We start from the raw sequence: 111,135 nt of genomic DNA, 5'->3' as shown, positions 1-111,135 counted from the left end.
TTTGCTTTATGGCTTGATAGGAAATTAAAGGGTAGATACAGATAAGTTACGAAAAAAAAAGTATGTACACTATCCTCAAAGATCAGCAATAAATAAAAGAAATTGATGAAATAGTAAAGTTGACTGCGATATCTTAAAATCATCAATAAGATAGATAAATTAATTTTGAAAATATTAAATAATAAAAACAAATAATAAAATAGCAAAGATAATCAAAATTATCAATAAGATAGATAAATTAATTTTGTAAATATTAAATAATAAAAATAAAATTATAATAGCAAAGAAAGCCTACCACGGCCACATACACATAATATTTTCGACATATGAACTTTTCCCAGATAAATAGTCAAATATCTCACGATACCTTAAAACAGAAGCATGCGGAAATATGTATGAAGTTAACGCACGGTAGATGGCTTAGTAAATTAATAATGTATATGGTTTCTAATATCCTACTTTATTAATGAAAATTTTAACCAGGTTTTTGTTTTGCAGATATTATTGGTGGTGCCTGCCAGCTTCCAGTTCCGAGAAAAGAAATCCAATACTTTTCGTCTTTATTTCCCCTGTCCTTTGTGCGCAATAAAAGTACAGTTTGTACCCGCGAGGGTACACATTCGCAGAATTATATGTTTTTAAAATAAATGTTTTGGTCAATATTCACTAGGTGGGGTTACCTTATTAAAGAAAATCTTATTCCAAGAGGGGACACTAGTTTACATTCGAACCGCTAGAGGGTGCAGATGGTCACGCGAACAATATGATCTAGTCTCATTGACGCCATTGCTTTTCATACGGGTGGGAAAATATCTGGGCCTGATTGGCTTCGCCGCCATCGCAAACTAGAGGTGGGGAGATTGATTAAACCGCATTTCTGGTTGCTTATCCAATGGGGGCCAGTTTCAAGGGATTATGGGTAAAGGGGGAGAAGCTAAAGAGTCGTGGGGAAGGAGGACACGCCCACAAAAGGGAGAGGAGTGGGGGAAGCCTCTATTATACATATCTCTACTACCGCTACTTTCTGTGGTGCTATGTAAAGTCATTGGTCTATGCGGATAAGCCACAAACGCTTGACCATTTGCAAGACAACATTCGCCGTGTTATTGCCGATATACGGTAACAAATGTTGGAAAAATTAATCGAAAATTGGATGTCTCGATTGGACTACATCCGCGCCAGCCGTGGCAATCGTATGCCAGAAACCATATTTAAAATGTAATGCCACAAGATTACCTTTCGGATAAATAAAATTCATGTCAATCGAATAATCCATCGTTGTTTTATTGCAACTTAAAGTTCTATACATCCAAAAAAAACACCCCTTACTTATAATAGAAAAAAACATAACGCAGCAATTTCTAAGGTTTTTTTTTTAAATTAGCATGGGTTATGTAATACCAAATAGCGGCGGTTGTAAAATGTAAATGTGTAATGTAATATAAAATTAATCAGTAGATATTTAAATTTTCTATAAAAAAATCTTTAAGCGTACCTGTGTTGTATGCTATGAGGGCCATCCATGGAAATTCTTCCAATCCTGTTTGCTTTCCAGAGGTAATCCTGGAATTCGTTGCGATGGAACCGCATACATTTAATGGTAAGAGGTGAAAATTCTTGTGACTTCTAAATCTAGCGAATGCTAGAGGAATTTTCTCCGCCAGCTGAGAAGACGATTCAGTGGTTGGCGGCGCAGGAGCAGTGTTTCTAAAATTAATAAAATACAAATGGGAAAAGCGAAACAACAAATAAATTGTAACTATGAAAAGCAGCATGATACATACGTGACACAACAAACTTTTGGTTTAATCTTATTATTCTTATATTCAAATCCACACTGGTGGTCTCGCAAAATTTTCGCGACGCTCCTTGGCCGCGGGATCGGAGTTCTGTCTAGCAATTCGGAAAAAAATGGACATTCCCGAATTCCGACGCATTTATCGCCCATAGGCATCTGGCACGATATTTCATCCCTGAAGGCTATAGAAAATGAGACAATGAACAATCGAATGACCACTGATATCAACGCTGAAGTTAATGTTGTACGTTTTTTAAAAATATTGAAATCCATTTAGTTAGTTGTGGCGATATACTTATGTTTTGTGGATCCGCCCAGATAACTCGATTTATTTGAAAATTGCCAATAGTGTCGTCATATTGATTATAAATGTCAGGTTGCGATAAACTGTTAAAAAGGCAATTTGACATTTAGTAAAAACATGCAAGACTGCATTTAAAATGGTGAGCTTGACCGGAAGTGGAAAATAATATTCTCGACACCCGATATATTCGAAAAGGAAACCAAACATTTAAATAAGCTAAACCGAACGAGACAATGAAATTGATATAAATTAAACAGTACTGCAACTATTCACTTACTTATTGTGTATCCGACGGAAATTTCGAAGATCACAGAAAAACACAACAATTTGAACATTTCAACGAACAACCTGTTGGGCCGATGATATTTCATAAACTGATTTACCAATTCGATTACTAATGGAACCATCCGTCGAGAAAGCTAATTTAAGGTAATTACAGCCTCATTTGAATTTATTTCGGCGCACTCTATTACTGAGAATTAGAGATTTAGGTTTTACAGCCCTGACCGTTGAGTTAGCAAATATATTCAAATGGAAGTTGGTCGTTATAACGTTTCTTTACTTAAATGGTGTTACAATTTCCCGTTTTATTTGCCGATTAGCAAGCAGTTACCTACGTAATGTTATTTAAAAAAATGTTTAGCACTGCGTAATAGTTTTCAAATGGATTTTAATAAAACTAAACTCAATAGAAAAAATTACAATATAAAATTGTATTTTATGCTACAAGTTTTAAATATATATTTTTCCCAACGAGCGCAACGAGTTTATAAACGTGTTACATAGTATACTTCTGCTATCGTACATAACATACACAGATCCATCAGAACTTCAATGTCAAAATACCAGCTGCATTTTAAATATCTAGCGACCATATTAAGATTAAGAGACAATTTTGTATTGTTGGTGTACTTAAATATATATTTAACTTATAATTATTTAGTGTTATTAAGTAAATTGGGTACAGTGGAAACTGTGAACAGTGAAACTTTAAACCAAATTCCAAGATTTCATTGCAGTAAAAGTTATATCGAGGTATTTATAAATCCAAATCAATCCGTTCGGGAAGCGTTGATAACCTGAAAGAGCCTTTTTTTACTTCCCACATTCAATTTAGGAAATATAGCGCCAGATTTGTGAAAATCTTGTTAGATAACAAACACGTAATCCAAAATTAGTCACATTTCAACACAACCACACAAAATCACCCGTTGACTAAAGGCATTGTTCGCTGCGATTGATGTTTAACTCATCGCATGGTTCAGCGGGTATTACTGAATAATCACGAACCAATCATCAAAATCTAACAACAAACCAAATTTAACAACAAGTGTTGAGGCATTATGAAGTTATTGACACTTTTTTCCGAAAATGTTCGGATACTCCGCACCAAATTCTATTAAGAGGACGGTAATAATAAAAATAATATTTTTCCTATCCAAATCTTTACATTACTTTTCGAGCTAGGGTACTTTGCCTTACTTAATTGGCCACGGGTACCTATATGCTGCAATTAAATCCTCAATTATTTACTGTGCATTCAATGCTATGCGATCCTTGGCATTTCCCTGCATTGAAAGTATTTTAAATTCCAAGGGTATTGGGGTATGTCTTATCACACTCAGCGTTATATTCGATGCGATTTATTATTATTATTCCGCACTAAGTAATCCCTACACGTAGTTCCCTTCCCCCCACATATGCTTCATTTATTTGGTTATATTTATGTATTTAAGTTTTAGGTAGGTGGTGTCTTGTCAAATCTTGTTTCACGTGATATCTAGTGATGCGTAAAACTGAAACTTAGCAAACTTCAAAAGAATAAAAATTAATTATTAATTAATTAAAGTAAAGCAATATATTGTGGTCTTTATCAAAATTTCGTTCAATTGTCCTGATCTTCCGTGTGAGACTATTTCGGTCTTCAAATTGTTTAATTACATTTTTAATTTAAAAAAAATCTCTTTTAACCCTTACAACATTATCTCCGGTTGAATAATATAATTTTATTCTTTGCCGTCTTCCTTCCTCAGTATAACCCATTTGAAAAATCTTAAGTTATTTAACTAACGCTGTAGATCTTTAGTTTTGATTAGTTGTCAAAAGTAGAACATTATTAAAACAATTACAATCATAGAGAATATGGTTACTATCAAGGCAGACTTGACCATTTTAGGCAATATGGCTATTGTCCAGAAATCGAATGACAGAAATATCTCAAAAACGGCTAAATTATCTACGACTTAAGCTAATAATATATAAGGCATTCGATTAAAAAAAAGATGTTGCTGTTATTTTGACAGGTTGCGATTGTCGTTTGTTTTTTCTGACATTTGCATCAGATAATAGAGCAAAAATCTTACTTAAAACTTTTGTATTTATACATTTTTTCTATCTTTTAAAATTAACCCTGTAGGTAGGCGTCAAAATAAAATGAATAACCCAGTACACATATTTTGAAATGTTTATTTGTCACAATCTTGCTAAACAATCATTGATCTGTTTTCCTTACTACTTGATATTTTTGTTGCAAAAAATTCTAAATGGTCCAATTCTGAATTGAGGAACGCTCTGTCCAACTGTTCCATTTTCTAGATTATGGTTGCGACATGGTTGAAAGAACTAGATGTTGATGGATTACCTTTTCATGTAAGTTGAAACTTCCAGGAGCGGTAAACAAATCGTAGGCTGCAAATAAACGGATTTCCTTGAGAAATCCTTACGAAATTAAAAAAAAGGGCTCACCATTTCTACGCATCAATAATCGTCTAGACTAGACTCGGTAGCAAAACAACATATAGGAATTTAAAGGTCCAAACCACATTCTCGATTCCGCAGGAATTTTAACGCATCTCGCCATAAGGCGTTTCGCAATGTTAATTCAAATTTAGGTTCGATTCACAACTTTTCAAGCTGCTGCACGTGTCCAATGAAATGCATGGCGCAGAGGTATTGTCTATGCTCAGAATATGATTAAAAAGTTTTGAAAACGACATGCAGGTGCACGATAATCAAAATCTCGAATTAAATTAATGCGGCATTTAACAACCAACCAGGCTGCTGACAGAAGAAGTTTGGAGGCGGCATTTTAACGAAGTTATCTTTTTGAAATCATAACACGCATTTACGAAGTTCAATCATTACGAAAATGTCTGACAAATCTTGAGAATTTGGGATCCAAAGTGAAAATATTTCTTTTTAACATTTCATTAACGTACTAATATGAAAACGACAATCATTCTTCCATGTTGTCCAAAATCCATTGGATATAACTCCCAACCCTGGTGTAAATACCCGGTTGCCCATCGGCACCGCATTGTCTCGGGCCAAATGATAAAATTCCGTACTGTATGTATCTAGGCGAGCCGTCAACAAGTCCGACATACTTCATCGGTCCACCGCTGTCTCCTCCACATGAGTCTCTATCATTGTATCCACCGGCACATATTTGCTGATCCGTAATTGAAGCAAATTGTTGGTACACTTTATGGCAAACAGACAGTGACAACACGGGTACTGATACTTTGAGAAGTATTGGGCTTTTGTAATCTAAAATCATTTCCGCTCATCACAATGTCGCTACATATAATAAATATGGAATACAATAAAAAATGATAGAATTAAAATTAGTTTAAACTGGATGTTTCAAACTGCAGAAATTTTATGTAACGGAAAGCCTTCCTAAATAAAAAGTCACCCGAACATTTCCATGAAAATGCGAAATAATTTTCGTTAACTTAAATAAAAATACTACTTTTTCGCAAAAAATTTAGGTCTTGAGTTTTGATTTTTTCAATTACCCTTGTTGTCGCTATGGAAAGAGTTGATCAACAGCTGTTACACTGATTTAGCAACTATTAGGAATATTTGCAATTTTGAAATTTAAAGAAAATTTTGCTAGAACATGTAACTGTACCTTTTTCCGTAGCACCCCATCCGGAGACGATAGCCGATTTTCCCGTTAGATCGTCATTAATTTCGCTCACCGGAAGACATATCGGTTTAATATTGGCTGAAATCATTTGCACATTACTAGACGTAATACTAAACTAGTGCCAAGTCTCTTTTCCACTGAAGGTGGAGGGGAGACCGAAGCAATTCTACTATACTTTGCTCACTTTGCTACCGATTGGAAGCAGTAAGTATAGGGCCCAAGCAGCTCAGTTGCTCAAAATATGGGCGGGGTATAAAAAAAGAAAGGAAATAAATCAAAGGTTGGAGACCGGGGCGCCAGCTAGGACAAAACCCCAACCTATACTATAAGTTAGTGATAGTGGCTAGTGTCCTTGCTCACTAGCCACCCAACAAACTCACAAAGTTAACAAAGTTCGAACCCAAATAACCAAATAAATAATTAATAAATAAACCGGCATGTCAGTTTAAATCTCCATATATTGGCTCAAGTACACACTAAGCACAGGAAGCTTGGTTACGATCGATCGTTTACAAATAACTCTTACAAACAAAATGTTTCTATAATTGTGTACTTTATCTTTACCCTAACTGAGCTCTTTAATTTATATTGATATTTAAAAATTGAAATTTGTATTTAATAGGAATAAAATTAACCGAAACGTAAATAGAGGCTTATCTGTGATCCTCCAGTTACCAGCAACGAACGAGTCGGGCAAGCTCAAAGATGGCTCTCCTGTATGCTGCCTACGGGTTCACCAGTCAGTGGGATAGGCACGAATGCTTATCACTCTTGGACGAGGAGATATGCACTGCAACGTCCTGAACCGAGCTAACTTGAAGACTTGACGAATTCTTGGGTTGCAGAATTCATAACACGTGCCGTCCACGATGTAAGGAGGCACCAAATCCAAAATCAAAACCAAAAACCAGAATCAAAAAACCGCCTGATGATCGTGGGTGGCGGTGAAGAGTGCCAGGTGCTAGGTTGGTTAGCTTTAATCCAGCCTAAGCTGTAATGTTGGGGACGTCCAAGCAAAATACTACCAACAAGACGACGATCCGCAACTTCTATACGATTTCAATAAGGTTTAATCCTCGAAAACTACGAGATGCCACAAACTTATTCGGATTGAAATCTTGCAACCACTTGCACCGGCGGAAATCGTAAGGCCAAAAAAAAAAAGATCGATGAAGTTTCACCAAGTTCCAAAAAAAGAGACCGATGGTGCTGGCAATACGATGTTCGGTTCCGAAACCACTAGGGTCAATGGGCCAATAATGACAGAAGTTAATCAACGCAAGGAGACTAAATATTACCTAACTACTACCCGCTATTACCAATAATAGTCAATTATTACACACACATGAATGAGATTACACAGTAACGTCTTAGTAAATTGAAGACGAACGTGGGCCAAAGGTCGAGTGCTTAACTGTACTAATGGCCGAGAGCATTCGCGTTGACAGAGGATTGAAATATAACCTCTCCAAAAAGCAACAATTGTAAATAAATGAAAGCAAGGAACAAGAATAGAAATTGCCGTTAGTTAGGATATAAGAAGGAATACCTGACGATCGTCTCGTGCAATCCAACCGCATTCCGCCGTAACATCTCAAATTGCAGCAAAAATGCAAGGACTTACACTTATTTACATTTATTTTAGGACAGGCAAACCACAGGAAGCAATTAAACAGTTACAGCTTTGAGGATTAAGACAGTGTGTAATTGTGAGAATAAAACGTTTAATACGTAGTCTCCGAGCATTATTAACCTACATGTGAGAAACATAAGTCGAAGTAGCCAATGACAAATTGAACCCGTTACACTAGTTAAAAATTTTGACGATAAAAAACTGCAACGCTGATAAAATCTGTATATTTGTGAAAATAGGTTGTCACTTTATTATTGGCCTTTTATAAATTCATTACAAGAAAAGGGTCGGAGCTATATACTAATTATCCAATACTACTTACAATAACTAAAATTTGCATTATAGTCTAGCTTTATCAAGGCTATATCATCTGTGTATGTCCGTTTGTTATAGTTCGGATGAATCATCATCTTTTCCGCTCGGAAATCTTGCACTTTTGGAGCGCAGTATCCTTCTTCGCAGTCCTGCGCGTTTCGTAAATCGTATTCTCCTAGCCTAACTCCAATTCTAAAACAATTAAATTAAACACTCGACTAATTATAAATACCGCGTAGTTATTACACCATTTCTAATTATTTATTTCACTCGGATATTAAAACCTATCTACTTTGAAACTTTTTTTGCATTTGCAATTAGGAAATAATGAATCCATTACATCATATATTTAAGTACCGATATTAACTTTAAGCAACATGAGAAATGATTAACTTTCCAGTCAAAAGATATAAATAAGTACAGTGTTTAAAATGTTGAAAAAACAATAAGGAGTGTTTCAAAATTGTAGTCAAGATTTCAGGGAAACGTTTTCAACATGGAAGAAAGACTCAACAAACGCTTCGTTGCCGATCCATGGAGTATTATGGTTCGCCTTAGTAACGATTACATTTTCCATTGTTTCGTCAAAAGTTTTAATTAGTAAGTGAAGACCATGAGTGAGTAAGTATTGCAGATGCAAATAAATTACAATGGAATAAAAAGTTTGTAAACAAAATTGAAAATTAGCTTTCTGTATTAGAATTGAAATGCGAAGAAAAAGGAAAATGTGCATTCAAAAACGCTTTAATAGTGAACCAAATACCTCAAAAACCTATAACAAATTAGTGGGAAAACAGGTCTTATTTCAACATGGAAGCATGGGTCCCCAAAATCTTGTTGATGAATTTGTTAACAATAAGAAACTAAATTCTTATAATAGTCGATTATAAAAAAAAACATCGCCAGTCGAAAAATATTCGAAACTCCTGATCGGGGTGATCATGATCTCTCTCCGACCGAAATTTTGGTAATCAAATATATTCACGTTCAGCTTTAAGTGAAAACTTTAATTCTTTTAACTTGTTTAAGTCTTAAATTTATTCAAATTTTATAAAAATAGCACGTCTGAGTTTGAAGTTACTTATTCATATAGTCGATTTCAATTATAGCTATTACTACTTTAGTGCCTAGTGTTAATAGAGACGTCAGCACCTAAATAATTATAAGTCAGCTACTTACATAGACATAGTATTTATAATACAATGTGCTGCTTTGATTATATATCTGGCATTTATTAGGGTACCTCCACAACGAAAATCTATTCCATCTGCTAGAAATAAAATCAATTACTATATTGCGCGATTTTATACTTTCATCCAACTTAGCTTTTGTAAGGATAATCAAAATAAAACAACGTAATGAAGCAGAATCGAGTTTAATGCTCTCGGTTCGACAACTACGTCTTAACTAACTTATCGTAAACCCAAAAAACATCGCATAATAATACCCTAATTATCTCCTCACCGCAACTTGCCCTCCCTGTCCTTTTTGCCTGAGACGCCGATATATTTTACGATCGGCAAAAAAAACAAGGCGGCGCCTCTTTGTTACGGGGTCTTGTCGGATATGACGTAATAATATAAATATTAAAACACTTTCGTCTTAAAACGTGATTTGCCTAATTTATTTTTAGATCATACTTTCAAAATTAATGGTCATCATAGGTTTCAAAGTGACAAAAATTCGATACAATTCTCTTGGTTATATTATTTAATGATTCTGAACATATGTAATGGTTGTTTTTTTCCGATGTATAGAACTTTAAGTTGGCAAAACTGTTCAAGATGGTGACCGATTTGACAGCTGTCACAAACAAAACTGCCGCATTTGGAGCGAAGCTAATCCTCAAGTGTATGTCTAAACACCGTTACATCCACAAAAACTGACTGTTTGGTGCGCTTTATGGGCTGGTGGAATCATTGGTATAGAGCTATGATTACCAACTCTTTCATCCCTGAGTTGAATAACCATGATGTCGAAGAGATGTGGTTTCAACAAGACGGCGCAACATGTCACACAGCTCATGCCACAATCGATTTATTGAAAGACACGTTTGGTGACCGCCTAATTTCACGTTTTGGACCTGTGAATTGGCCTCCAAGATCTTGTGGTTTAACACCGCTAGACTACTTTCTGTGGTGCTATGTGAAGTCATTGGTCTATGCGGATAAGCCACAAACGCTTGACCATTTGCAAGACAACATTCGCCGTGTTATTGCCGATATACGGTCACAAATGTTGGAAAAATTAATCGAAAATTGGATGTCTCGATTGGACTACATCCGCGCCAGCCGTGGCGGTCGTATGCCAGAAACCATATTTAAAATGTAATGCAACAAGATTATCTTTCGGATAAATAAAATTCATGTCAATCGAATAATCCATCGTTGTTTTATTGCAACTTAAAGTTCTATACATCGAAAAAAAAACACCCCTTACTTATAATAGAAAAAAACATAACGCAGCAAGTTCTAAGGTTTTTTTTTTAAATTAGCATGGGTTATATAATACCAAATAGCGGCGGTTGTAAAATGTAAATGTGTAATGTAATATAAAATTAATCAGTAGATATTTAAATTTTCTATAAAAGGGCCATCCATGGAAATTCTTCCAATCCTGTTTGCTTTCCAGAGGTAATCCTGGAATTCGTTCACATTTCAACACAACCACACAAAATCACTCGTTGACTAAAGGCATTGTTCGCTGCGATTGATGTTTAACTCATCGCATCGTTTAGCGGGTATTACTGAATAATCACGAACCAATCAATCATCAAAATCTAACAACAAACCAAATTTAACAACATGTGTTGCGGCATTATGAAGTTATTGACACTTTTTTCCGATATTGTTCGGATACTCCGCACCAAATTCTATTAAGAGGACGGTAATAATAAAAATAATATTTTTTCTATCCAAATCTTTACATTACTTTTCGAGCTAGGGTATTTTGCCTTACTTAATTGGCCACGGGTACCTATATGCTGTTTACCTGTAAGGAAAACAATTAAATCCTCAATTATTTACTGTGCATTCAATGCTATGCGATCCTTGGCATTTCCCTGCAATGAAAGTATTTTAAATTCCAAGGGTATTGGGGTATGTCTTATCACACTCAGCGTCATATTCGATGCGATTTATTATTATTATTCCGCACTAAGTAATCCCTACACGTAGTTCCCTTCCCCCCACATATGCTTCATTTATTTGGTTATATTTATGTATTTAAGTTTTAGGTAGGTGGTGTCTTGTCAAATCTTGTTTCACATGATATCTAGTGATGCGTAAAACTGAAACTTAGCAAACTTCAAAAGAATAAAAATTAATTATCAATTATTAATTAATTAAAGTAAAGCAATATATTGTGGTCTTTATCAAAATTTCGTTCTATTGTCCTGATCTTCTGTGTGAGACTATTTCGGTCTTCAAATTGTTTAATTACATTTTTAATTTTAAAAAAATCACTTTTAACCCTTACAACATTATCTCCGGTTGAATAATATAATTTTATTCTTTGCCGTCTTCCTTCCTCAGTATAACCCATTTGAAAAATCTTAAGTTATTTAACTAACGCTGTAGATCTTTAGTTTTGATTAGTTGTCAAAAGTAGAACATTATTAAAACAATTACAATCATAGAGAATATGGTTACTATCAAGGCAGACTTGACCATTTTTAAGCAATATGGTTATTGTCCAGAAATCGAATGACAGAAATATCTCAAAAACGGCTAAATTATCTACGACTTAAGCTAATAATATATAAGGCATTCGATTAAAAAAAAGATGTTGCTGTCATTTTGACAGGTTGCGATTGTCGTTTGTTTTTTCTGACATTTGCATAAGATAATAGAGCAAAAATCTTACTTAAAACTTTTGTATTTATACATTTTTTCTATCTTTTAAAATTAACCCTGTAGGTAGGCGTCAAAATATAATGAATAACCCAGTACACATGTTTTGAAATGTTAATTTGTCACAATCTTGCTAAACAATCATTGATCTGTTTTCCTTACTACTTGATATTTTTGTTGCAAAAAATTCGAAATAGTCCAATTCTGAATTGAGGAACGCTCTGTCCAACTGTTCCATTTTCTAAATTATGGTTGCGACATGGTTGAAAGAACTAGATGTTGATGGATTACCTTTTCATGTAAGTTGAAACTTCCAGGAGCGGTAAACAAATCGTGGGCTGCAAATAAACGGATTTCCTTGTGAAATCCCTACGAAATTAAAAAAAAAAGGGCTCACCATTTCTACGCATCAATAATCGTCTAGGCTTAGACTCGGTAGCAAAACAACATATAGAAATTTAAAGGTCGAAACCACATTCTCGATTCCGCAGGAATTTTATCGCATCTCGCCATAAGGCGTTTCGCAATGTTAATTCAAATTTAGGTTCGATTCACAAGTTTTCAAGCTGCTGCAGGTGTCCAATGAAATGCATAGCGCAGAGGTATTGCCTATGCTCAGAATATGATTAAAAAGTTTTGAAAACGACATGCAGGTGCACGATAATCAAAATCTCGAATTAAATTAATGCAGCATTTAACAACCAACCAGGCCGCTGACAGAAGAAGTTTGGAGGCGGCATTTTAACGAAGTTATCTTTTTGAAATCATAACACGCATTTACGAAGTTCAATCATTACGAAAATGTCTGACAAATCTTGAGAATTTGGGATCCAAAGTGAAAATATTTCTTTTTAACATTTCGTTAACGTACTAATATGAAAACGACAATCATTCTTCCATGTTATCCAAAATCCATTGGATATAACTCCCAACCCTGGTGTAAATACCCGGTTGCCCATCGGCACCGCATTGTCTCGGGCCAAATGATACCATTCCGTACTGTATGTATCTAGGCGAGCCGTCAACAAGTCCGACATACTTCATCGGTCCACCGCTGTCTCCTCCACATGAGTCTCTACCATTGTATCCACCGGCACATATTTGCTGATCCGTAATTGGAGCAAACTGTTGGTACAATTTATGACAAACAGGCAGTGACAACACGGGTACTGATACTTTGAGAAGTATTGGGCTTTTGTAACCTAAAATCATTTCCGCTCATCACAATGTCGCTACATATAATAAATATGGAATACAATAAAAAATGATAGAATTAAAATTAGTTTAAACTGGATGTTTCAAACTGCAGAAATTTTATGTAACGGAAAGCCTTCCTAAATAAAAAGTCACCCGAACATTTCCATGAAAATGCTAAATAATTTTCGTTAACTTAAATAAAAATACTACTTTTTCGCAAAAAATTTAGGTCTTGAGTTTTGATTTTTTCAATTACCCTTGTTGTCGCTATGGAAAGAGTTGATCAACAGCTGTTACACTGATTTAGCAACTATTAGGAATATTTGTAATTTTGAAATTTAAAGAAAATTTTGCTAGAACATGTAACTGTACCTTTTTCTGTAGCACATATCGGTTTAATATTGGCTGAAATCATTTGCACATTACTAGACGTAAAACTAAACTAGTGCCACGTCTCTTTTCCACTGAAGGTGGAGGGGAGACCGAAGCAATCCTACTATACTTTGCTCACTTTGCTACCGATTAGAAGCAGTAAGTATAGGGCCCAAGCAGCTCAGTTTCTCAAAATATGGGCGGGGTATAAAAAAAGAAAGTAAATAAATCAAAGGTTGGAGACCGGGGCGCCAACTAGGACGAAACCCCAACCTATACTATAAGTTAGTGATAGTGGCTAGTGTCCTTGTTCACTAGCCACCCAACAAACTCACAAAGTTAACAACGTTCGAACCCAAATAACCAAAAACCAAATAAATAATTAATAAATAAACCGGCACGTCAGTTTAAATCTCCATATATTGGCTCAAGTACACACTAAGCACAGGAAGCTTGTGACGATCGATCGTTTACAAATAACTCTTACAAACAAAATGTTTCTATAATTATGTACTTTATCTTTACCCTAACTGAGCTCTTTAATTTATATTGATATTTAAAAATTGAAATTTGTATTTAATAGGAATAAAATTAACCAAAACGTAAATAGAGGCTTATCTGTGATCCTCCAGTTACCAGCAACGAACGAGTCGGGCAAGCTCTAAGATGGCTGTCCTGTATGCTGCCTACGGGTTCACCAGTCAGTGGGATAGGCACGAATGCTTATCACTCTTGGACGAGGAGATATGCACTGCAACGTCCTGAACCGAGCTAACTTGAAGACTTGACGAATTCTTGGGTTGCAGAATTCATAACACGTGCCGTCCACGATGTAAGGAGGCACCAAATCCAAAATCAAAACCAAAAACCAGAACCAAAAAACCGCCTGATGATCGTGGGTGGCGGTGAAGAGTGCCAGGTGCTAGGTTGGTTAGCTTTAATCCAGCCTAAGCTGTAATGTTGGGGACGTCCAAGCAAAATACTACCAACAAGACGACGATCCGCAACTTCTATACGATTTCAATCCGGTTTAATCCTCGAAAACTACGAGATGCCACAAACTTATTCGGATTGAAATCTTGCAACCACTTGCACCGGCGGAAATCGTAAGGCCAAAAAAAAAGAACGATGAAGTTTCACCAAGTTCCAAAAAAAGAGACCGAGTCAAGTCAAGCCAATTATGCGTTTCACAAAAAATGTTGGGCGCGACTGCTAGGATCATTTGCCCATTGCCGACTTCCGTCGAGGATTTTCGAACAAAGAAGAATAACCAATAATTTGATCAGCTAGCAAAAAACGATTCTGACCGATACCAAAAAAAATCGGCTTCCCCCCGCTACCACCGCGGACTATCCGGGCCCATCCGGCCTCCATACCGGCGTGAACGGAGAAAAACGACGGGGCCGACGACGATTATCACTTTAAGACGTACACTGAACACTCAGAACACTAAATCCACACCGTGAAAACCGATATCAAACTTTTTGGGACGAATACATGGGATTCTGTCGGGAGCGAACGGAGGTTAAACCGCCGCGTGCAATGCTCCACCACAGAATCAAAAAGAGACCGATTCAAGTTCAAGTATGCGCTTCACAAAAAATGTTGGGCTCGACTGCTAGGATCATTCGCCCATTGCCGACTTCCGTCGAGGATCTTCGCTTTTGGTCATTGACCAACACGTACAAAGAAGACATATAACCAATATTTGCTCAACTAGCAAAAAAACAAATTTGACCGATACCAAAAAAAACCGACACCCCCCGCTTCCACAGCGGACCAACCGGGCCCATCCGGCCTCCATACCGGCGTGAACGGGGAAAAACGACGGGGCCGACGACGATTATAACTTTAAAACATGCACTGAACACTAACAACACTAAGTCCACACAGTGGAAATCGTTATCAAACTTTTGAGGACGAATACAAGGGATTCTGTCGGGAGCGAACGGAGGTTAAACCGCCGCGTGCAATGCTCCACCACAGAATCCAAAGAGACCGATGGTGCTGGCAATACGATGTTCGGTTCCGACACCACTAGGGTCAATGGGCCAATAATGACAGAAGTTAATCAACGCAAGGAGACTAAATATTACCTAACTACTACCCGCTATTACCAATAATAATCAATTATTACACACACATGAATGAGATTACACAGTAACGTCTTAGGAAATTGAAGACGAACGTGGGCCAAAGGTCGAGTGCTTAACTGTACTAATGGCCGAGTGCATTCGCGTTGACAGAGGATTGAAATATAACCTCTCCAAAAAGCAACAATTGTAAATAAATGAAAGCAAGGAACAAGAATAGAAATTGCCGTTAGTTAGGAAATAGGAAGGAATACCTGACGATCGTCTCGTGCAATCCAACCGCATTCCGCCGTAACATCTCAAATTGCAGCAAAAATGCAAAGACTTACACTTATTTACATTTATTTTAGGACAGGCAAACCACACGAAGCAATTAAATTTTGACGATAAAAAACTGGAACGCTGATAAAATCCCTGTATTTGTGAAAATTGGTTTTCATTTTATTATTGGCCTATTATAAATTCATTACAAGAAAAGGGTCGGAGCTATATACTAATTATTCGATACTACTTACAATTACTAAAATTTTGGATTATAGTCTAGCCTTATCAAGGCTATATCATTTGTGTATGTCCTTTTGTTATAGTTCGGATGAATCATTATCTTTTCCGCTCGGAAATCTTGCACTTTTGGAGCGCAGTATCCTTCTTCGCAGTCCTCCGTGTTTCGTAAATCGTATTCTCCTAGCCTAACTCCAATTCTAAAACAATTAAAATAAACACTCGACTAATTATAAATACCACGTAGTTATTACACCATTTCCAATTATTTATTTAACTCGGATATTAAAACCTATCTACTTTGAAACTTTTTTTGCATTTGCAATTAGGAAATAATGAATCCATTACATCATATATTTAAGTAGCGATATTAACTTTAAGCAACATGAGAAATGATTAACTTTCTAGTCAAAAGATATAAATAAGTACAGTGTTTAAAATGTTGAAAAAACAATAAGGAGTGTTTCAAAATTGTAGTCAAGATTTCAGGGAAACATTTTCAACATGGAAGAAAGACTCAACAAACGCTTCGTTGCCGATCTATAAAGTATTATGGTTCGCCTTAGTAACGATTACATTTTCCATTGTTTCGTCAAAAGTTTTAATTAGTAATTGAAGACCATGAGTGAGTAAGTATTGCAGATGCAAATAAATTACAATGGAATAAAAAGTTTGTAAACAAAATTGAAAATTGGCTTTCTGTATTAGAATTGAAATGCGAAGAAAAAGGAAAATGTGCATTCAAAAACGCTTTAATTTTGAACCAAATACCTCAAAAACCTATAACAAATTAGTGGGAAAACAGGTTTAATTTCTACATGGAAGCATGGGTAACCAAAATCTTGTTGATGAATTTGTTAACAATAAGAAACTAAATTCTTATAATAGTCGATTATAAAAAAAAACATCGCCAGTCGAAAAATATTCGAAACTCCTGATCGGGGTGACCATGATCTCTCTCCAACCGAAATTTTGGTAATTAAATATATTCACGTTCAGCTTTAAGTGAAAACTTTAATTCTTTTAAAATGTTTAAGTCTTAAATTTGAAGTTACTTATTCATATAGTCGATTTGAATTATAGCTATTACTAGTTTAGTGCCTAGTGTTAATAAAGACGCCAGCACCTAAATAATTATAAGTCAGCTACTTACATAGACATAGTAATTATAATACAATGTGCTGCGGCGAGTATATATCTGGCATTTATTAGGGTACCTCCACAACGAAAATCTATTCATCTCCTAGAAATAAAATCAATTACTATATTGCGCGATTTTATATTTTCATCCAACTTAGCTTTCGTCTTAAAAAGTGATTTGCCTAATTTATTTTTAGATCATACTTTCAAAATTATTGGTCATCATAGGTTTCAAAGTGACAAAAATTCGATACAATTCTCTTGGTTATATTATTTAATGATTCAAACACAGATATGTTTCTAAACATATGTAATGGGTGTTTTTTTCCAATGTATAGAACTTTAAGTTGGCATAACTGTTCAAGATGGCGACCGATTTAACAGCTGTCAAGTGATTTATTCTCGCACAAACAAAACTGCCGCATTTGGAGCGAAGCTAATCCTCAAGTGTATGTCAAAACACCGTTAGGGTAAACTTGCCTAAATCGTACTTGCGCGTAAATCGTACCACCTAAATTACTCAGAATTTATAAAACATACAGCGGCATCTGTCGGTGATTACTTGAGTTAGTGCTAAGCTAACCAGCTGTGATGCTCCGAAGCAGTGATTCCTGTACGAGATGTAATTTTACTGATAAAAGTAAGTTTTTTTCAGTTTTCTTGTAAAATTTTAGCGTTTTTTGTAAGCGTTTTTTAAGAATTCTATAAACATAAAATTGTGAATCATACGGTTTTCAAAAATTGCATTTCTTTACAATTCATTTGGTGGTAGAATTAGCGCGCAGCGTTTTCTCATAACCTAAAAGCGTTAAGTGTATTTTGAAGAGGACTTTGAGCGTAAATCGTACTTTATTATACATCCTAATTCGTACCGGTACAAATTAGGAATACGAAACAAAATTGTTTTCATTTTGGTTTTAACCAATCAATTTCTGTTTATACATATTTGTTAAGTTTTTAATTTTATCATTTTATGAGAGGAAAAAATAAAAATAATTTTTTTTAGCACACAATGGCAAAACGGCAATATAATAAATGGTCTATGCAAAATATGAATGCAGCAATAGAAGATTTTAATAATGGGAAATTACGATTCAATGAAGTATGCAGGACATATGGTATTCCAAAACCGACCTTTCGACGTCATTTAAAAGGTCTAAATTCTCAGAAAAAAATAGGAAAACCAAGCGATTTGACGGAGCAAATGGAGACCGAATTGGTTCATCACATTTTGGATTTGGAGTCTAGATTCTTTGGGTTAACTATCACAGATTTAAGACATCTAGCATTTCAGTTGGCAGAAAAATACAAACTTCCGCACCGATTTAATAAGGTGCAAGAGTTATCCGGTTGGAAATGGTATTACAAATTTATGAAAAACCACCCAGAAATTGCCTTAAGAATGCCTGAACCAACATCAATGGCACGATGTAAAGGATTTAACAAAAACATTGTATCAGAATTTTTCGACAAATACGAAAAGATTCTAGAAGATTTCCAATTTGGACCTAACGAAATTTTTAACATGGATGAGACAGGTCTTAATACCGTTCATAAGCCTGCTAAAATATTAGCGTTAAAAGGAAAACATCAAGTCGGAGCAGTCACTAGCGGAGAACGTGGAATTAACACTACATGCGTTTGTTGCATGAATGCTAGTGGAGACTTTATTCCTCCAATGTTCATCTTCAAACGCAAAAGAATGACGGATATCCTTAAACGTGGTGGCCCGCCTAAAACGCTGTACACTTGTTCTGAGAGTGGGTGGATTGTCGCTTCAATCTTTGTCGAATGGTTACAACATTTCATAAATGATTTAAAATTGGAAAAACAATTGAATCATAAAATTCTATTAATATTGGATGGACATACCACACATACTAAGAATCTAGAAGCCATAAACCTTGCTAGAGAATACGGTATCGTAATGTTTTCTTTGCCGGCGCACACAACACACAAACTACAGCCTTTGGATAGATCATTCTTTAAGTCATTAAAAACTAATTTTAACAAAGAATGTGCAGTTTGGATAAGAAATCACCCTGGTGAAACATATCTGAAATTTTGGGAGTGGCATATCCTAGATCGGTTTGTATGGACATCGCTATGAAAGGTTTTGAAACTTGTGGATTGTGGCCTTGCAACAGGCATCGAATACCAGATGAAAAATATGTCGTGCTCGATGAAAATGAAATGACCCAAACTGATATGCAACTTTCGGATCCTGGTCCTTCCACAGCGAATGTTTCTACAAATGCACACGATCAAACTGACGCATCCATCCGCACGGTTATTGAGAATTTGTCACCAATATATCGACTTCCACCGCAAACATCTAAGAAAACAAGCAAGGCCGTAGTCCGTACTGAGAGTCCATATAAAAATATGTTAGAAAATAAATTAGATGGACCAACAAAACCAAAGAAACGCTCTTTAATAGAAAAGAATTCTAATACTTGGTATTGCATTTTATGCCGCAAAGATGAAGAAAAATCAATGATTCAATGCATCAAATGCAACATATGGGTGCACGACAACTGTGCAGGTGTAGGAAAAGCCACATATTCTTACACTTGCCAACATTGCATCAGAAGTACGATTTAGGAATAGTGCGGTACGAGTTAAGACATATGGTCTTAAATCGTACTTTTTTCATTATTTTTTAAATATTTTATTTTGAGTAGTAAAACAGGGTTTCTTTAAGTATTAACACATGTCTAATGTTTATTCTATTAAACTTTTAACAACCAAAATTTCATAGTGTTTGATGCATTTTTGAGAAATCTACAACAAGTTGTTCAAAACTGGTACGATTTGGGCAAGTTTACCCTACATCCACAAAAACTGACAGTTTGGTGCGCTTTATGGGCTGGTGGAATCATTGGTATAGAGCTATGATTACTAACTCATTCATCCCTGAATTAAATAACCATGATGTCGAAGAGATGTGGTTTCAACAAGACAGCGCAACATGTCACACACCTCGTGCCACAATCGATTTATTGAAAGACACGTTTGGTGACCGCCTAATTTCACGTTTTGGACCTGTGAATTGGCCTCCAAGATCTTGTGATTTAACACCGCTACTTTCTGTGGTGCTATGTAAAGTCATTGGTCTATGCGGATAAGCCACAAACGCTTGACCATTTGCAAGACAACATTCGCCGTGTTATTGCCGATATACGGTAACAAATGTTGGAAAAATTAATCGAAAATTGGATGTCTCGATTGGACTACATCCGCGCCAGCCGTGGCAATCGTATGCCAGAAACCATATTTAAAATGTAATGCCACAAGATTACCTTTCGGATAAATAAAATTCATGTCAATCGAATAATCCATCGTTGTTTTATTGCAACTTAAAGTTCTATACATCCAAAAAAAACACCCCTTACTTATAATAGAAAAAAACATAACGCAGCAATTTCTAAGTTTTTTTTTTTTAAATTAGCATGGGTTATATAATACCAAATAGCGGCGGTTGTAAAATGTAAATGTGTAATGTAATATAAAATTAATCAGTAGATATTTAAATTTTCTATAAAAAAATCTTTAAGCGTACCTGTGTTGTATGCTATGAGGGCCATCCATGGAAATTCTTCCAATCCTGTTTGCTTTAAATGACATTCATTCTTCCATGTTATCCAAAATCCATTGGATATAACTCCCAACCCTGGTGTAAATACCCGGTTGCCCATCGGCACCGCATTGTCTCGGGCCAAATGATACAATTCCGTACTGTATGTATCTAGGCGAGCCGTCAACAAGTCCGACATACTTCATCGGTCCACCGCTGTCTCCTCCACATGAGTCTCTACCATTGTATCCACCGGCACATATTTGCTGATCCGTAATTGGAGCAAACTGTTGGTACACTTTATGGCAAACAGACAGTGACAACACGGGTACTGATACTTTGAGAAGTATTGGGCTTTTGTAACCTAAAATCATTTCCGCTCATCACAATGTCGCTACATATAATAAATATGGAATACAATAAAAAATGATAGAATTAAAATTAGTTTAAACTGTATGTTTCAAACTGCAGAAATTTTATGTAACGGAAAGCCTTCTTAAATAAAAAGTCACCCGAACATTTCCATGAAAATGCGAAATAATTTTCGTTAACTTAAATAAAAATACTACTTTTTCGCAAAAAATTTAGGTCTTGAGTTTTGATTTTTTCAATTACCCTTGTTGTCGCTATGGAAAGAGTTGATCAACAGCTGTTACACTGATTTAGCAACTATTAGGAATATTTGTAATTTTGAAATTTAAAGAAAATTTTGCTAGAACATGTAACTGTACCTTTTTCCGTAGCACCCCATCCGGAGACGATAGCCGATTTTCCCGTTAGGTCGTCATTAATTTCGCTCACCGGAAGACATATCGGTTTAATATTGGCTGAAATCATTTGCACATTACTAGACGTAATACTAAACTAGTTAAAAATTTTGACGATAAAAATCTGCAACGCTGATAAAATCTGTATATTTGTGAAAATTGGTTTTCATTTTATTATTGGCCTATTATAAATTCATTACAAGAAAAGGGTCGGAGCTATATATTAATTATCCAATACTACTTACAATAACTAAAATTTGCATTATAGTCTAGCCTTATCAACGCTATATCATCTGTGTATGTCCGTTTGTTATAGTTCGGATGAATCATCATCTTTTCCGCTCGGAAATCTTGCACTTTTGGAGCGCAGTATCCTTCTTCGCAGTCCTGCGCGTTTCGTAAATCGTATTCTCCTAGCCTAACTCCAATTCTAAAACAATTAAATTAAACACTCGACTAATTATAAATACCGCGTAGTTATTACACCATTTCTAATTATTTATTTCACTCGGATATTAAAACCTATCTACTTTGAAACTTTTTTTGCATTTGCAATTAGGAAATAATGAATCCATTACATCATATATTTAAGTACCGATATTAACTTTAAGCAACATGAGAAATGATTAACTTTCCAGTCAAAAGATATAAATAAGTACAGTGTTTAAAATGTTGAAAAAGCAATAAGGAGTGTTTCAAAATTGTAGTCAAGATTTCAGGGAAACATTTTCAACATGGAAGAAAGACTCAACAAACGCTTCGTTGCCGATCCATAGAGTATTATGGTTCGCCTTAGTAACGATTACATTTTCCATTTTTTCGTCAAAAGTTTTAATTAGTAAGTGAAGACCATGAGTGAGTAAGTATTGCAGATGCAAATAAATTACAACGGAATAAAAAGTTTGTAAACAAAATTGAAAATTGGCTTTCTGTATTAGAATTGAAATGCGAAGAAAAAGGAAAATGTGCATTCAAAAACGCTTTAATTTTGAACCAAATACCTCAAAAACCTATAACAAATTAGTGGGAAAACAGGTCTTATTTCAACATGGAAGCATGGGTCCCCAAAATCTTGTTGATGAATTTGTTAACAATAAGAAACTAAATTCTTATAATAGTCGATTATAAAAAAAAACATCGCCAGTCGAAAAATATTCGAAACTCCTGATCGGGGTGATCATGATCTCTCTCCGACCGAAATTTTGGTAATCAAATATATTCACGTTCAGCTTTAAGTGAAAACTTTAATTCTTTTAACTTGTTAAAGTCTTAAATTTATTCAAATTTTATAAAAATAGCACGTCTGAGTTTGAAGTTACTTATTCATATAGTCGATTTCAATTATAGCTATTACTACTTTAGTGCCTAGTGTTAATAGAGACGCCAGCACCTAAATAATTACAAGTCAGCTACTTACATAGACATAGTATTTATAATACAATGTGCTGCGGTGAGTATATATCTGGCATTTATTAGGGTACCTCCACAACGAAAATCTATTCCATCTCCTAGAAATAAAATCAATTACTATATTGCGGGATTTTATATTTTCATCCAACTTAGCTTTCGTCTTAAAAAGTGATTTGCCTAATTTATTTTTAGATCATACTTTCAAAATTAATGGTCATCGTATTGACAAAGTGACAAAAATTCGATACAATTCTCTTGGTTATATTATTTAATGATTCAAACACAGATATGTTTCTAAACATATGTAATGGGTGTTTTTTTCCAATGTATAGAACTTTAAGTTGGCATAACTGTTTAAGATGGCGACCGATTTAACAGCTGTCAAGTGATTTATTCTCGCACAAACAAAATTGCCGCATTTGGAGCGAAGCTAATCCTCAAGTGTATGTCAAAGCACCGTTAGGGTAAACTTGCCTAAATCGTACTTGCGCGTAAATCGTACCACCTAAATTACTCAGAATTTATAAAACATACAGCGGCATCTGTCGGTGATTACTTGAGTTAGTGCTAAGCTAACCAGCTGTGGTGCTCCGAAGCAGTGATTCCTGTGCGAGATGTAATTTTACTGATAAAAGTAAGTTTTTTTCAGTTTTCTTGTAAAATTTTAGCGTTTTTGTAAGCGTTTTTTAAGAATTCTATAAACATAATATTGTGAATCATACGGTTTTCAAAAATTGCATTTCTTTACAATTCATTTGGTGGTAGAATTAGCGCGCAGGGTTTTCTCATAACCTAAAAGCGTTAAGTGTATTTTGAAGAGGACTTTGAGCGTAAATCGTACTTTATTATACATCCTAATTCGTACCGGTACAAATTAGTAATACGAAATGAAATTGTTTTCATTTTGGTTTTAACCAATCAATTTCTGTTTATACATATTTGTTAAGTTTTTAATTTTATCATTTTATGAGAGGAAAAAATAAAAATAATTTTTTTAGCACACAATGGGAAAACGACAATATAATAAATGGTGTATGGAAAATATGAATGCAGCAATACAAGATTTTAATAATGGGAAATTACGATTCAATGAAGTATGCAGGACATATGGTATTCCAAAACCGACCTTTCGACGTCATTTAAAAGGTCTAATTTCTCAGAAAAAAATAGGAAAACCAAGCGATTTGACGGAGCAAATGGAGACCGAATTGGTTCATCACATTTTGGATTTGGAGTCTAGATTCTTTGGGTTAACTATCACAGATTTAAGACATCTAGCATTTCAGTTGGCAGAAAAATACAAACTTCCGCACCGATTTAATAAGGTGCAAGAGTTAGACGGTTGGAAATGGTATTACAAATTTATGAAAAACCACCCAGAAATTGCCTTAAGAATGCCTGAACCAACATCAATGGCACGATGTAAAGGATTTAACAAAAACATTGTATCAGAATTTTTCGACAAATACGAAAAGATTCTAGAAGATTTCCAATTTGGACCTAACGAAATTTTTAACATGGATGAGACAGGTCTTAATACCGTTCATAAGCCTGCTAAAATATTAGCGTTAAAAGGAAAACATCAAGTCGGAGCAGTCACTAGCGGAGAACGTGGAATTAACACTACATGCGTTTGTTGCATGAATGCTAGTGGAGACTTTATTCCTCCAATGTTCATCTTCAAACGCAAAAGAATGACGGATATCCTTAAACGTGGTGGCCCGCCTAAAACGCTGTACACTTGTTCTGAGAGTGGGTGGATTGTCGCTTCAATCTTTGTCGAATGGTTACAACATTTCATAAATCATTTAAAATTGGAAAAACAATTGAATCATAAAATTCTATTAATATTGGATGGACATACCACACATACTAAGAATCTAGAAGCCATAAACCTTGCTAGAGAATACGGTATCGTAATGTTTTCTTTGCCGGCGCACACAACACACAAACTACAGCCTTTGGATAGATCATTCTTTAAGTCATTAAAAACTAATTTTAACAAAGAATGTGCAGTTTGGATAAGAAATCACCCTGGTGAAACATATCTGAAATTTTGGGAGTGGCATATCCTAGATCGGTTTGTATGGACATCGCTATGAAAGGTTTTGAAACTTGTGGATTGTGGCCTTGCAACAGGCATCGAATACCAGATGAAAAATATGTCGTGCTCGATGAAAATGAAATGACCCAAACTGATATGCAACTTTCGGATCCTGGTCCTTCCACAGCGAATGTTTCTTCAAATGCACACGATCAAACTGACGCATCCATCCGCACGGTTATTGAGAATTTGTCACCAATATATCGACTTCCACCGCAAACATCTAAGAAAACAAGCAAGGCCGTAGTCCGTACTGAGAGTCCATATAAAAATATGTTAGAAAATAAATTAGATGGACCAACAAAACCAAAGAAACGCTCTTTAATAGAAAAGAATTCTAATACTTGGTATTGCATTTTATGCCGCAAAGATGAAGAAAAATCAATGATTCAATGCATCAAATGCAACATATGGGTGCACGACAACTGTGCAGGTGTAGGAAAAGCCACATATTCTTACACTTGCCAACATTGCATCAGAAGTACGATTTAGGAATAGTGCGGTACGAGTTAAGACATATGGTCTTAAATCGTACTTTTTTCATTATTTTTTAAATATTTTATTTTGAGTAGTAAAACAGGGTTTCTTTAAGTATTAACACATGTCTAATGTTTATTCTATTAAAGTTTTAACAACCAAAATTTCATAGTGTTTGATGCATTTTTGAGAAATCTACAACAAGTTGTTCAAAACTGGTACGATTTGGGCAAGTTTACCCTACATCCACAAAAACTGACAGTTTGGTGCGCTTTATGGGCTGGTGGAATCATTGGTATAGAGCTATGATTACTAACTCATTCATCCCTGAATTGAATAACCATGATGTCGAAGAGATGTGGTTTCAACAAGACGGCGCAACATGTCACACACCTCGTGCCACAATCGATTTATTGAAAGACACGTTTGTTGACCGCCTAATTTCACGTTTTGGACCTGTGAATTGGCCTCCAAGATCTTGTGATTTAACACCGCTACTTTCTGTGGTGCTATGTAAAGTCATTGGTCTATGCGGATAAGCCACAAACGCTTGACCATTTGCAAGACAACATTCGCCGTGTTATTGCCGATATACGGTAACAAATGTTGGAAAAATTAATCGAAAATTGGATGTCTCGATTGGACTACATCCGCGCCAGCCGTGGCAATCGTATGCCAGAAACCATATTTAAAATGTAATGCCACAAGATTACCTTTCGGATAAATAAAATTCATGTCAATCGAATAATCCATCGTTGTTTTATTGCAACTTAGAGTTCTATACATCCAAAAAAAACACCCCTTACTTATAATAGAAAAAAACATAACGCAGCAATTTCTAAGGTTTTTTTTTAAATTAGCATGGGTTATATAATACCAAATAGCGGCGGTTGTAAAATGTAAATGTGTAATGTAATATAAAATTAATCAGTAGATATTTAAATTTTCTATAAAAAAATCTTTAAGCGTACCTGTGTTGTATGCTATGAGGGCCATCCATGGAAATTCTTCCAATCCTGTTTGCTTTAAACGACATTCATTCTTCCATGTTATCCAAAATCCATTGGATATAACTCCCAACCCTGGTGTAAATACCCGGTTGCCCATCGGCACCGCATTGTCTCGGGCCAAATGATACAATTCCGTACTGTATGTATCTAGGCGAGCCGTCAACAAGTCCGACATACTTCATCGGTCCACCGCTGTCTCCTCCACATGAGTCTCTACCATTGTATCCACCGGCACATATTTGCTGATCCGTAATTGGAGCAAACTGTTGGTACACTTTATGACAAACAGACAGTGTCAACACGGGTACTGATACTTTGAGAAGTATGGGGCTTTTGTAACCTAAAATCATTTCCGCTCATCACAATGTCGCTACATATAATAAATATGGAATACAATAAAAAATGATAGAATTAAAATTAGTTTAAACTGTATGTTTCAAACTGCAGAAATTTTATGTAACGGAAAGCCTTCCTAAATAAAAAGTCACCCGAACATTTCCATGAAAATGCGAAATAATTTTCGTTAACTTAAATAAAAATACTACTTTTTCGCAAAAAATTTAGGTCTTGAGTTTTGATTTTTTCAATTACCCTTGTTGTCGCTATGGAAAGAGTTGATCAACAGCTGTTACACTGATTTAGCAACTATTAGGAATATTTGCAATTTTGAAATTTAAAGAAAATTTTGCTAGAACATGTAACTGTACCTTTTTCCGTAGCACCCCATCCGGAGACGATAGCCGATTTTCCCGTTAGGTCGTCATTAATTTCGCTCACCGGAAGACATATCGGTTTAATATTGGCTGAAATCATTTGCACATTACTAGACGTAATACTAAACTAGTTAAAAATTTTGACGATAAAAATCTGCAACGCTGATAAAATCTGTATATTTGTGAAAATTGGTTTTCATTTTATTATTGGCCTATTATAAATTCATTACAAGAAAAGGGTCGGAGCTATATACTAATTATTCAATTCTACTTACAATAACTAAAATTTGCATTATAGTCTAGCCTTATCAACGCTATATCATTTGTGTTTGTCCGTTTGTTATAGTTCGGATGAATCATCATCTTTTCCGCTCGGAAATCTTGCACTTTTGGAGCGCAGTATCCTTCTTCGCAGTCCTCCGTGTTTCGTAAATCGTATTCTCCTAGCCTAACTCCAATTCTAAAACAATTAAAATAAACACTCGACTAATTATAAATACCACGTAGTTATTACACCATTTCCAATTATTTATTTAGCTCGGATATTAAAACCTATCTACTTTGAAACTTTTTTTGCATTTGCAATTAGGAAATAATGAATCCATTACATCATATATTTAAGTACCGATATTAACTTTAAGCAACATGAGAAATGATTAACTTTCCAGTCAAAAGATATAAATAAGTACAGTGTTTAAAATGTTGAAAAAACAATAAGGAGTGTTTCAAAATTGTAGTCAAGATTTCAGGGAAACATTTTCAACATGGAAGAAAGACTCAACAAACGCTTCGTTGCCGATCCATAGAGTATTATGGTTCGCCTTAGTAACGATTACATTTTCCATTGTTTCGTCAAAAGTTTTAATTAGTAAGTGAAGACCATGAGTGAGTAAGTATTGCAGATGCAAATAAATTACAACGGAATAAAAAGTTTGTAAACAAAATTGAAAATTGGCTTTCTGTATTAGAATTGAAATGCGAAGAAAAAGGAAAATGTGCATTCAAAAACGCTTTAATTTTGAACCAAATACCTCAAAAACCTATAACAAATTAGTGGGAAAACAGGTCTTATTTCAACATGGAAGCATGGGTCCCCAAAATCTTGTTGATGAATTTGTTAACAATAAGAAACTAAATTCTTATAATAGTCGATTATAAAAAAAAACATCGCCAGTCGAAAAATATTCGAAACTCCTGATCGGGGTGACTATGATCTCTCTCCGACCGAGATTTTGGTAATTAAATATATTCACGTTCAGCTTTAAGTGAAAACTTTAATTCTTTTAACTTGTTTAAGTCTTAAATTTATTCAAATTTTATAAAAATAGCACGTCTGAATTTGAAGTTACTTATTCATATAGTCGATTTCAATTATAGCTATTACTACTTTAGTGCCTAGTGTTAATAGAGACGCCAGCACCTAAATAATTACAAGTCAGCTACTTACATAGACATAGTATTTATAATACAATGTGCTGCGGTGAGTATATATCTGGCATTTATTAGGGTACCTCCACAACGAAAATCTATTCCATCTCCTAGAAATAAAATCAATTACTATATTGCGCGATTTTATATTTTCATCCAACTTAGCTTTCGTCTTAAAAAGTGATTTGCCTAATTTATTTTTAGATCATACTTTCAAAATTAATGGTCATCGTAGTGACAAAGTGACAAAAATTCGATACAATTCTCTTGGTTATATTATTTAATGATTCAAACACAGATATGTTTCTAAACATATGTAATGGGTGTTTTTTACCAATGTATAGAACTTTAAGTTGGCATAACTGTTCAAGATGGCGACCGATTTAACAGCTGTCAAGTGATTTATTCTCGCACAAACAAAACTGCCGCATTTGGAGCGAAGCTAATCCTCAAGTGTATGTCAAAGCACAGTTAGGGTAAACTTGCCTAAATCGCACTTGCGCGTAAATCGTACCACCTAAATTACTCAGAATTTATAAAACATACAGCGGCATCTGTCGGTGATTACTTGAGTTAGTGCTAAGCTAACCAGCTGTGGTGCTCTGAAGCAGTGATTCCTGTGCGAGATGTAATTTTACTGATAAAAGTAAGTTTTTTTCAGTTTTCTTGTAAAATTTTAGCGTTTTTTGTAAGCGTTTTTTAAGAATTCTATAAACATAATATTGTGAATCATACGGTTTTCAAAAATTGCATTTCTTTACAATTCATTTGGTGGTAGAATTAGCGCGCAGCGTTTTCTCATAACCTAAAAGCGTTAAGTGTATTTTGAAGAGGACTTTGAGCGTAAATCGTACTTTATTATACATCCTAATTCGTACCGGTACAAATTAGTAATACGAAATGAAATTGTTTTCATTTTGGTTTTAACCAATCAATTTCTGTTTATACATATTTGTTAAGTTTTTAATTTTATCATTTTATGAGAGGAAAAAATAAAAATAATTTTTTTTAGCACACAATGGGAAAACGACAATATAATAAATGGTGTATGGAAAATATTAATGCAGCAATACAAGATTTTAATAATGGGAAATTACGATTCAATGAAGTATGCAGGACATATGGTATTCCAAAACCGACCTTTCGACGTCATTTAAAAGGTCTAATTTCTCAGAAAAAAATAGGAAAACCAAGCGATTTGACGGAGCAAATGGAGACCGAATTGGTTCATCACATTTTGGATTTGGAGTCTAGATTCTTTGGGTTAACTATCACAGATTTAAGACATCTAGCATTTCAGTTGGCAGAAAAATACAAACTTCCGCACCGATTTAATAAGGTGCAAGAGTTAGACGGTTGGAAATGGTATTACAAATTTATGAAAAACCACCCATAAATTGCCTTAAGAATGCCTGAACCAACATCAATGGCACGATGTAAAGGATTTAACAAAAACATTGTATCAGAATTTTTCGACAAATACGAAAAGATTCTAGAAGATTTCCAATTTGGACCTAACGAAATTTTTAACATGGATGAGACAGGTCTTAATACCGTTCATAAGCCTGCTAAAATATTAGCGTTAAAAGGAAAACATCAAGTCGGAGCAGTCACTAGCGGAGAACGTGGAATTAACACTACATGCGTTTGTTGCATGAATGCTAGTGGAGACTTTATTCCTCCAATGTTCATCTTCAAACGCAAAAGAATGACGGATATCCTTAAACGTGGTGGCCCGCCTAAAACGCTGTACACTTGTTCTGAGAGTGGGTGGATTGTCGCTTCAATCTTTGTCGAATGGTTACAACATTTCATAAATCATTTAAAATTGGAAAAACAATTGAATCATAAAATTCTATTAATATTGGATGGACATACCACACATACTAAGAATCTAGAAGCCATAAACCTTGCTAGAGAATACGGTATCCTAATGTTTTCTTTGCCGGCGCACACAACACACAAACTACAGCCTTTGGATAGATCATTCTTTAAGTCATTAAAAACTAATTTTAACAAAGAATGTGCAGTTTGGATAAGAAATCACCCTGGTGAAACATATCTGAAATTTTGGGAGTGGCATATCCTAGATCGGTTTGTATGGACATCGCTATGAAAGGTTTTGAAACTTGTGGATTGTGGCCTTGCAACAGGCATCGAATACCAGATGAAAAATATGTCGTGCTCGATGAAAATGAAATGACCCAAACTGATATGCAACTTTCGGATCCTGGTCCTTCCACAGCGAATGTTTCTTCAAATGCACACGATCAAACTGACGCATCCATCCGCACGGTTATTGAGAATTTGTCACCAATATATCGACTTCCACCGCAAACATCTAAGAAAACAAGCAAGGCCGTAGTCCGTACTGAGAGTCCATATAAAAATATGTTAGAAAATAAATTAGATGGACCAACAAAACCAAAGAAACGCTCTTTAATAGAAAAGAATTCTAATACTTGGTATTGCATTTTATGCCGCAAAGATGAAGAAAAATCAATGATTCAATGCATCAAATGCAACATATGGGTGCACGACAACTGTGCAGGTGTAGGAAAAGCCACATATTCTTACACTTGCCAACATTGCATCAGAAGTACGATTTAGGAATAGTGCGGTACGAGTTAAGACATATGGTCTTAAATCGTACTTTTTTCATTATTTTTTAAATATTTTATTTTGAGTAGTAAAACAGGGTTTCTTTAAGTATTAACACATGTCTAATGTTTATTCTATTAAAGTTTTAACAACCAAAATTTCATAGTGTTTGATGCATTTTTGAGAAATCTACAACAAGTTGTTCAAAACTGGTACGATTTGGGCAAGTTTACCCTACATCCACAAAAACTGACAGTTTGGTGCGCTTTATGGGCTGGTGGAATCATTGGTATAGAGCTATGATTACTAACTCATTCATCCCTGAATTGAATAACCATGATGTCGAAGAGATGTGGTTTCAACAAGACGGCGCAACATGTCACACACCTCGTGCCACAATCGATTTATTGAAAGACACGTTTGTTGACCGCCTAATTTCACGTTTTGGACCTGTGAATTGGCCTCCAAGATCTTGTGATTTAACACCGCTACTTTCTGTGGTGCTATGTAAAGTCATTGGTCTATGCGGATAAGCCACAAACGCTTGACCATTTGCAAGACAACATTCGCCGTGTTATTGCCGATATACGGTAACAAATGTTGGAAAAATTAATCGAAAATTGGATGTCTCGATTGGACTACATCCGCGCCAGCCGTGGCAATCGTATGCCAGAAACCATATTTAAAATGTAATGCCACAAGATTACCTTTCGGATAAATAAAATTCATGTCAATCGAATAATCCATCGTTGTTTTATTGCAACTTAAAGTTCTATACATCCAAAAAAAACACCCCTTACTTATAATAGAAAAAAACATAACGCAGCAATTTCTAAGGTTTTTTTTTAAATTAGCATGGGTTATATAATACCAAATAGCGGCGGTTGTAAAATGTAAATGTGTAATGTAATATAAAATTAATCAGTAGATATTTAAATTTTCTATAAAAAAATCTTTAAGCGTACCTGTGTTGTATGCTATGAGGGCCATCCATGGAAATTCTTCCAATCCTGTTTGCTTTAAACGACATTCATTCTTCCATGTTATCCAAAATCCATTGGATATAACTCCCAACCCTGGTGTAAATACCCGGTTGCCCATCGGCACCGCATTGTCTCGGGCCAAATGATACAATTCCGTACTGTATGTATCTAGGCGAGCCGTCAACAAGTCCGACATACTTCATCGGTCCACCGCTGTCTCCTCCACATGAGTCTCTACCATTGTATCCACCGGCACATATTTGCTGATCCGTAATTGGAGCAAACTGTTGGTACACTTTATGACAAACAGACAGTGTCAACACGGGTACTGATACTTTGAGAAGTATGGGACTTTTGTAACCTAAAATCATTTCCGCTCATCACAATGTCGCTACATATAATAAATATGGAATACAATAAAAAATGATAGAATTAAAATTAGTTTAAACTGTATGTTTCAAACTGCAGAAATTTTATGTAACGGAAAGCCTTCCTAAATAAAAAGTCACCCGAACATTTCCATGAAAATGCGAAATAATTTTCGTTAACTTAAATAAAAATACTACTTTTTCGCAAAAAATTTAGGTCTTGAGTTTTGATTTTTTCAATTACCCTTGTTGTCGCTATGGAAAGAGTTGATCAACAGCTGTTACACTGATTTAGCAACTATTAGGAATATTTGCAATTTTGAAATTTAAAGAAAATTTTGCTAGAACATGTAACTGTACCTTTTTCCGTAGCACCCCATCCGGAGACGATAGCCGATTTTCCCGTTAGGTCGTCATTAATTTCGCTCACCGGAAGACATATCGGTTTAATATTGGCTGAAATCATTTGCACATTACTAGACGTAATACTAAACTAGTTAAAAATTTTGACGATAAAAATCTGCAACGCTGATAAAATCTGTATATTTGTGAAAATTGGTTTTCATTTTATTATTGGCCTATTATAAATTCATTACAAGAAAAGGGTCGGAGCTATATACTAATTATTCAATTCTACTTACAATAACTAAAATTTGCATTATAGTCTAGCCTTATCAACGCTATATCATTTGTGTATGTCCGTTTGTTATAGTTCGGATGAATCATCATCTTTTCCGCTCGGAAATCTTGCACTTTTGGAGCGCAGTATCCTTCTTCGCAGTCCTCCGTGTTTCGTAAATCGTATTCTCCTAGCCTAACTCCAATTCTAAAACAATTAAAATAAACACTCGACTAATTATAAATACCACGTAGTTATTACACCATTTCCAATCATTTATTTAGCTCGGATATTAAAACCTATCTACTTTGAAACTTTTTTTGCATTTGCAATTAGGAAATAATGAATCCATTACATCATATATTTAAGTACCGATATTAACTTTAAGCAACATGAGAAATGATTAACTTTCCAGTCAAAAGATATAAATAAGTACAGTGTTTAAAATGTTGAAAAAACAATAAGGAGTGTTTCAAAATTGTAGTCAAGATTTCAGGGAAACATTTTCAACATGGAAGAAAGACTCAACAAACGCTTCGTTGCCGATCCATAGAGTATTATGGTTCGCCTTAGTAACGATTACATTTTCCATTGTTTCGTCAAAAGTTTTAATTAGTAAGTGAAGACCATGAGTGAGTAAGTATTGCAGATGCAAATAAATTACAACGGAATAAAAAGTTTGTAAACAAAATTGAAAATTGGCTTTCTGTATTAGAATTGAAATGCGAAGAAAAAGGAAAATGTGCATTCAAAAACGCTTTAATTTTGAACCAAATACCTCAAAAACCTATAACAAATTAGTGGGAAAACAGGTCTTATTTCAACATGGAAGCATGGGTCCCCAAAATCTTGTTGATGAATTTGTTAACAATAAGAAACTAAATTCTTATAATAGTCGATTATAAAAAAAAACATCGCCAGTCGAAAAATATTCGAAACTCCTGATCGGGGTGACTATGATCTCTCTCCGACCGAGATTTTGGTAATTAAATATATTCACGTTCAGCTTTAAGTGAAAACTTTAATTCTTTTAACTTGTTTAAGTCTTAAATTTATTCAAATTTTATAAAAATAGCACGTCTGAATTTGAAGTTACTTATTCATATAGTCGATTTCAATTATAGCTATTACTACTTTAGTGCCTAGTGTTAATAGAGACGCCAGCACCTAAATAATTACAAGTCAGCTACTTACATAGACATAGTATTTATAATACAATGTGCTGCGGTGAGTATATATCTGGCATTTATTAGGGTACCTCCACAACGAAAATCTATTCCATCTCCTAGAAATAAAATCAATTACTATATTGCGCGATTTTATATTTTCATCCAACTTAGCTTTCGTCTTAAAAAGTGATTTGCCTAATTTATTTTTAGATCATACTTTCAAAATTAATGGTCATCGTAGTGACAAAGTGACAAAAATTCGATACAATTCTCTTGGTTATATTATTTCATGATTCAAACACAGATATGTTTCTAAACATATGTAATGGGTGTTTTTTACCAATGTATAGAACTTTAAGTTGGCATAACTGTTCAAGATGGCGACCGATTTAACAGCTGTCAAGTGATTTATTCTCGCACAAACAAAACTGCCGCATTTGGAGCGAAGCTAATCCTCAAGTGTATGTCAAAGCACAGTTAGGGTAAACTTGCCTAAATCGCACTTGCGCGTAAATCGTACCACCTAAATTACTCAGAATTTATAAAACATACAGCGGCATCTGTCGGTGATTACTTGAGTTAGTGCTAAGCTAACCAGCTGTGGTGCTCCGAAGCAGTGATTCCTGTGCGAGATGTAATTTTACTGATAAAAGTAAGTTTTTTTCAGTTTTCTTGTAAAATTTTAGCGTTTTTTGTAAGCGTTTTTTAAGAATTCTATAAACATAATATTGTGAATCATACGGTTTTCAAAAATTGCATTTCTTTACAATTCATTTGGTGGTAGAATTAGCGCGCAGCGTTTTCTCATAACCTAAAAGCGTTAAGTGTATTTTGAAGAGGACTTTGAGCTTAAATCGTACTTTATTATACATCCTAATTCGTACCGGTACAAATTAGGAATACGAAATGAAATTGTTTTCATTTTGGTTTTAACCAATCAATTTCTGTTTATACATATTTGTTAAGTTTTTAATTTTATCATTTTATGAGAGGAAAAAATAAAAATAATTTTTTTTAGCACACAATGGGAAAACGACAATATAATAAATGGTCTATGGAAAATATGAATGCAGCAATACAAGATTTTAATAATGGGAAATTACGATTCAATGAAGTATGCAGGACATATGGTATTCCAAAACCGACCTTTCGACGTCATTTAAAAGGTCTAATTTCTCAGAAAAAAATAGGAAAACCAAGCGATTTGACGGAGCAAATGGAGACCGAATTGGTTCATCACATTTTGGATTTGGAGTCTAGATTCTTTGGGTTAACTATCACAGATTTAAGACATCTAGCATTTCAGTTGGCAGAAAAATACAAACTTCCGCACCGATTTAATAAGGTGCAAGAGTTAGCCGGTTGGAAATGGTATTACAAATTTATGAAAAACCACCCAGAAATTGCCTTAAGAATGCCTGAACCAACATCAATGGCACGATGTAAAGGATTTAACAAAAACATTGTATCAGAATTTTTCGACAAATACGAAAAGATTCTAGAAGATTTCCAATTTGGACCTAACGAAATTTTTAACATGGATGAGACAGGTCTTAATACCGTTCATAAGCCTGCTAAAATATTAGCGTTAAAAGGAAAACATCAAGTCGGAGCAGTCACTAGCGGAGAACGTGGAATTAACACTACATGCGTTTGTTGCATGAATGCTAGTGGAGACTTTATTCCTCCAATGTTCATCTTCAAACGCAAAAGAATGACGGATATCCTTAAACGTGGTGGCCAGCCTAAAACGCTGTACACTTGTTCTGAGAGTGGGTGGATTGTCGCTTCAATCTTTGTCGAATGGTTACAACATTTCATAAATCATTTAAAATTGGAAAAACAATTGCATCATAAAATTCTATTAATATTGGATGGACATACCACACATACTAAGAATCTAGAAGCCATAAACCTTGCTAGAGAATACGGTATCGTAATGTTTTCTTTGCCGGCGCACACAACACACAAACTACAGCCTTTGGATAGATCATTCTTTAAGTCATTAAAAACTAATTTTAACAAAGAATGTGCAGTTTGGATAAGAAATCACCCTGGTGAAACATATCTGAAATTTTGGGAGTGGCATATCCTAGATCGGTTTGTATGGACATCGCTATGAAAGGTTTTGAAACTTGTGGATTGTGGCCTTGCAACAGGCATCGAATACCAGATGAAAAATATGTCGTGCTCGATGAAAATGAAATGACCCAAACTGATATGCAACTTTCGGATCCTGGTCCTTCCACAGCGAATGTTTCTACAAATGCACACGATCAAACTGACGCATCCATCCGCACGGTTATTGAGAATTTGTCACCAATATATCGACTTCCACCGCAAACATCTAAGAAAACAAGCAAGGCCGTAGTCCTTACTGAGAGTCCATATAAAAATATGTTAGAAAATAAATTAGATGGACCAACAAAACCAAAGAAACGCTCTTTAATAGAAAAGAATTCTAATACTTGGTATTGCATTTTATGCCGCAAAGATGAAGAAAAATCAATGATTCAATGCATCAAATGCAACATATGGGGGCACGACAACTGCGCAGGTGTAGGAAAAGCCACATATTCTTACACTTGCCAACATTGCATCAGAAGTACGATTTAGGAATAGTGCGGTACGAGTTAAGACATATGGTCTTAAATCGTACTTTTTTCATTATTTTTTAAATATTTTATTTTGAGTAGTAAAACAGGGTTTCTTTAAGTATTAACACATGTCTAATGTTTATTCTATTAAACTTTTAACAACCAAAATTTCATAGTGTTTGATGCATTTTTGAGAAATCTACAACAAGTTGTTCAAAACTGGTACGATTTGGGCAAGTTTACCCTACATCCACAAAAACTGACAGTTTGGTGCGCTTTATGGGCTGGTGGAATCATTGGTATAGAGCTATGATTACTAACTCATTCATCCCTGAATTGAATAACCATGATGTCGAAGAGATGTGGTTTCAACAAGACAGCGCAACATGTCACACACCTCGTGCCACAATCGATTTATTGAAAGACACGTTTGGTGACCGCCTAATTTCACGTTTTGGACCTGTGAATTGGCCTCCAAGATCTTGTGATTTAACACCGCTACTTTCTGTGGTGCTATGTAAAGTCATTGGTCTATGCGGATAAGCCACAAACGCTTGACCATTTGCAAGACAACATTCGCCGTGTTATTGCCGATATACGGTAACAAATGTTGGAAAAATTAATCGAAAATTGGATGTCTCGATTGGACTACATCCGCGCCAGCCGTGGCAATCGTATGCCAGAAACCATATTTAAAATGTAATGCCACAAGATTACCTTTCGGATAAATAAAATTCATGTCAATCGAATAATCCATCGTTGTTTTATTGCAACTTAAAGTTCTATACATCCAAAAAAAACACCCCTTACTTATAATAGAAAAAAACATAACGCAGCAATTTCTAAGTTTTTTTTTTAAATTAGCATGGGTTATATAATACCAAATAGCGGCGGTTGTAAAATGTAAATGTGTAATGTAATATAAAATTAATCAGTAGATATTTAAATTTTCTATAAAAAAATCTTTAAGCGTACCTGTGTTGTATGCTATGAGGGCCATCCATGGAAATTCTTCCAATCCTGTTTGCTTTAAATGACATTCATTCTTCCATGTTATCCAAAATCCATTGGATATAACTCCCAACCCTGGTGTAAATACCCGGTTGCCCATCGGCACCGCATTGTCTCGGGCCAAATGATACAATTCCGTACTGTATGTATCTAGGCGAGCCGTCAACAAGTCCGACATACTTCATCGGTCCACCGCTGTCTCCTCCACATGAGTCTCTACCATTGTATTTGTATCCACCGGCACATATTTGCTGATCCGTAATTGGAGCAAACTGTTGGTACACTTTATGGCAAACAGACAGTGACAACACGGGTACTGATACTTTGAGAAGTATTGGGCTTTTGTAACCTAAAATCATTTCCGCTCATCACAATGTCGCTACATATAATAAATATGGAATACAATAAAAAATGATAGAATTAAAATTAGTTTAAACTGTATGTTTCAAACTGCAGAAATTTTATGTAACGGAAAGCCTTCTTAAATAAAAAGTCACCCGAACATTTCCATGAAAATGCGAAATAATTTTCGTTAACTTAAATAAAAATACTACTTTTTCGCAAAAAATTTAGGTCTTGAGTTTTGATTTTTTCAATTACCCTTGTTGTCGCTATGGAAAGAGTTGATCAACAGCTGTTACACTGATTTAGCAACTATTAGGAATATTTGCAATTTTGAAATTTAAAGAAAATTTTGCTAGAACATGTAACTGTACCTTTTTCCGTAGCACCCCATCCGGAGACGATAGCCGATTTTCCCGTTAGGTCGTCATTAATTTCGCTCACCGGAAGACATATCGGTTTAATATTGGCTGAAATCATTTGCACATTACTAGACGTAATACTAAACTAGTTAAAAATTTTGACGATAAAAATCTGCAACGCTGATAAAATCTGTATATTTGTGAAAATTGGTTTTCATTTTATTATTGGCCTATTATAAATTCATTACAAGAAAAGGGTCGGAGCTATATACTAATTATTCAATTCTACTTACAATAACTAAAATTTGCATTATAGTCTAGCCTTATCAACGCTATATCATTTGTGTATGTCCGTTTGTTATAGTTCGGATGAATCATCATCTTTTCCGCTCGGAAATCTTGCACTTTTGGAGCGCAGTATCCTTCTTCGCAGTCCTCCGTGTTTCGTAAATCGTATTCTCCTAGCCTAACTCCAATTCTAAAACAATTAAAATAAACACTCGACTAATTATAAATACCACGTAGTTATTACACCATTTCCAATCATTTATTTAGCTCGGATATTAAAACCTATCTACTTTGAAACTTTTTTTGCATTTGCAATTAGGAAATAATGAATCCATTACATCATATATTTAAGTACCGATATTAACTTTAAGCAACATGAGAAATGATTAACTTTCCAGTCAAAAGATATAAATAAGTACAGTGTTTAAAATGTTGAAAAAACAATAAGGAGTGTTTCAAAATTGTAGTCAAGATTTCAGGGAAACATTTTCAACATGGAAGAAAGACTCAACAAACGCTTCGTTGCCGATCCATAGAGTATTATGGTTCGCCTTAGTAACGATTACATTTTCCATTGTTTCGTCAAAAGTTTTAATTAGTAAGTGAAGACCATGAGTGAGTAAGTATTGCAGATGCAAATAAATTACAACGGAATAAAAAGTTTGTAAACAAAATTGAAAATTGGCTTTCTGTATTAGAATTGAAATGCGAAGAAAAAGGAAAATGTGCATTCAAAAACGCTTTAATTTTGAACCAAATACCTCAAAAACCTATAACAAATTAGTGGGAAAACAGGTCTTATTTCAACATGGAAGCATGGGTCCCCAAAATCTTGTTGATGAATTTGTTAACAATAAGAAACTAAATTCTTATAATAGTCGATTATAAAAAAAAACATCGCCAGTCGAAAAATATTCGAAACTCCTGATCGGGGTGACTATGATCTCTCTCCGACCGAGATTTTGGTAATTAAATATATTCACGTTCAGCTTTAAGTGAAAACTTTAATTCTTTTAACTTGTTTAAGTCTTAAATTTATTCAAATTTTATAAAAATAGCACGTCTGAATTTGAAGTTACTTATTCATATAGTCGATTTCAATTATAGCTATTACTACTTTAGTGCCTAGTGTTAATAGAGACGCCAGCACCTAAATAATTACAAGTCAGCTACTTACATAGACATAGTATTTATAATACAATGTGCTGCGGTGAGTATATATCTGGCATTTATTAGGGTACCTCCACAACGAAAATCTATTCCATCTCCTAGAAATAAAATCAATTACTATATTGCGCGATTTTATATTTTCATCCAACTTAGCTTTCGTCTTAAAAAGTGATTTGCCTAATTTATTTTTAGATCATACTTTCAAAATTAATGGTCATCGTAGTGACAAAGTGACAAAAATTCGATACAATTCTCTTGGTTATATTATTTAATGATTCAAACACAGATATGTTTCTAAACATATGTAATGGGTGTTTTTTACCAATGTATAGAACTTTAAGTTGGCATAACTGTTCAAGATGGCGACCGATTTAACAGCTGTCAAGTGATTTATTCTCGCACAAACAAAACTGCCGCATTTGGAGCGAAGCTAATCCTCAAGTGTATGTCAAAGCACAGTTAGGGTAAACTTGCCTAAATCGCACTTGCGCGTAAATCGTACCACCTAAATTACTCAGAATTTATAAAACATACAGCGGCATCTGTCGGTGATTACTTGAGTTAGTGCTAAGCTAACCAGCTGTGGTGCTCCGAAGCAGTGATTCCTGTGCGAGATGTAATTTTACTGATAAAAGTAAGTTTTTTTCAGTTTTCTTGTAAAATTTTAGCGTTTTTTGTAAGCGTTTTTTAAGAATTCTATAAACATAATATTGTGAATCATACGGTTTTCAAAAATTGCATTTCTTTACAATTCATTTGGTGGTAGAATTAGCGCGCAGCGTTTTCTCATAACCTAAAAGCGTTAAGTGTATTTTGAAGAGGACTTTGAGCGTAAATCGTACTTTATTATACATCCTAATTCGTACCGGTACAAATTAGGAATACGAAATGAAATTGTTTTCATTTTGGTTTTAACCAATCAATTTCTGTTTATACATATTTGTTAAGTTTTTAATTTTATCATTTTATGAGAGGAAAAAATAAAAATAATTTTTTTTAGCACACAATGGGAAAACGACAATATAATAAATGGTCTATGGAAAATATGAATGCAGCAATACAAGATTTTAATAATGGGAAATTACGATTCAATGAAGTATGCAGGACATATAGTATTCCAAAACCGACCTTTCGACGTCATTTAAAAGGTCTAATTTCTCAGAAAAAAATAGGAAAACCAAGCGATTTGACGGAGCAAATGGAGACCGAATTGGTTCATCACATTTTGGATTTGGAGTCTAGATTCTTTGGGTTAACTATCACAGATTTAAGACATCTAGCATTTCAGTTGGCAGAAAAATACAAACTTCCGCACCGATTTAATAAGGTGCAAGAGTTAGCCGGTTGGAAATGGTATTACAAATTTATGAAAAACCACCCAGAAATTGCCTTAAGAATGCCTGAACCAACATCAATGGCACGATGTAAAGGATTTAACAAAAACATTGTATCAGAATTTTTCGACAAATACGAAAAGATTCTAGAAGATTTCCAATTTGGACCTAACGAAATTTTTAACATGGATGAGACAGGTCTTAATACCGTTCATAAGCCTGCTAAAATATTAGCGTTAAAAGGAAAACATCAAGTCGGAGCAGTCACTAGCGGAGAACGTGGAATTAACACTACATGCGTTTGTTGCATGAATGCTAGTGGAGACTTTATTCCTCCAATGTTCATCTTCAAACGCAAAAGAATGACGGATATCCTTAAACGTGGTGGCCCGCCTAAAACGCTGTACACTTGTTCTGAGAGTGGGTGGATTGTCGCTTCAATCTTTGTCGAATGGTTACAACATTTCATAAATCATTTAAAATTGGAAAAACAATTGCATCATAAAATTCTATTAATATTGGATGGACATACCACACATACTAAGAATCTAGAAGCCATAAACCTTGCTAGAGAATACGGTATCGTAATGTTTTCTTTGCCGGCGCACACAACACACAAACTACAGCCTTTGGATAGATCATTCTTTAAGTCATTAAAAACTAATTTTAACAAAGAATGTGCAGTTTGGATAAGAAATCACCCTGGTGAAACATATCTGAAATTTTGGGAGTGGCATATCCTAGATCGGTTTGTATGGACATCGCTATGAAAGGTTTTGAAACTTGTGGATTGTGGCCTTGCAACAGGCATCGAATACCAGATGAAAAATATGTCGTGCTCGATGAAAATGAAATGACCCAAACTGATATGCAACTTTCGGATCCTGGTCCTTCCACAGCGAATGTTTCTACAAATGCACACGATCAAACTGACGCATCCATCCGCACGGTTATTGAGAATTTGTCACCAATATATCGACTTCCACCGCAAACATCTAAGAAAACAAGCAAGGCCGTAGTCCTTACTGAGAGTCCATATAAAAATATGTTAGAAAATAAATTAGATGGACCAACAAAACCAAAGAAACGCTCTTTAATAGAAAAGAATTCTAATACTTGGTATTGCATTTTATGCCGCAAAGATGAAGAAAAATCAATGATTCAATGCATCAAATGCAACATATGGGGGCACGACAACTGCGCAGGTGTAGGAAAAGCCACATATTCTTACACTTGCCAACATTGCATCAGAAGTACGATTTAGGAATAGTGCGGTACGAGTTAAGACATATGGTCTTAAATCGTACTTTTTTCATTATTTTTTAAATATTTTATTTTGAGTAGTAAAACAGGGTTTCTTTAAGTATTAACACATGTCTAATGTTTATTCTATTAAAGTTTTAACAACCAAAATTTCATAGTGTTTCAAGTTGTTCAAAACTGGTACGATTTGGGCAAGTTTACCCTACATCCACAAAAACTGACAGTTTGGTGCGCTTTATGGGCTGGTGGAATCATTGGTATAGAGCTATGATTACTAACTCATTCATCCCTGAATTGAATAACCATGATGTCGAAGAGATGTGGTTTCAACAAGACGGCGCAACATGTCACACACCTCGTGCCACAATCGATTTATTGAAAGACACGTTTGTTGACCGCCTAATTTCACGTTTTGGACCTGTGAATTGGCCTCCAAGATCTTGTGATTTAACACCGCTACTTTCTGTGGTGCTATGTAAAGTCATTGGTCTATGCGGATAAGCCACAAACGCTTGACCATTTGCAAGACAACATTCGCCGTGTTATTGCCGATATACGGTAACAAATGTTGGAAAAATTAATCGAAAATTGGATGTCTCGATTGGACTACATCCGCGCCAGCCGTGGCAATCGTATGCCAGAAACCATATTTAAAATGTAATGCCACAAGATTACCTTTCGGATAAATAAAATTCATGTCAATCGAATAATCCATCGTTGTTTTATTGCAACTTAGAGTTCTATACATCCAAAAAAAACACCCCTTACTTATAATAGAAAAAAACATAACGCAGCAATTTCTAAGGTTTTTTTTTAAATTAGCATGGGTTATATAATACCAAATAGCGGCGGTTGTAAAATGTAAATGTGTAATGTAATATAAAATTAATCAGTAGATATTTAAATTTTCTATAAAAAAATCTTTAAGCGTACCTGTGTTGTATGCTATGAGGGCCATCCATGGAAATTCTTCCAATCCTGTTTGCTTTAAACGACATTCATTCTTCCATGTTATCCAAAATCCATTGGATATAACTCCCAACCCTGGTGTAAATACCCGGTTGCCCATCGGCACCGCATTGTCTCGGGCCAAATGATACAATTCCGTACTGTATGTATCTAGGCGAGCCGTCAACAAGTCCGACATACTTCATCGGTCCACCGCTGTCTCCTCCACATGAGTCTCTACCATTGTATCCACCGGCACATATTTGCTGATCCGTAATTGGAGCAAACTGTTGGTACACTTTATGACAAACAGACAGTGTCAACACGGGTACTGATACTTTGAGAAGTATGGGGCTTTTGTAACCTAAAATCATTTCCGCTCATCACAATGTCGCTACATATAATAAATATGGAATACAATAAAAAATGATAGAATTAAAATTAGTTTAAACTGTATGTTTCAAACTGCAGAAATTTTATGTAACGGAAAGCCTTCCTAAATAAAAAGTCACCCGAACATTTCCATGAAAATGCGAAATAATTTTCGTTAACTTAAATAAAAATACTACTTTTTCGCAAAAAATTTAGGTCTTGAGTTTTGATTTTTTCAATTACCCTTGTTGTCGCTATGGAAAGAGTTGATCAACAGCTGTTACACTGATTTAGCAACTATTAGGAATATTTGCAATTTTGAAATTTAAAGAAAATTTTGCTAGAACATGTAACTGTACCTTTTTCCGTAGCACCCCATCCGGAGACGATAGCCGATTTTCCCGTTAGGTCGTCATTAATTTCGCTCACCGGAAGACATATCGGTTTAATATTGGCTGAAATCATTTGCACATTACTAGACGTAATACTAAACTAGTTAAAAATTTTGACGATAAAAATCTGCAACGCTGATAAAATCTGTATATTTGTGAAAATTGGTTTTCATTTTATTATTGGCCTATTATAAATTCATTACAAGAAAAGGGTCGGAGCTATATACTAATTATTCAATTCTACTTACAATAACTAAAATTTGCATTATAGTCTAGCCTTATCAACGCTATATCATTTGTGTATGTCCGTTTGTTATAGTTCGGATGAATCATCATCTTTTCCGCTCGGAAATCTTGCACTTTTGGAGCGCAGTATCCTTCTTCGCAGTCCTCCGTGTTTCGTAAATCGTATTCTCCTAGCCTAACTCCAATTCTAAAACAATTAAAATAAACACTCGACTAATTATAAATACCACGTAGTTATTACACCATTTCCAATTATTTATTTAGCTCGGATATTAAAACCTATCTACTTTGAAACTTTTTTTGCATTTGCAATTAGGAAATAATGAATCCATTACATCATATATTTAAGTACCGATATTAACTTTAAGCAACATGAGAAATGATTAACTTTCCAGTCAAAAGATATAAATAAATACAGTGTTTAAAATGTTGAAAAAACAATAAGGAGTGTTTCAAAATTGTAGTCAAGATTTCAGGGAAACATTTTCAACATGGAAGAAAGACTCAACAAACGCTTCGTTGCCGATCCATAGAGTATTATGGTTCGCCTTAGTAACGATTACATTTTCCATTGTTTCGTCAAAAGTTTTAATTAGTAAGTGAAGACCATGAGTGAGTAAGTATTGCAGATGCAAATAAATTACAACGGAATAAAAAGTTTGTAAACAAAATTGAAAATTGGCTTTCTGTATTAGAATTGAAATGCGAAGAAAAAGGAAAATGTGCATTCAAAAACGCTTTAATTTTGAACCAAATACCTCAAAAACCTATAACAAATTAGTGGGAAAACAGGTCTTATTTCAACATGGAAGCATGGGTCCCCAAAATCTTGTTGATGAATTTGTTAACAATAAGAAACTAAATTCTTATAATAGTCGATTATAAAAAAAAACATCGCCAGTCGAAAAATATTCGAAACTCCTGATCGGGGTGACTATGATCTCTCTCCGACCGAGATTTTGGTAATTAAATATATTCACGTTCAGCTTTAAGTGAAAACTTTAATTCTTTTAACTTGTTTAAGTCTTAAATTTATTCAAATTTTATAAAAATAGCACGTCTGAATTTGAAGTTACTTATTCATATAGTCGATTTCAATTATAGCTATTACTACTTTAGTGCCTAGTGTTAATAGAGACGCCAGCACCTAAATAATTACAAGTCAGCTACTTACATAGACATAGTATTTATAATACAATGTGCTGCGGTGAGTATATATCTGGCATTTATTAGGGTACCTCCACAACGAAAATCTATTCCATCTCCTAGAAATAAAATCAATTACTATATTGCGCGATTTTATATTTTCATCCAACTTAGCTTTCGTCTTAAAAAGTGATTTGCCTAATTTATTTTTAGATCATACTTTCAAAATTAATGGTCATCGTAGTGACAAAGTGACAAAAATTCGATACAATTCTCTTGGTTATATTATTTAATGATTCAAACACAGATATGTTTCTAAACATATGTAATGGGTGTTTTTTACCAATGTATAGAACTTTAAGTTGGCATAACTGTTCAAGATGGCGACCGATTTAACAGCTGTCAAGTGATTTATTCTCGCACAAACAAAACTGCCGCATTTGGAGCGAAGCTAATCCTCAAGTGTATGTCAAAGCACAGTTAGGGTAAACTTGCCTAAATCGCACTTGCGCGTAAATCGTACCACCTAAATTACTCAGAATTTATAAAACATACAGCGGCATCTGTCGGTGATTACTTGAGTTAGTGCTAAGCTAACCAGCTGTGGTGCTCCGAAGCAGTGATTCCTGTGCGAGATGTAATTTTACTGATAAAAGTAAGTTTTTTTCAGTTTTCTTGTAAAATTTTAGCGTTTTTTGTAAGCGTTTTTTAAGAATTCTATAAACATAATATTGTGAATCATACGGTTTTCAAAAATTGCATTTCTTTACAATTCATTTGGTGGTAGAATTAGCGCGCAGCGTTTTCTCATAACCTAAAAGCGTTAAGTGTATTTTGAAGAGGACTTTGAGCGTAAATCGTACTTTATTATACATCCTAATTCGTACCGGTACAAATTAGTAATACGAAATGAAATTGTTTTCATTTTGGTTTTAACCAATCAATTTCTGTTTATACATATTTGTTAAGTTTTTAATTTTATCATTTTATGAGAGGAAAAAATAAAAATAATTTTTTTTAGCACACAATGGGAAAACGACAATATAATAAATGGTGTATGGAAAATATTAATGCAGCAATACAAGATTTTAATAATGGGAAATTACGATTCAATGAAGTATGCAGGACATATGGTATTCCAAAACCGACCTTTCGACGTCATTTAAAAGGTCTAATTTCTCAGAAAAAAATAGGAAAACCAAGCGATTTGACGGAGCAAATGGAGACCGAATTGGTTCATCACATTTTGGATTTGGAGTCTAGATTCTTTGGGTTAACTATCACAGATTTAAGACATCTAGCATTTCAGTTGGCAGAAAAATACAAACTTCCGCACCGATTTAATAAGGTGCAAGAGTTAGACGGTTGGAAATGGTATTACAAATTTATGAAAAACCACCCAGAAATTGCCTTAAGAATGCCTGAACCAACATCAATGGCACGATGTAAAGGATTTAACAAAAACATTGTATCAGAATTTTTCGACAAATACGAAAAGATTCTAGAAGATTTCCAATTTGGACCTAACGAAATTTTTAACATGGATGAGACAGGTCTTAATACCGTTCATAAGCCTGCTAAAATATTAGCGTTAAAAGGAAAACATCAAGTCGGAGCAGTCACTAGCGGAGAACGTGGAATTAACACTACATGCGTTTGTTGCATGAATGCTAGTGGAGACTTTATTCCTCCAATGTTCATCTTCAAACGCAAAAGAATGACGGATATCCTTAAACGTGGTGGCCCGCCTAAAACGCTGTACACTTGTTCTGAGAGTGGGTGGATTGTCGCTTCAATCTTTGTCGAATGGTTACAACATTTCATAAATCATTTAAAATTGGAAAAACAATTGAATCATAAAATTCTATTAATATTGGATGGACATACCACACATACTAAGAATCTAGAAGCCATAAACCTTGCTAGAGAATACGGTATCGTAATGTTTTCTTTGCCGGCGCACACAACACACAAACTACAGCCTTTGGATAGATCATTCTTTAAGTCATTAAAAACTAATTTTAACAAAGAATGTGCAGTTTGGATAAGAAATCACCCTGGTGAAACATATCTGAAATTTTGGGAGTGGCATATCCTAGATCGGTTTGTATGGACATCGCTATGAAAGGTTTTGAAACTTGTGGATTGTGGCCTTGCAACAGGCATCGAATACCAGATGAAAAATATGTCGTGCTCGATGAAAATGAAATGACCCAAACTGATATGCAACTTTCGGATCCTGGTCCTTCCACAGCGAATGTTTCTTCAAATGCACACGATCAAACTGACGCATCCATCCGCACGGTTATTGAGAATTTGTCACCAATATATCGACTTCCACCGCAAACATCTAAGAAAACAAGCAAGGCCGTAGTCCGTACTGAGAGTCCATATAAAAATATGTTAGAAAATAAATTAGATGGACCAACAAAACCAAAGAAACGCTCTTTAATAGAAAAGAATTCTAATACTTGGTATTGCATTTTATGCCGCAAAGATGAAGAAAAATCAATGATTCAATGCATCAAATGCAACATATGGGTGCACGACAACTGTGCAGGTGTAGGAAAAGCCACATATTCTTACACTTGCCAACATTGCATCAGAAGTACGATTTAGGAATAGTGCGGTACGAGTTAAGACATATGGTCTTAAATCGTACTTTTTTCATTATTTTTTAAATATTTTATTTTGAGTAGTAAAACAGGGTTTCTTTAAGTATTAACACATGTCTAATGTTTATTCTATTAAAGTTTTAACAACCAAAATTTCATAGTGTTTGATGCATTTTTGAGAAATCTACAACAAGTTGTTCAAAACTGGTACGATTTGGGCAAGTTTACCCTACATCCACAAAAACTGACAGTTTGGTGCGCTTTATGGGCTGGTGGAATCATTGGTATAGAGCTATGATTACTAACTCATTCATCCCTGAATTGAATAACCATGATGTCGAAGAGATGTGGTTTCAACAAGACGGCGCAACATGTCACACACCTCGTGCCACAATCGATTTATTGAAAGACACGTTTGTTGACCGCCTAATTTCACGTTTTGGACCTGTGAATTGGCCTCCAAGATCTTGTGATTTAACACCGCTACTTTCTGTGGTGCTATGTAAAGTCATTGGTCTATGCGGATAAGCCACAAACGCTTGACCATTTGCAAGACAACATTCGCCGTGTTATTGCCGATATACGGTAACAAATGTTGGAAAAATTAATCGAAAATTGGATGTCTCGATTGGACTACATCCGCGCCAGCCGTGGCAATCGTATGCCAGAAACCATATTTAAAATGTAATGCCACAAGATTACCTTTCGGATAAATAAAATTCATGTCAATCGAATAATCCATCGTTGTTTTATTGCAACTTAAAGTTCTATACATCCAAAAAAAACACCCCTTACTTATAATAGAAAAAAACATAACGCAGCAATTTCTAAGGTTTTTTTTTAAATTAGCATGGGTTATATAATACCAAATAGCGGCGGTTGTAAAATGTAAATGTGTAATGTAATATAAAATTAATCAGTAGATATTTAAATTTTCTATAAAAAAATCTTTAAGCGTACCTGTGTTGTATGCTATGAGGGCCATCCATGGAAATTCTTCCAATCCTGTTTGCTTTAAACGACATTCATTCTTCCATGTTATCCAAAATCCATTGGATATAACTCCCAACCCTGGTGTAAATACCCGGTTGCCCATCGGCACCGCATTGTCTCGGGCCAAATGATACAATTCCGTACTGTATGTATCTAGGCGAGCCGTCAACAAGTCCGACATACTTCATCGGTCCACCGCTGTCTCCTCCACATGAGTCTCTACCATTGTATCCACCGGCACATATTTGCTGATCCGTAATTGGAGCAAACTGTTGGTACACTTTATGACAAACAGACAGTGTCAACACGGGTACTGATACTTTGAGAAGTATGGGGCTTTTGTAACCTAAAATCATTTCCGCTCATCACAATGTCGCTACATATAATAAATATGGAATACAATAAAAAATGATAGAATTAAAATTAGTTTAAACTGTATGTTTCAAACTGCAGAAATTTTATGTAACGGAAAGCCTTCCTAAATAAAAAGTCACCCGAACATTTCCATGAAAATGCGAAATAATTTTCGTTAACTTAAATAAAAATACTACTTTTTCGCAAAAAATTTAGGTCTTGAGTTTTGATTTTTTCAATTACCCTTGTTGTCGCTATGGAAAGAGTTGATCAACAGCTGTTACACTGATTTAGCAACTATTAGGAATATTTGCAATTTTGAAATTTAAAGAAAATTTTGCTAGAACATGTAACTGTACCTTTTTCCGTAGCACCCCATCCGGAGACGATAGCCGATTTTCCCGTTAGGTCGTCATTAATTTCGCTCACCGGAAGACATATCGGTTTAATATTGGCTGAAATCATTTGCACATTACTAGACGTAATACTAAACTAGTTAAAAATTTTGACGATAAAAATCTGCAACGCTGATAAAATCTGTATATTTGTGAAAATTGGTTTTCATTTTATTATTGGCCTATTATAAATTCATTACAAGAAAAGGGTCGGAGCTATATACTAATTATTCAATTCTACTTACAATAACTAAAATTTGCATTATAGTCTAGCCTTATCAACGCTATATCATTTGTGTATGTCCGTTTGTTATAGTTCGGATGAATCATCATCTTTTCCGCTCGGAAATCTTGCACTTTTGGAGCGCAGTATCCTTCTTCGCAGTCCTCCGTGTTTCGTAAATCGTATTCTCCTAGCCTAACTCCAATTCTAAAACAATTAAAATAAACACTCGACTAATTATAAATACCACGTAGTTATTACACCATTTCCAATCATTTATTTAGCTCGGATATTAAAACCTATCTACTTTGAAACTTTTTTTGCATTTGCAATTAGGAAATAATGAATCCATTACATCATATATTTAAGTACCGATATTAACTTTAAGCAACATGAGAAATGATTAACTTTCCAGTCAAAAGATATAAATAAGTACAGTGTTTAAAATGTTGAAAAAACAATAAGGAGTGTTTCAAAATTGTAGTCAAGATTTCAGGGAAACATTTTCAACATGGAAGAAAGACTCAACAAACGCTTCGTTGCCGATCCATAGAGTATTATGGTTCGCCTTAGTAACGATTACATTTTCCATTGTTTCGTCAAAAGTTTTAATTAGTAAGTGAAGACCATGAGTGAGTAAGTATTGCAGATGCAAATAAATTACAACGGAATAAAAAGTTTGTAAACAAAATTGAAAATTGGCTTTCTGTATTAGAATTGAAATGCGAAGAAAAAGGAAAATGTGCATTCAAAAACGCTTTAATTTTGAACCAAATACCTCAAAAACCTATAACAAATTAGTGGGAAAACAGGTCTTATTTCAACATGGAAGCATGGGTCCCCAAAATCTTGTTGATGAATTTGTTAACAATAAGAAACTAAATTCTTATAATAGTCGATTATAAAAAAAAACATCGCCAGTCGAAAAATATTCGAAACTCCTGATCGGGGTGACTATGATCTCTCTCCGACCGAGATTTTGGTAATTAAATATATTCACGTTCAGCTTTAAGTGAAAACTTTAATTCTTTTAACTTGTTTAAGTCTTAAATTTATTCAAATTTTATAAAAATAGCACGTCTGAATTTGAAGTTACTTATTCATATAGTCGATTTCAATTATAGCTATTACTACTTTAGTGCCTAGTGTTAATAGAGACGCCAGCACCTAAATAATTACAAGTCAGCTACTTACATAGACATAGTATTTATAATACAATGTGCTGCGGTGAGTATATATCTGGCATTTATTAGGGTACCTCCACAACGAAAATCTATTCCATCTCCTAGAAATAAAATCAATTACTATATTGCGCGATTTTATATTTTCATCCAACTTAGCTTTCGTCTTAAAAAGTGATTTGCCTAATTTATTTTTAGATCATACTTTCAAAATTAATGGTCATCGTAGTGACAAAGTGACAAAAATTCGATAAAATTCTCTTGGTTATATTATTTAATGATTCAAACACAGATATGTTTCTAAACATATGTAATGGGTGTTTTTTACCAATGTATAGAACTTTAAGTTGGTATAACTGTTCAAGATGGCGACCGATTTAACAGCTGTCAAGTGATTTATTCTCGCACAAACAAAACTGCCGCATTTGGAGCGAAGCTAATCCTCAAGTGTATGTCAAAGCACAGTTAGGGTAAACTTGCCTAAATCGCACTTGCGCGTAAATCGTACCACCTAAATTACTCAGAATTTATAAAACATACAGCGGCATCTGTCGGTGATTACTTGAGTTAGTGCTAAGCTAACCAGCTGTGGTGCTCCGAAGCAGTGATTCCTGTGCGAGATGTAATTTTACTGATAAAAGTAAGTTTTTTTCAGTTTTCTTGTAAAATTTTAGCGTTTTTTGTAAGCGTTTTTTAAGAATTCTATAAACATAATATTGTGAATCATACGGTTTTCAAAAATTGCATTTCTTTACAATTCATTTGGTGGTAGAATTAGCGCGCAGCGTTTTCTCATAACCTAAAAGCGTTAAGTGTATTTTGAAGAGGACTTTGAGCGTAAATCGTACTTTATTATACATCCTAATTCGTACCGGTACAAATTAGGAATACGAAATGAAATTGTTTTCATTTTGGTTTTAACCAATCAATTTCTGTTTATACATATTTGTTAAGTTTTTAATTTTATCATTTTATGAGAGGAAAAAATAAAAATAATTTTTTTTAGCACACAATGGGAAAACGACAATATAATAAATGGTCTATGGAAAATATGAATGCAGCAATACAAGATTTTAATAATGGGAAATTACGATTCAATGAAGTATGCAGGACATATGGTATTCCAAAACCGACCTTTCGACGTCATTTAAAAGGTCTAATTTCTCAGAAAAAAATAGGAAAACCAAGCGATTTGACGGAGCAAATGGAGACCGAATTGGTTCATCACATTTTGGATTTGGAGTCTAGATTCTTTGGGTTAACTATCACAGATTTAAGACATCTAGCATTTCAGTTGGCAGAAAAATACAAACTTCCGCACCGATTTAATAAGGTGCAAGAGTTAGCCGGTTGGAAATGGTATTACAAATTTATGAAAAACCACCCAGAAATTGCCTTAAGAATGCCTGAACCAACATCAATGGCACGATGTAAAGGATTTAACAAAAACATTGTATCAGAATTTTTCGACAAATACGAAAAGATTCTAGAAGATTTCCAATTTGGACCTAACGAAATTTTTAACATGGATGAGACAGGTCTTAATACCGTTCATAAGCCTGCTAAAATATTAGCGTTAAAAGGAAAACATCAAGTCGGAGCAGTCACTAGCGGAGAACGTGGAATTAACACTACATGCGTTTGTTGCATGAATGCTAGTGGAGACTTTATTCCTCCAATGTTCATCTTCAAACGCAAAAGAATGACGGATATCCTTAAACGTGGTGGCCCGCCTAAAACGCTGTACACTTGTTCTGAGAGTGGGTGGATTGTCGCTTCAATCTTTGTCGAATGGTTACAACATTTCATAAATCATTTAAAATTGGAAAAACAATTGAATCATAAAATTCTATTAATATTGGATGGACATACCACACATACTAAGAATCTAGAAGCCATAAACCTTGCTAGAGAATACGGTATCGTAATGTTTTCTTTGCCGGCGCACACAACACACAAACTACAGCCTTTGGATAGATCATTCTTTAAGTCATTAAAAACTAATTTTAACAAAGAATGTGCAGTTTGGATAAGAAATCACCCTGGTGAAACATATCTGAAATTTTGGGAGTGGCATATCCTAGATCGGTTTGTATGGACATCGCTATGAAAGGTTTTGAAACTTGTGGATTGTGGCCTTGCAACAGGCATCGAATACCAGATGAAAAATATGTCGTGCTCGATGAAAATGAAATGACCCAAACTGATATGCAACTTTCGGATCCTGGTCCTTCCACAGCGAATGTTTCTTCAAATGCACACGATCAAACTGACGCATCCATCCGCACGGTTATTGAGAATTTGTCACCAATATATCGACTTCCACCGCAAACATCTAAGAAAACAAGCAAGGCCGTAGTCCGTACTGAGAGTCCATATAAAAATATGTTAGAAAATAAATTAGATGGACCAACAAAACCAAAGAAACGCTCTTTAATAGAAAAGAATTCTAATACTTGGTATTGCATTTTATGCCGCAAAGATGAAGAAAAATCAATGATTCAATGCATCAAATGCAACATATGGGTGCACGACAACTGTGCAGGTGTAGGAAAAGCCACATATTCTTACACTTGCCAACATTGCATCAGAAGTACGATTTAGGAATAGTGCGGTACGAGTTAAGACATATGGTCTTAAATCGTACTTTTTTCATTATTTTTTAAATATTTTATTTTGAGTAGTAAAACAGGGTTTCTTTAAGTATTAACACATGTCTAATGTTTATTCTATTAAAGTTTTAACAACCAAAATTTCATAGTGTTTGATGCATTTTTGAGAAATCTACAACAAGTTGTTCAAAACTGGTACGATTTGGGCAAGTTTACCCTACATCCACAAAAACTGACAGTTTGGTGCGCTTTATGGGCTGGTGGAATCATTGGTATAGAGCTATGATTACTAACTCATTCATCCCTGAATTGAATAACCATGATGTCGAAGAGATGTGGTTTCAACAAGACAGCGCAACATGTCACACACCTCGTGCCACAATCGATTTATTGAAAGACACGTTTGGTGACCGCCTAATTTCACGTTTTGGACCTGTGAATTGGCCTCCAAGATCTTGTGATTTAACACCGCTACTTTCTGTGGTGCTATGTAAAGTCATTGGTCTATGCGGATAAGCCACAAACGCTTGACCATTTGCAAGACAACATTCGCCGTGTTATTGCCGATATACGGTAACAAATGTTGGAAAAATTAATCGAAAATTGGATGTCTCGATTGGACTACATCCGCGCCAGCCGTGGCAATCGTATGCCAGAAACCATATTTAAAATGTAATGCCACAAGATTACCTTTCGGATAAATAAAATTCATGTCAATCGAATAATCCATCGTTGTTTTATTGCAACTTAAAGTTCTATACATCCAAAAAAAACACCCCTTACTTATAATAGAAAAAAACATAACGCAGCAATTTCTAAGTTTTTTTTTTAAATTAGCATGGGTTATATAATACCAAATAGCGGCGGTTGTAAAATGTAAATGTGTAATGTAATATAAAATTAATCACTAGATATTTAAATTTTCTATAAAAAAATCTTTAAGCGTACCTGTGTTGTATGCTATGAGGGCCATCCATGGAAATTCTTCCAATCCTGTTTGCTTTAAATGACATTCATTCTTCCATGTTATCCAAAATCCATTGGATATAACTCCCAACCCTGGTGTAAATACCCGGTTGCCCATCGGCACCGCATTGTCTCGGGCCAAATGATACAATTCCGTACTGTATGTATCTAGGCGAGCCGTCAACAAGTCCGACATACTTCATCGGTCCACCGCTGTCTCCTCCACATGAGTCTCTACCATTGTATCCACCGGCACATATTTGCTGATCCGTAATTGGAGCAAACTGTTGGTACACTTTATGGCAAACAGACAGTGACAACACGGGTACTGATACTTTGAGAAGTATTGGGCTTTTGTAACCTAAAATCATTTCCGCTCATCACAATGTCGCTACATATAATAAATATGGAATACAATAAAAAATGATAGAATTAAAATTAGTTTAAACTGTATGTTTCAAACTGCAGAAATTTTATGTAACGGAAAGCCTTCTTAAATAAAAAGTCACCCGAACATTTCCATGAAAATGCGAAATAATTTTCGTTAACTTAAATAAAAATACTACTTTTTCGCAAAAAATTTAGGTCTTGAGTTTTGATTTTTTCAATTACCCTTGTTGTCGCTATGGAAAGAGTTGATCAACAGCTGTTACACTGATTTAGCAACTATTAGGAATATTTGCAATTTTGAAATTTAAAGAAAATTTTGCTAGAACATGTAACTGTACCTTTTTCCGTAGCACCCCATCCGGAGACGATAGCCGATTTTCCCGTTAGGTCGTCATTAATTTCGCTCACCGGAAGACATATCGGTTTAATATTGGCTGAAATCATTTGCACATTACTAGACGTAATACTAAACTAGTTAAAAATTTTGACGATAAAAATCTGCAACGCTGATAAAATCTGTATATTTGTGAAAATTGGTTTTCATTTTATTATTGGCCTATTATAAATTCATTACAAGAAAAGGGTCGGAGCTATATACTAATTATTCAATTCTACTTACAATAACTAAAATTTGCATTATAGTCTAGCCTTATCAACGCTATATCATTTGTGTATGTCCGTTTGTTATAGTTCGGATGAATCATCATCTTTTCCGCTCGGAAATCTTGCACTTTTGGAGCGCAGTATCCTTCTTCGCAGTCCTCCGTGTTTCGTAAATCGTATTCTCCTAGCCTAACTCCAATTCTAAAACAATTAAAATAAACACTCGACTAATTATAAATACCACGTAGTTATTACACCATTTCCAATCATTTATTTAGCTCGGATATTAAAACCTATCTACTTTGAAACTTTTTTTGCATTTGCAATTAGGAAATAATGAATCCATTACATCATATATTTAAGTACCGATATTAACTTTAAGCAACATGAGAAATGATTAACTTTCCAGTCAAAAGATATAAATAAGTACAGTGTTTAAAATGTTGAAAAAACAATAAGGAGTGTTTCAAAATTGTAGTCAAGATTTCAGGGAAACATTTTCAACATGGAAGAAAGACTCAACAAACGCTTCGTTGCCGATCCATAGAGTATTATGGTTCGCCTTAGTAACGATTACATTTTCCATTGTTTCGTCAAAAGTTTTAATTAGTAAGTGAAGACCATGAGTGAGTAAGTATTGCAGATGCAAATAAATTACAACGGAATAAAAAGTTTGTAAACAAAATTGAAAATTGGCTTTCTGTATTAGAATTGAAATGCGAAGAAAAAGGAAAATGTGCATTCAAAAACGCTTTAATTTTGAACCAAATACCTCAAAAACCTATAACAAATTAGTGGGAAAACAGGTCTTATTTCAACATGGAAGCATGGGTCCCCAAAATCTTGTTGATGAATTTGTTAACAATAAGAAACTAAATTCTTATAATAGTCGATTATAAAAAAAAACATCGCCAGTCGAAAAATATTCGAAACTCCTGATCGGGGTGACTATGATCTCTCTCCGACCGAGATTTTGGTAATTAAATATATTCACGTTCAGCTTTAAGTGAAAACTTTAATTCTTTTAACTTGTTTAAGTCTTAAATTTATTCAAATTTTATAAAAATAGCACGTCTGAATTTGAAGTTACTTATTCATATAGTCGATTTCAATTATAGCTATTACTACTTTAGTGCCTAGTGTTAATAGAGACGCCAGCACCTAAATAATTACAAGTCAGCTACTTACATAGACATAGTATTTATAATACAATGTGCTGCGGTGAGTATATATCTGGCATTTATTAGGGTACCTCCACAACGAAAATCTATTCCATCTCCTAGAAATAAAATCAATTACTATATTGCGCGATTTTATATTTTCATCCAACTTAGCTTTCGTCTTAAAAAGTGATTTGCCTAATTTATTTTTAGATCATACTTTCAAAATTAATGGTCATCGTAGTGACAAAGTGACAAAAATTCGATACAATTCTCTTGGTTATATTATTTAATGATTCAAACACAGATATGTTTCTAAACATATGTAATGGGTGTTTTTTACCAATGTATAGAACTTTAAGTTGGCATAACTGTTCAAGATGGCGACCGATTTAACAGCTGTCAAGTGATTTATTCTCGCACAAACAAAACTGCAGCATTTGGAGCGAAGCTAATCCTCAAGTGTATGTCAAAGCACAGTTAGGGTAAACTTGCCTAAATCGCACTTGCGCGTAAATCGTACCACCTAAATTACTCAGAATTTATAAAACATACAGCGGCATCTGTCGGTGATTACTTGAGTTAGTGCTAAGCTAACCAGCTGTGGTGCTCCGAAGCAGTGATTCCTGTGCGAGATGTAATTTTACTGATAAAAGTAAGTTTTTTTCAGTTTTCTTGTAAAATTTTAGCGTTTTTTGTAAGCGTTTTTTAAGAATTCTATAAACATAATATTGTGAATCATACGGTTTTCAAAAATTGCATTTCTTTACAATTCATTTGGTGGTAGAATTAGCGCGCAGCGTTTTCTCATAACCTAAAAGCGTTAAGTGTATTTTGAAGAGGACTTTGAGCGTAAATCGTACTTTATTATACATCCTAATTCGTACCGGTACAAATTAGGAATACGAAATGAAATTGTTTTCATTTTGGTTTTAACCAATCAATTTCTGTTTATACATATTTGTTAAGTTTTTAATTTTATCATTTTATGAGAGGAAAAAATAAAAATAATTTTTTTTAGCACACAATGGGAAAACGACAATATAATAAATGGTCTATGGAAAATATGAATGCAGCAATACAAGATTTTAATAATGGGAAATTACGATTCAATGAAGTATGCAGGACATATAGTATTCCAAAACCGACCTTTCGACGTCATTTAAAAGGTCTAATTTCTCAGAAAAAAATAGGAAAACCAAGCGATTTGACGGAGCAAATGGAGACCGAATTGGTTCATCACATTTTGGATTTGGAGTCTAGATTCTTTGGGTTAACTATCACAGATTTAAGACATCTAGCATTTCAGTTGGCAGAAAAATACAAACTTCCGCACCGATTTAATAAGGTGCAAGAGTTAGCCGGTTGGAAATGGTATTACAAATTTATGAAAAACCACCCAGAAATTGCCTTAAGAATGCCTGAACCAACATCAATGGCACGATGTAAAGGATTTAACAAAAACATTGTATCAGAATTTTTCGACAAATACGAAAAGATTCTAGAAGATTTCCAATTTGGACCTAACGAAATTTTTAACATGGATGAGACAGGTCTTAATACCGTTCATAAGCCTGCTAAAATATTAGCGTTAAAAGGAAAACATCAAGTCGGAGCAGTCACTAGCGGAGAACGTGGAATTAACACTACATGCGTTTGTTGCATGAATGCTAGTGGAGACTTTATTCCTCCAATGTTCATCTTCAAACGCAAAAGAATGACGGATATCCTTAAACGTGGTGGCCCGCCTAAAACGCTGTACACTTGTTCTGAGAGTGGGTGGATTGTCGCTTCAATCTTTGTCGAATGGTTACAACATTTCATAAATCATTTAAAATTGGAAAAACAATTGCATCATAAAATTCTATTAATATTGGATGGACATACCACACATACTAAGAATCTAGAAGCCATAAACCTTGCTAGAGAATACGGTATCGTAATGTTTTCTTTGCCGGCGCACACAACACACAAACTACAGCCTTTGGATAGATCATTCTTTAAGTCATTAAAAACTAATTTTAACAAAGAATGTGCAGTTTGGATAAGAAATCACCCTGGTGAAACATATCTGAAATTTTGGGAGTGGCATATCCTAGATCGGTTTGTATGGACATCGCTATGAAAGGTTTTGAAACTTGTGGATTGTGGCCTTGCAACAGGCATCGAATACCAGATGAAAAATATGTCGTGCTCGATGAAAATGAAATGACCCAAACTGATATGCAACTTTCGGATCCTGGTCCTTCCACAGCGAATGTTTCTACAAATGCACACGATCAAACTGACGCATCCATCCGCACGGTTATTGAGAATTTGTCACCAATATATCGACTTCCACCGCAAACATCTAAGAAAACAAGCAAGGCCGTAGTCCTTACTGAGAGTCCATATAAAAATATGTTAGAAAATAAATTAGATGGACCAACAAAACCAAAGAAACGCTCTTTAATAGAAAAGAATTCTAATACTTGGTATTGCATTTTATGCCGCAAAGATGAAGAAAAATCAATGATTCAATGCATCAAATGCAACATATGGGGGCACGACAACTGCGCAGGTGTAGGAAAAGCCACATATTCTTACACTTGCCAACATTGCATCAGAAGTACGATTTAGGAATAGTGCGGTACGAGTTAAGACATATGGTCTTAAATCGTACTTTTTTCATTATTTTTTAAATATTTTATTTTGAGTAGTAAAACAGGGTTTCTTTAAGTATTAACACATGTCTAATGTTTATTCTATTAAAGTTTTAACAACCAAAATTTCATAGTGTTTCAAGTTGTTCAAAACTGGTACGATTTGGGCAAGTTTACCCTACATCCACAAAAACTGACAGTTTGGTGCGCTTTATGGGCTGGTGGAATCATTGGTATAGAGCTATGATTACTAACTCATTCATCCCTGAATTGAATAACCATGATGTCGAAGAGATGTGGTTTCAACAAGACGGCGCAACATGTCACACACCTCGTGCCACAATCGATTTATTGAAAGACACGTTTGTTGACCGCCTAATTTCACGTTTTGGACCTGTGAATTGGCCTCCAAGATCTTGTGATTTAACACCGCTACTTTCTGTGGTGCTATGTAAAGTCATTGGTCTATGCGGATAAGCCACAAACGCTTGACCATTGTTATTGCCGATATACGGTAACAAATGTTGGAAAAATTAATCGAAAATTGGATGCCTCGATTGGACTACATCCGCGCCAGCCGTGGCAATCGTATGCCAGAAACCATATTTAAAATGTAATGCCACAAGATTACCTTTCGGATAAATAAAATTCATGTCAATCGAATAATCCATCGTTGTTTTATTGCAACTTAAAGTTCTATACATCCAAAAAAAACACCCCTTACTTATAATAGAAAAAAACATAACGCAGCAATTTCTAAGGTTTTTTTTTTTAAATTAGCATGGGTTATATAATACCAAATAGCGGCGGTTGTAAAATGTAAATGTGTAATGTAATATAAAATTAATCAGTAGATATTTAAATTTTCTATAAAAAAATCTTTAAGCGTACCTGTGTTGTATGCTATGAGGGCCATCCATGGAAATTCTTCCAATCCTGTTTGCTTTCCAGAGGTAATCCTGGAATTCGTTGCGATGGAACCGCATACATTTAATGGTAAGAGGTGAAAATTCTTGTGACTTCTAAATCTAGCGAATGCTAGAGGAATTTTCTCCGCCAGCTGAGAAGACGATTCAGTGGTTGGCGGCGCAGGAGCAGTGTTTCTAAAATTAATAAAATACAAATGGGAAAAGCGAAACAACAAATAAATTGTAACTATAAAAAGCAGCATGATACATACGTGACACAACAAACTTTTGGTTTAATCTTATTATTCTTATATTCAAATCCACACTGGTGGTCTCGCAAAATTTTCGCGACGCTCCTAGGCCGCGGGATCGGAGTTCTGTCTAGCAATTCGGAAAAAAATGGACATTCCCGAATTCCGACGCATTTATCGCCCATAGGCATCTGGCACGATATTTCATCCCTGAAGGCTATAGAAAATGAGACAATGAACAAAAGAATGACCACTGATATCAACGCTGAAGTTAATGTAGTACGTTTTTTAAAAATATTGAAATCCGTTTAGTTAGTTGTGGCGATATACTTATGTTTTGTGGATCCGCCCAGATAACTCGATTTATTTGAAAATTGCCAATAGTGTCGTCATATTGATTATAAATGTGCAACATGTGCAACATGCAACATGCAAGACTGCATTTAAAATGGTGAGCTTGACCGGAAGTGGAAAATAATATTCTCGACACCCGATATATTCGAAAAGGAAACCAAACATTTAAATAAGCTAAACCGAACGAGACAATGAAATTGATATAAATTAAACAGTACTGCAACTATTCACTTACTTATTGTGTATCCGACGGAAATTTCGAAGATCACAGAAAAACACAACAATTTGAACATTTCAACGAACAACCTGTTGGGCCGATGATATTTCATAAACTGATTTACCAATTCGATTACTAATGGAACCATCCGTCGAGAAAGCTAATTTAAGGTAATTACAGCCCCATTTGAATTTATTTCGGCGCACTCTATTACTGAGAATTATAGATTTAGGTTTTACAGCCCTGACCGTTAAGTTAGCAAATATATTCAAATGGAAGTTGGTCGTTATAACGTTTCTTTACTTAAATGGTGTTACAATTTCCCGTTTTATTTGCCGATTAGCAAGCAGTTACCTACGTAATGTTATTTAAAAAAATGTTTAGCACTGCGTAATAGTTTTCAAATGGATTTTAATAAAACTAAACTCAATAGAAAAAATTACAATATAAAATTGTATTTTATGCTACAAGTTTTAAATATATATTTTTCCCAACGAGCGCAACGAGTTTATAAACGTGTTACATAGTATACTTCTGCTATCGTACATAACATACACAGATCCATCAGAACTTCAATGTCAAAATACCAGCTGCATTTTAAATATCTAGCGACCATATTCGTGACTAAAATACTAAAAACGTTCGAATAAGCTCGCGATAGCGTCAATGAAGCCGATGTGCATAATTAGTTTTTTTTTGGAGTTGTGAAAAATGGAGCCAACAGGTATATTTGTAAAGATTAAGAGACAATTTTGTATTGTTGGTGTACTTAAATATATATTTAACTTATAATTATTTAGTGTTATTAAGTAAATTGGGTACAGTGGAAACTGTGAACAGTGAAACTTTAAACCAAATTCCAAGATTTCATTGCAGTAAAAGTTATATCGAGGTATTTATAAATCCAAATCAATCCGTTCGGGAAGCGTTGATAACCTGAAAGAGCCTTTTTTTACTTCCCACATTCAATTTAGGAAATATAGCGCCAGATTTGTGAAAATCTTGTTAGATAACAAACACGTAATCCAAAATTAGTCACATTTCACCACAACCACACAAAATCACTGGTTGACTAAAAGCATTGTTCGCTGCGATTGATGTTTAACTCATCGCATCGTTCAGCGGGTATTACTGAATAATCACGAACCAATCAATCATCAAAATCTAACAACAAACCAAATTTAACAACATGTGTTGAGGCATTATGAAGTTATTGACACTTTTTTCCGAAAATGTTCGGATACTCCGCACCAAATTCTATTAAGAGGACGGTAATAATAAAAATAATATTTTTTCTATCCAAATCTTTACATTACTTTTCGAGCTAGGGTACTTTGCCTTACTTAATGGGCCACGGGTACCTATATGCTGTTTACCTGTAAGGAAAGCAATTAAATCCTCAATTATTTACTGTGCATTCAATGCTATGCGATCCTTGGCATTTCCCTGCATTGAAAGTATTTTAAATTCCAAGGGTATTGGGGTATGTCTTATCACACTCAGCGTTATATTCGATGCCCCATATCGATTTATTATTATTATTCCGCACTAAGTAATCCCTACACGTAGTTCCCTTCCCCCCACATATGCTTCATTTATTTGGTTATATTTATGTATTTAAGTTTTAGGTAGGTGGTGTCTTGTCAAATCTTGTTTCACATGATATCTAGTGATGCGTAAAACTGATATTTAGCAAACTTCAAGAGAATAAAAATTAATTATTAATTATTAATTAATTAAAGTATGTTACGTTTGAAATTTGAGACACCCGGTAAACTCATGTTGATGGCAAAATACGAAAGCGTGGAAAAAAAGGAACGACGCACCGAGAAAAAAAAAGGCAGCGCGATAAGCCGTGACCGCGGTGATCGCTCTTAAATTTTGCACGAGTCATAACTAGGTTGCTTAGTGAACAGAAAAGTTATTCTAGCGTTTTACGGATTTTTCACTTTGCATCCCGCTTGGGCGACTTTTGTGGTACTCTGGTTGTTTTAAGAAGTTCCAAAGCTTATCTTGAATAGATATAGGGTTTTGTAGAGAAACGTCTCGTGTTTTGGGTTTGTTTTTTGTGCTGATACGAGGTAAGTTCTCTTTTTATTGTGTGCGTAGTTCTCGGTAGTTGTTCTGATCGTTTTTTTTTGGACAATTTATTTTAACTCATTTATAAAGGAAAAAAAAAGGTCAATTTCCTTTACAGTAAAAGCATAATGATTTACTTTCAAAATTTAAACTCTTGAGATAAATAAGATAAATTACTTGAAATCAAAAACCAATAAAAAAATAAAATTGTAGTTGTAGAATCTTTATCAATTCGTATCACTTCTTGATTTTTTTTTCTTTTCCATTCTTAGGCGTTTTTCTTTTTTTTGGCAATTTGCTTTTTGTGGTTTCGGACGGATACGAGAAACAGAAGGTTGCTATTTATCCGGAAAAGGCCATGTATTGGTTGATATTATAATAGTACGCCTAGAACATCCGGAAAATTGGGAAGAGCAAACGCCTTAGTTTCGGGAATCTTCGGAATTAACCTGAGAGTTCTACACCGACGTCCGTACTCCAGATAAGTACCACGTAGTGGAATTTGTTTTTTTATTTTCGCATACACGTAAAAGGAAATAAAACGATTCGACAAAAAGGACTGGTGTAGTGCCCAACTTAAGTTTTATTGCGAATTCTATAATTTTGTTTGTACATCTAAGATATTACCTGAACGATGAGTTGACGGTTCCTTTTTTTTTGTCGTTAAGGGGTTACCCTCTTTTTATACTCGTCTATACTCTCGAGAGATTATTTACGCTGTAGGAAAATAAAACGTGTAAAGTTGTTTAATGTAATTACATATTGCGATCTTGTATACCGATCCCAGTGCGGCGGATAACTCTTCCCCCCATTTCGACATTAAATCGAATAACTGAATGTCATGGAGTGTTTTTGTTCCTTTTTTTTTGTAATACCCGTAGCTAATGTCACCAGTGCGAATTAGGTTTGGTGATGTCAGTGTTTTTAGGGGTATATAAGTAAAGAAATCACCTGGCGCCCTATATATAAAAAAAAATACTCTTTATAAGTTGGTACTTAAATCGTGAATTTACCCACTCCCGCTCCGGCTGTAGCTGAGCGGCGCATACCTCTCAAATGTTACCTGGATGGTGATACGGCCACGGAAAAAAATAAATAAATAGGCAAATAGGAACAATATTTCTCGTTATAGGTAACAAGTAAAGCAATATATTGTGGTCTTTATCAAAATTTCGTTCAATTGTCCTGATCTTCCGTGTGAGACTATTTCGGTCTTCAAATTGTTTAATTATATTTTTAATTTAAAAAAAATATCTTTTAACCCTTACAACATTATCTCCGGTTGAATAATATAATTTTATTCTTTGCCGTCTTCCTTCCTCAGTATAACCCATTTGAAAAATCTTAAGTTATTTAACTAACGCTGTAGATCTTTAGTTTTGATTAGTTGTCAAAAGTAGAACATTATTAAAACAATTACAATCATAGAGAATATGGTTACTATCAAGGCAGACTTGACCATTTTTAAGCAATATGGCTATTGTCCAGAAATCGAATGACAGAAATATCTCAAAAACGGCTAAATTATCTACGACTTAAGCTAATAATATATAAGGCATTCGATTAAAAAAAAGTTGTTGCTGTCATTTTGACAGGTTGCGATTGTCGTTTGTTTTTTCTGACATTTGCATAAGATAATAGAGCAAAAATCTTACTTAAAACTTTTGTATTTATACATTTTTTCTATCTTTTAAAATTAACCCTGTAGGTAGGCGTCAAAATATAATGAATAACCCAGTACACATGTTTTGAAATGTTTATTTGTCACAATCTTGCTAAACAATCGTTGATCTGTTTTCCTTACTACTTGATATTTTTGTTGCAAAAAATTCTAAATAGTCCAATTCTGAATTGAGGAACGCTCTGTCCAACTGTTCCATTTTCTAGATTATGGTTGCGACATGGTTGAAAGAACTAGATGTTGATGGATTACCTTTTCATGTAAGTTGAAACTTCCAGGAGCGGTAAACAAATCGTGGGCTGCAAATAAACGGATTTCCTTGTGAAATCCTTACGAAATTAAAAAAAAAGGGCTCACCATTTCTACGCATCAATAATCGTCTAGGCTTAGACTCGGTAGCAAAACAACATATAGGAATTTAAAGGTCGAAACCACATTCTCGATTCCGCAGGAATTTTATCGCATCTCGCCATAAGGCGTTTCGCAATGTTAATTCAAATTTAGGTTCGATTCACAACTTTTCAAGCTGCTGCAGGTGTCCAATGAAATACATGGCGCAGAGGTATTGCCTATGCTCAGAATATGATTAAAAAGTTTTGAAAACGACATTCAGGTGCACGATAATCAAAATCTCGAATTAAATTAATGCGGCATTTAACAACCAAACAGGCCGCTGACAGAAGAAGTTTGGATGCGGCATTTTAACTAAGTTATCTTTTTGAAATCATAACACGCATTTACGAAGTTCAATCATTACGAAAATGTCTGACAAATCTTGAGAATTTGGGATCCAAAGTGAAAATATTTCTTTTTAACATTTCGTTAACGTACTAATATGAAAACGACAATCATTCTTCCATGTTATCCAAAATCCATTGGATATAACTCCCAACCCTGGTGTAAATACCCGGTTGCCCATCGGCACCGCATTGTCTCGGGCCAAATGATACAATTCCGTACTGTATGTATCTAGGCGAGCCGTCAACAAGTCCGACATACTTCATCGGTCCACCGCTGTCTCCTCCACATGAGTCTCTACCATTGTATCCACCGGCACATATTTGCTGATCCGTAATTGGAGCAAACTGTTGGTACACTTTATGACAAACAGACAGTGTCAACACGGGTACTGATACTTTGAGAAGTATTGGGCTTTTGTAACCTAAAATCATTTCCGCTCATCACAATGTCGCTACATATAATAAATATGGAATACAATAAAAAATGATAGAATTAAAATTAGTTTAAACTGGATGTTTCAAACTGCAGAAATTTTATGTAACGGAAAGCCTTCCTAAATAAAAAGTCACCCGAACATTTCCATGAAAATGTGAAATAATTTTCGTTAACTTAAATAAAAATACTACTTTTTCGCAAAAAATTTAGGTCTTGAGTTTTGATTTTTTCAATTACCCTTGTTGTCGTTATGGAAAGAGTTGATCAACAGCTGTTACACTAATTTAGCAACTATTAGGAATATTTGTAATTTTGAAATTTAAAGAAAATTTTGCTAGAACAGAACTTTTTTTCCGTGGCACCCCATCCGGAGACGATAGCCGATTTTCCCGTTAGATCGTCATTAATTTCGCTCACCGGAAGACATATCGGGTTAATATTGACTGAAATCATTTGCACATTACTAGACGTAATACTAAACTAGTTAAAAATTTTGACGATAAAAAACTGCAACGCTGATAAAATCTCTGTATTTGTGAAAATTGGTTTTCATTTTATTATTGGCCTATTATAAATTCATTACAAGAAAAGGGTCGGAGCTATATACTAATTATTCGATACTACTTACAATTACTAAAATTTGCATTATAGTCTAGCTTTATCAAGGCTATATCATTTGCGTATGTCCGTTTGTTATCGTTCGGATGAATCATCATCTTTTCCGCTCGATAATCTTGCACTTTTGGAGCGCAGTATCCTTCTTCGCAGTCCTCCGTGTTTCGTAAATCGTATTCTCCTAGCTTAACTCCAATTTTAAAACAATTAAAATAAACACTCGACTAATTATAAATACCACGTAGTTATTACACCATTTCCAATTATTTATTTAACTCGGATATTAAAACCTATCTACTTCGAAACTTTTTTTGCATTTGCAATTAGGAAATAATGAATCCATTACATCATATATTTAAGTAGCGATATTAACTTTAAGCAACATGAGAAATGATTAACTTTCCAGTCAAAAGATATAAATAAGTACAGTGTTTAAAATGTTGACAAAACAAGATTTCAGGGAAACATTTTCAACATGGAAGAAAGACTCAACAAGCGCTTCGTTTCCGATCTATAGAGTATTATGGTTCGCCCTTAGTAACGATTACATTTTCCATTGTTTCGTCAAAAGTTTTAATTAGTAAGTGAAGACCATGAGTGAGTAAGTATTGCAGATGCAAATAAATTACAATGGAATAAAAAGTTTGTAAACAAAATTGAAAATTGGCATTCTGTATTAGAATTGAAATGCGAAGAAAAAGGAAAATGTGCATTCAAAAACGCTTTAATTTTGAACCAAATACCTCAAAAACCTATAACAAATTAGTGGGAAAACAGATCTAATTTCAACATGGAAGCATGGATAACCAAAATCTTGTTGATGAATTTGTTAACAATAAGAAACTAAATTCTTATAATAGTCGATGTTAAGGGTTGAATAACATTTTTCGGTAACTTCATAATTTTTTTGTTTTGGGTTAACTTTTTATTTTCGCGCTGTGTATACAACACCCCCACCATACCCGACCTTGGTTAAGCCGCGCGAAAAGACAGACTTGCGTGAGCGTCCGTAGTGCGAACCACGAAAAAACAAGCTCCCTTTTGTGACCGGTTCGCGAGAACCCCACGCTGTGTTGTGGTAAATACCACCCCCAACCCTCCAGAAAATACCCCTAAGAAGACCCGGCCGGGCAGACGACGACGCGGGAAACCATCAAGGTGGTTGATTAACCGTTTCGGGTGTTGTATGTCCTACCGTTTTCTTGCCGCTCTTTCTCGTTTAAGTTTTCCCTTCCCCCAACCCTTTACATATTGGTCCTTCTCCCCAAATCAGAATCAGTCTTTTGGATTTTTATAGTCATTCACAAACTTTAGTAATTTTAAATACATGTTCGCTATCGTGAACAGGTTAGCAAAAAACGTGTAAAGTTTGGAGCGCAAAAAAGCGGTTTCATAAACAGTGTTTACCGTCGTTTCGAATTGCGGCCGTCTTTTTATTTCATTCGTTCTAAGCATATTTTTTGCGTGCTCAAATTCTTCTTCCTTTTAATTTACGTGGGTACTTTGTTTCGAGACTTAGGTGTGCATTTGTTTACAAAACGATTTTGTCGGAAATGGATAAATTTATTGCTAAGCGGGATTTAACACTTAGACGCTTGAACGATATATTGTCAGCGGGTCAGAAAGCTCGCGTTGAACCCGATGATGATGAAATTTTATGCAAATTCCAGTGCATGGTGGAGGATTTGCCGAGTTTAGTTAGCACTTTTGAGTCCTTGCAATTGGAAGTAATCTCCTTTGCGAATGATTCGGAAAGAGATCGACAGTTTGCGGTTCAAGATCACTTTGATCAGTTGCATTATTCAATTCGATCTATTGCCAAGCGATTATTTGAGAAAGTGGAACCTAAGGCAGGCCCTCCGGTACCATCTGTAGTTGGACGAGAGTCGCAAAGAAATAGTAATCTCCGACTCCCCCGTATTATCATTCCGAAATTTGATGGCGAATTGAAAAATTGGCCTACATTTTTTGATATGTTTAACACGTTGATCCATAATAATTCTTCCCTTTCAAACATTGAAAAATTTCAATTTTTAGTGTCTTATTTGGAAAAGGATGCTCTCAGTGTCGTGAAGAATTTGCCAATTAAGGATGCCAATTATAGTATAGCTTACAATGCCCTCGTGAAGCGTTATCAAAACGATCGGTTGTTGTTAACCGATTATTGGCTGTCGATCTTTCGGGCTCCGACTATGAAGAGTGACTCGGTTGTTGAACTGAGGAGATTGCTTTCAACATTTTCAGAGAATCTTGCAGCTATCGATAAATTTGATATCGACTAGTGGGATTTTACAAAATTCAATTTGCTTTTAGAGAAACTCGACTCGACTCTCAAGACGAGGTTCGAACTCAAATTTTGTGATAAAGATATTACAACTTTTCAAGATTTGTGTGATTTTTTGGAACAGAATTGTTAAGCTTTAGAAAACTCTTTAGTTACCTCAAAAGTTATTACCCCTACCAAGAGGCTTGAGGTTTCGAAGCGAGTTTCAACCGATACACGTAGACCCACATCTATGATAGCGACGTCTGTCCCTCCGAGTGCTGATGTGAGTTGCACGAATAAGTGTTTATACTGCCCTATGGACTACCATCCTCTGACAAAGTGTGATTCCTTCCTATCTCTTGAGCCCCCTCAAAGGCATGTGTTCATCAAGCAACATCGTTTGTGCTTTAATTGCTTCGCGCGATCCCATGGTGTTGGAAGATGCCCCTCCAAGATTAATTGTCGTGTATGTGGCAAGCGCCACCATACTTTAGTGCATTTTGGAAATGCTACTTACTACCCCCTCCCCGTCAAATGAAGCTCCCCCTGCTCCCGGCAACCAGGAAGGTACTATCCCTAGTCCGGTGACCATGATGACCAATCTCTCCTCTCAAAAGGTCGTGCTGTTTGCCACTTGCTCGGTGTCCGTTTCGGATAAATCTGGCAGACTTGTTACTTGTCGTGCACTGTTGGATTCAGCTAGTCAAGCCAGTTTTGTGACAGATTCCTTTGCGAAGAAATTAGAGCTTCCAAGGTCTCTCTCTCCGACACCAATTCAAGCCCTCAACCAAATGTCGACGTCTGCGTTAGGGAAGGTTGCCCTGAACGTGACCCCCTCCCAATCCCCTGCTCTCCATATAGAGGCTTTAGTTATTCCATCTATTTGTGATAAGGTACCCTACCAGGTGATTGATAAGCAGAATCTAAAACATCTCAGGTCCCTACCCTTGGCTGATCCCCACTTCTGTGAACCCAACGAAATAGACGTGCTTTTAGGGGCAGAGGTTTACGGAGATATTTGTTTGCCAGGATTTAGAAAAGGACAGAACGGTGGCCCATGCGCTTTTCGGACCAACTTCGGATGGGTTGTCTTAGGAAAAGTGAATTCTTTAGAACCAACTTTTCCCTTTAATTTTTATACCACTGTGAGTACTGCTGCTGACCTTTATGTCTCCTGAAGACAAATTGTGTGAGGAGATCTTTCTCTCTACCCATTCCAGTGCCCCTTCAGGTAGATACGTCGTATCCTTACCCTTTAAGGATAAACACCCTTCACTTGGTGAATCTTACCCTCAAGCCCTTAGGCCATTCCAGTTGTTAGAGGCGCGTTTGGCCAAGAACCCAACTTTGCGATTAGCCTACAACGAGTTCTTGAGAGATTATTGGGAACAAGGTCACATGGCACTCGTTAGCGACCTGCCCCCCTCTCCCCAAGGTTACTACATTCCTCATCACGCCGTCTGGAAGCCACATAGCGAACCCCTTAAATTGCGTGTTGTGTTTGATGCTTCAGCCAAAACTTCCAACGGACGGTCTCTGAACGATCTTCTATTTACGGGTCCCAAGCTCCAACCCGACATTGGAACCATTTTGCTCATCCTTCGACTGTACTGTGTGGTTTTCACCACCGATATTCGTCAGATGTATCGTCAAATCCTAGTGAGTGACGCCGACCACCTCTTCCAGCGGATTCTGTGGCGTTTTGATCCCCGCGAAGCAGTGCGAGAGTACTTCTTGTCAACGGTGGTCTATGGACTAAGTTGTAGCCCATACCTGGCTATTCGCGTGTTGCGTCAGCTTGCTAGGGACGAAGGAGCGCGTTACCCGTTAGCAGCCCGTCTCCTAGATTGCCAAACCTACATCGACGACATTATCGGAGGCACAGACTCGTTGGAGGAAGCCCGTGAGTTGAGGGATCAATTAGTATCGCTGCTAAAATTGGGTGGTTTCGAGTTGCGCAAATGGGCGAGCAACTCCCCCGAGTTATTGAGTTCACTCCCCGCTTCACATCATCAACCCGTTTCCCTATGCGGAGACGACAATCCCAGTTTAAAGGTGTTGGGATTGCAGTGGTGTCCCTTACGGGATGTGTTCTCCTACCGCATCCAAGTAGCGGATAGGACGTGCACAAAAAGGAATATTTTGTCACAAGTAGCCCAAATATACGATCCCCTAGGTTTTTTATCCCCGGTCGTGTTGACTGCCAAAATTCTCCTACAGAGGCTTTGGTCCCAGGGCGTCGATTGGGATGCACCTCCCCCCCGCGACATATTCGAAGATTGGAGTTCGTTTTCATCTCAGCTGGACAGTCTTTCTGGGCTGACAATCCCTCGTCGGGTACTGCCTAGCAATGGCGTCCAGGTGGAGACGCACGGATTTTGTGACGCTTCGGAGCGCGGATACGGTGCAGCCGTGTATCTGCGAAGCGTCACAGAGGGCCATATCTCCGTCACCCTTCTGTGTGCAAAGAATCGGGTACCGCTTTTGAAGCGAGTGTCGATCCCCCGTCTGGAGTTGTGCTCAGCGTTACTGCTCGCCCAACTCGTATATTTCGTCCGATCCACTATAGCCTCTGAGTTGACTACCACGAGAGTATTCGCCTGGAGTGACTCCAAAATTGCGTTGTCTTGGATAAAGTCCTCCCCCCACAGATGGACAACTTTTGTAGCCAATCGCGTGTCCCTCATTCAGGACATCATTTCCGCCAGTTCCTGGCATCACGTCGCCGGTTCATCCAACCCTGCTGACTGCGCATCCCGAGGGCTTTTCCCCGAGCAAATATTAATCCACCCCTCTTGGTTCTGTGGTCCCCCTTGGTTGCGTCTTCCGGTGGAAGAGTGGCCCACCTCCGACTTCACCCCCGGAGACGATCTGGAACTGGAACGTAAACCAGTGTTGACTTGTGTGTCCACCCCTTTAGTTGACTCGCTCGGAGAACTGTTAACCCGTTTCTCGTCGTTACGAAAAATTGAGAGGATCCTGGCTTATTGTTGTAGGTTTCTAAATAATTGTCGTACCCCCGTTCCCAAGCGAGCGCTTGATAATTTGTCTTTTGCGGACACATACCACGCCCGCGCATTGCTGACAGGATACGTCCAACGTGAGGTGTTCGCCGGTTTGCTGAAGTGTCTTCGAAACGGTAAACTGTGCCCCAAACCTTTACGCTCCCTAGCGCCCTTTATCGACGAGCACGGTCTCATTCGAGTCGGTGGCAGACTCCGAGGTTCTGCGTTGTCTTTCGACGCAAAACATCTTCTACTACTCCCCGTTCGTGTATCGCAGGTCAAGCCATTCGCGCATACCGGTGTCGATTTCGCTGGTCCAATTTCCATTACCCTTGCGCGAAGGCGCGGCGCTAAGACTCAGAGGGCTTAAATTTGCCTATTCGTTTGCATGGCTACCAAAGCCATCCATTTGGAATTGGCTTCTGAACTCAGCTCAGACGCATTCTTGGCCGCTTTTCGGCGCTTTGTCGCTCGTCGCGGGCGTTGCACTGACATGTATAGTGATCAGGGTAGAAATTTTGTCGGTGCTAACCGGTTGTTGGTACAGTATTGCCAGCAGTCCGCCGACCAGTGTGAGGTGCGCTGGCACTTCAACCCACCCTCCAGTCCTCACTTTGGAGGACTTTGGGAGGCCGGCGTCAAGTCGGTAAAGACCCATTTGTTTCGTGTGATAGGCTCTCAAATCCTGACTTTCGAGGAAATGTCGACAGTGTTAACTCAGGTGGAATCCATACTGAATTCCCGCCCATTATGTAGTTTGAGTTCCAACCCAAACGATTTGCATTGGCATTTTCTGACCCTGGAGCCCCTATCTGCCCCTCCCGACGACCCTTTAGCTAATCTGAAAGTAGTGTTTAAGTACACTATAGCCTTCCCCCACTCCTCTCCCTTTTGTGGGCGTGTCCTCCTTACCCACGACTCTCTAGCTCCTCCCCCTTTACCCATAATCCCTTGAAACTGGCCCCCATTGCATAAGCAACCAGAAATGTGGGGTTTAATCAATCCCCCTCATCTAGTTTGCGATGGCGGCGAAGCCAATCAGAGCCCAGATATTTTCCCACCCGTCAATGAGACTTGATCATATTGTTCGCGTGACCATCTGCACCCTCTAGCGGTTCGAATATAAACTAGTGTTCCCTCTTGGAATAAGATTTTCTTTAATAAGGTAACCCCACCTAGTGAATATTGACCAAAGCATTTATTTTAAAAACATATAGTTCTGCGAATGTGTACCCTCGCGGGTACAAACTGTACTTTTATTGCGCACAAAGGACAGGGGAAATAAAGACGAAAAGTGTTCGATTTCTTTTTTCGGAACTGGAAGCTGTGTGGCTCCACCATTAATATCTGCAAAACAAAAACCTGGTTAAAATTTTCATTAATAAAGTAGGATATTAGAAACCATATACCTTTTTAATTTACTAAGTCATCTACCGTGCGTTAACTTCATACATATTTCCGCATGCTTCTGTTTTAAGGTATCGTGAAATATTTGACTATTTATCTGGGAAAAGTTCATATGTCGAAAATATTATGTGTATGTGGCCGTGGTAGGCTTTCTTTGCTATTATAATTTTATTTTTATTATTTAATATTTATAAAATTAATTTATCTATCTTATTGATGATTTTGATTTTCTTTGCTATTTTATTATTTGTTTTTATTATTTAATAATTTCAAAATTAATTTATCTATCTTATTGATGATTTTAAGATATCGCAGTCAACTTTACTATTTCATCAATTTCTTTTATTTATTGCTGATCTTTGAGGATAGTGTACATACTTTTTATCGTAACTTATCTGTATCTACCCTTTAATTTCCTATCAAGCCATAAAGCAAACTCGAAAGGCATCTTAACTAAAAAGCCATATACTTTAAAGCTGCTGCTACTACTACATGAAAGTGTGTTTCTATGCAATCTCAACAATAATGAAATCTGGACGCTTATACTAAATACTGTAATACTCTTCTCTGCTAACGCTCTAGGAGACGCTATTTGAACCCTGTTCAAAGAAAAACTTCTACAGCCCAAATAACCTCTCTGAACCACACTTAAGCGCATCACTCTTTCACTGTCTTGCAGCCTTCAGATTAATATTCCGTACTAACTACGTATGCCATACACGAAACGTTCTCTTTCTAATTTTTTTCTATGCGCTACATTAACGAACAGGATCTAAACTTTTCTGTCTGTGTATTTTGTTAGCCACCTTAAAAAAAAATAAAAAAAGGTATGCGAACCTAGAGGATATTTTCCATATTTTTCACAAATGGTGACAACAATTAATGCAAGTATTATTTTTAATAATAATCCATCTTTCGCTATGACACGAAAACATCGATTTTTTAATGCTAACTTTTCTCATAGAGCTTCCCTTTAGTCTATATCTGTTCTTTAACTAAATCCCCGCCTTTTTGAAAAACCAACCTCTAAAAATAGTTAATTTTCTCTAATATAAATTTGTACGTTTTCCGCAATATGTGTGAATATTTTTGCTAGAGCATTTAGTTACTTAGTACATGTCCTAATCAATATTTTAAAAATATAATTCTAATGATACGTGTTTACGATTTGAAGATAACGAAACATTCCCATGTTTTATAAATGAGAGCTCACTGCCAAACTACCAAACATCACAGTACAAACTACCGTACTACGCCCCCCTGGACAAAATCAGGTTAGTCAGCGTCATTAATTCTACCTGCGTTAACGAATAGCGTATTGTTAATTAAGGTTTAATACGCAGAAAATTTAAGTAACAAATAATTGCAATGAAACTCACTAACATCATAAATTATTAAAAAAAAAAAAATTAGAACAGTTGGAATTTACTGGAGTAACCAATTGGGCACTAAAAATGGAAAATTTCGATACTCTACTAGGTGCCTACAATAAATTTTATTTTTAATGCAGAGACACAACGATTTTCTAGTTCTGAATTTGATCAGGGGTATATGACCATAGTTTACGCCGACTCTAAAAGGCATGCAGTCTATTGTTTTTGAACGCCCCATTTTGTGTATTATGTTCAAAACAGAGACTCTCTGGGCTTACGAGTACAGCTACCAGCTACTAGTTTCAATAATATTAACACAAAAAAAGTAGGTGGCATTTTTATAATACGTGCAAAGTTTATGTGAAACTGACTGGAAGACAGAGTAATGCACCAATATGTTACTAAACATATTTCCATAGAATTCCGTAAGAGCTTACCTCCAAGTTTTCTCATTTAGTCAGTCAAAGCATCAAATGGGAAATTCCACTCCAACATATGTAGTGGTGGAAATATATCAATTGCCTACGTTACCGATGGTACCCGACTGAAGCTTCTGCGTCTTCTTTACCCCACATGCCTACTTAAAAAGATACTGGTCTAAGTCTCAATATTCCTGTTAAAAAAAAGAGAGGCTCTATATTGCCATAAATATGTTTTTCAAAATTTTACCTGAATGGTTCGTGATTCCTTATATATGCAGTGTTGGCAGCAATGTGGCGACGACTACGCTGAAACTTTCCATATCTCGTGTCCCCATGACTGGTCTGTTTCATATATGAAAGCTCACCTCGCACGGGTTTGAACCTCCTTTAAAAAAAACAGGCAAGACTTATACTTATCATATCAAAGTAATGAGGAACTTATATTTTATGCCAAAACTTATTTCATCACCTCCAAAGGGGAGTAGGGGTTTCTAAAGTATGGTAGGTACATCTTTCATTTTTTAATTAAAAAAGTGACCCAATTACGCGACGTAACTCGATCCGGATCGTTAACGCGTCTCAAGATGGTGGGTTTAGAGATGCTGAGGCCATTAAATTGATTCACTAATACCAGTACATACTGAAACCAATTATTTCCAAAATAAAAAATTGTTAACTGTTAACACAAAAAAAAACTATTTTCTCACCAATTATATTTCTGGGGTCGTTTTCAGAATTTGTCCAACGTAGAGTCCCAAGAGGGTAGGTCCGCAATTTCGAAAAATGTTCATGTCTCCCCACTATGCATTTGTACACGACGCAGGGCCGGATTAACAGCAATTATATTCTTGTCAGTCAACATACAGCCGCCGATTGAATTCTCGGATTCTGCTTTACTAGTTGCCATGGTCTGTCAAATATGTTACTTAAAAAATTGGATATTTTTTTACAAATAATATACCTTTCCTAAAATAATTCCGCCTTTATCAAGTTGCACAAGGGCACGTCAGTCCGCTTTGAAAAGCGCGGCGTATGTATCTTCCAAAATGATCCAAATCGTTAACCTTTAGAGGTTCGACGAAAACAATGTTCATTCAACCAGGCCTTCCGCGATGGCAGTTTCGAAAATTTTTGATTCCTATTATGCAAATCTAAACGGAGCAGGCTCGGATTGTCAGCAAATACACAACTCGCCGATTCAATTCTGAGATGTTGCTTCACGAGTTACCATGATCTGTCAAATATTTTAATTAAAAAAAAAATCTATTATTTGGCAACAATATACCTTTTTAAAAATAATTTCGTCTTTTTCAAGTTCAACAGGACACGTGTGTTCAGATATTTTCAAAATTTGTCCAACGCGGACTTCCCCTCACCCAGTTTCGAAAACTTTCTGGTCTCCCCGCCATGCATTTGTACACGAAGCTGGGCTGGACTATCAGCAAACAGCACCCCCGGTCACTTTTCTTCTCGGATTCTGCCTGACGAGTTACATCGATCTATGGAATATTTAGCGTAAAAAAAAAAATTATCTATTACTTTTACCAAAAATGAAATACCTTTTTTCTTTAAAATTTGTTCCTCCTTTTCGAGTTCGGAATTTTTCGTAGTCTATATCGTCTGCCAATTGTCCAAAATCGTTGGACTTTCAGTAATTTTCAAAATTCGCCCCAACGCAGCCTTCCACGCACGCACGCAGTTTCGAAATCTTTCAGGTCTTCCCGCTATGCAATTGTACACGAAGCAGGGTCGGATTGTCAGCAAACAGCACCCCCGGTCACTTTTCTTCTCGGATTCTGCTTGACGAGTTACATCGATCTGTGGAATATTTAGCGTAAAAAAAAATTATCTATTACTTTTACCAAAAATGAAGTACCTTTTTTCTTTAAAATAGTTCGTCCTTTTCGAGTTTGAAAGGTTTCGTAGCCTATAGCCCTGCCGAAATATCTTTGCATTTGTACACGAAGCAGGGTCGGATTGTCAGCAAACAGCACAAGCGCCACTTTTCTTCTCGGTTTCTGCTTGACGAATTACATCGATCGGTCAAATATTTAATATAAAAAATATCTATTTTACCAAAAATACGTACTCTTCTAAGATAAATTAGCTCTTTTCGAGTTTAACAGGACACGTATCGTCAACTGTAGGATGTTTTATTATTATATTTTCCAGTGTCTGTAAATTAATAAACAACAGAAGCTTCCGAATACAAAAATTTCAACATGAGTTTTTTTTTTTCTTGAAACTTAAAAAGTTCTAACCCCTAAAACCATATTTTTAATACACTGGCGGACGTATGACAATCCCCAAAAATTACCATATTTAAATTGTTACTATTGATATATTTCTATTCCGAACTTAACTCAATACATGCAAAAAAAAACTAGCGAATGTTATTTATTATCTCCGATGGGTGGATGATTGAGAAACGTTTAAATAAATCTACCTTTCTGTCTCTCTTTTTCTATATAGGTAACTCATTCTCTCTATCTGTTACTTTCCACAATCCGAATTTACACTTTGTCCCCAAAAATCTTGTAAAATTTTATCTGCTTAACTTCTTCGCGTTGTTCATAAGGCTGAATTTTTTGGGAGATATATCGTGCGTTATTTCTATTAAAATTCTGTTTCCTTTTTACCTACTTCAAAAACGTAAGCGAGCATTTTTGGTTGTTTTATTAAACAAAAAATGGATACTAAAAAAGATCCGTATCTCCGACCTCAGCCTCCTTTGATCACTCCCCAATTTTTTTTTAATTAAGTATAGAAACCTTGTCGAACATATACATAATACTAGGTCAAAATGTTACGCGGTTACTCATTAAAGTAGCAATTCCGAAAGCTTCTTACCTATCTTTTTCCAGTCTTTTTTGTTTTATTTATCCGTATATGAAACACACAATGAACACAAAACTTAAACTCGTTGGCGATATTGCATTAAGCAACAAACGTGGATAACAGAAACGAACCCTTAACACAAACGCTTCTTTAAACTTCGACTGACACGTGAAACAACCCGCATTCCTACGAAAGACAGGTAAACCAAGCAGGTCAAATTTTAAGCTACCCTCCAGTGTCGTCGTAGGTTGGGGCATAGTAAATAGCGAATACAACAAAGCGGTAATTTATAATAATTTAATTTGCATTTTATTTAACTTAAGTTGTTATGTAGAAAATGAGACATTTCTACAATTAATCAATATACTACGAGTACTTTTCCGCTTAATTACAATTTTGAGAAACAAAAGGAAACGTTAGATTCCATTCAAACTTTTTCGGTTTTCATAATATCTCGCGTTTATTTAGAAGCTAATGGCCTGTGGCCTTAACCAGACGTTTCCAAAAGCTGGTTTGATATTATGTATATAAATCTTAACAAACACGAAAAATAGAGTTATATTGCCACCGAAAATCTGAATTTATGTTTAAAAATGTAACTTCCCGTATTTAAACTATTGCCTGCATTGGCGCCTATATTTTATAGTTTTTTTTGTATCCTATTTTTTGTTTTGCTTGCAAATGTGTGTAAATTTTCGGATACTGAATTTTTTTTTTCTCAAATTATTACAAATTACTCAAAACTTTTGGTTTAATCTTATTAATTTTATATTCAAATCCACACTGGTGGTCTCGCAAAATTTTCGCGATGATCCTAGGCCGCGGGATCGGAGTTCTGTCTAGCAATTCGGAAAAAAATGGACATTCCCGAATTCCGACGCATTTATCACGATATTTCATCCCTGAAGGCTATAGAAAATGAGACAATGAACAAAGGAATGACCACTGATATCAACGCTGAAGTTAATGTTGTACGTTTTTTAAAAATATTGGAATCCGTTTAGTTAGTTGTGGCGATATACTTATGTTTTGTGGATCCGCCCAGATAACTCGATTTATTTGAAAATTGCCAATAGTGTCGTCATATTGATTATAAATGTCAGGTTGCGATAAACTGTTAAAAAGGCAATTTGACATTTAGTAAAAACATGCAAGACTGCATTTAAAATGGTGAGCTTGACCGGAAGTGGAAAATAATATTCTCGACACCCGATATATTCGAAAAGGAAACCAAACATTTAAATAAGCTAAACCGAGCGAGACAACGAAATTGATATAAATTAAACAGTACTGCAACTATTCACTTACTTATTGTATATCCGACGGAAATATCGAAGATCACAGAAAAACACAACAATTTGAACATTTCAACGAACAACCTGTTGGGCCGATGATATTTCATAAACTGATTGAACCTGATGAAACTGATGGAACCATCCGTCGAGAAAGCTAATTTAAGGTAATTTGAATTTATTTCGGTGCACTCTTTTACTGAGAATTATAGATTTAGGTTTTACAGCACTTACCGTTGAATTAGCAAATATATTCAAATGGAAGTTGGTCGTTATAACGTTTCTATAATTAAATGGTGTTACAATTTCCCGTTTTATTTGCCGATTAGCAAGCAGTTACCTACCTACCTACGTAATGTTATTTAAAAAAATTTTTAGCACTGCGTAATAGTTTTCAAATGGATTTTAATAAAACTAAACTCAATAGAAAAAATTACAATATAAAATTGTATTTTATGCTACAAGTTTTAAATATATATTTTTCCCAACGAGCGCAACGAGTTCATAAACGTGTGTTACATAGTATACTTCTGCTATCGTACATAACATACACAGATCCATCAGAACTTCAATGTCAAAATACCAGCTGCATTTTAAATATCTAGCGACCATATTCGTGACTAAAATACTAAAAACGTTCGAATAAGCTCGCGATAGCGTCAATGAAGCCGATGTGCATAATTAGTTCTTTTTTTTGGAGTTGTGAAAAATGGAGCCAACAGGTATATTTGTAAAGATTAAGAGACAATTTTGTATTGTTGGTGTACTTAAATATATATTTAACTTATAATTATTTAGTGTTATTAAGTAAATTGGGTACAGTGGAAACTGTGAACAGTGAAACTTTAAACCAAATTCCAAGATTTCATTGCAGTAAAAGTTATATCGAGGTATTTATAAATCCAAATCAATCCGTTCGGGAAGCGTTGATAACCTGAAAGAGCCTTTTTTTACTTCCCACATTCAATTTAGGAAATATAGCGCCAGATTTGTGAAAATCTTGTTAGATAACAAACACGTAATCCAAAATTAGTCACATTTCAACACAACCACACAAAATCACCCGTTGACTAAAGGCATTGTTCGCTGCGATTGATGTTTAACTCATCGCATCGTTCAGCGGGTATTACTGAATAATCACGAACCAATCAATCATCAAAATCTAACAACAAACCAAATTTAACAACATGTGTTGAGGCATTATGAAGTTATTGACACTTTTTTCCGAAAATGTTCGGATACTCCGCACCAAATTCTATTAAGAGGACGGTAATAATAAAAATAATATTTTTTCTATCCAAATCTTTACCTTACTTTTCGAGATAGGGTACTTTGCCTTACTTAATTGGCCACGGGGTACCTATATGCTGTTTACCTGTAAGGTAAGCAATTAAATCCTCAATTATTTATTGTGCATTCAATGCTATGCGATCCTTGGCATTTCCCTGCATTGAAAGTATTTTAAATTCCAAGGGTATTGGGGTATGTCTTATCACACTCAGCGTTATATTCGATGCCCCATATCGATTTATTATTATTATTCCGCACTAAGTAATCCCTAAACGTAGTTCCCTTCCCACCACATATGCTTCATTTATTTGGTTATATTTATGTATTTAAGTTTTAGGTAGGCGGTGTCTTGTCAAATCTTGTTTCACATGATATCTAGTGATGCGTAAAACTGAAACTTAGCAAACTCCAAGAGAATAAAAATTAATAATTTACGCAAAAAAATGTTTTTCTCCATTTTACTTCAAAGGTTCTACGTTTAGTGTTTAAAAAAGAGTAAAATATAATATTATTAATTATAGTTTCAATATTATTATAGATTTTTTTAACAAATGGGAGACCGAACTTTAAGGATTTTTTAAGGGAATATTTGGTGAAAAATTTCTTTCAAAAATTTTGTATGTAGGATCCGTAATGATATTAAAAAAGATGTGTTAAAGTCAATTTGATCTTTTTCTAGCCATTTTCATGCTTCATAAAATCTCTAAAATCAAATATCAGTGGCGTTTAGTATGTAAAATTCTAATTTCTAACTAATTTAGATAAAGATTAAAAGTATAACATTTTTTTTAAAGAACTTCAACTTGGTTGTTCCAATACACCTATTTTAGCCTGTATACTATTTATATTATTTACAGCAAATAATACTGAGTTAGTTTTACCCGTATTTGACATTAACATTTTTGTCCTGGCGTTTTATTTCGATAATGATATCGTTCTTTTTATTTGATTATTATTACAGCTAATTTGATATTTGAGGTTCGTTAATTGAAGGAGAGGCGATCAGTAACTTTTTTTATTTTTACATCATTCAACACACATTACACAAATAACCAAACTGAGGAACTACTATGTAACTAAAAAATAATCTCTCGATAATTCTGCTTTACAGTTTTTTCTTTTTGTGTGTTTATTTTACGTAACAAAATACTATTACAAATGGATGAAGTAACATTTAATGAGATCCAAGGGAAAAAACTGAAAGTGCTGCACATTTTTGTCACAAATTTATATTATTCTGTTCGTATTTTATTATCTTGAGTTGAATAGAAATGTAAGTTCTAAATAACGTAATCTTATTTGTTCTCTTTAATCAAAAGAAAAAAATAAACAACCGGTTCCTTGGTCTTGCAGATATAAAATAAAAGTAAAAATATTAATATTATAAAATACATTCACAATACTTTTTTAAACTTTTATATAGTACATTTTCTGTATTTCGTGGTTTACTATATAAGTTTCGACTTATACAAAGCTGACAATAAAATAGCAGTATAGTATCCAGGACATTCAAAAAACAGTACACAGGTTTCGAAATGTTAAACAACTATTTATTTGGCACATTCACTCAAACTACTTAACAATTGTTCATAAAAAATGTTTCGAAAACATCAGTACATCGTATTAAAGCTAAAGCTAAGCTAAACTAAACACTTGCTAAGCAATCGCTGGAGTGTTTTCCTTACGATTCTCGCCATTTGATATCCTCGTTGCGAAAAATTCGAAATAGTCCAATTCCCGATTGAAGAACGCCCTATTCAACTGTTCCATCCTCCTTTCCAATTTCATGCTCCCGCTACTACGAAGAGTAGTACTAGATTTTGGTTGTGACGTGGTTGAAAGAACTAGATTCTCCTTTTCGTACAAGAACCTACCAGGAGCGGTATACAAATCGTGGTCTGTAAATAAATGGATTTCCTTGTGAAATATTTACGAAATTTGAAAAAAAATGTGGCTCACCATTTCTATGCACTCCTATGGGTTTAGACTTGGTAGAAAAACAACATACCATAGGGATCTCGCCGTCGAAACCACATTCTAGTTTTCGCAGGAATTTTACCGCATCTTGCCTTAAGGGCTTTTGCAGTGTCTTAATCAAATTCATATATGATTCACAACTCTTCAAGTTGATGCACGTGTCCGATGGCCTGCATGGCGCAAACGCACTTTTGGTATCTGCAAAAGCGGCAAAGGTAACTAAATGCATTTATGAGAACTTTATGTTTCAAGATTCATTTTTCTGCAACAATTATTTTTTTAATCAAAACAGTAAGATTTTTTCAGGCACGTATTAATTAAACCCAGATGGCAGTTACCAGATACTTACTGTTATCATTGGCAATACATTAATAATAAATATAATAAAATAATTGAAATAAATAATCTTGACACCAAATTAGAAATAAATTTAGTCAGCTTTTTAAGTTATAATTTTACAAAAAAAGTTACCCAACTGACAAAATATGAAATATTCACTCCATGTTTTTAAATTGGAAAAGAAAGAAAATTAGGCTTTTCAAATATGTAAAAACCGAACAATTGAACTATATAAACGAAACCAAACCATAAGAAATTATTTTGCGTAAATAAAATTTCGACATATTTTAAACCTTTTCAAAACTTACCGATAATGCTTCTTGCTAAGACACATTTCAAAGTGAACCACATCACCCAGCAACCAAATTTAATCAGCATTTTTATGCTTCGTCTTGTTCAACTTTGCAAACCGTCGTCACTGACCTGATAATCATTAATAAGAATTTTGGTGTGCAACCCCTTAATATAATAGTTGAATCACGCTGTCATTAACGTGCCTATTCATAACTACGGGGAATTTTCGGTAATTACTCTTTACCTAACCTAATAAATTTAGGAATATTTTTATGATATTTCAGAATCGAGAGGAACAAATCCTAAGATTTATTATTATTATTATTAAGTGATTCCCCCAAGACAAAATGCTCAATTCAATTCATTTTCAAACCCTGAAGTACCTTATGTGCCTTATGTGACATCCGTTAGCCCACGTATTACAATAAGTTAAATCAAACTCTTGTATTTACGTAATAAAAGGAATTCCAGGTATTCTGAGTTTTGGATTTTTCATTTTGTATAAGTAAAGTGTTGTATTTTATGCAGTAAGTTTGATAAACGTTATGTTTTTGTGTGTTGGTAATGACCAAATTCTTATTTCCTTGAAATGATTTACATCAACTATTGAAGAAAACTTTTTTATTTACAGCGATGCGCGCCGACCGGCCTGGCGTTTTACCTACCTACCTACCTGACCTACCCTTTTACACGGGCGCGACGTTGTCACGTCTTTAATTTAAGCATACAATTGTGACGATAGGCTCTAACATTCCGCCCGCCTTGATAGGTATCAATTATACCTTCAAATAAACAATAGTTCAAGAAAAACTTAAATAAACTTGTTCTGTGGATAATGACAATTGTCACTCGTCACCTACACATGTATCACCACACGATTCAGTTAAATCATTTTGTTCCATCGGTAACACACATAACTTAGTTACAGCACGCTGGGTCTCCGATCCATTGGCAAGTCTGATCGTAGCAACTCGTTCTAGCTTGCACTGCAGAGGAGATGCATTGTCTTCCTTGACAATGATTAGGCTATCAACCTTCAGAAGACTGTTGAAGTTAGTTTTCCACTTTAGACGTCCTTGCAACTTGAAAACGTACTCTTTCTGCCATTGTTGCCAAAAATGTAGTAGAGCTTGCTGCATTTGCTTATATTTTGATAATTTTGATGACGGCATTGTTACTAAGTCTTCCCCATCTAGTAGTGCCGACATTGTTCTTCCGATGATTGAAGTGAGCGGGGGTTAAAGGAGTGGAATCGTCAGGATCCATGGAAAGAGGGGTCAATGGTCTAGAGTTCAAAATACCCTCGATCTGAACCAAGATTGTGAGGAAATCTTCAAAAGTTAACACCAAATTACCAACTACCTGTTTAATGAAGTATTTTGCGCTTTTTACACCCGCCTCCCACAGGCCACCAAAATTAGGCGCTCTTGGAGGTATAAAATGCCATGATATACCCTCGTTACCTAGTGAATTAGAAATACATTGGAATGACAAATTTAAAAAACTATACAAATCGCATAACTGAGAGTTGGCTCCTACGAACGTAGTGCCATTGTCTGAGAAAATGTGCTTAGGCTTGCGTCTTTTAGCAAAAAATCGTCTTAAAACTGCCAAAAATGTATCAGTTGTTAGATCTGTTAATAAATCAAGATGTATGGCTTTGGTTGCCATGCAAATAAATAGACAAATGTAAGACTTTATCATTTTTGACCCTCGTAATTTGCGGTCCTTTATCATTATAGGGCCTACGTAATACACTCCGATATTTGTAAACACGGAAAGGAGTTATACGTACCTTTGGTAAATTTCCAATAATATATTCTTGGCTAACTGGTTTAGCTGGAAAACAAGTGATGCAGTTACGAGTGATTTTTATAGCAATAGAACGACCAGAAGTTGGCCAAAATCTCTCTCTTATTGAAACTAGTAATTGTTGAGGACCGCAATGACATAATCTTTCATGTTCATTCAATAAAATTAATTTTGTTAATTTATGATCAGATGCTAAAATAATTGAATGTTTTTTATCAAACGTAAATAATTAATTTTTAATTCTACCACCAACCCTAATAATGTGGTCGGTGTCCATGAAAGGATTTAATGATAAAACCGTATCAGATCTTTTTATATATTTTTTGGCTAGTAACTTGTGATATTCATCAGAAAATGATGGTAATTGACAAATTCGGACTAACGTTGTCAATGAATATTCGAGTTCACTAACTGATAATGGACCAATTTGACGATTTTGCCTGTTGATCCTGCAGTTGTGAATAAACCTACAACAATATGCAAAAACTCGACGTAGTTTAATCAAATTTGAAAACTTGTAATATAAATCAAAACTGTATATTTCAACAGCGTGTGCTAAAGTAACTTGTTTTTCGGGAATATCGCTGGAACAGGGGAAATTGTTATCTAAATTCCATTCGGAACTGTCAATTAGTAAGAAATTTGGGTCTGTTCACCACAGAGTGAAATTGAGTAGATCTTGAACTCTAGCGCTTCTGGATAAAACGTCGGCTGGATTTTCGCTTGAACGAATATGACGCCAATCGCTTGGATCTGAGAGGGATGGGATATTACCGACTCGGTTAGCATCGAAAGTTCTTGCTGGTGCCTTGATCCAACTCAAAACTATTTAATCGGTCCAATAGAATCGATTATTTATATTTAATTTAAGAGAAGTTTCAACCTTTTTTACAAGTTTTGATAATAATGCTGCGCCGCATAATTCTAAGCGTGGTAGTGATACTTGCTTGATATAGATACCACTAGAGTTTCGCGATCGAATATACACACATGCAACATAAGCACGCTCTGATGCATCACAGAACCCATGGATTTCAATCAAACAGGATTAACGCATATTACGTGTCTAGGAATTTTGAGAGAATTGATCGATTGTAAATTTGATATAAATTCCAACCAAATTGTTGAAATTGGTTGTGGAATGGTTTCGTATCATGCCATAATTCTTGTAGAATTATTTTTGAGACAATAATAAATGGACCTAGAAGACCCAAAGGATCAAGAATTTGAGATATCTTCGATAAGATTGCTCGCTTGGTAACATTAGAATGAAAATAGGCATGGTCAGTTGAGTAATGTATGGTGTCTAGATTAGAGTTCCACATTATGCCCAGAGTTTTACTGTTTTCATTTTCTCCTAAGTTCAAAATAGCGTTAGTGAGATGGTCATGAACATAAAACTTATCAAACAACTCTGGTTTATTTGTTTACCATTTTCTTACATTGAAACCTGCGAATGCTAGGATATTTGATACATCTCGCTGAAAATCTAGAAGCTCGTCAATTGAATCACTCCCCGTGAGAAGATCATCAACAGAGAAATCCTCTTCAATGATCTCCGCAGCTTTCGGAAAAGTTCATTTATATTCTTTAGCCAGTTGAAAAAGACACCGAACAGCTAAATAGGGAGCAGATTTGACTCCATAAGTAACGGTGGTTAATTGAAAACATTGTAAAATATCCGGGGGATTTTCTGTCCAAAAAGTACTCTGAAGAGGTTGATAATCGTTACTAATCAACAACTGGCGATACATTTTACAAATTCAGGGCATGCATATCTATGCTGCCTGAAGCGAATGGGAATAGAAAATAACTCGGATTGTAAAGTGGGACCTTGATATTGAACATCATTTAACCACAAATTGCTGTCTGATTTCGCGCTAGCATCAAATTCAACTCTGAACTTGGTTGTTAGACTTGTTTCCTTAATCACTGCGTGATGAGGCAAATAAAACTCTCTCGTTATATTCGAAGGAGCTTGCTCACTGACAAGTTTCATATGACCTAACTCTTGGTACTCACGCAGAAAATTCATATATACTTGTTTAAAATTAGCATTTTCGCTATAATGAGTTAAACCGCTCAATAGCCATTTGACGTGAATCACCTAGCTGCGTAAAATTATCTTTCAATGGTATACGAACTATAAATCTGCCTTCTAGGTTATGACTGAAATTAATGATAACATATTCCTCGCAAAATTAATCCGATTGGGATAATGAGTTACTTAAATGATTGCATTCCTCAAGTTTCCAAAACTTGGTTAATTGATTATTGAGCTTGTCGTCACAATCCACTGACAAACATAACAAGGAATTACTCGTTTGATAGCTTATTTCGTCACAATGTAAATTTCCGAAAATTGTCCAACCCAATAGTTTTTTGAAGGATAGGTTTACCTAGTCCCAGTTGTACTTGACCCACACTTAATAAATCCCAAAAAATACTAGCACCTAATAACATGTCAATATTGCCTCGCTTGCTGAAACTTGGATCTGCTAGTTTAATATTGGCAGGTATTTTTAGCCAACTAGATTTAAATGAAGATAATGGAAGGGAATTTTTAATTTTGGGTAGAATTAAACATGAAATAGTAGCCTTGAAATTAGAATAGTTTGAACTAATGTCGACCGTTGTTTGGTGATTGATGCCACCAAGTGCACTACCAACTTCTTTTATAAAATAATTAACCCTAGTTTTCTTCAAACCGAGCTTCTGCTTGAGATTTTCTGTCATAAAATTACTCTGTGAACCGTTGTCTAATAAAACTCTTGCTTAAAGAAATTGACCGTTGCAATCCTTACTTTAATAAGTGCTGTTGACAGCAAAACTTGATAAGGGATTGGTTCACTTGAGATGTGTGAAACTTGAATTGTTAGTTGCGAAATTTGACTTACATCTTTACTAAATTCAGGTAAGACCTGACTTGATACATGCGAAACTTGACTGACTTCTAACTTGCATAACTTGATTATTTTGAGAATTAGTTGATTGAACTTAATCATGAATTGATTGATTGGAAGTCCGCGCAATGTTACGTGATGAATAATCTACATGCACAAGTGAATTATGTTTTCTTTTACAATAGCGACATGTAGAATGAGTACATGCGTCTGGTAAGTGGCCTGGTCTGAAGCAATTAACACAAAGACGTATTTGTTTTACTTCTCGAAATCTTTCTTCAGGAAATAATTTTAGTAAATTCTCACACGCGTAAACAGAATGAGCACCCTTGCAAAAATAGCATTTTTGCAAGGGTGGTACTAACAAAACTTGATGAATAACTTCTTTGACATTGATTATTTGGCATTCTTTTTTCTTGTTTGCTAACTTTAACATTGTACTCTAGTTTTTCTATCAGATCACATTGTTGTTTGAAAAATTTGTTTAATTGGTTCATAGTTGGCATATCTTCCGTAGATTTTTGTGATTCCCATAATCGTCGGGTACTTGAATCTAGCTTTGATGCAATTATATATATTAGAAGGGTATCCCAGCTAGCAACTTTTTCATTTAATGATTCCAAAGATCTTAAGTTTTTTGTCAAAGTGTCATAAACATTTCTTAAATCACAGTGCGACTCTTTTTGTATTAATGGAATGTCAAAAGTGGCCTTAACATGGTTAAAAACTATTAATCTTTCATTCTCAAACCTTTCGATCACTAATTTTCACGCAACTGCATAATTTGCCTCAGTAATCTCGATCGATCGAATCACTTCGCTTCAACTTTCAACTTTTTTTTGCGAAAGCTAACGTTTTAAAATAATCGTTCTCAAAATTATTTCTTTCCAACTGTTTAATTTCCGCAATATAATCGGCACCTAGTTCAATTTCTAATTGCGTTTGTGTTTCATTAAATTCGTCTATTAAAGACTCATATTTATTCAACCTACATATTACTTCAAACGCAATGTCATCGTTTAATTCTGTGATTGTATTTAAAAATGTTTTAAATCTTGTTAAGTTAGATTTTATCAGGCCTCTTAACCTTTTTATCTTGTTAATCTCGGACATTCAGTACAATAATTCAGAAAACTAGATAAATAATAAATTTGCACTCGCTAATACTCGATTGAAATTTAAGTAAAACTGAATATGAACTTGTATTTGCAATTGGTAATTTTCTATTATAGAAAACGCATGATTTCTTGTCGCAAAATAATTTATGTAAATAAACTTGACACTCACAGACAGGCTGCACATCCAAAATATTCCAAACACTAGACAAAATATTAAACGTGAATAATTGGAACGGACTTACATTCACGAAAGGATTGCTCGAAAAAATGGTAAATTCTTTTCGTATGTGGAAACTCGAACCCGCCTGGCAACACGTCTCGTCTGATTTCGCCGACGCGCCGCCCTCTCGCTAATACTTGTACTTTTTCTTCAATAACTTCTTGCAACTTGATGAAAGTTATATCCGGACGAAGGACCAATGTTTATGTGTGTTGGTAATGACCGTATTCTTATTTTCTTGAAATGACTTACACTATTGAAGAAAACTTTTTTATTTACAGCGATGCGTGCCGATCGGCTTCGCGGTTTCATACGTACTACCCTCTAAAACGATATTTTAGTTACGAGTTTGATTTGGTACTAGCGTGAGCCTGGCGTTGTAGTCTGAAAGAAGAATATTTGCCTGACATCTAAAGGCAGGTAACCAGAAAAAGTGGGATAGATGCCATTTCGTAATTTTCGACTAATATTGTTACTGTCTCTCAGATCGATAATTTTGGGTTAAAAAAAGTATAATATTCTAAATTGGCCAAAGTTAGGTGACATTCGTGATCAGTCGGGTATTTTTTAATTAATTCCCTATAGGGTTATTTGTTTAAATTTTATTTTTTCGAATAACTTTAAATTTTTGTCTTTATCCTGCCACAAACATTAAACTGCAAAAGAGATATCGTTTTTAACTAAACTTTGTTTATTTACTATTCAAATGTATTTTTTACGAGAGAGCAGCTAGCTCGACAATAGCTTGAGGACCTATACAAAGAGACTGATTTCGTGTATATGATTTAGGGATCAATTTGTCTGCTAATATAAGTTGGGGATACCATACAAATAAGATCTCAATTTTCTTATATGAAACTTATAGGATGGTAAGTGTGAGACACTTAATCATCCGTGTTAGAATTCACATGCTTTGCCTAATAAGCAGGTAATTCAAAAGATAAATATTTTATCACTCCTTCGCTTTAATTTTATATATGCTGAATTCGTAGTTAAAACATTGTAAAATGTTGCCTATTTTATTCACCTAAAATAAGAAGCAAAACAAATAAAAATATATAACCTATACGTACACATATAAAAAACACTTTCCATCAATGCATCACATCAATTAATGTAAGATAATTAATTATGTATTAATAAATCATTAAAAATGCAGCACTAAATCCCCCATGCGTTCTGAAATTCTGTGTTAAAAATCACTTTTTAATTTAAATATGGTTGATTGCTATTTGTATTACCAACTTTTTTCCTATTGGTTATAGGAAAGAATACAGTCTTTTTGATTTTATATCAAGCCATTTACAATTTGTCACAGGCTGTGTTAACTAATTTGCGTCTTAGATATTGGTTAATTTAAAGTTTATGAGAATTTAAATTTCTATTAAAACGTTTTGTAATTTGTCACAGATTGAAGGCACAAGTATATCAACATTTTATAGGATCATAACCATAAGGTAAACATAAGAATAAGACAAGGAGGCAACTTAAGTTCTTTTTTTAACCTGATTATGGACAAAATGATAGAAAAATTAAAAATAGGAAACACAAATACCGCTATTCTATATTGCGCGGACGATGCGGTACTGATATCTAATAGCGAAGACAACCTACAAAAAATGTTACACATATTTAATAAAGCCACAAAAGAATACAATATGGCAATATCAACAGAGAAAACTGAATGTCTAACAGTGTCTAAGCAACCAATAAGATAAGGTGGAGATAGAAGGGACAATCATAAAGCAAGTAATGTCATCAAAGATACTGAGCAGTAGATGTAACAAGCCACCGAGATATTTACCAAGAGACGATATACCAAGTAAGGAAAGCAGAAGGTGCATTAGGGGGTGTAGTGTGAAGAAATAATCATCTAGGACGAGAAACGAAAACAAGAATCTATAAAATATGTGTGAGACCAATACTATGCCATAGAAACCAGAGCCGATACAAAGAAAACAAAACAAGCGTTAAGAACAACTGAAATGAAAGATCACAAGAGATGGAAAACCCGAGGGGAAAAGATTAAGGAGAAGACGGCAAAAAAGATAGCAAGATAGCTGGTCATCAGAATCACAAATAATATTAAATATTACCCAGTAAACATAAGTCATTGGACTTAACGTAGGGATAAGAAGAAGAAGAAGAACCACCCAAACATAATACAAAAAGAAATACAACATAAATTTATTGCGCCCAGTAGTCCACATTGTGGAGGTATAGGCGAAATTGGGCTGGGCTAGGGAATACAAGCTTATATTTCGGAGCCAAGATGAATAAGTTCGTATTTGGCAAAATAGAGTTGGTGTGTGTCCCATTTTTCATAAAGTTTCGTGCTCAGCACGTAACCATTTTGTCCTTTATTTTATTTTTGTAGAACGACTTTTTCTATTTCTTTAATTATTCAGTTTTACTTTATTTTGTGTTGGAGACTTGTTCGTTTTTTAAAGTATATTTGCTTAAATATGTATAAAAAAGATTATAATATCCGATGTAGATGTCTTTTGCAATAATTTTTTTGAGCAAACAACACCAATTTTAAATCGGATTAATTTCCTAGTAATTCTGATAAATATTCATTTTTATTTAACTTAATTTTTATTATTTTTATATTTACGCACATTTCCTCTTTTTTCGGGTAAAAATAATAATGTTGATCAAAAAGGAATCTAAATGCGCCTACATAGCAAAGAAAAGCTATTCAGAATGATAAAATTCGTCATAATTAATAATCTTAAATATCTTTTCAAAATTGTAGAAGGTGGTGAATGAGATTTCGTATGCAGAATGTTGAAATTCTGTAAAAGAGTCAGGATTTTTTTCTGCAACATATAGACAACTTAAAACATGGTAATCGATATTTAAATTAAAACTTGTAACACAGAATTTCTGAATGAACGTTTCATGCATACATCATAGAGCTGTACTTTTACTTGCTCTACTTCTCTATAAAAACAAAACGGAACTTTGTGGGCTTGTTTTTCTTCTTATTATTTATTAATATATAATCAGCTTAGATTATTTGATTTGATTTATTGATAGAATGTGTTTTTTCATCTGTGAACGCACAATTTGTTTTACAAATTATTACTTGTGTATAGAAAGTGCATTACAATATTTTAGCTATGAATTCAGGATATTTAAAATGAAAACAAAGAAGAGATAGAGACTTTCATTTATTTACTTACATACTTATTAGGCAAAGGGTCTGGCCTCTAACACGAATTATTAACCAACTAACGAAGAACTGATTTTTGCCCCTGTCTCAGACCTGCCATAATTTAAGTTTCTCATTAGAAAATGAAGATCTTATACCGTTATAAGGTGTTGTTATCCAGAAATCATTAATAATGATTAAGAAAGTACAAAATACAAAATACGTATATACAATAACAACTCTTTTGTAGTAAACCCTAATCCCCAAGTTGCTTTATTTAAATTTTAGCGAAATAGCCCTTTTGCGATTGTATTAAAATTATTATCTGTTTCCCGAAAAACGGTGTTTTGCTTATTTCAACCCCTAATCCCCAAGTTGCTTTATTCTAATTTTGAAGAAATATCTCTATTATGATTATAAGTTAATGGTATCAACACAATCGCTGCACATAGAACGGAACGCATCTAAAAAAAAAATTTTCTGTTTTTTCAAAATCAGTTTTTTGCTTATTTCAACCCCTAATCCCCATGTTGCTTTATTCAAATTTTGATAAAATATCCCTTTTGCGATTATACGTTGGTACTTTTAGATGGCAAATTAATTGCTCATTTACATGCCAATATAACATATGAATTTTTATATCTGGCCCATTGGGCCTTATCTTATGAACGCCGTATACGCGGTAAGTTAGTTCTGATAATATATTATGGTAAAGCAACTTAATAGGGAACCGCAACCAAAAATTTCTAAATTAGGAAAATGTTCAAAATAAGTATGGTACATGTTACATAAAGAAGTTCCAGAATGTTTCGCTGAAACTAAAAATGTAATGATATACAGGGCGTTAAGCACTTAAAACACTTAAAAAACGAAAGTTGATATACGTTTTTAGTATATCTGGCAACACCGCCATGGCCAAAAATATATTAGGTTACATAAGTAACCAACATGTCAGGTTTTTAGCGTAAGACATTCTCCATAAATGTCTAATAGGACACTCACCGTCAATAACCCTGTATATACTGTATATAATAATAAATAGTAATAAAACATTAACATCAAAGAAAAAATGTTTCTCAAAATTTCACTTTTATAAATTTTTCTTTTCTGTAGCTATGGTTAACATCACAAAATTTTGTAGGTCCTAGCGGAGGCTTCATCAATCCGTTGAACTTGAAACAACAACAAAAAGTTTCATCTTTATCGAGACTCATCAGCGTTGAGCAGTCATTCTTTTATATTCCTATGAAGAAGAACGGCAACAACGGACTTTTGGTGGTTTTTTTTTTCCCGGGTTAATTAACTTTTTTGGATATGTAAGCAGTACTAAATTGTTTTCGACAATCATAATTTGCTTTTTCAGTTAGCATAAATTAATTTTTGGCTGGGTCAAAATTATTATCAGAATCGGGGATTATATCGTAGTAGTTGTAGAATTCGTCCCTATACATTTCATCCATTCGAGCAGAGGAAGGGGATAGTTGAAAATATTTAATATCATTTTGTGAAACATTGGATCGAAAATTTGGGGAGCCTTCCATTCCTCAAACTACAAGAAAGACCATAAAAAGCAAGCAATACAATTAAAAAAAACAACAATTAAAGGAATAGATAATATTTTAGTTTTCACCTGGTCGAAATTATTTTTCTCTGGGAATTTTAGAATCATATTTTTTATAACCGTACCTATGGCAAAATTCGAACCAATAATTTGCATATGTAGTGCAGTGCTTAAATACGGGTCCTCTAAAAAGTGTGGTATGATCGGACTACCTTTATATGCTATTGAACCCTATATGATTTAGCGCACTGATCAAGTTTGTTTAATTTAAATAAACATATTTCTCAACATCTGGACATTTAGAACGCAACAGAACACAACAATGTCAATTATCACAAAGTTATTGAAGATAGACGTTCGTAGAACACCAAAAATAAATGAGGTGTTTAAATACCTGCAGAATTACACATCCTTATACAGCTACTTCGTTTAGCAATCTTCATTAGAAGCCTGAATTTCATGCATATTTCAAAAGTTTTTAGATTGTATTCTAGGGATTCACTTTGTATGTAAACAATTTGATCTTTGGTATTTAAATGCTCAATTGCGATCATATCATCCTTTTCCATACAGATCTCGTATGAAATTATACCTATATATGCCTCATTATATACAATCTAGTGTGTGGAAAGCGTCACTTTATGACATAAGGATCCGAGTCACTTCGGACATTTCCGGGTTTGGGAACAATCGGATGTTTTCGGACATTTTAAGGCACGGATTAAATTTTGAAGTTTGTCATGTCACTGAATGTATTCATATTGTTTTGCAAAAATGTTGCCAAAAACTAACGGTTAGAGAAAAAGTACAGGATGCAAACATTCGCTCCGTTGCGCTCCGCTCATGCCAAATAAACTCGTGGCTCAAATTTATCGCACTTATATTATAAAAGATAATTACATATATATGCTTTAAGCGCTTGTGTTCCCGTTTGGAAAGTAGGTGTATGCAGGATTGGTTCTCTTCATAGATTAACGGTGGGATGTTGTAGATAATTTCCAGGGAAGTTAGTAGATTTTGTAGCCATACTAGATCAGCTACCGCCACTGCTGAAGCAACGTACTTCTCCTCTGTAGACGATAATGCTACTGATGATTGCCTTTTGTGTTTTTGTTGTCCATGTGTCCACAAACTTTTATGTGAGATTCTGACGTTGATTTCCTATCCAATTTACTTCCATGATCAGCATCAATATAACGTACTAAATTTTCTTCGCCTCTTTTGTAAGACTGAGTGAAGTTTAATGTTCACTTGATGTAACGTAGACATCCCTTTAAATTTCTCCATTTAAATTCAGATTGTTCATGTTGGTATCTGTTGAAACAATTAACAGCATAGCATGGGTCGTATGGCTCCATACGGTCCATACATTGAACAACCAATAAGCTCTTGATATGGCTTCTCATTAGGTAATATTTGTGTAACAAATTGCTTTACCAGTCTTTCAAATTAATTTTGCTGACTCACTCTTCATTATTTCCATATTAATTGAAATTAACTCGGTTCCCCTATACTTTTCAAATGGATTTTTTTTTCAATGCATCTGTTACATAACTGATGTTGTTATTATTATTAGCTGCATTAAAAATATCAAGAGTAATAAATACATCAAAAGTTTAGTTTCCGAATTTACAGAATTTATCCAGCTTAAATCTTCTAAACTCTAGCGTCTAAACTAAGCGTTTTATTCAGTTTACAAATAGAGCCTTTTCCTCATGTTCTCTATGCAGAAAAGAATTTTAACATCTATGTGATAAGAAAATAGATTCTTTTCGACAACTACTAATAGGTTATTAGTCTGGTAGCATAAGCATAGGTTTACTATTTACAAAACTTCTGGATTCCTTCTGCGTCGGTTGATGTTGAGTCGAACTTGTTAACGTTTCGTCATTCATCCTGCTGGCATTGCACCTGGCATTTTTCAATATTGTAAGATTCATTCTCTCAGGAACACCATTTTGTTGTAGAGGATTGAAAAAATTATTTGAAATATACTTACGGCCATTGTCGCATCGGAATCTCCTAAGATTTAAGTTGGTATATGCAGTTACCGTGGCTTCATTTATCTTAACAAATGTTGAGACTTCCGATTATGATTCCAAAACATACAATGCTGTAAAATGAGTATATGAATGTGAGAACACGCCTTGAGTCGTGAGAGATTGAATCTACAAGACCAATTAGATCACTGTGATACAATTGCAAAGGACGTGTTGCCAACTAACTTAAGGTACACCCAAAGTGTTGTGAAAAATTACTTGCTATGCAAGGAAAGTATTTTATCATAACTAACTAACTAAAATATGAACCAAATTTTTTTTTATTAACAAAATACTAAAAAAATATGTTTGTTGCTCTACTTTTGTCCGATAGTGTATGTTTTGTATGTGTTGGTAATGACCAAATTCTAATTTACTTGAAATGATTCAAATGAAGAAAAACTTTTTTATTTACAGCGATGCGCGCCGACCACCTGGCGGATTAATACATACTGCTTTTACACTGGTGCGACGTTATCACGTCTTCAATTAAAGCATACAATTGTGGCGATAGGCTTTAACATTTCGCCCACCTTGACAGGTACCAATTATACCTTCAAATAAACAATAGTTCAAGAAAAACTTAAATAAACTTGTTCTGTGGACAATGACAATTGTTACTCGTCACCTACAGATGTATCACCACACGATTCAGTCAAACCATTTTCTTCCATCCGTAACACACATAATATAGTTACTGCACGCTGGGTCTCCGATCCATTGGCAAGTCTGATCGTAGCAACTCGAACGATGTTATCATTCCCTTTGTGTAATGCTAAAACTCGTCCTAGCTTCCACTGCATACATTGTCTTCCTTGACGATAATTAGGCTACCAACCTTCAGAAGACTGTTGAAGTTAGTTTTCCACTTTAGACCTCCTTGCAACTCGGAAACGTACTCTTTCTGCTCTCGTTGCCCAAAATGTAGTAGAGCTTGCTGCATTTGCTTATATTTTGATAATTTTGATGACGGCATTGTTACTAAGTCTTCCCCATCTAGTAGTGCCGTCATTGTTCTTCCGACGATGAAATGAGCGGGGGTTAAAGGACTGGAATCGTCAGGATCCATGGAAAGAGGGGTCAATGGTCTAGAGTTTAAAATACCCTCGATCTGAACCAAGATTGTGAGGAAATCTTCAAAAGTTAACACCAAATTACCAACTACCCGTTTAATGTGGTATTTTGCGCTTTTTACACCCGCCTCCCATAGGCCTCCAAAATTAGGCGCTCTTGGAGGTATAAAATGCCATGATATACCTTCGTTACCTAGTGAATTAGAAATGCATTGGAATGACAAATTTAAAAAAACTATACAAATCGCATAACTGAGGGTTGGCTCCTACGAACGTAGTGCCATTCTAGCAACAAATCGCCTTAAAACTGCCAAAAATGTGTCAGTTGTCAGATCTGTTAATAAATCAAGAGGCTTTGGGTATCATGCAAATAAATAAACAAATGTAAGACTTTATTATTCTTGACCCTCGTAATTTGCGGTCCTTTATCATTATAGGGCCTGCATAATTTAGTCCGACATTTGTAAACACTTATACTCATCTTTGGTAAATTTCCCATAATATATTCTTGGCTAACTGGTTTAGTCCGAAAACTAGTGATGCAGTTATGAGTGATTTTTCTAGCAATAGAACGACCCGAAGTTGGCCAAAATTTCTCTCTTATTGAAACTAGTAATTGTTGAGGACCACAATGACATAATTTTCCATGTTCAGATGCTAAAATAATTGGATGTTTTTTATAAAATGCAAATGATGAATTTTTAATTCTACCACCAACCCTAATAATGTTGTCGCTGCCTATGAAAGGATTTAATAATAGACCATACTAGATCATTTTATATATTTTTTGGCTAGCAACTTGTGATATTCATCAGAAAATGATTGTAATTGACTAATTCGGACTAACGTTGTCAATGAATATTCGAGTTCACTAACTGATAATGGACCAATTTGACGGTTTTGCCTGTTGATCATGCAGTTGTGAATAAACCTACAACAATATGCAAAAACTCGACGGAATTTAGTCAAATTTCAAAACTTAATTATATATATTTAATTTATTATATATAAATTAAAACTGGATATTTCAACAGCGTGTGTGTTTCGGGAATATCGCTGGACCAGGGGAAATTGTTATCTAAATTCCATTCGGAACTGTCAATTAGTAAGAAATTTGGGCCTGTCCACCACAGAGTGAGGTTGAATAGATCTTGAACTCTAATGCCTCTGGATAAAACGTCGGCTGGATTTTCGCTTGAACGAATATGACGCCAATCGCTTGGATCTGATAGGGATTGGATACTACCGACTCGGTTAGCAACGAAAGTTTTCCAATTTCTTGCTGGTGCCTTGATCCAACTCAAAACTATTGTTGAATCAGTCCAATAGAATCGTTTATTTATAGTTAATTTAAGAGAAATTTCAACCTTTTTTACAAGTTCTGCTAATAATGCAGCCCCGCATAACTTTAAGCGTGGTAGGGATATTTGCTTGATAGGTGCAACTATAGATTTTAGATAGAACCATTAGACTTTCGCGATCGAATATACACGCATGCACCATAATCACGCTCTGACGCATCACGGAACCCATAGATTTCAATCAAAACAGGATTAACGCATACTACGTGTCTAGAAATTTCGTGAACATTGTGAAAATTGAAAATTGGTGGTGGAATGGTTTCGTCCCATGAAACATCTGATTGCCATAATTCTTGTAGAATTATTTTTGAGACAATAATAATTGGACCTAGAAGACCCAAAGGATCAAAAATTTGAGATAGAGAATAGGCATGGTTAACTGAGTATTGTATGGTATCTAGATTAGAGTTCCACATCATGCCCAGAGTTTTGTTTTCATTTTCTCCTAAGTTCAAAATAGCGTTAGTGAGATGGTCATGAACATAAAACTTATCAACCAACTCTGGTTTATTTGTTAACCATTTTCTTAAATTGAAACCTGCGGATGCTAGGATATTTGATATATTTCGCTGAATATCTAGAAGCTCGGCAATTGAATCACTCCCCGTGAGAAGATCATCAACATAGAAATCGTCTTCAATGATCTCTGCAGTTTCCGGAAAACTTGATTTATATTGTTTAGCCAGTTAAAAAAGACACCAAACAGCTAGATAGGGAGCAGATTTGACTCCATAAGTAACAGTGGTTAATTGAAAACATTGTAAAATATTCGTGGGATTTTCTCTCCAAAAAATACGCTGAAGAGGTTGATGATCGTTGCTAATCAACACCTGGCGATACATTTTAGGACATATCTATGCTGCCTAAAGCGAATGAGAATAGAAAATAACTCGGATTGTAAAGTGGGACCTTGATATTGAACATCATTTAACGACAAACTGCTATCTGATTTCGCGCTAGCATCAAATACAACTCTGAACTTGGTCGTTAGACTTGTTTCCTTAATCACTGCGTGATGAGGCAAATAAAACTCTCTCGTTATATTTGAAGGAGCTTGCTCATTGACAAGTTTCATATGACCTAACTCTTGGTACTCACGCAGAAAATTCATATATTCTTGTTTAAAATTAGCATTTTCGCTCTAATGAGTTAAACCGCTCAATAGCCATTTGACGTGAATCAACTAGTTGCGTAAAATTATCTTTCAATGGTATACGAACTATAAATCTACCTTCTGGGTTACGACTGAAATTAGTGATAAAATGTTCTTCGCAAAATTTATCCGATTGGATAATGAGTTACTTAAATGATTGAATTCCTCAAGTATCCAAAACTTGGTTAATTGATTATTGAGCTTGTCGTCACAATCCACTGACAAACATGACAAGGAATTACTCGTTTGATAGCTTATTTCGTCACAACAGAGTTTTTTGAAGGATAGGTTTACCTAGTCCCAGTTGTACTTGACCCACACTTAATAAATCCTAATAACATGTCAATGTTGCCTCGCTTGCTGAAACTTGGATCTGCTAGTTTAATATTGGGAGAAATTTTTAGCAAACTAGATTTAAAAGAAGATAATGGAAGGGAATCTGTAATTTTGGGTAGAATTAAACATGAAATAGTAGCCTTGAAATTATAATTGTTCGAACTTATGTCGACCGTTGTTTGGTGATTGATGGCACCAAGTGCACTACCAACTCCATTTATAAAATAATTAACCCTAGTTTTCTTAAAACCGAGCTTCTGACTGAGATTTTCTGTCATAAAATTACTCTGTAAACCGTTGTCTTATGAAACTCTTGTTTGACGAAATTGACCGTTGCAATCCTTAACTTTAATAAGTGCTGTTGACAGCAAAACTTGATAAGGGATTGGTTCACTTGAAATATGTGAAACTTGGCTTGTTAGTTGCGAAACTTAACTTACACCTTTACTAAATTCAGAGACTTGACTTGATACGTGCGAAACTTGACTTGTAGCTTGACTGGATTCAGGTAAGGCTTGACTTCTAACTTGCATAACTTAATTATTTTGAGAATTATTTGATTGACCTTTATCACGAAATGATTGATTAGAATTCAGCGCAATGTTACATGATGAATAATCTACATGCACAAGTGAATTATGTTTTCTGTTGCAATAGCGACAAGTAGAATGAGTTCATGCGTCTGGTAAGTGGCCTGGTCTGGAGCAATTAACACAAAGACGTAATTTTTTTACACCCTAACAAAATGGTTAATGGTTCAATCGCTACTTTGTGTATTCCTAAAAGTAAATGAATTTTAAAGATACAAAACTTAACACATTTTTTAATTTTTATTGACTCAAAACTTAACGGATACCACATTAATTGCGAAGCACTATACATTATTTTTAAAGAACTGGGGATATTTATTATTTACGTTTTGAAACTCATTTCAATGTTCTGCCCGAAGAACTGTAACATCAGATGGACGCCATTTTGTGAACTAATCAGGAGACCATAGTAAACCATGGTATTTTCTCTTTAACACCGATGAGTAAGTTATTGTTCAGTTTAGAATACTAGAAAGCAAAATTATTTTACAGCGTTAATGCCAAATTATCGCGCCGGTTTTTAGTTGATTGGCTCCAGCAAATTAAGAGACAATTTAAACGGGGAAAAGGTGGCCATTGCCCTAGGTGTGAAAAGTGAAAACACAAATAATAGAAGAGCAAAATGGGATGCTTCAATGTCATCTAGGTGAAAACTTTTCTTTTTAAATATGAAATATCTATAACTATTGCTTCACCTCACTCATTGCAACAGTGTCGGCCAACAACTATAGTGGCAATCATAAATCATACACTTAAAATTTTCGAAAATACAAACGTTACGACCAATTGCCAATATATCCTTCAATATATCCTCTAGCAAAATATTTTGCTTCTACACTACACAGAAACGCATTATAGGGAAAACTACCCCAGTCTTAGTCACTGAACACGTAAAATCTCTTCGCAAAATACATTTCATCACAACCTTCCAAACACAAGCAACGCAAGCAAAAGAAAGCAACGCCATATTTCCCACTGTTGTCTTACCCTACATTCGAAACGTTACTTTTAACTTTTACTTTTAATATTTAAAGTCAAAACCAAATATACCAGTTGTCCTAAAATCTTGCAACATATTCGGTACTTCTAAAAAAAATCTGCTTGAGATAGCAGGAGTCTTCTACCAAACAAAATTCCAAAAGTCCATAGAAACTTATATTTGTGTAGTGTATGATTTTTCTCCCAGTCGGCACAGTTTTGGTTTCGTGAAAGATGCGCTATGGTTAATGTATCCAAGACATGTGGCATGATACAGTTTTCCACTTGTGGCAAATGGTATCACTCAATTTGTGCAAAATTAAGCGAATTGGAGTTGCGTGTGATAACAAGAAAATAAAATTTGGGTATGTGGCGTATGTAGAAGGAAGACAGGTTGCACAGTGTTGTCAGTGATAATAATAATGAATCACTTCGTCTTTTAGTCCTTGATCTTAAGAATGAAATTTCAAGCCTTAAACAGGAATTCTAATCTATAAAAGAATCTCTAGAATGAACATTTGTTTAGTTTGCTCATTGTAACGCGAGTGTTCTAATAAAAATCTATTACGAGCCGATGTGTAACGTTTTTTATCGAACGCCCCATTTTTAACATTTTGGTGCCGAATCCCGTGAGCTTTTTGTGTAGAACAGTGCAAAAAATTGACGATGGATATGACGCTAAGAAAAACATACAGGACACAGTTAACGAAATTAATAAATCAATCAAAAAGTTTTCTGGAAACGAACGAACCAAATTTTCACCGAAATACCAGTGTTAGTGGCCCGCTTGAACGACGTCAAAGCAAATTTGCGTGAGATAAACAACAAATTGGCTCCGACATTTAAGGAAGATGAAATTGAAGCTGAGTGTGAAAAATACGTAGAATATGAGGATGCTGCCGTCGCAACAATCGCAAGATTAGAGCAACGTTTTCAGCAAGGGGATTTTAAGGAACAGCGGAACAAAGTGACCTGCAGTTGCCGGCGGACGGTGTTAATTTAAATGACGGTAACGCTTTGCGCAATAGCGAACTCTTACATTCAAAGACTCTTATCGGTAGCTGCGGTAAAACACGATAGACATTTTTTATTTACGAAAACTATTAAATTTTTGTATGTACGACGCAATAAGCAACCACTTGTGAACCAGATGTTTTCTTAAAAAAAAAAACGCATTTCTCGCCCCTCGCTCTGTCAGAATATCGATTAGTAGAAGGGCGCCATTTAAAATAAACATAGTTTTGGGGTGCAGTAGCATTTTAAGAAATATCTTTTCGGCATTTCTCAGTTAACCGTGCATTCGACTGTTGCAGGCTGTGTCTGCGTTACGTGAAATTGCGAAGACTTAAAGGTGAGTGTTCTCACGAGTACAGTGGTTGCATTTCATGATATTTTTCGTTTTACTGGCCAAAATACCAAAGTACCAAATGATTTATTTATTGATCGGTTTCAAATATACCCAAGGAATTTGGTTAAATATTAGTGTGTTCTCTGTTTGAACCATTTTAAACGTTGTTCCTTTGCTTGTTGAAAGTCGGGGCTACTGTCGAGTGTCTCGGCCCTTCAGAATATTGTTGTTTATTGCACTGTCGCGTGTCTCTGTCCTTCAGTGCCGGTGTCGTTATTTGCGACAGGATACTTCGGGTGTCTCTGCCCTTAGTATCCATTGCACGATCGGAATAATCAGCACTAGTGAATGAAAGAGGTACTATGCGTGGCTCTGCCCTTAGTACCAATATACTGATGCGTGTCTCTGCCCTTCAGTATATTGTGACCTGTTGTTTATTGCACTGTCGCGTGTCTCTACCCTTCAGTGCCGGTGTGGTTATTTGCGACAGGATACTTCGCGTGTATCTCTGCCCTTAGTATCCATTGCACGATCCGAATAATCAGCACTAGAGCACTAGTACCAGTCTAAACGTAGTTCCAGATTTTATGCAAGATATATCTGTTAACTGTGATGTCTGGTGATATTAAGTAATATTAATTTTGTTTCGTGAATCTGAATTATCTTTGGTGCTCAGGATATTTTTTTAGTTTCAGATGCGAACCGTGTCACCTCGCTGATGGCCTGATCACCGTTCGTTTAGACCCAAACAACTTAATAATAATTCATTAAAATAAATAAATAAATGTATTATTGAACTTAAAATTTTATTGTTCTGGTTACCTTCATCCTAGAATTATTTTCAAGGCTTTGCCGTATAATTTAAGAATTCAGTTTAATAAAATAAAATTAACCAGTTCAAACGAAATTACCGGCGACGATGCGTCAAGCACGCAGACATCAGTGACGTTAGATTACATTAAACTTGATATCGATTCGGCAGAACAGGCGAACGAAAGGATCGATTACGAAAATGTAAACAAAAAAAATATCTTTCGCAAATCTAACGCACTTAAATCGAACAATGACAGCGCTTGTACTGCGGCAGGTCTTTTAACTTGCATAAAAGATTGTTTTGCAAGTTGGCATCACACACAGCAAAGGAATGTGATAGCGCTATACCGATAGACAAGGAAAAAGACGTTCTTAGAAAAAACTTGCGCTGTTTTCGCTGTTTAAACTGCTTGTGCTTTCATAGAATTACATGATCAAAAATTCAAAAAGTTTTTGTACGAGTGGTTTTAAACGACGGAAGTCAATTAACGTTCATAAAAGAATGTGTGTTTTTCCTTAGGGTGTAAAGACAAATCACCTGCTAGGTTATGCAAAAGAGTTCAACTTACTTTAAAAAATTAGTTTTTTTACCTTTCAAATTAACGCTGTTGAAGTACCTGAAATTTGCATGGATGCTCTGCAACCTTCTTCATTGAATGACGCTGTTATTCGCAAGTTTTCATTAACGCATTATTTGGCAGATCTAAGTGAATCTCTCTTTTAACAGGAGCTGACAATTATTGGCTTTCGGCAAACTTAACGGCAGTAAATTTAAAGCTATGTCGGACACTACATGGTCAAACCAATGAAACGGCATCCAACTTTACGGTAACTTTTAATTTAGCAACGACACTTATGCGCAAGCTTTTAACGAAGAAAACGTGAATTTAAAGCAGCTATGGGACTTGGAAACGCTGGGCATAAATCTTTATGGTAAATCCGAAAACAATTTTACTGATAAATTTATGAATGAAAAAATTGTTTTTAAAAATGGACGGTACGAAGTGTCTTTGCTGTGCGAGACCGGACAAAAAAAAATGCAAATCTCGTTGAATATGATACTGCTGTACACGAATATTTGGAAAATGACTGTGCTGAAATTGTAACGCCAAATGAACAGCATGATCCGGCATACTACACGCCACATCGGCCAGTAAACCGCGAACAAAAAAAAAGACTACTTTCAGTTTTGCAGAAGATTTTGCTTAACTTTCGAATAGGTTCAATTGACTTGATAGCAGATATTGAAAAAGCATTCTTGTAAAATAATTATTAAGAATTACCGCAATTGCAGACTTACCGCATGGAAAGAGTAACTGAAGAATTACGACAAACTGCCAATAATTTAAAGAAATGATTTTATGTTAACGACTTGGTGATTGCAGTTAGTACTGTTGAAGATGCCAGGAGATTGTATGAACAATCACGTCTAATTTTAGCTACAGCGCGAATGAATTTACGTAAATGGTTGCAGTAATAGCAGTCAAATGACAAATAATTTTGCTCCAAACGAATTGGAATCAACAGCACAAAAAGTTTTAGGCATTTTTTGGCACACATCAACGGATGAAATTGCTATTGATATGTGTACAATCCGAGATGTTTCGTAGTGCTGCTTGGCCACAGAACTTAAAATGTTGCAGACAATTGGTAAACTATTCGATCCAATGGCAAACTGCTGCTACAAAATGTTTGGAAAGAAAATATACACTGCGATTCTCAGTTACCAGAAAATTAGTTACTGGAATACAAAAAGTGGTGTTCAGAGATCCCAACACTAGAGGACTTTACAATTCCACGATGCATATTTACAGGTCGTACAAAGAAGTGGAATTGCATTTATTTGCTGATGCTAGTTCGCACGTTTATGGTATGGCATATGTAAAATGCCTTGCAACTAACAAGTGCAATTTTGTAATTTCTAAGAGGGAGAAAGGTCGCGTAAACCAGGGGAAAATGTTAGAAATGTTAGTTTTAATAATTATCAAAGTCGAAATTCACCACCAAATAGACAGGAAAATCAAAATACGAGTAATCTGCGAGATTCCAAAAATGATAATGCGACAGGAGACAGTAGCGGAAACCGAACTAATCGATTTTTAACTAGATCCGAAGAGTTCTTGAGTGATGGGGATGAAAGTGACTCCGCAGAGGAACAATTATTTCCGATAATTGAAACTTTGATATTTGACCAAAAAATAGACGTATTAGTTGATTCAGGTAGTCAGTGTTGTGCCATATCTGAATCTTTCTTTAATAAAAATAAAAATTTTACAGTATTACCAATCTCTAATATGGACATTTCTGCTGCTTGAGGGTGGGGGGGCGAACTATTAAGGTAAAAGTTCAGGTTTTACTTCCAGTTGAAATTGTAAAAGAAAATTTTGACATTTCTTGTATAGTATTACCTACGTTAAATCAGGATTTAATTTTAGGTACAGATTGGATGAGGGCGGAGCAGGTCAAGGTAGATTTTGACCGAATGTTGATTTGCATTGGTACTCGAAGAATGGCAATACCAATTAAATTTGAAAAACAAAATAAAAATGAGATTCATCCTCACTCATTGCGGGATAAGAAAAATAAACGACATTGTTATACAGATTTAGAACTAAGAGAGGTAGCAAACAAATCAGACGTATTTGATGAAGAATATAAAGATAAATTATATTTACTATTGAGCAAATTTAGCCAAATTTTCTCTGAAACGCCCTGACTAACAATGAAATATGAACATGAAATAAAAATGCGCAACTCCACGTTATTTTTTTAAAGCATCTTACCCAATTCCATTGGCGTACCGCGCTGAGCCAAAACATCAAATTTAGCTAATACAATGTATAATTCGCAACCAAGAATGAATCAAAACTTTGTGAGAACGCCAATAAACCTATTTAGACCCCCCCAGTCTCAAAATTTTCACAATAACCAATCTAATTTTAAAAATATTCTAAATCAAACTCCTCAAATGCCAAATCAAAACCAATTAAACTATAGACCAATGTTTAGACCATTTCAATCAAGACCTATTACTTGGCAACCATATAATAGACTTCCTAATCAACAACATCCGATCTTTGCTAATCAACGTGCAAGTGCAATGTTAAGAAATCAAACCGCTAGAAACCAAAATATTCCAAAAAATAATCAACTAGAACCTATGGATACGAGCTCAGGAAATACACGTATTATTTGCACAATCCGTGAAAAGTAATGGTAATATTCCTGATCAATCGACATCAGAATTAAATTATTCCCCTATACAAGAAAACACAACCCAACAATTTGAAAATTATGAAAATACATTATATACATTATACTGTTAATCTACATGAAACCGATTTCGACCCAAATTATATGGATTATCCTGCTAATCCATACGAATACTACGACTACCAACCCGATAATTTCGAATCATATGAGCAAAATTTTCAAATGGATGCTTCTACCAACAACAATACCTAACAGATCAATACCAATCAATAAACGTAATTGATATAAACCACCACAGACTTGATTTGCCATATATTTATATCCCAGAAATTAACTCATATTTTTTAATAGATACAGGTAGTTCTAGATCGTTAATAAATCCACAACTTGCAGAAAAATATTTTAAATCGAACATTGCTTTTGAAAACTTTTTTATCAAAACTGCCCACGCAATTTCTCAACATGATAAGGTATTACAAATTCCAGCGTTTAAAATATTCAAAACAAATGAAATTATAAAACTTCATCTCTTTAAATTTTCCGAAAAATACGATGGTTTATTAGGTGCCGACCTTTTAAAACAAATAAACGCAAGTATCGACTTTAACAAAAAGGTGTTAAGAACCACAAAAACTGAAATACCAATGATTTTCGAAAACACACAAGAACCCATACAAAATAATAGGTCAGAACCGTTTCGAAATTTCTCAAATTCAGTAACTGTACCCGGTAGATCTCAAAAAGTAATAAAAGTCCCTGTAAACCAATCCGATGGTTTAGGTATCTTGGACTATACTAACTTAGGTAGCAAAGTAGAAATACCCAGAGCTCTAGTGAATATTGAAAATAACTTCGCATTGACTATTGCCACTAATTCTAACGAAAACCCTGTGAAAATAAATTTTAATGGTCCATTAGAAATCGAAAATGTTAATATAGCAGAAACACACTTTATTGATAAAATGGAGATTGAAGAAAATTGTTTAAGCACTTCCCAAGATAATATTTTGAAACAAAATTTAAAAAACCTTAGATTAAGTCACTGTAATTCGGAAGAAAAAAATACAATTCGAAAATTATGCTTAGAATATCGAGACATTTTTTATTGCGAAGAAATTCCTCTTAGTTTTACTAATAAAATAAAACAAAATTAAAGTAAAAGATGAGACCCCTATCTATACTAAAAGCTATCGTTTTACCGAAGTACATCGCGAAGAAATAACCTCTCAGATTAATAGGATGCTCGAGCAAGGCATTATAGAACATTCTGATTCACCTTCGGGAAAGAAAAAATGGTGTTTGGTAATTGATTATCGTAAGTTAAATGAGAGAACAATCGATGATCGTTACCCGATCCCAAACATAGCCGATATTCTCGATAAATTAGGTAAATCAAATTATTTCACCACTTTGGATTTAGCTTCTGGCTTTCACCAGATCGAGGTAGACCCCAATGATGTTTCTAAAACCGGATTTTCCACACCTCACGGACATTTTCATTTTAAAAGAATGCCTTTCGGTTTGAAAGGAGCACCAGCCACCTTTCAAAGGGTCATGGACAATATCCTTAGAGGTTTACATAACGAAATTTGTTCCGTCTAACTTGACGACATAATTATATTCTCGGTTTCGCTAGAAGAACATATCCTAAGACTTAGAAAAATTTTTAATCGTTTGAGAGAAGCTACTCTAAAGGTACAACTTGATAAATCGGAGTTCCTTAGGAAGGAAGTTCAGTACTTAGGACATGTTATCACGCCTAATGGTGTCAAACCAAACCCAAAACACTCACACACTGTTTTCGGAGCGCGAGCATTGAAGATGCCAAGTGAGATTTTGGCGAAACGTCTGCAGGATTCCAGTCAGATGCAGGATTCCAGTCGGAGTTCAACGAGCGAACGGATGATATCCCGGAATATAGTGTCATCACATTTTTCCATCCGTGAATCAATACGTGAGAATATATATGTATATATATATATATATATATATATATATATATATATATATATATATATATATATATATATATATATATATATATATATATATATATATATATATATATTAAAATACCTTGGATATAAATGACAGGACCATTTTAACTGTAAGAAATAAAACTAATGCATCAGGATCGCTTGTTGGAGATTTAAGAGGAAAACATAAAAATCACAAAAAACTGGACGAAGAGATAAAAAATTATATCCGAACCCACATTAATTCTATAGCCAGAATTGAATCGCATAATTTGAGAGCAAAATCCACAAAAAAGTTTATCGATGGAAGCAAGTGTATTGCTGACATATACAGAGATTATCAAGATTTATGCGAGTCTGAAGGAAGACCTTTTGGAAAATATCACATGTACAGATATTTTTAATCAAGAATTTAATGTATCCTTTTTTAAGTCAAAGCACGATCAATGCAGCCTTTGTTACCAATATAAACATGTAACTGACCAAATAAAGGAAACTCTTAAAAATGATCATGAAGAACATCAATTTGAAAAAAAAAGAGGAGAGAAGAAAAGGTTTGTGAAAAAAGCAAAATAAGTGAAAAATTTATAGTTGCCTGTTTTGATATGCAACCGGTTTTGCCTCTGCCAAAAGGAGAGATATCAATATTTTATTATAAATCCAAAATAAATGTAATGAATTTAACTGTAACCGAAATTGAAGACTCCTGTTGTTTTGTTTGGCATGAAGGGGAAGGGAGAAAAGGTGCTACTAAAGTAACGTTGAACAAACAGGTTTACTTATCCCAGATTAAAATTGTAAAAGTAGAAAAGGGACAGCCCTTCATGTTTTTTTATAAACAGTCATATTCTGATAGCCAATGGAAGTGTGTTAATGTTAAACAAAAAAACTTAAAAAAGTGTATAATTTAAAACGCCCAATTAATGAGAATAAAAAAAAATGATTTAAAATTCCTTCTTGAAAAGCATTTTATACCAGATTTTTACACACATTTTTACGAGCCTCTGTTTTAATGGTTTTTTGAAAATGTTTTTTATGACTTTTAAATTAAATTTTGAAATTGTGTTAACCTAAATGTTAATAATGCTTAGAAAAAAATGCCTTTTTGAGTTAGGGTAAATGTGGGTGAGATGCCGCAGTGGGACAGATGCCGCGGTGAACGTTTGGCAACACTGCGACTTTTTAAAAAGGCGCTTGTGTTTCCTTACAATTAGTTGATGGCTAACCTTGAGAACTCCATTACGCCGGTTGAAAATAAACGATTTTCTCAAGAAATATTTCGTGTGTTTGTTAAAATAACGTTCAGGTAAGTTACAAAATTTATTCAGTGTTTCTTGTAAGTTAAAATTATACCTCTAAACGAATAAAATTTGGTTTGCAATTAACTTATAGGAGATTTAGGATAAGTAAGGTTATGTTACCACCGGGTTTTAATTTCGTGGATCATAAGTGTCACAAAAAATGTGCTGCGGCATCTCTCCCATACATTTGGGATAGACGCAGCAGAAGTTTGTGGTAGAGATGACGCATTAATTCGATGTTTTATTTTAGTTGGATATGCCTCGCAAATATAAACGAAAATCTAATAGAGGAAGATGGACTCAAGAAAATTTGGTTACAGCCATAAATTTAGTACAACAGGATAATATTCCAGTACGAGAGGCTGGTAGAATATGCAACGTGCCAGAGCGAACGCTAAGAAGAAGGTTAAAAAACAATAATTTTGAAAAG

General features: G+C 35.0%; 9 protein-coding genes, 1 long non-coding RNA gene and 1 pseudogene across 10 annotated transcripts; 1 reads left to right on the top strand and 10 right to left on the bottom strand.

The window, feature by feature from the left end:
- Window positions 1-4,585: 4,585 nt before the first annotated feature.
- Window positions 4,586-7,211, bottom strand: LOC132707762 (CLIP domain-containing serine protease HP8-like). The gene is made up of 2 exons (XM_060679701.1): window positions 6,019-7,211; window positions 4,586-5,651 (listed from the first exon to the last, which is right to left on the bottom strand). Exons 1-2 carry the CDS (start codon window positions 6,122-6,124, stop codon window positions 5,338-5,340), a joined length of 420 nt encoding a protein of 139 aa, XP_060535684.1. The 5' UTR covers window positions 6,125-7,211; the 3' UTR covers window positions 4,586-5,337.
- Window positions 7,212-12,062: 4,851 nt separating this feature from the next.
- LOC132706973 (CLIP domain-containing serine protease HP8-like) lies at window positions 12,063-20,749 on the bottom strand (annotated as a pseudogene).
- On the bottom strand, window positions 17,110-21,971 carry LOC132706972 (CLIP domain-containing serine protease HP8-like). Its single transcript, XM_060678571.1, has 5 exons — window positions 21,967-21,971; window positions 21,728-21,912; window positions 21,447-21,542; window positions 20,701-21,079; window positions 17,110-17,241 (listed from the first exon to the last, which is right to left on the bottom strand). The coding sequence occupies exons 1-4, from the start codon at window positions 21,969-21,971 to the stop codon at window positions 20,766-20,768; spliced, it is 600 nt and encodes a 199-aa protein (XP_060534554.1). The 3' UTR covers window positions 17,110-17,241; window positions 20,701-20,765.
- Window positions 21,972-26,509: 4,538 nt separating this feature from the next.
- Window positions 26,510-32,215, bottom strand: LOC132706971 (CLIP domain-containing serine protease HP8-like). Its single transcript, XM_060678570.1, has 5 exons — window positions 32,191-32,215; window positions 28,644-28,734; window positions 27,472-27,656; window positions 27,191-27,286; window positions 26,510-26,823 (listed from the first exon to the last, which is right to left on the bottom strand). Exons 1-5 carry the CDS (start codon window positions 32,213-32,215, stop codon window positions 26,510-26,512), a joined length of 711 nt encoding a protein of 236 aa, XP_060534553.1.
- Window positions 32,216-32,255: 40 nt separating this feature from the next.
- Window positions 32,256-33,461, bottom strand: LOC132706970 (CLIP domain-containing serine protease HP8-like). Its single transcript, XM_060678569.1, has 4 exons — window positions 33,457-33,461; window positions 33,218-33,402; window positions 32,937-33,032; window positions 32,256-32,569 (listed from the first exon to the last, which is right to left on the bottom strand). Exons 1-4 carry the CDS (start codon window positions 33,459-33,461, stop codon window positions 32,256-32,258), a joined length of 600 nt encoding a protein of 199 aa, XP_060534552.1.
- Window positions 33,462-38,001: 4,540 nt separating this feature from the next.
- On the bottom strand, window positions 38,002-43,713 carry LOC132706969 (CLIP domain-containing serine protease HP8-like; the record flags this gene model as incomplete). Its single annotated transcript, XM_060678568.1, has 5 exons — window positions 38,002-38,321; window positions 38,689-38,784; window positions 38,970-39,154; window positions 40,142-40,232; window positions 43,665-43,713. Coding segments are annotated over 5 exons (741 nt in total), but the record flags the coding sequence as incomplete, so codon positions are not given.
- On the bottom strand, window positions 43,592-49,459 carry LOC132706968 (CLIP domain-containing serine protease HP8-like; the record flags this gene model as incomplete). The annotated part of the gene is made up of 5 exons (XM_060678567.1): window positions 43,592-44,043; window positions 44,411-44,506; window positions 44,692-44,876; window positions 45,864-45,954; window positions 49,411-49,459. Coding segments are annotated over 5 exons (735 nt in total), but the record flags the coding sequence as incomplete, so codon positions are not given.
- Window positions 49,338-55,205, bottom strand: LOC132706967 (CLIP domain-containing serine protease HP8-like; the record flags this gene model as incomplete). Its single annotated transcript, XM_060678566.1, has 5 exons — window positions 49,338-49,789; window positions 50,157-50,252; window positions 50,438-50,622; window positions 51,610-51,700; window positions 55,157-55,205. Coding segments are annotated over 5 exons (735 nt in total), but the record flags the coding sequence as incomplete, so codon positions are not given.
- Window positions 55,206-55,221: 16 nt separating this feature from the next.
- On the bottom strand, window positions 55,222-62,333 carry LOC132706966 (CLIP domain-containing serine protease HP8-like). Its single transcript, XM_060678565.1, has 7 exons — window positions 61,718-62,333; window positions 61,150-61,345; window positions 60,861-61,072; window positions 57,362-57,443; window positions 56,184-56,368; window positions 55,891-55,998; window positions 55,222-55,535 (listed from the first exon to the last, which is right to left on the bottom strand). The coding sequence occupies exons 1-7, from the start codon at window positions 61,845-61,847 to the stop codon at window positions 55,222-55,224; spliced, it is 1,227 nt and encodes a 408-aa protein (XP_060534548.1). The 5' UTR covers window positions 61,848-62,333.
- A 7,689-nt stretch (window positions 62,334-70,022) lies between these two features.
- LOC132706964 (uncharacterized) lies at window positions 70,023-72,891 on the top strand. Its single transcript, XM_060678564.1, has 3 exons — window positions 70,023-70,661; window positions 70,777-72,720; window positions 72,799-72,891. Exons 1-3 carry the CDS (start codon window positions 70,023-70,025, stop codon window positions 72,889-72,891), a joined length of 2,676 nt encoding a protein of 891 aa, XP_060534547.1.
- A 578-nt stretch (window positions 72,892-73,469) lies between these two features.
- On the bottom strand, window positions 73,470-77,009 carry LOC132707558 (uncharacterized). The gene is made up of 4 exons (XR_009619746.1): window positions 76,685-77,009; window positions 75,971-76,633; window positions 75,739-75,914; window positions 73,470-73,868 (listed from the first exon to the last, which is right to left on the bottom strand). It is a non-coding gene; the product is annotated as an uncharacterized LOC132707558 (long non-coding RNA).
- Between the last annotated feature and the right edge of the window lie 34,126 nt (window positions 77,010-111,135).

This window comes from Cylas formicarius, unplaced genomic scaffold (genome assembly GCF_029955315.1).
Source record: "Cylas formicarius isolate icCylForm1 unplaced genomic scaffold, icCylForm1.1 PGA_scaffold_9__14_contigs__length_23061073, whole genome shotgun sequence".
Lineage (NCBI taxonomy): Eukaryota > Metazoa > Arthropoda > Insecta > Coleoptera > Brentidae > Cylas > Cylas formicarius.
The sequence above is the reverse complement of the archived record's forward strand: the minus strand, read 5'-3'. Positions and strand labels throughout refer to the sequence as shown.

Bases quoted from the DNA above. Each gene is read 5' to 3' on its own strand.
- LOC132707762 (XM_060679701.1), bottom strand. From the start codon at position 6,124: ATGATTTCAGCCAATATTAAACCGATATGTCTTCCGGTGAGCGAAATT. The intron at 5,652-6,018 runs GTACAGTTACAT...AAATGATTTTAG, and splicing joins ATGGGGTGCTACGGAAAAAG to ATTACAAAAGCCCAATACTT.
- LOC132706972 (XM_060678571.1), bottom strand. The intron at 21,543-21,727 runs GTAAGTAGTATT...AAATGATTTCAG, and splicing joins TAATGCAAATTTTAGTTATT to CCAATATTAAACCGATATGT. The intron at 21,080-21,446 runs GTACAGTTACAT...AAATGATTTTAG, and splicing joins ATGGGGTGCTACGGAAAAAG to GTTACAAAAGCCCAATACTT.
- LOC132706971 (XM_060678570.1), bottom strand. From the start codon at position 32,215: ATGGCCCTCATAGCATACAACACAG. The intron at 27,287-27,471 runs GTAAGTAGAATT...AAATGATTTCAG, and splicing joins TAATGCAAATTTTAGTTATT to CCAATATTAAACCGATATGT. The intron at 26,824-27,190 runs GTACAGTTACAT...AAATGATTTTAG, and splicing joins ATGGGGTGCTACGGAAAAAG to GTTACAAAAGCCCCATACTT.
- LOC132706970 (XM_060678569.1), bottom strand. The intron at 33,033-33,217 runs GTAAGTAGAATT...AAATGATTTCAG, and splicing joins TAATGCAAATTTTAGTTATT to CCAATATTAAACCGATATGT. The intron at 32,570-32,936 runs GTACAGTTACAT...AAATGATTTTAG, and splicing joins ATGGGGTGCTACGGAAAAAG to GTTACAAAAGTCCCATACTT.
- LOC132706966 (XM_060678565.1), bottom strand. From the start codon at position 61,847: ATGGTTCCATTAGTAATCGAATTGGTAAATCAGTTTATGAAATATCAT. The intron at 57,444-60,860 runs GTACGCTTAAAG...TATTTCTAGGAG, and splicing joins CCTCATAGCATACAACACAG to ATGGAATAGATTTTCGTTGT. The intron at 56,369-57,361 runs GTCTATGTAAGT...TAATTGTTTTAG, and splicing joins CATTGTATTATAAATACTAT to AATTGGAGTTAGGCTAGGAG.
- LOC132706964 (XM_060678564.1), top strand. From the start codon at position 70,023: ATGCTACTTACTACCCCCTCCCCGTCAAATGAAGCTCCCCCTGCTCCC. The intron at 70,662-70,776 runs GTGAGTACTGCT...TTACCCTTTAAG, and splicing joins CCTTTAATTTTTATACCACT to GATAAACACCCTTCACTTGG. The intron at 72,721-72,798 runs GTCGGTGGCAGA...CGTGTATCGCAG, and splicing joins ACGAGCACGGTCTCATTCGA to GTCAAGCCATTCGCGCATAC.